Source organism: Tachyglossus aculeatus, chromosome 3, assembly GCF_015852505.1.
Source record: "Tachyglossus aculeatus isolate mTacAcu1 chromosome 3, mTacAcu1.pri, whole genome shotgun sequence".
In the NCBI taxonomy this organism is placed as follows: Eukaryota; Metazoa; Chordata; class Mammalia; order Monotremata; family Tachyglossidae; genus Tachyglossus; species Tachyglossus aculeatus.
Genome location: NC_052068.1, coordinates 88442737 through 88586915, shown reverse-complemented (window position 1 = coordinate 88586915; position 144179 = coordinate 88442737). Strand labels below are relative to the sequence as shown.

Genomic DNA, 144179 nt, shown 5'->3' with positions numbered 1-144179 from the left:
TTATAATGCAACAGGGAAGCATTGTAGTACTGCCTAAAGAAGCAGTGTGGTCTAGTGGAAAAAGCTTGGGCATGGGAATCAGAGGACCTCTGGGTTATAATTCCTGCTCTACTACTTCTTTGCTGTGTGACCTTGGGCAAGTCACTTAACTTCTCTGTGCCTCAGTTATCTCATCTGTAAAATGGGGATTAAGACTATGAGCCCCACGTGGGACATGGACTATGTCCAACTCGATTAGCTTGTATCTACCCTAGCACTTAGTACAGTGCCTGGCACACAGTAAGTGCTTAACAAATATCATAAAATTAGATAAAATTCAATTCAATTAAAAAGTTCCAGAAGGCTCCCAGGAGGGGAGAACATTGAACAGAGCTTCGGTATGGCAGAGAGGAAGGGGGCGGGCATTCTCAGCAGAGTCCCCTCTAGACTGTGAGCTCGTTGTAGGCAGGGAATGTGTCTGTTTTGTTATACTGTACTCACCCTAGCTCTTTGTACAGTGCTCTGCACACAGTAGGTGCTCAATAAATATGATTGAAAGAATGAATGAAGAGATGACCCATGCAGGAAACTCAGAGGAGAACATGGCCCATCCAAGGGGCAGATTGCAAGTTTGTCTGGCTGGAACAGAGAGTGGAGAATTAGTCCAGGTACTGGAAAGAGGAAAATTGGGAAAGAAGGTGGCCAATTGGAACAAAACTTAAAGGCCAAGATTAGGTGATTTAGCCATCTTTTAAAGACATCCCCTTGCAAAGGTGGACAGGCCACCCGACCATCTGCTAGCCACTGAACATGTTTGGGTCAGTCGAGGTGGCGCACTTCCGTGCCGGCGGTCTGCCTGGGCTTCAGGACCCTGGGGCTGGTGATACTGCTCCTTGCGGTCAGGGAATGTGCCTGTTATACTGTTATATTGTACTCTTCCAAGCACTTAGTACGGTTTTCTGCACATAGTAAGTGCTCAAAAAAATACAATTGACTGATTGACCGACTGTGGTAGTCTCAGCACGGCTGGCAGGTAATGCAGATGGACTCTCTTGGCGAGCTAAACGTGACATGAGTGGCCCAAGAAGCTGTTAGCTAGAAAGAGCCATTAGAGTGGATGAGGAAAACACTCTCATCAAGTTGAGGAGACAGAATCCATCTTCTGTTCTGGTTCCGAGATTCACCTGGCTCCAGATCCCTCATCAGGGATCTGATCATATCTTGTTATTTCATTCATTCATTGTCGCATTTACTGAGTGTTTACTGTGCACAGAGCACTGTACTAAGCACTTGGGAGAGTACAATACAACAGTAAACAGACATAGACCCTACCCACAATGAGCTTACTGGCTAAAGGGGGTGGAGACAGACATTAATATAAATAAATTACAGATTTGTACAGAAATACTGTTGGGTTGGGTGGGAGGAAGAACAAAGGAAGCAAGTCAAGGTGATGCTAAGTGAGTGGGAGAAGAGGAAAGTGGGGGCTTGGTCAGGGAAGGCCTATTGGAGGAGATGATCCTCCCTGGAGGACAGGGTTTGGGTGGGGAGACAAGGAGTTCTGTTTTGGACATGTTAAGCTTGAGGTGACGGGAGGACATCCTAGTAGAGATATCTTGAAGGCAGAAGGAGACTTCAGAGAGGGAGAGAGATCAGGGCTGGAGATGTAGATTTGGATATCATACACAATAGTGGAAGCCATGTGAGAAAATGAATTCTCCAAGAGAGTGGGTGTAGATTGAGAATAGAAGGGGACCCAGAACTGAACTTTGAGGGACCCCGCACAGTTAGGGGATGGGAGGCAGAGGAGGAACCCTTGAAGGAGACTGAGAATGAATGGCCAGAGAGATAAGAGGAGAACCAGGAGAGGACAGAGTCAGTGAAGCCAAGGTTGGATAACATTTCCAGGAGAAGGGGCTGGTACCCAGTGTCAAAGGCAGATGAGAAGTCGAGGAGGATTAGGGTGGAGTAGTGGCCTTTGGATTTGGCAACAAAATTACTGGTGGTGATCCTACCAACCCAACGCTGAGGCCCACAGCCTGCCCTAGCCCACTGCCCTTCCCCGGTCATTCATTCATTCATTCATTTGTATTTATTGAGTGTTTACGGTGTGTAGAGCACTGTACTAAGCTCTTGGGAAGTACAAGTTGGCAACATATAGAGACGGTCCCTACCCAGCAACGGGCTCACAGTCTTGGCCAGACCCAATATAGAACTGCAGCACTGAAGTCTGATCCAGAGCAGAAACAACCTTGGACTGAACTGTGGCTTCCATCTAAGAGACCCATGCCTTGAGGGTTTCTGGGAGTTGTCAGGGGGAGACAGGGGAACTGCCACTCTACCTACATCCTGAAACCTCCAAAAGACTGGAGTGGGTACCAGAATCCTATCTGAATGACATGAGACTTGCCTTTTTTTTCAACCTGACTTACAAATACCCAGCCTGGGCAGGGCCCAGGCATGTTTTGCTTCTGAGCTTACTAGAGTGCGGCCTTTCAGATCCCCATCACCTTTCATGTACCCTTTAGGAACACCCAACTCCAACCAGGAGAGAGCCATCCCCTAGGCCTGTGTATCACAAGTCCCTGTCTTATGACAGGCAAGGGTCGACTTTGGCCCCAGGAAGCGGAGAGGGAGAGTAGATAAGAAATCATTTCTTGACTATGAATATCATTTGTCTCCCTGCCTTCCCCTATTTAAACGGTTAGGAGAATGGCTTTGATCACTATATGTGTGCACACATATTAGCTTGTATTTTTTCCATCCTATTTATCCTGGGGAATTTGCTTCAAAGCTGCCTTTTGGAAACACATAAGTATGGTATAATTCCTTGGATTTGATGGTCTGCTCAATGTTCCGAAATGGGGTTTATTCTTCAGGCCCCTGACATGCCAGAGGGAAAATATGAAGACTGAATACATACAGCAGAAGTGATTAGGGGCTGGCCCCCTTTCCTTCAGATAGGGGAATGGAGGTGCAGAAAGGGTTGGAGACAATCAGGCTGTGAAAAGATAAAATGTGTGATTTGGTGGAGAGAGCAAGGTTTGGAGATTCCGGAAGGTTATGTCCAGTTACCACTTCTGGAAGTTTGGGATGTCAGTTTCACACTACAAACACACAGACACCCCCCCACACACACATACATATACACACCCCTTGTTGTAATCTAACTTCTGAGATCAGTTACCTCATCTATAAAATGGGGATTAAGACTGTGAGCCCCTTAGGGGACATGGACTGCGTTCAAACTGATTAGCTTGTATCTATCCCAGAGCTCAGTACAATGCCTGGCACATAGTAAGCATTTAACATATATTAAATAAAGATGAGTAATACATGTAGAGTGTCATCCAGTCCATGCCCCTTCCTCACCAGCTTCCAAACCATAGGGTGTTCGTTCTTTCTGTAAAGATTTCTAGCCAGACTCCAATGTCCTTTGATAACCCATTCCAGAGGGAGTTAAGAAAGCCCTCCCCTTCTATCCAACTCTCCCTCAGTGGACCCTCCTAGAAAGCTGTTTCAATTTCTTGAAGACTAGTATTGTCACCCCTTAGCCATCTCTTTCTCAAACCTGGGCAAGTCACTTCACTTCCCTGTGCCTCATCAATAAAATGGGATAAAACACCTGTTCTCCCTCTCCATTAGACTGAGCCCCGTGTGGGACATGGACTGCATCCAGCCTGATTACCTTGTTTCTACCCCCAGTGCTTAGTTCAGTGCTTGGCACATAGTAAGCACTCCAAGTGCCAGCTCTTTGAGGGCGGAGAATGTGTCTTGCTGCTGCTGATGTATCCTCCAAGACAACCTAGCCACACCCCTTTCATGGACAGAAATCCTCTCCATTTGGCAAAGTTCTCAAAGACTGACCATTTTCAAGGCAGTTTATCGAAGCGACTGTTCCCTCTCTCAAATACAGTAGGGGTCTGTTTTAGCCCAGCTCGGCAAGATGGGGCAAGGCAGGGAGAGGAGACTGGATGGGAGTCAAACAATCATTCAATCAATCAATCGTATTTATTGAGTGCTAAGTGGATGTGGGTAGTCATTCTGGTATGTATATTCATTGACTCATTCTCTGGAGAAGACACTAATGCTAGCAAAAGTCCAAATAACACATGAAAGAGGATAGAAACCATAACAACGATAACGGAAGAGTTGTTAGCAAGCTACAGACTATGGTAGAAGATAGGATGTTCTGGAGAAAATACGTCCATAAAGTCGCTATGAATCAGAAATGACTGAATATATATCTGGGTGCAGAACACTGAACTAAGCACTCGGGAGAATACAATGTAACAGAGTTATTAAAGACACATTCCCTACCCACAATGATCCCTCTGCAGCCAGGTCAGGGGTGGATGGGAGAGAGTTCAGAGTGGCATGCCCCACATTTCCTGGAGGGATTCACTTCTCCTCTCTTTCTTAGCCTCCCCACCATCCCCGGCCCCTGACCAGCTCCTCTCCACCTATCCATCCCTGCAGAGCAGGGACCTGAGCTAGGCTCTGGTCTAGGACAAGCAGCATAAAGTGTGACTTGGCTCAGAAACCCTCCTGCTCACACCCAAACTGCTCCCCTCTCTGCCTCCCCATCTCCCACTGTTTCTGCTTCTGCTACAGTGAGAGCATGGGACTGGGAGTCAGAAAGCATGGGAAAAAGAGTGACTAGTAGCCCCTTTCCCTTTTGCTTCAAAAAGAGCTCCTAAGCCACCCCGGCGTAAGCTGCAGTGAGCTTGACTTGGCTCAGACACCCTCCGTATCATTTCCAAACCATTTCCACAAAAACCCACCTCCCAAGTCAGTTGAGCCTGGGGGACTCAAGATGCAGATCTGCCCACCAATCAGACCCTGCCTGGGAGAACCGATGAGTGGAGGAAGGCTTGGAGATCAATGCTTTAACTGGTGGACTCTGATGAACAAACATCCCCCAGGAGCCTATCATTTGTTTTGGGAGTCACGGATCAGCAAGCCATTAACCTACCAACCAACCAACTTATTGCATTCCCATTTCAAAAGGCTTTGGGAGAGGCCAGACTTTCACTCACTCACACCCTTGTTGGGAGGAGGTTCAGTTTACTAGTCCCCTTTGCATTTCAAGGGTGAGGACCCTAGAGGACCAGGCCTGAGACCCTGGACAACACAACTCCATAGTCCTCTCTAGATAGTACCCATTTACTAGCACTGTCTTCTTTATGCTTTTCACTAGACAGTGTCTATTTCCTTTATCTCCCCCACCCATACCACCCATTAATTCAGCAACCAAAACAAATGTAAGTTTCTCTCCCGATCCGTGGGGTTGTGGGCCAGGGAGAACTTAGAAAATGACAGATCATCAGACCCTCCAGTGTAGTCAGTAGCCTTAGCCTCCTCCCTTTTTTAAATCATATTTGTTAAGTGCTTACTATGTTCCAGGCACTGCACTGAGCACTCCGGTAGATACAAGCTAATCAGGTGGGACATAGTCCCAGTCCCACACAGGACTAACAGTCTTAATCCTTATTTTATACGTGAGGTAACTGAGGCACAGAGAAGTTTAGAGACTTGCCTAAAGTCACACAGCAAACAAATGGCAGAACTCTACCTTCTTCTCCCTGCAAAAATTCCTTCCAGGGATGGCGGGCAAAGGGCAGATGGGTGAGGGTGCTGGCCAAACGACCAAAATGCAGGGACCAGGAGAGAGAAAGAGAAGCTGGTAGGTCTGGATAATCCTGGAGAGAGAACCAGTCCCTGAACTGAGAGCTGCCCAGACTGCAATATCGGTGAGAGATGGGGGAAGCACTCTGCATGAACGATGGTGATGGAAATGGAAATCCTTTCCCCAGACTCCCTGTTCCGGTAACATTCAAGCCACAAACTGACCATAGGCCATGAGACTGAGGAAAGTCCTAGCATGAGGCCGGGGCTCTCCTCTGGTTGTCATTGGGGTCAACCGGAGAGCCTGGCCTGGCCCGGAGTTTCTAAGCCTCGTGGCAGTGGCAGGCGTCAGTGAGGCTCTTAATGGCATCCTGTCCCAGGAGCGGCGGGGTTCAACCCTCTGTCTACCTGCCGGAACCCACCGGATCCAGAACGAGCCGGAGCGACGGCCCTGGAGCAACGGCCGGGATGTTAAAACTTCAAGGGAAACATACAGCTGATAAAAATTTAATGCTATATGTAACAAAGCAGAATGAATATTTAATCTGTGCTTTTATGTGCAACCACATAACAAAACAGGCACACACGCAGGCCCACATGCACCCACACACACTCTAATGCTACATCAAGCCTGGTGGTGAAGTGGTTAAGCTATTGGCAACAAGCGGCTCCTAATAAACACTCAGCTAATTCTGTAGGAAAAGCACTAATTAGAAAAGCAATAATAATCGGTGTAATTGCTCTAAATTACCCTCCTAACAGAGAAGTGTGCTTGGAGCTTGAACGCAGCTGCTCCTGGTCCTGCCGACCATCCCGGCACGGTAGCTACCAGCCAGCCTTGCTGTTCTGCTCTCTTTTGCCCTCTGCAGTCTGCAGGCCCATGGCACAGGGGCTTCTTCTTGCGATGAGGGGGCGAGTGAGGGGGGAGAGAAAAAAAAATCCAATATGCTTTAGCACCCTCAGGTGTCCAAGCAATTCAATTTAAAAGAGGAGACGGAATGAGAGACCATCGTGAACTGCTCGTTCATAGTAGAATAGCAAATGTGCCAGCCGCCTACTTAAATGCTCGGCTGCTAAATTTGAAAATAAATTGTAATTGGTCCTATAAATATCGCCCGAGCTGGTTCTCCTCTGGTTTAGCTTCCTGGGCAACTCAGAGAGGGCAAAGGATATATTTCCTCGCGAAACCGCCGGCGGGGACTTTATTCACAGCCTGTTCAGCTTCCTCTCTCCTCTGGGATGGTGCTCCTCAGGGCTTGAGACCCTCAGAGATCTCTTTCTCTCCTCACCCTGCTTTGCCCAGCTGCTCCAGTGCTCCTGATAATCCCATTCGAGATTTATGGGGCCCTGTTCAGATCCTGACCCACTGGGTCTCTCTGCTGCTCTTTGCTCTACGCTTTGGTGGATCTCTCCTGAAGGCTGGTCCCCCGGCATTCCAAAGAACCAAACACCTGGTCCATCCCCATGGGAAGAAGAGAACCACTGGGCCTCCAGCACAGAGGGGTGGTGAGAGAAAGGGCTGTCCAGGCTCTCCTCATCCTGGCACCTCAAGGTAGGGTGACCACTGGCTGTCCTCATGGACACTGGACATCCAGTGCAAAGTTAGGCATATAGTCATGGAGCAACATTAATCATAATAATACTAATAATTGTGGTTTTTGTTAAGCACTTACTATGTGCCAAGCACTGTACTAAGCATTCATCCAGTCACTTATTCAATAGTATTTATTGAGCACTTACTGAGTGCAGAGCACCGTACTAAGCACTTGGAAAGTACAATTCAGCAATAAAGAGAGACACTGGGCTTAAGCACTGGGGAAGATACAAGAAAGTCGAGTTGGACACAGTCCCTGTCCCTCATGGGGCTCACAGTCTCAATCACCATTTAACTGATAAGGTAACTGAGGCCCAGAAAAGTGAAGTGACTTGCCCGAGGTCACACAGCAGACAAGTGGCAGGGTCAGGATTAGAACCCATGACCTTCTGACTCCCAAGCCCATGCTCTATCCACTACGCCATGCCATCAATCAATCGGTGGTATTTACTGAGCACTTACTGTTTACAAGCCACCATCATCAACCCCATTTGGCAGAAGTTAGCCCACGCCCATACAAACCTAAAGTGTTTCTGTGTGTGGCGGGTGGGCGAGGGGGGAAAGCAGCCCTGACCCCACTCATTACCTGCTCCACAGCCATTGCATTCTCCTCCCAGGCCCCCGTGAACACAGATGCTGGAGAAGCAGAACAGCCTAGTGAAAAGAGCATGAAAGTCAGGAGACCTGGGTTCTAATCCCAGCTCTACCACTTGCCTGCTGTGTGACCTTGGGCAAGTCACAATTTCTCTGTGCCTCAGTCTCCTCATCTCTAAGAGGGAGATAAGATGCCTGTTATCCCTCCCCCTTAGATCGGGTATACCATGTGGGACAGAGACTGTGTCTCACCCTATTTTCTCCTATCTATCCGAGCACATAGTACAGTTCTTGGCATATAATAATGATATTTGATGTGCTTACTATTATCTCTGTGACAGAAGCCATGGAAGAGGGGTCTGGGTACAGAAAAGGAAAACAACACACAGAAAAGTGTGGGTACAGAAAAGGAAAACACCACACAGAAAAGTGTCCAATGCCCTTGGGGGACAGGCCAGCTGAAAGCTGGACTGCCTGCAATAAATTGGATGACTAGCCAGCATTGATGCTCCATGTGTGATCGTGGGCAAGTGACTCTACCCCTTCCTGGGCCTTGCTGGCCTCCTCTGGGAAATGAGCCTATCACTGCCTGTCCCCATCCTCCTCCCTCCGCCACAAATAAAAATGTCTTCCCTCTGGCAAGTCCATCTCTCATTGTGCCAGAGAGCACTGGGGGCTGCTGCTCCTCCCCACCCTAGATAAGAACCCTAATCTGGCCTCCTGCTATAGACTCAGCCCCAGAGCCAGGTGCTTGTCATCTCCTGCTGTGCAACCCCCTCTTTGTTCACTGTGCCTCCGAGTCATCCTCCCTATCTTCTTCTGCTTAACTGGGGCAACCTCTTCCCCCTCAGATTGGACCACCGGCCTGAATGGACACTCTGTGGATTCACAGACTCTTCCTGCTCCTCTAAGATAAGCAGATCTGAGGGTCTGCACAAACCTTTCACCACAGCCTAAAGCCAAATCCTGGAGAGGTGAGCAAGAAGGGAGGTAGTGCACAGGGGACACTGTTTTGACTCTGATGCTAACAGGATCTCTAGCAACACTGAGCTGATAAGTTACAGTCGATGTTGACTGGGCCCTTAAAGGGGAATGAGGGGGAACTCATTGATGAAACTGTCATAAACTTGCTATGGGCAGGGATCGTGGCTACCAGTTCTGTTGTATAGTACTCTCCCAAGCATTCAGTACGGTACTCTGCACACAGTAAGCACTCAATATATGCCATTACAGCTCTGCCATTTGCCTTCTATGTTACCTTAGGCAAGTCATTCAAACTTCCCTGGGCCTCAGTTTCCTCATCTGTGAAATGGGCACTTAATATCTATTCTCCCTCCCCCTTACACCGTGAACCCCATTTTAGATAGCAACTGTGTCTGCTCTGGTTGTATTTACTCTAGCACTTAGCACAGTGTTTGGCACAGTTGGTGCTTAACAAATACTATTATTATCATTACCACTATTTTCCCAATCTAACCCTCATTTTCACCTGTCTCTCCCAGGCCACAGCTGTGAGCAGTGGGCAGGAAGCCCTGCCCAACTTCATTCTCCCTTCAGCGGAAATATCTTAGCGTACATTTTCCTTTGACCTAGCTCATGCTTTTTTAAACATTCTCACCAGGTTTGGGTCTAGAAAGCCACAGGTCTCTACATCCAAAACTTCTGTGAGAGAAGAACCATACCATGGCCTAGGGGATAGAGCACAATCCTGGAAGTCAGAAGGTCACGGATTCTAATCCCAGCTCTGCCTCTTGTCTGCTGGGTCACCTTGGGAAAGTCACTTCAATTCTCTGTGCCTCAATTACTTCATCTATAAAATGGGAATTGAGACTTTGAGCCCCACATGGGACAGAGACTGTGTCCAACTCAATTTGCTTGTATCCACCCCAGTGCTTAGTACAGTGCCTGGCACATAGTAAGTGCTTAATACCATCATCAACATCACACAGAGCCAGAAGGGACCAAGATGGACCAGCGGCAATTGTCCCATGGAGTAGTAATAGTAATAGTAGTTATTAGGTACTTACTATATGCAGCACACTGTACTAAGCACTGGGAAAGAATACATAGGTGGAAATTTAGACACTATCCCTGTCAATGACAATCTAGAAAGCCAGTACCTCTGTTTCCAAGTCAAAAAAGAAAGACAGGCTGGCAGTGGTTTAACCCACAATGCATTAAAAGCACTAGAACTGCACAAAGCTCAGAAGGCTTTTATTCATTCAATCAATCATTTTTACTAAGTGCTTATTGTGTGCAGAGCACTGTACTAAGCACTTGGAAAAGCACAATACAATGATGAACAGTGACATCCCCTGCCCACTACAAGCACACCCCACAGGGCAACTGAATAAAGGACTGTAGCCCAGTCTTTGTGCGGGTCTCCACGTGACATCGATGAAGGGCACAGAGGAGCTCCACAAACTCCTGCTTCACTGAAGCAAGCCCTAGGGCCCCTCAAAAGGACACTTCCTCACTGACTTCTCTCCAGGAGGAAACAGGGTAGGGCTACCTGCTCCCTCTGCCCCTCGCTCCTCCCACTTTGGCCGGCTGGGTTGGAGGGGGAGGAGGCAGATTCAGAAGGTTCAGCCACCTTCCTCTATCACCACCACCACTTCCTCCCCACCCCGAGGGGGCCACTTGGGCTCCAATTTGGGAGGGAGGGCGTGTCAAGAGGGACTGGGACGAAGGAAGTCCTCTGAGATGGTCCTCCTCCTCCTATCTTCTGCCCACACCTCCAGGATACCAGGCTGAAAAGGCCAAGGCCCACACAATGGGCAGCTCTTCCACATCCCCCATCCTCAGGGACTCTGAGGCCCGACCATTTCAAAGAGCAGAGAAGCGGGTGACGCACAGACTCATTGACTCGGCCATTCAACCCTCCATCTCCCAAAAGCAGGGGCCTTCCAGCTCCCTCTGGTTGGGGCTTTCCCTTCCATGAAACTAAATGTGTTTGTCCCCAAGGGATGACGTGATTGAGGGAGGGAGATGTGGGGAGGAGAAATGAAGCGGAGATCTGTTTTCCCCATCGCAGGACCTCGTGAACGAATGCAAAAGCTCCTGCCGCTGCTCTCTTCCGTGGCCTCTGGAGGCTTCAGGTCCCTGGTATTGTGCTAGGCCTGACAGAGTGGAAAATTTAATTTTAAACTAATTAGTTTTGAAGTTGTTGAATATCCTCAGGTTACCGGGCTTCCCCTTAAGCAGGGGAAGGAAGAACGGCGTTCACCTGTATCCAACACTTGACACTGCTGGAGTCAAGGGAGCAGAAACAAAAGAGCCAAGATTGGTTATTGTCTTGCTTCAGGGGTCAAGAGGAGTCCCGGACAAAGTTCCCATGAATACTTCATTGTCCCTAAATGGCCTGACTATCTTTTTTCAGCATGAAGCATTATAACTACAGCTCTGGTTTTGAATGCCGGAGAAGAGCATTATGATAAAAAATCGGTCTGTTCCCCTTTCTTCAATCTTCCAACAACAATCGTTTCTCCCTTCAACTACTCTTTTTATTGAGTGTTTACTGTGTGTATAGCACTGTGCTGAACAGCAGAGTTGGTAGGCACGCTCCCTGGTCTAGCCCCACGAATTCTTACTCTGCATTCTCTCAATACAGGATGCAGGTGTCTCCAACTACATTTCACCTGAAACCAAATCAGCTTTGGATGACAGCCCCTAATCCATGCTCATGAGAAGGTCAGGAACAAAGAGAAGTTCTGCTCTGGCTGAATCTTAAACTCCAGAGACAGGAAGAGATAGCTACAGGTCAGCTCATCTATCCCCCAACCTTGATGCTCAACTGCATGAGAAATAACACATCCTAGTGGAAAACATATGGGCCTGGGAGTCAGAAGACTTGGGTTCTAATCCTGGCTCCACCATTTGTCTGCTGTGTGACCTGGGGTAAGTCCCTTAACTTCTCTGTGCCTCAGTTATCTGTAAAATGGGAACAAGTTATCTTGCACCTACCCCAGCACTTAGTACAGTGCCTGGCACGTAGTAAGTGCTTAACAAATACCATTATCATTATTTATTATTATTATTATTATTATTATTATTATCATTATCTGCTCAAGAAAGAAGCAAGCTGACCCTATTCTGGAAGTTCTCAGTGGTGGGAGAGAGTGGAGGAGATTTCATAGTCAACTGAAGAGTACGTCAGATTAAATAAATGGCCTAATCTTCCTCCTGATTCTCAGTACTATTGAAACCCGAGGCTGATGTGAACCAGATCGATCCAAACACAGCATTTCCATCTTCAGAGCCCATAATGGCATCAACAGATTCAAGTCCACCCATAGATGCTACTGGTTTCAGATGAGAAGTGACTGCATCCAAGAGGTTAGATAACTAGAGAAAGGTCTGTCATCAGAGGCAGACTGGGTCTGGAGGGTTCTTAGGGCTCAGAATTCAGCTGACAATCCTCAGCAGCACAAATGGTTCTCATCGCCACCTCTCAGGGAGGCAGTGTGGCCTAGTGGATAGAGCACGAGCCTGGGCATCAGAGGACCTGTGTTCTAATCCCAGCTCTGCCAAATGCTTGCTGGGAGACCTTGGGCAAATCACTTTACTTCTCTGTGCCTCAGTTCTGGCAACTTCAAAATGGGTATTCAATATCTGTTCTCCCTCCTACGTAGATTGTGAGTCCCATGTGGGATCTGATTATCTTCTATCTACCCTGGTGCTTAGTACAGTGCTTGGCCCATAGTAAGCATCTAACAAATACCACAATTATTATTATCTTCCCTCCCACCAAGGGCACTCTGGTGGAGATGGAGAGAGAGTAGTGTTAGTAACAGTAATGGTATTTGTTAAGCATGGTGTGCAGACCACTATACCAAGCCATGGGAAAGAATACATAGTTGGGAAATAGACATGTTCCTCTGGGGTCTCTCAATCTCAAAATTATAGAAAGGGGAGAGAGGACTGGCTACAGACATGTTAGGAGAAAGGGGAAAAGAAGCTCCATTCAGAGAAAACGATATTCCTGGACTCAGTCTCAACTCCCCCCGCCCCCAAGTCCCCGTCCTGCTCTGATGGAAATTCTGATTTTGAAGAAGATTCATTTTCCACCAATACATCGAGTCTTCACATCTCCCCCCAGGCAATTAAGAGACATAGAGTGAGGGAGAGGAATTTGAGTTAATGAGCTATGTATTTTTCTTTCCTGATAATCTACAGTATTTTACACAGCATCAAGTTTTACTTAGGCATGCATGCTTCGCGGTATAATTTGTCATGCAGTCATTAGCAGAGGCTAACGGGGGGATAGCGTTAGAGGCCTGCCAGGCAGTTCGTCATGCAATGAGACGTGCCCACTTCGCCTCGTCATGTCGCAAAATAAAACTTACCTGGATGCACGGCGTTCAGACCCCAAACAAACCTTCTCAGTTAGACCCTCAGGATAAACGAAATGGCAGAGTCAGGTGCTCCATGGAATCCATCCAGCTTCCGGCCTTGATCCCATCCTGGGGCATTCTGTGCCTCCAGAGATTCCGGACAATCCTCGCCTTCCATCACCTTCTGCCGGCCAGATAGCTAAATGACTCAGAGCAGAGGTGAGGCCCAGATCCACCAGAGAAAATCAGGCCCAAATGCAAAAGCCCCTCCAAGAGTAGCCAATATCTCTGGCTTTAGGTCATCATCGTGGTAGTAATTGTCGTCGTCATCATAGTAGTTGTAGTAGTAGTAACGGTATTTATTGGTCACCATAAATAATGCGGTATTTATCACACTGTACTAAGTGCTTGGGAAAGAGAACAAAATGAGCTTTTGGCTTGAGCTAATTGCATCAGGATAGGTGGAATCAATCAATCAACCAGTGGTATTTATTGAGCACTTGCTGTGTACAGAGCACTGTTCTAAGCACTTGAGAGAGTACAGCAGAGTTGGTAGATGTGTTCCCTGCCTACAATGAGCAGAAAAGAATAATACAGACAATTCTAAATTATCAAAGGTCACCAGAGGAGGCAGAAAAGAGGAGTACAGACAAATGAAATCAGCAGATAATTCAAAAATCTCAGTTTAACCGTAGTTTGTTTTCTTTTCCACCATACCCTTTTTTCCAGAGATACTAATAATTAACCAGATTGACCAAATTCTTCATCAGTAGCAGCAGCAGAGTTTATTAAACTTTAATAATTAGTACTTGTTAAGCACCTATGTGCCAAGCACCGTTCTAAGCACTGGGGCTCACCGTCTACATTGGACAACCAAGATTTAATCCACATTTTCAGATTACATAACTGAGGCGCAGAGAAGTTAAGTGACTTACCCAAGGGTCACACAGCAGACACCTGGCAGAGCTGGGATTAGAACCCAGTCCCTCTGACTCCTGGGCCAGGTTCTTTCCACTAGCTACGCTACTTCTCTAAAGAAGCAGCCTCATCTGTCGAGTTGAGCCTTACCTGTCTAGTTGTGCAGAAGACAACTGTATTTTTGTTGTTGTTGTTGTTTCATTTATCATTTATTGATTTTGCTTTTCCCCTAATTTTTGCAAGAAAATGAAAATATATTTTTCTCCCCTTGTTCCCTCCAACCCTCATTAAATCAACCGAGGCTCACAACATAAGGTGAATGCTGCTGCTGAGGTCTCAAAGATATTCTATTCTATGATCACAAACTGTACCCACTCTCCCCACCACGCATCTCAGATCATTCAGCTGGGCTTAGAGTGACCTGGAGAGAGAGTGTGAATAACTCAATGCAAAACCATCAGTATTGTGCAAACACACACACACCACCACCCCCGCCCCCCACTGCAAAAGATAAATCAAGTCCATGTCTTGATGCAGTGGATTCTGGACAATACCCATCCCAGGTGGCAAGGGGCCAGAAAAGATACACTACTGCATTTTCATAGCCACAGAATGTGAGTGGGCAAGAGATTCTCATTCAAAGAGATTCATGCGTGCTCATGGCTGCAGTCTTATCAACAGCGGAGTCACCATACAAGCAGAGGATAACTCTCCTACCCTGCAAAGAACTTTATTAACTTCTTGAAGATGCCAGTAATCAATAAGTCAATCCTATTTATTGAACATTTACTGTGTGCAGAGCACCATCCTAACCACTTGTGAGACTGCAATACATGTTCCCTGCCCACAGCAAGCTTACAGTCTAGAGGGGAAGACAGATATTAATATAAATAAATACACTATGGACATGTATATAAGTGCTGTGGGGCTAAGGGAAGGGTAAATAAAAGGTGTAAATCCAAGAGCAAGGGTGATACAGAGGGGAATGGGAGGAGAGGAAATGAAAGTGAGCCCATTGTTGGGTGGGGACCATCTCTATGTTTCCGACTTGTACTTCCCAACTGCTTAGTACAGTGCTCTGCACACAGTAAGTGCTCAATAACTACAATTGAATGAATGAATCAATCAATGAAAACTTAGTCTGGAAAAACCTCTTGGAGGAGATGTGCTTTCAATAAGGTTTTGAAGGTGGGGAGAGAGATCATCTGTTGGATATGAAGAGGGAGGGTGTTATGACTCACAGGTAAAGGTAGAAGACACAGTCCTTGTCCTAGAGAAGCTTATATTCTAATTTTCATTTCATTCTTTCTCTCCGGTGGATTTACTGCAGCAGCTAAAAGCTGTGCATGAAGAAGGAGATGGAAAAGAGGGGAAAATTCATGTAGTTCAACTTCCAGGCTGTGGTAGGTCCACATACCAATCCCATTCAGACAGAGCTGTCTATCCTTTCTTTTAAATCTGTTGAGACGTGGATGCTACAGTCTTGGTTAACAGTGATGTAGTGTTCACGGATCTGTGTTTTTTAAGCCCAAAGACTCTGCCCTTTCTGCTTGAATACACGACTAAAAAATTACTAATAGCACTTTAAACAAGAAGCATCATGGCCTAGTGGATAGATCATGGTCCTGGGAGTCAGAAATACTTGAGTTCTAACCCTGGCTCCACCCCTTGTTGGCTTAGTGACCTTGGGCAAGTCACTTCATTTCTTTGGGTCTCAGTTACCTCACTTGTAAAATGGGAATTAAGACTGTGAGTCCCATGTGGGACATGGACTGTGTCCCACCTATCTTGCATCTACCCCAGAGCCTTTTATAGTGCCCGGGAGTAAGCGTTTAACAAATATCATAAAAAAACAGGGAGACCATTCACTCCTCTAGAAAAGTCCCAATCAGCATTGGAACTCCACCCCAAACTCCAATTAATGGACAACCAGCTCTTCTGGTCAGGAATCTGGATAGGGAAGTAACGGAGTCTCGTGGAAAATAACCCAAGGCTAGGAGAAAAGAGGCTTTGAGTTCCAAACTTGACTCACTTTGTGACCTAAGACAAGGTCACTAACCTCTTTAAACCTTAGTATCTACCCCAGCATCCAAAGATAACGGGAAGATAAAGGAGATAATAAATGGGAAGGTCTGTGAACTCTTAAGAAGAAAGATGCTATGGAAACCCAATTCATAGTAGTGGTGTTCTGGGTTCTATCAGGGATAGATAGGAGAGATATTGGATTTAGTGACTTTTTTCCCTTTTCAATCCATCCCTTTGGATTTGGGTTATTAAAAAAAAAACTGTAATGCATCTTGTGGAATTAACCCAGTGCTAGATCTCATTCATCCATTTATTTTTTTAGTGGTATTTTTTAAGTGCTTACTATGTTCCAGGCACTGTACTAAGCACTGGGGTAGATACAAACTAATCATGTTGAGCACAGTCCATGTTCCAAGTGAGTCTCGCAGTCAATCAACCAATCAATCGATCAGTCATGTTTATTGAGTGCTTACTGTGTGCCAGGCACTGTACTAAGTGCTTGGGAGAGTACAATATAACAATATAACAGACACATTCACTGCCCACTACAAGCTTACAGTCTAGAAGGCGAGACAGACATTAATATAAATAAACAAATTTCAGACATGTACACAAGTGCTGTGGGACTGGGAGGGGGAAAATGAATAAAGGGAAGAAGTCAGGGTGACACAGAAGGGAGTGAAAGGGAAGGCCTCTTGGAGGAGATGTGCCTTCAATAAGGCTTTGTAGGCAGGGAGAGTAATTGTCTGTCGGATATGAGGAGGGAGGGCTTTCCAGGCCAGAGGCAGGACATGGGTGAAAGGTCGGTGGTGAGATAGACAAGATAGAGGTGCAGTGAATAGGTTGGCATTAGAGGAGTGAAGTATGCCAGCTGGGCTGTAATAGGAGAGTGGTGAGGTGAGCTAGGAGGAGGTAAGGAGATAAGTAAGCAGAGATCAGTTTCTTCGATTCCAGGGACAGAGTGTGGTTGTGGTCCCCAAGAAACCCACTCTTATCGGATAATAATAATAATAATCATGGTATTTGCTAAGTGCTTACTGTGTGCCAAGTACTGCTCTAAGCGCTACGGGAGATACAAAGTTATCAGGTCGTCCCAGGTGGGGCTCACAGTCTTATTCCCCATTTTACAGATGAAGTAACTGAGGCACAGAGAAGTTGATTTGCCCAAAGTCACACAGCTGACAAATGTGCACCCCCCTCACCCCGCTCCCCTTCGCCCTTGAATATTTCTTTTGGAGTAAATTTTGGATACCGATAGAGCCACTGTTTAGGAGAGACTTAGGTGCCTTCAAATGGAAAGTAGAAACTTCAGTAAATTGGGGTATTTCAGGTCAGACCGGTTTCCCAGCAAAGTGGCAGTTGGGTATCATCTGTCAGGAAGGTTCTGTACAAGGAGGGACATTGTAGAGTTCCCCTTCCCCTTCCCTGTGAAAGCTGTAAGCCTCTAGCATTGACTACCACCGTTCCCTTTTTGAGTTTCTACAATCCGATCACAGTAGTGTGAACAATAAGCTTTATCTCGTTTCGCATTTAATACTAGTGATTGGGATTTTCGAAAGAGCCGGTTGACCACTACCAGGGATGTAGTACCACCTAGTGGTGTCGTGCGGTATTGCACACACGGCCTGCGAGTAACTGGTAAAAACCTGTTCATGTTTCAAGCTGACGCTACCCTTGTCGCTATTCATTCATTCAATCCTATTTATTGAGCGCTTACTGTGTGCAGAGCACTGTACTAAGCGCTTGTCGCTACACAGTCGCTACACTGTGTCCGTGAAAGTATAGCAAGGCACCTCTCATGGCCCGGACCCCTTGGGGTTACTTCTGCTTATTCCTGAAATAAGGTTTCTTGGACAGTGAGATTGCTGTCTAATGGTCCCGCTATGAATCCATCCCATTTATTTTTTTATGGCATTTATTAAGCGCTTACTATGTGCAAAGCACTGTTCTAAGCGCTGGGGAGGTTACAAGGTGATCAGGTTGTCCCAAAGGGGCTCACAGCACCTGTATATATGTATATGTTTGTACATATTTATTACTCTATTTATTTATCTTACTTGTACATATCTATTCTATTTATTTTATTTTGCTAGTATGTTTGGTTTCGTTCTCTGTCTCCCCCTTCTAGACTGTGAGCCCGCTGTTGGGTAGGGACTGTCTCTATGTGTTGCCGACTTGTACTTCCCAAGAGCTTAGTACAGTGCTCTGCACACAGTAAGCGCTCAATAAATACGATTGATTGATTAATCCCCATTTTACAGATGAGGTAACTGAGGCACAGAGAAGTTAAGTGACTTGCCCAAAGTCACACAGCTGACAAGTGTGGAGCCGGGATTTGAACCCATGACCTCTGACTCCAAAGCCCATATTCTTTCCACTGAGCCACACTGCTTCTGTATTGAAAACTTACTGTGGGCAGAGCAGTTTGGGAAAGTACACTATAACAGAGTTGATAGACATATTCCCTGCCCACAGTGAGCTTACCGTCTCCAGGGAAAGACAACCATTAGTGTATAAAGAAATTAAATTACGGATATGTACATAAGTGATATGGGGCTGAGGAAAGGTGAAAACGAGCCTGTTGTTGGGTACGGACCGCCTCTATATGTTGCTGATTTGTACTTCCCAAGCATTCAGTACAGTGCTCTGCACGCAGTAAGTGCTCAATAGATACGATTGAATGAATAAATGAAAATCCTAGTGAAAGGGTGACATAGAAGGGAATTCACTCATTCAATCATATGTGAGCCCACTGTTGGGTAGGGACTGTCTCTATATGTTGCCAATTTGTACTTCCCAAGCACTTAGTACAGTGCTCTGCACATAGTAAGCGCTCAATAAATATGATTGATGATGATTCACAGAGCGCTTACTGTGTGCAGAGCACGGTATAAATGCTTGGAAAGCACAATTCAGCAATAAGGAGAGACAATCCCTGCCCACACCGGGCTTACAGTCTAGAAGAGGGGGGACAGACACCAAAACAAGTAAACAGGCAATGGGAAGGAGGAAATGAAGGTCTCTTTGAGGAGATGTGCTTTTAATAAGGCTTTGATGGTGGGGAGAGTGATCAGCTGTTGGATACGAAGAAGAAGGCAGTTCCAGGGCAGAGGCAGAATGTGGGTGAGGGATCGGGGACAAGATAGACAAAATTGAGGTTCAGTAAGTAGGTTGGCATTAGAGGAGCAAAGTACACAGTTTGGGAAACAGGAGGAAATCAGGGAATTAAGGTCGGAGAGAGCAAGGTGACAGTGCTTTAAAGCTGATTGGTAAGGAGTTCTGCTTGATGTGGAGGTGGATGGGCAAGCACTGGAGGTTTTTCAGTAGTGGGGAAATGGACTGGTCAATTTTGTAGAAAAATAATCTGGGCAACAGACTGAAGTATGGATTGAATCGAGGAGAGATGGGAGGCAGGGAGGTCAGCAAGGAGCCAGATGTGGTCATCAAGGAGGAATTGGTTAAATGCTTGGATTAATGTGGTGGCAGTTTGGATGGAGAGGAAAGGATTTTAGTGATGTTGTGAAGGTTGAACTCACAGGATTTGGTGTCCGATTAAATATGTGGGCTGAATGACACAGAGATGGGTCATGTGTCTCCTTATTGTTATAGAGTACTCTCCCAAGTGCTTAGTACAGTGCTATGAACACAGTAAGCACTCAATAAATATGAGTGAATGAATGAATGAAAGGATAACAGCAAGGTTATGAGCTTTTGTGACAGGGAGGATGGTGGTGAAGTCTATAGTGATGGGAATGCCAGTGGGGGGACAGGGTTTGGTTGGAAAGATCTGGAATTCTGTTTTGGGATGCTATGTCTCTGAGTTTAGGTTTGGAAAGTGGGAAAATGTTCAATCCTACTTCCAAGAGGCCATGTACTTGCTTTGCTGAAGCAGCATGACCTAGTGGCAAGAGCTTGGGAATCAGACGACCTGGGTTCTAATCCCAGCTCTGCCAATTTTCTGCTGTGTGACCTTGGGTAAATTGCTTCACTTAACTGTGCCTCAGTAACCTCATCTGTAAAATGGGGATTAAGGCTGTGAGCCCCACGTGGGACAATCTGATCCACCACAGTGTTTAGTATAGTGCTTGGCACATAGTAAGCACTTAACAAATACCATAATTATTATGTATTATTAATAGTGTTGATGAATTAGGCTGAACCACCCACACTCTCCCCCACCTCTCCCTGTCCTGATCTCTCAGGGACCAGCAGCATCGATTGTGAGATGGATGAGAACTGTACTTTTCAAGTGCTTAGTACAGTGTTCTGCACACAGAAAGCACTCAATAAATACGATTGAATGAATGAGAAGGAGGGCAGGGACAGTCTGTGGCAACTGCTGCACCCTTAGTCTCAAAAATATTCTGTTTAGACACCGCTGGGCCGCCACCCTTTGTCCCAAAACTACTGCTGAGGGTGGCATTCAGACTAGCTTTGGTAAAGACTTTTCAAACACATTCTTGTAAACAAAAAACGATGGAAAAGCAAAATGAAAATAAAGAAAAACTACAAAAAAAAATTGTAATATGGAACCCCAGAAATAGTAGCGCTAAGAACATATAGTGAGAGCTCACTGAACAACACATTCTTTTCCCCTATAGACTCTGTTTCTTGTGTCTACCTACTCTATTGTACTCTCCCAATTGCTTAGTACAGTACTCTGTACACAGTAAGTGCTCAAAATATATGATTAATTGATTATCCTGGCAGAATAGCAGGGGTGAAGTTGTTATTACAGCAGCCACTGGATCCCAGAGAGTAGCTCTGGTTATGATTGGCAGAGGTGGAGGGCAACAGTAAAAAGCAGGGAAGTGTTCTCAGGGCCAGAACTCAGGTGATGACAGTGATGATAATGGTATTTGCTAAGTGCTTACTATGTGCCAGGCACTCTTCTAAGCCCTGGGGCAGATACCAGGTTAACAGGTTGTCGCTGTCCCACACGGGGCTCACAGCCTTAACCCCATTTTACAGATGAGGTAACCAAGCACAGAGAAATGAAGAGACCTGCCCAAGATCACACAGGAGAGAAGTGGTGGAGCCGGGATTAGAACCCATGATCTTCTGACTCCAAGGCCTGTGCTCTGTCCATTAGACCACACTGCTTCCCTAGGGCACCAGGGAAGGTCACTGGGCCTTTTGGCTCACTGGACTGGCCAGACTCCCAAGGACACCAACACCTGGTGGGTGAGTCTAAACGGCTAGGAGGCACTTCCCAAGTTGGTTTTCTCTGTGAAGAGGCCTGAGAGGGTCCTCACTCTGCAAGTCCATGGGGTTGGTGATGGGAGAAGGGGAAGGATACAGTGTGCCTTGACCCCATATCGCCCTGGGCCCCGCTTCCCACCCTCCAGCCCCATCCACCAGCCTCTGCTGGAGATCGGGACAGATCTTCTGCCCTTCCAGGAGTCTTGAGCTTCCTGCCTCCTGGCCTCAGGGATTTGGCCCCTCAGGGGCATTCTGGGCCTGGGGCTGGGCATCTCTGGCCCACAGTAACCTTGGGGAGCTAAACAGGGAACTGGGGCTAATTGACTTGTGGACAGGCCTAAGAATTTTGGCTCTAGCCACCAAAACGCTGGGGCTATAACACCACCAGAGGAAAACTCAGCACTGGGGGAGAGAGAATGCAGGTGTGAACACCCCTTCCCTTGGGAGGCTGTTTTCCCTTACAAACTAGACTCATTTTTCTATCTGAACTGAATTTGATGTACAGTGGGGGAGAAGGACAAGAGGGTGGCTCTGCTGTATGGATGAAGGGCTTCCCTTTCACCCCCACACCCTGACCCCAGGAGCATGTGTGACTTCTGCCAATTTCCTAGGATGCAGTGCTCCCAAGCTGGGTCCCGGGGAGCCATGAGGCTGCTCAGGCATGGACAGAACCACCCTGGCTCTGGACCAGTGGCCCCCAAACTCCCCAAACTCCAGCACTCCGTGAGCTGCTGGCTCTCGTGTTCCCATCAATCTCAGGGGAGAAGGCGGTTTTCCAGGTCTCCCATGCCCCCCGGAAGGGGATGTAGGAGGGCAATGAGCTGGAGATTTTATTCAGAGACCTCCCTGGTCATTGCGATCCTGGGAGTGGCTATGCGGAGTGTGGCTAGTTGGCGTAGATTGGGCCTCAGGGGCAGGTGGCTTAGCAGGTAGGAGATGCCTGCACTCCTACCTGCCAGCTCCCTGATCTGTCTTTTCTCTTGGGGATCCTGAGAGGGGGAAAGGTCCTTTTCCCACTGGATGGCACTGCAGAGCCAGCCTTGGGCTGGCAACCACCACACTCCACCTCTCAGCAGGTCCCACCCCAGTCCCGAGGTTTCCTTCCCTGACTCACCTGGGGTAAAGGGGCAGGGAGAGGAGAGACACCCCTGTGGTTGAAGTGGGGCCCAGAAGCCTGGCTGTGAACCAAGGAAGGCTGCCCAGGAGACAGTGGTCCTTTACAAAGGGGGCACAGAGCTGTCTGTCCCATCCAAAGTTGCGTGGCCTAATGAGAAACAGCGTGGCCTAGTGAAAAGATCTTGGGCCTGGGAGAAGGCCATGGGTTATAATTCTGTCTCTGTCACTTGTCTGCTGTGTGACCTTGGGCAAGTCACTTCACTTCTCTGGGCCTCAGTTACCTCATCTGTAAAACGGGGATTGAGACTCTGAGCCCCTCATGGGTCAGGGACTGTTTCCAACTTGATCTGCTTGTATCCACCCCACCACTTAGTACAGTGACAGGCACATAGTAAGCACTTAATAAATACCATTATTATTAGGATTAGTATTAGCTGTCTGGTTTGTGGGTCATCCAGGCGCCTGGCTCCAACTTTCCATGTACGTGAGCCACCAGGCCTGCCTTTCCCAACTCTCCACCTCTGGCCACAGGGAGGAGAGGAAGCTTGGAATCAGGCACTGTGGCCACGGGGGCTGCACCTCAAAACAGTTGGTGGGGGGAGAAACTGGAACTCCTGGAACTCCCCAGGGGTTTGCTTGATCCCCGGAAGAGGAAGTAGAAACCCTCCAACTCTCTGCTTCACTGGGAAAGCAGGACTGACTCTCAGGGATCCTAGCCCAGACCACTCCCAAACTGGACTGACTTGGGGCTGTCAGGGAGCAGAAGAAAGTTTAATATTTTTCCACAACCATGACACCTCCTTGGCTTCAGCACTAAATGCCTCATGTTCTAATAACAATAATAATAATAATAACTGTGGTATTGGTTAAGTGCCAGGCACTGTACTTAGTGCTGGGGTGGATACAAGCAAATTGGGTTGGACACAGTCCCTGTCCCATGAGGGGCTCACAGTCTCAATCCCCATTTTACAGATGAGGTAAATGGGGCCCAGAGAAGTGAAGTGACTTGCCCAAGGTCACACATATGGAGCTCACACTCATATTCCCCATTTTACAACTGAGGGACAGTGATTTGCCCAAGGTCACACAAGCTCACACTCATAATTTCCATTTTACAATTGAGGGACAGAGAAGTGAAGTGACCTGCCCAAGGTCACACAGCAGACAAGTGGCAGAGTCAGGATTAGAACCCAGGTCCTTGTGACTGCCAGGCCCATATTCTATCCACTTGGCCACACTGCTTCTCTGCTAGACCATCCTCCTTTCCTGCTCATTGGCTTTAAGACACTTAGCCAATTCTCACCACTAGTTATGCTCGCTATTCTCCCAGTACTCCCCAGTTCACACTTTCCTCCTCCATGCCAACCTATGCATTTTGTCCCGCTCTCGATTCTCCCTCTCTCCGTTCTGCCTGGAGCTCCCTTCCCCTTCAGAGCTGGCCAGCCACTGCTCTCCCATTTTCCCAGGTCTTCTGAAATTACATCTCCTCTGAAATGCCTTCCCTGATTAATCTCATACCCCATCCCTCTCAAATTGCCACATCACCAAACACTCAGGTACGCACACTCCTCATCACACTTCTGTAAATATTTTTAGACCCTATTGCTTCCTCCTTTCTGTAATTTATTTTATTGCCTTTCTCCACCACTAGATTGTAAAGTCTCTGAGAGTAAGGATCTAATCTACTAATTATTGTACTCTCCCAAGTGCTCAATCAATCAGTGGTACTTATTGAGTGCTTGTCATGTGCAGAACACTGTACTAAGTGCCTGGGAGAGTACAATAAAATATAATTAGCAGACATGTTCCTAGATGGGGAGGCAGACACTAATATGAATAAATAATTTATATAATTGAAAGATAGGTACATAAGGGTTTTGGGGTTGGGAGTGGGGCAAATATCTCATGCCCAAAGTTCACAGATGCAAGTTTATAGATGATGCAGAAGGGAGAGCAAGCTGGGCTGAATTGGGGAAAAAAGGGCTGAATCAGGGACGGCCTCTTGGAGGAGACGTCACCTTAAAAATGCTTTAATAAATACTACTGATTTATTCCTCCTTCTCACACCCCTCAGTACCTCCCCCAGATTCCACTGTCGGTTTCTAGTCCTGGACCCACCACGGCCAAAAGAAGCTGCCACCCAGCTCTGTTCAGATTCTCAAATTCAACTTCTCAAGAGAATACGTTGCCACAAGGAGCTGGGGGTGATGCATCCAAGGGTGAGGGGGCAACAGCTCAGGGTCTAGACATCTTACAGGGACCCCCAAAATAGCAAGGAGGAGGAAAGCCGAGGTTGCCTGGACAAGGACAAACACCTGCCCCAAGGCAGATCAGTTAGCAGGTAGTTAAAACCTTGACCTGTGAACCTCTTTCCACCTTCAAAGCTTAATAAGGTCACATTTGCTCCAAGAGGCTGAACCTGATTAAGCCTTCCTTTCCCTGGCTCCCTCTCTCTTCTGCCTTGTCTATGTGTTTAGATCTGTGAGCTTTGGTTATTTAATATTGGCCCCACCCCAAGCCACATAGTACTTATACATATCTTTAAATTATATATTATAGATTACCTATTTATAGTAATAGTAATGATGGTATTTGTTAAGCACTCATTATGTCCAAGACACGGTACTAAGCATTGGGGTGGATACAAGTAAATCGAGGTGGACGCAGTCCCTGTTCCATGTGGGGCTCACAGTCTCAATCCCAATTTACAAATGAGGTTACAGAGGCACAGAGAAGTGGAGTGATCTGCCCATGGTCACACAACAGACAAGTGGCAGAATGGGGATTAGAACCTATGCTCTTCTGACCCCCAGGCCAGTGCTTTATCTACTATGCCATGCTGATTCTTATTAATGTCTTCCTCCCCATCTCGTTATGGTATGACCACTCTCACCTTGGCCAGGATAGCAAGCTTAGCTCACTAATTTTGGAAGGGCTGGCAGACTTTGATAGGAAGCAAACACACCCCATATCTCTGGGTGCTACCGCCCCCAGAGCTGGCACTCTATCACAACAACGTGGCAAGTCATCTGTACCCAGAGTCAGGGGTGCCCATTCTGTTGGACCCTCTGTGGTGCCGAGTGACCAATTGGATCTCCTCACTGGAGCAAGTGAGTATTCCCCCTTGGGAACTTGATTGCTGGGCAATTTGAAAGATAGCTCCTGGGTGATTTGAAAGACAGCCCTGGAAAAAGTTGAGGACTATGCTGACCTGTATACTTATTACATTTTAGCCTAGGAATAGCTTTGCTCCTGAGGATTACCTATTGTGGGTTCTTTGTGCTATTATCTCAATAAGCCTACTGCTGCTACCCAGTAATCCCTCTAGTCTTTGAATCCATTTCCAACTCTCCAATCCACGAACTCATGAATTACCCCCGGCTGGTTCCTCCCAGTGACATAAATTTGGTTCAGAAATGGGATTGGAGGCAACTGAAATGGACCCCCCTGACTCTTTTTCCTGAAGAAGCAGGATTCGGATTCCCCTAAGTAGGATACCAACTGTGTTGGCCTACACTTGAGCGACCCAGCTGACTGGGTGGAAGAGTTCATGGCAAGTAGCAGCCCAAGAGAATAAAGGAAAGGGGAAGGGAAAGACTGTACTGGCTTCATTCATTCATTCAATCATATTTATTGAATGCTTACTGTGAGCACAGCACTGTACTAAGCGCTTGGGAAGTACAAATTGGCAACATATAGAGATGGTCCCTACCCAACAAAGGAGCCCTTTCTGACCTCAGTCTCTCATTCTCACCACATTAATCCTTGAACCCAACACCGTGAGAAGGGTGACATATTGGCAGGGAACGGGTCCACTAATTCATTGTATTGTGCACTCCCAAATACTTAGCACAGTGCTCTGTACACAGTAAGTGCTTAATAAAGACCATCAATTAATTGACTGATGGAATTGAATGCCCAGCACCCCCCCGACCCCCAGTTAAAAAGAACGGTTTAGTCACCCTGATCTTAGGGTCAGCATTGGGAAGCATTGCAATTGAAGATGGTGGATATCATTTGAAGTTGAACAGTAGGTCCAGAATGGGTGATTGACGCATTTAGAGTTTTGCGGGTCAGAGGATTTGGTTCCTGGTATGGAAGGACTGAAACAGAGGCCCCGTGCACCCTATGTGGTCAGAGATGACCCAAGCCGACATGATCCTGAATGCAAAGGAAAGAAAGTCCTTTCTCCTGACTCCACTCTTCCACCTGTCAATCACGGCCCTGCCATTTTCCCTCTGATGAAGAGAGAATCTCTCCCCAACAGCTGGTCAGATAGCCAGAAGCCCCTGTTAGAGTCCTTTGAGGACTCAGGGCTGTTCCAGAAGTCTGTACTCTGGTTTTTGTTTTTGTTTAATGGTATTTGTTAAGCACTTTATATGCAGCAAACACTTTTGCAAGTGCTGAGTAGATACATCATGGGACTCATGGTATAAGTCTAGGTTCTTTGTTTCCCCTGAAGACAGGCAAACCCACATATCAGCCCCGCTCTTCCATACTCCCCTCTTTAGGTCCCTAAATTAGCTAGTCCTTCCCTTCAGCCCTACACAGAGAATTAGCATGAGCTTGTGGAAAGAGCATGGGCCTGGGAATCAGAGGACCTGGGTTGGGTTCTAATCCTGCTCTGCCACTTGTCTACTCTGTGACCTTGGGCATGTCACTTAATTTTGCTGTACTTGGGTTTTCTCAGCTGTAAAATGGGGATTAAGACTATAAACTCCATGTGGGATGTTGACTGTGTCCAACCTGATTAAGCTTGTCTCTGTGCCAGTGCTTAGTAAAGTGCCTGGCGCATAGTCAGAACTTAACAAATACCATTTTTAAAAAAAGGCTGGAGAGGTAGCATAGCTTAATGGATACAGCATGGGCCTGGGGGTCAGAAGGTCATGGGTCCTAATCCAAGCTCCACCATTTGTCTGCTGTGTGAACTTGGGCAAGTCACTTCACTTCTCTGTGCCTCAGTTACCTCATCTGTAAAATGGGGATTGAGACTGTGAGGCCCACATGGGACAGGGACTTTATCCAACCTGATTAGCTTGTATCCACCCTAGCACTTATTACAGCACTTGGCATACAGTAAGTGCTTAAATACCACAAAGGAACTCAGAAGCTGACATAGCAGCAGGGGTACATATGAGGCTGCACTTAGCTGGAGGTGGCCTGGGCCTCACTGTTGGGGATGTGTGGCCCTTGTATACCAGGACCTTTGGCCCCTGGACCAGACACCCTGCTTTATGCAGGGAAATGGCAGGTTGCAGGATTACTGTCTGGGCACTCAAATCACTTCAATTTCTCCAGAGCCAGGGGAGAGAGCTCCTCATAGCCCTGCTCGTTACCCTCACCTCCTCTGCAGGTCCCTGCTGGGGCTGGACTTAAATAAGGGTGACAGACACTGAAAGATCTCCTCTCAGGGTCGCACCTGGAGAGTTTCCAGTACTCTCCCAGTCTCGCCTACGGGAGGGAGAGTCAAGCAGAAGCCAGGCAATTCTATTCCTAACTTGGCCAGTGGCTAGCGAGTGGAAGGCAATCTGCTACAAGTCAAAACTCACCTGGGCTGGGCAGCAGCAGTGTGGGAGAGAGTCAAGGGTGGAGACTCAAGTTTACTGCATGGAAGGAGGCAATGGTAAACCATTTTCGTGTTTTTATGAAGAAAACTCTGTGGATACACTACCAGAATGATTGCAGGTGGAGGTGGGCCATTCTGGGAGAGATGCATCCATGGCATCACTATGGGTCGAAAACAACTTGATGGTATAAGACAAGGCACTAAAAGAACTCCAAGTCTCCAGACACACCAGTCAGTCAGTCAAAAGTATTTACTGAGTACTTGGTGCAGAGCACTGTACTAAGCACTTGGGAGAGTACAACAGGCACAATCCCTGCCCACAACAATCTTACAGTCTAGAGGAAGATGCACCGTAGACTTCTCCTCACTCATCCTTTGCAGTCAGGGACAGAATGGGTCAGAGCACCATAGCAGTGGGTGACAGGAGGGTGGTAGGTGGGGGTGGGGGGCTTGTCGCCCTGGTCCATTTCAAACGGTGTCACCTACACTACTCCTTTTCCTCCTCGCACCTTTTCCTTCCTCCTGCCTGCCAGGCCAGATGGAGCACCTCCCTCTGCCCTGATCCTTTTCTCCATGTTGGTATCATGCAGCTCAGCAGGGCACACATGGTTGCAGAGACCAGGGAGGGAAGCACAATGGACCTCGTTAAATACTTACTATGTGCCAAGCACTGTTCTAAGTGCCCACCCCTCCTACCGATAGGATCAGCCTGTTTGACAAGTTCCTGCCAAAGGCCCTCTGGTGTGTGCCTTTGTGATGCTATTATATCACATTACTCGCCTTATGCCACAAGCGTAACATAATGGCAAACACCAAGGTGGTACTTGGCAAAGGGGAGTTTGTAATTCTTTAGTGCCGGCAGTGATCACCCAGACTTGTCTGGGGCCATGCAGGAGGGATGGTAAGAATTAAAAGAATTCCTTTTTGTATGGTATTAAGCATTTACTATGTGCCAAGGGCTGTTTCTAAGCACTGAGGCAGATACATGTCAATCAGGTTGGACACAGTCCCTGTCCCACATGGGGCTCCCAGTCGAAATAAGAGGGAGTAGGATTTAATCCCCATTTTGCAAATGGGGTAACTGAGGCACAGAAAAGTTGTTACTTGCCCCAGGTCCCAGAGCAATCATGCAGCAGGGCCAAGATTAGAACCCAGGTCCTCTGACTCCCAGGCCCGTGCTTTCCACTAAAGCATGTTGCTTCTCTGTTCAGCACTTACTACGCACCAGGCACTATTCTAAGCGCTGGGGTAGATGCAAGCTAACAATTTGGACACAGTCCATGTCCTATATGGGGCTCATAGTCAATCCCCATTTTACAGATGACATAACTGAGGCCCAGAGAAGTTCAGCGACTTGCCCACGGTCCCACAGCAGACCTGGAATTAGGACCCAGGCCCGTGCTCTAACCATCAGGCATGCTGCTTCCTTTTCCTGTTTCTTTCCATTGCCCACTCAGCCCAACAATGAGGGAGGAGGACAACTGGATGGTAGAGGGAATCGTTCCATTGCTAATCCCCATTCCCCGTTCCATTACCCCATTCCCCTACCTTCAATAGTCTTCTCTCCCCTTCCATTTTTCCCCTCCTCCCTCTAGGTCCCAGCCTCCCATACACCTAAAGGTCCCAGTAATTCTGAGCCTCCAATCCCGCATCTTGAGTGGTCACTCACCTGTGCCCTGTCCCCTCTGCTCCTGGGCCGGCCTGCCTTTCTCCCTCTGCCATCAGGGTCCTTGGGCTGCTCCTCTGGAGAGTCTGGAGATTCCACAAGCCCCTCGCTGGATAAAGCAATCATCCCCTCATCCCCCTCCGTAACCATCCTGGCCCAAGCCCCATTCTCTTTAATAGCCACCCCTGCTTCCTGTCCAAAGTTTGACTGAGAAGCAAAGGAGGAAGATAGGGAGGCAGGCAGCGCCTGCACTAAGAAAATAATTCTTGTGGGCCACTGGTGTAAATGTTCTAGATTTCTAAAAGCTCCAGCTTTCTCATGCCTGGATTGTCGATGCCAGCCTCACAGGGGAGGTCACCAACTCCAAGAAGGTTGTAGAAAGCCTTCACATTCTTTTTTGAAAGTTCCAGATGCTTGTAGTTGAATTCAAAGGACATCAAATGCCTATGAAAAATGGTAGCGTGAAAGGGAAGTGAATGGGTTTGCAATGAAGTTAGCGGCAGAGTCATTTCACCAAGTTTGGAGTCATTTGCCTGCTTTGAACAGTAGATGGACAGGACTGGTGACACTCCTCTGGCCTGAGGACTTGGACTGTTCTAGACTATGTTGTTAATAATATCAATTGTATTTGTTAGGTGCTTAGTATGTGCCAGGCACTGTATTAAGCACTAGGGTGGGTACAAGCTAATCAGGTTGCACACAGTCTCTGTCCCACAAGGGGCTCACAGTCTTAATTTCCATTTTACAGATGAGGTAGCTGAGGCACAGAGACGTGAAGCAATTTGCCAAAGGTCATACAGCGGCCAAGTGATGGAGCTGGGATTAGAACCCTGGTCCCTCTGACTCCCAGGCAGGGGTTCTGTCCACTAGGCTCACAAAAGTTTGGAGAGGAGTTGCTGGCTTTGCTGTGACTGCCACACTCTTCTCTGAAAGAGAAGCCAATCATAATCTTATGCAACAACACAGCATAGTGGAAAGAGCACCGGGCTGGGTTCTGTGCCCTTTAAGTCCTTGATATTCATCCCACCCTCATCCCCACAGGGCACAGTACTTATGTGCAAATCTGTAATTTATTTTAATGTCTGTCTACTCTCTATACTATAAGCTCCTTGTGGGCAGGGCACATGTATTGTACCCTCTCAAGTGGTCAGGACAGTGCTCTGCACACATTAAGCGTCGCTCAGTGGAAAGAGCATGGGCTTTGGAGTCAGAGGTCATGGGTTCAAATCCTGGCTCCGCCAACTGTCAGCTGTGTGACTTTGGGTAAGTCACTTAACTTCTCTGGGCCTCAGTTACCTCATCTGTAAAATGGGGATTAAAACTGTGAGCCCCCTGTGGGACAACCTGATCACCTTGTAACCTCCCCAGCGCTTAAAACAGTGCTTTGCACATAGCACTTAACAAACACCACCTTCATTATTATTATTACTAAGTGCTCAATAGATACCACGGATTACCTTGCTGTGTTTCCTTGGGCAAGTCACAACTTCTCTGGGCCTCAACTTCCTCAGCTGTAAAACGGGGGTAAAGTAGTTGTTGACCCTCTCCCTTACATCATGAGCCCCATGTAGGACAGGAACTGTTTCTGATCTGATTGCACTGTATCTACCACAGAACTCATTATAGTTCTTGGCCCCATAGTAAGCACTTAAACACCACCTCTGAGGGTATTGTTTGGGTGTCTTAAAAGGGGAGCAGGCCTAGGTGGTGAAGCTTATTCATTAGATTCTAAGTTCCTGAGCTCAGAGATTGGGAATTTTATTCACACTGTGTACTCCCAAAGCTGTACAAACCACTAGCACTCTAATTTAATGGTTTTGCCCAGATTCTCAGGTCTGACATTACTGGAGAGCAACTGTCACTGGTCAGCGAGGCTCCTCAATGCTCCTGAGCACTGACTACAGTGCTCTTCACACAGTAGGCAGTCAATCAAACCTGATGGATCTGGTGATGATCTTATCTGCTATATCTGGTAACAATTGAAACTTTGAATAATCTATTTTCCTTCACAGCATATTTTGGCTTGGATGCCAGATCCACATCTAGTACACAAACAGACGCTGCAAACTTTACAAACCATATTTTTGCTCAGTTGTTTTGGAACATTTTTAGAACAGCTACAACAATTTCAGCAGATCCGCAGACAGGCCTGGATCAGGTTCCTAGAAATGATGAAGCTATAATAGGAAAATTAACACTGTGGGCTGGGAACGGGCCTACCAACTCTGTTGTGTGTACTCCCCCAACACTTAGTACAGTGCTCTGCATACAGTAAACCGTCAATAAATATGATTGATTGATTGAAAGTTTTTGAGGAAGGGAGAGATGTGAGCAGAACATTACTGGAATATGATCTGGGATGCAGGTGGAAAGGAGAAGAGAGGAGGTAGGGATGCCAGTGAGGAGGCCGAAACTAATCTAATTTGGAGATAAGGGAGTGAACCAAATTGGGAGCTTTGTGTTTGGAAAGGCAGGATCAGAGAAATACTGTGGAGAAAGATTAATTAATTAATTAACTCAATCATATTTATTGAACACTTACTGTGTGCAGAGCACTGTACTAAGTGCTTGGAAAGTACAATTCAGGAACAAATAGAGACAATCCCTGCACAACAACGGGCTCAGAGTCACAGGAGGGGGGAGACAGACATCAAAACAAGGAAACAGGCGTCAATAACATCAGTATAAATGGAATTAGAAAGATTGTAGCAACAGTCTGAATGTGAGAATCAAAAGATATTGAGGAGTCAAAGATGGTAACCAATTTGAGGGCTTCTGGAACAGGGAGGATGGGAGTCTAGACAGGAAGCTCCTTGTGGGCAGGGATCACGTCTACCAACTCTGTTGTGCCGTACTTACTCTCCTTAGTGCATAGTTCAGTGCTCTGCACACAAATACTCAATAAACCTTGTTGCTTCACTGATTGGCATTTTGACAGTGATAAGGAAGTTGGAAGAAGATTAAAGAGGGAAGAGGCATATTCAGTTTAAGGAGGCAGTAGGATACCTACTTGTGATGTCCTGGAGACAAGAGAAACATCAAGTTGTACAGCAGGAGAGAGGTTGGAGCGAGTGAGGAGGTTTGGAGTCATTGGAATCGAGGAGGCAGCTGAAGCCATGGAAGAGGTTGAGTTACTTGGGAGAGTGACTGGACAGTCAGAAGAGTCAGTGAACAAGACCAAGTAGAAAAGCCTGGTTCATGGAGCAAGGCGAGAGAGGATTTAATAATAATAATAATAATAATAATAATAATAATGGCATTAGTTAAGCGCTTACTATGTGCAAAGCACTTTTCTAAGCACTTTTCTAATCAGGTTGTCCCACGTGGGGCTCACAGTCTTAATCCCCATTTTACAGATGGGGTAACTGAGGCACAGAGAAGTTAAGTGACTTGCCCAAAGTCACACAGCTGACAATTGGCAGAACCGGGATTTGAACCCATGACCTCTGATTCCCAAGCCTGTGCTCTTTCCACTGAGCCACGTTGCTTCTTCTGGGAAGAGGGAAGCAGTGTAGCCTAGAGGAAAGAACGTGGGCCTGGGTTCTAATCCTAGCCCCTCCACTTACCTGCTGTGTGAACTTAGGCAAGTCACTTAACTTTTCTGTGCCTCAGTTCCCTGACTTGCAAAACAGGAATTCAGTACCTGTTCTCCTTCCTACTTAGAATGAGTCCCCGTGTGGGACTTGATGATCTTGTACCTATAGCAGCGCTTAGTACAGTGCTTGGCACATAGTGAATTCTTAACAAATGCCACAGATAATTACTACTTTTATCAGGGAGTGATCGTCAGGGTTGAGGAGACCCAAGAGACTAGGGAGCATTATGACAGAATGGAGTTCATTGGACATGGCTTTGAGGAGGTCTCTGGTAATCTCTGATAGTGTGGTCTTGAGGGAGAGAAGGGGGTAAAAACCTGATAGAAGTGAATCAGAGAATGTTGGTGTTCAGAAAGTGAAAGCAGAGGGTTTCTATACCGCGTTTTAGCAGTTTAGGTAGATGGAGTGATAGCTGGAGGGGGCTGGGGGATATAGAAATAAATGAAGCGACTTCAGAATGCTTGTAGACACAAGGGAAGTAACTTAGTCCCACAGCACCTAGGTACATATCTGAATTTATTTATATTTATGTCTGTCTCCCCCCGAAAACTGGAAGCTCATTATGGGCAGGGAACATATCTACCAACTCTGTTACACTGTACACTCTCAAGCGCTTAGTACAGTGCTCTGTGCACAGTAAGCACTAAATACAATTGATCGAACTAACAGAGAGTGAGTGGTTGAAGACGGCTGTAAGGGTGGAAGAGGGTGAGAGCAAGTCTTTAAGAGGTGAGAGGAAATGGAGTCCAGGGCCTCACTGGAGAGGACAGATATTGAAATTAGGTGGGGGAGGCCTTCACTGAAGAGACCACTGGGAAGGAGAAAGGATTTGGGAGCAGAAGGGAGCTGCTGAGGGAATGATGGGAGTCGGGAAATTCTCATCCGACGGTGTCTTATTTTGCCCATGGTTAGTGAGGTCAGCGGCGTTCATGAAAACGAACAAGGACAGGTCACTGATAGCTCACGGATTCCTGGCTTCCTCATAAATAAGATGCAGGGGTGCTGGGAAATGGAACGCCAGGGAAGAGCAAGGTTAAAAAAACAATCACTCAGCTCGTTAACAACCAGTGTTCTTCTCTCCTATCTTTGCATTCTTGATAAACAAATTCATAACAAGATTTTACTGCTCCATTCCCGGGAGCAGTCTATTAGTCCTTCATTCACCATGTACTACCAGTCGAAGCAGCGCTCATGCAATACAATATCCCTTAATATGATCCCCTTTGCATTTGCTGTGATGTAATTATGCTAATTACTCAGCCTGTTAAATGCCTGCTTTGATATCTGCACATTTTCCAGGAGGTTTATGAGTAAACCTGTCCCCCTAATTTACTCCCTCTGCTTGAGTCAGGAAGTTTTATGTGCTCTCTTTAGCGTAAATTCTGCTTTCACCAGGCTGGCCGTCAAGGCCACAGAGATCCCAGACATAACTCTGCCCCCGCTGATGGGAGTGTTTTTGAGGCGCCCCCGGCCCCGTCATCACCCTCACAGGCACTGGCGGCTCTCCTCCCACCCCAGGAGAACCCAGATAAAGTCGGCACATTTCAAGGTTCCCTCCCTTCAACAATGGCAGGTCGCTGGCTGACATTTAGGGTCTGGGCCCGGGCGAGGAGCAAGATCCCAACTGGTCGGCAGCGCAAGTGACAGCAGCGAGTCCTGAAGGTCACATCTCCCAGAGATCACACTGAGGTCCTGCAAATATTGCCAAGAGGGAGGGCAACCTGGGAGCAGAACTGTTCAGAGGGGCAGTACACACAGCACTGTTTTATGGGTAAACCACTTGACCTCCCTGTCACCCTCCTGGATGGGTTTTTTTTGAGGATTTTTTATATTTTAATAGTATTCATTCAGCACTTACTATGTGCCAGGTACTGTACTAAGCACTGGGGTAAATAGAAGACCACCAGGTTGGACGCAGACGTGTCCCACGTGGAGCATACGGTCTAAGTTGGAGGGTTCACTAAATCTTGATGCAAGTGGCTGAGGGACGTTGACTCGATTAACTTCATCGTGGCAACTTCTCTAATGTTTTCCTTTGAAATGTCTCGGCGCTAAACGTTCATGACCCAAGGCAATTTATAGTTACTTAATTTTTTTTTCTTTTAATGAAGTCTGATTTAATAGTGGGAATGGTTAATGGCCATGCATGTAACACATAATAAAGCAGAACCTAATTGTATTTTAAAGAGGCCCTTTCGCAGAACAGAAGCAACTTTGTGATTGAATTGAGAGAGGGGTTTGGAGTTCTTCTCTAAGATGGCTTCCATTGAGAGTTAGACTCGCCATTTCACTCCTTCTCTCAGTTGTGTTGCTTCTTTTTGGTGAGGGCACTGCCCCAGAATGCAGCCAAGCACCATGCTGTACTGTGAGCTTCTTCAGGACTTCCCACCCCTGGGGCCCCAAACACTTTCTGAACCTTGGTTAATTATACCCCACAAGAACCCTCCTCGAGAGGTAAGTAGTGTTACACCCATTTTACACCTGGGAAAACTGAGGCAAGGTTAAACGACTTGCCCAAGGCTGAGGCCAGTGAATCACCAGGGAGTTTGGGAATAGGATCTTGTCTTTGTCAGTGAATGGCTTGGACAACCCCACAACAGCGCTGGCTGTCCAGCTTACCACCTCACCTGCTGGCTTCCATTTCCCTGCTTCCTCCCCTGCTCCTGCGTGATACTTGACCATCGATAGCCCTGATTGGTTTGAGAGGTCTTTCTCTCTCTCCCCTGATTTTTTTTGGGGGGTTATTTGTTGCGTACTTGCTATGTGCCAGGTGCTGTCAATCACTGAGGTAAATACTACATAAGTGTGTTGGGCACAGTCTCTGTCCCACATGGGACTCACAGTCTTAATCCTCATCTCACAGATGAGGTAACTGAGGCACAGAGAAGTGAAGTGACTTGCCCGAGGTCACACGACAGACAAGTGGCGGAGTTGGGATTAGAGCCCAGATCCTTCTGATTCCCAGCCTCATGTCCTACCCATTAGGCGGCAACACTGCTTCTCGTGCTGACTCCTGTTGGGTAGGAACCGTCTCTATATGTTGCCAACTTGTACTTCCCAAGTGCTTAGTACAGTGCTCTGCACACAGTAAGCGCTCAATAAATACAATTGAATGAATGACTCCTAGGGGTCAGCTCGCTGGGGAGGAGGAGGGGGGATGTTCCCCTGCTTTCTAGGACCCTGTCTCTGTTCCCCAGGTTGGACAGTATCCTGGCTCCCTGCTTGCTCTCCACCCTTCTAGGCAGAAAGAAAGGGAAACAGCAGATGGGCTCAGAACAGAAAACAAAAACAATACTGAAAGGGATTGAGCAGACTTGAACCCAAAACAAGCCTCTTAGCCGATAGAGGGTCCCTTATCTAAAGCCAACAAGCAGATTAGGCACAGTCTCCCTTCCTGAAACAAAATGCTGCAGGGCTTTAAGTGTGGTGCCTACCACCAGATGAAAATGTCCTCATCTAGTTCCCCGCTTCTGCCTTGAAGGATCCAGGTGTGGCTCTTAATGAGTTTGGGGGTGGGAAGGAGGGCAAAGGGGCAAGGTGATGTTTCCACAGGCACCCAGGGCAGAGGTGGACATAAGAGGAAAAAGTGGAGGAGCAAGGGTGTTGTTGGAGCCCAGAAACAGAGAAGGCCGAGGCTGCCGAGGCTCACACCCTACAATCATGAGAAATTATATCTGGGGGAGCCACCCACCCGACCTCTTTCAAGTGGTGGTGCCACCAGCCCAGGTTGGGATTGAGTAATGTGCATGTGAGCACTTGCTGAGTTGGAATTCTCCTTTACAGTCTGGCCCAGGAATCATAGGAGGCACCATGGTGGCTGAGTTGAGGGCTAGTGCTCCCTTCTCCCAAGCCACGGTGGTGTTTCTGGGGTCTCCCACGAGCCTCTGAGACACAGCAGGACCTGAAATCCATCATCTGTAGCTCAGGAACTCAATCTGCTTGGAGGCAGGGGGCTGTTCGTCCAGGTTAACATCCTTCGGTCCTTTAAAGCTCTGACTTTCTAATAGGACAGGACTGCAAATGCAGCTTTGGCAGAGAGTTGGAAGCAGGTATGCAGGGGAGTTGCTCTCCCCACCCTGGCACCCGTTTCTGGGACCCCAAATCCTCAGCCCCTCACTGACAAAATTGGCCATGGTGCATCTGAGAGTGAGTGGAGAGACCTAAATATCGGGGGCCAGGACAATTCTCTCTCCAACCGCTCTGGATAATGACTTCCATGAGAACCAATACTTGCATTAAGATTTGTAACTAACACCAATACTTCATGCATTTTTCCTGTGCGTATTGGAACCAGCACATTCATACGTTCTAGTCTCCTGTAATGAGGCTGTCATATTTAGTTCTGAAGCTTCTAGGGCAATCTCCTGCCTAGTCTATCACAGGAGAATGCCTAGTGGATAGAGACAGGCCTGGGAGTCAGCGAGACCTGGATTCTAATCCTGATTCTGCCACTTGTCTGCTGTGTGACCTTGGAGAAGTCACTTCGCTACTCTGTGCCTCAGTTCCCTCATCTGTAAAAGGGGGATTAAGACTGTGAGCCCCATGTGGGACATGGACTGTGTCCAACCTGATTATCAGGTATCTAGCTCAGAACTTTGTACAGTGTCTGGCACATAGTAAATGCTAAACAAATACCATTAAAAAAAAGAGAGAAAGCCATGCTATGAGAAGCCATGTGGCCTAATAGAAAGAGCATAGGGGCTGGGAGCTGGCCTAATAGAAAGAGCATAGGGGCTGGGAGCCTGGGCTCTAACACCAGATCTGCCACTAGCCACTGGGGGATTTTGGGTGACATAATTTATCCATGCCTAAATTTCCTCATGAAGAACTATAAGGTGGAAAGAGTAGTGATTTCAGAAAGGCTTTGGAGAGGAGAAGAACAAGGATCTATGTAGGGGACAAACAGGAAGGCAGTTTAGGGAAAGATTAGGCTGAGGCACCATGAATAGGTTAGCTTGAGAGGAATGAAGAGTAAGAGCCGATGCGTAGCTGGAGGAAAGAGGAGATTAGTAGTGGGGGAGAGAGCCGATTGAGTAACTCAAAGCCAATGGTCAAGAGTTTCTGCTTGAGGCAGAGACGAATTGGCAAACTTTAGGGGTTTTTGAGAAACAGGGAAGCAGCACAGCCAATTAGAAAGAGCCTACGCATCAGAGGCCCTGGGTTATAATTCCAACTCTGCCACTTACCTGCTGTGTGACTCTGGGCAAGTCACTTAATTTCTCTGTGCTTTAGTTTTCTCATCTGTAAAATGGAGTTTAAATCCTACTTTCTACTTTGTCCAACCTGATTATCTTACCAGGTTAAAACCCAGTGCTTAAAACAGTGTTCAGCACGATAGGCACTTAAATACCATAATTATTCATAATTATTCAAATACCATAATTATTCATTATTATTGATGATGATGAAATTAATGGGGATTTATGCACAGAACAATGTTTTAGAGAAGTGATCTGGGCAGCAGCAAAGTATGTACTGGAGAAAGGAGAGACAGGAAGATCAGTGAGGTGGCTGATGTTGCCAACTTGTACTTCCCAAGTGCTTAGTACAGTGCTCTGCACACAGTAAGCGCTCAATAAATACGATTGAATGAATGAATGATGTAGTAGTCAAGCCTGGATCTGTAGTACAGTGGGCATTTGGATGCAAATAAAATGGAAAATCCTGGAAATATGGTAGAAGAACCGACAGGATTTAAAGAGAGACTGGTTATGGGGGCTGAAATAAATGGAGGTGTTGATTATAATGACAAAATTATAACTCAAGGAAGATGGTTTGTTAAACTTAGGTGGAGGAGATAATTTGGAAAGGATGAGGAAGAGTTCAGTTTTATATTTATGGAGTTTGAAGTGCTGGGAGGTGGGATGCCATTTAGTAAAGAATAATGATGACTGTGGTATTTGTTAACCACTGATTATGTGCCAGGCACCGTACTAAGCCCTGGGGTGGATACAAGCAAATCGGTTTGGGCACAGTTCCTGTCCCACTTGGGGCTCGCAGTCTTAATCCCCATTTTACAGATCAAGTAACTGAGAAGCTAAGAGACTTGCCCAAGGTCATGCAGCAGACAAGTGGCAGAGCTGGGATTAGAACCCAGGTCCTTCTGAGTCCCAGGCCCACGCTCTATTCACTAGGCCATACTGCTTCTCAAGAAGCACTCTTGAAAGCACTCAAGAAATATGTTTGACTACAATACAACAGAGTTAGACACATTCCCGGCTTAAAATGAGTTTACAATGTAGGGTGGGAGACCAACATATATATATTTAGGTAAATTATGGATATGTACATAAGTGCTGTGGGTTTGAGGGTGGGGTGTATATCAAGTGCTTAAAGGGAAGTGTTGAAAATGGCTGACCAGAAGTGAGGATGAATCAGGGAAGCTTCCTGGAGGAGGTGGTATAATAATAATGATGGTATTTGTTAAGCGCTTAGTATGTCCAAAGCACTGTTCTAAGCGCTGGGATTGATACAAGGTAATCAGGTTGTCCATGTGGGGCTCACAGTCTTAATCCCCATTTCACAGATGAGGTAAATGAGGCACAGAGAAGTTAAGTGACTTGCCCAAAGTGGTATCCTAGGAGGGATTTTAAGCTGGGGAGCAACAGTGGTTTTTCTTGACTGTAACCTTGTTTTGAGCAGGGAATGTGTCTACCAACTTTTATATTGTACCCTCCCAAGCACTTAGTACAGAGCTTAGAAGAGTGCTTGGCACCTAGCAAGCATTTAACACATACCATAATAATAATAATTATTATTATTATTTCAATTCTCTACACATAGTAAGTACTCAATAAGTGATTGGTTGATTGACATGCCCTGGAGGCAGGAGAAGAAGCAAGACTGAGAGGAGAGGCCAAGCCTAGCGAGGTCGATCTGGGAGTCCTCTCCATAGAGACTGCTGTTGAAATCATAGAAACAAATGAGTTCTCCATAGGAATGAAAATTGAGTAGAGAAGAGGGCCCAGTACAGAAATAGGAGGGACACCCACTGCTAGGGGATGGGAGGTCTAATGAAAGGCCTAGAGAAAGAGAATGAGAAGGAGTGACCAGAGAGGTAAGAGGAGAAACAGGAGAGAGTATGTCAGAAAGACCAAGTTTGGGTAGTGGTTCCAGGAAAAGGTGGTCCCACTTTTTTTTGTCTTTTTTTTAATGGTATTTGCTAAGTGCTTACTAAGTGCCAGGCACTTCACTAAGCCCTGGGGTAGACACAAGCTAATCAGGTTGGACACAGTCCACCCATGTCCCACATAGGGCTCATAATCTTAATTTTACATTTTACAGATGAGGTAACTGAGGCACAGAGGAAAAGAAGTGACTTGCCCAAGGTCACACAATAGACAAGTGGCAGAGACAGGATTAGAACCCAGGTCTTTCTGACTCTCAGACCCATGGTCTATCCACTAGGCCATACTGGTTTTCGACATTGAAGGCGGCCAAGAAGTGGAGGATGTACTAGAATGGCTCCACTGGGGAACAAGGCAGGAGCCGAGAAGGGCAGCAGTTGCCCGAGGACTGAATTGCCCTGGACCTGTGGGTGATGTGCGCAGGTAAAGGGAGAGGCAAGATGAAAAAGAGCTGAGCCTGCCAGCAGTGGTCACGCATCCATTGGGTCTTTAGCCATCACACAGATCCACAGCTGCTGGGGATAACTCTTGGGCAGCCCCAGGATAGGACGACAGAAAGGGTGAGGGAAAAGGCCGTATGCTTCCCAAGGACATGGTGTTGTGCTGACTGAGCAGAAGAGAAGAGCCTTGGGTAAAAAAATCTCTTTGGGGAGAGCTTTTTCCTCTTTTTTCAAAACTTCTCCAAAACAAGTTCACTTTTGTTTTCCCTCGAAGCTGAGGATCATTTCTGCAGGGCCAGGCCTTGTTAGTCCCTTTGCCCAGCAGTCTCCCTTCCCACATCACCTATTTGATTCAATCACATTTCAGAAAACATCAAGCAAGACAGGAAGACAGAAATCTAGCCCGACAGAACCAATCTCGACATGTGTTTTGTGTGGCATTTGGGGTGGGAAAGGGAGACTTCCAGTATAAACTCCTAGATCAGGAGAGAGCCAGCTGGGTGGGCAAATCTTGGGCAAGTCATAACTTCTCTATGCCTCAGTTTCCTCATCTGCAAAATGGAGATTAAGATTGTGAGCACTATGTAGGACAGGGACCGTGTCCAACCTGATTTTCTTGTATCTTCTACAGCACTTAGTAAGTACTTAACACCATAGTTATAATTATATAGTGTCCAAACCATTATGACATCCAGTTAAGATGACCTCACCACTATCTCTCCACTCTCATATCCACATGTTTTAGGCTTCAGTGTGGGTAGGGAACGCATTTTCATGGTGACCACACAGCTCCCCATTGTGCTAAACACGGCAATGACATGGGATAGGCAGCTGCAGACAGCTCCATAGGTTTGCAAAGTAACAGGATCACTGGGATACTCCCCCAGAAAAGCATTTATAGGGTGCCTGTGAAAATCGAACCAGGAAGACCCTGAAACTGACACTTTTTTTAGTATCACATCTATTGGGCTCCCGACTTTTCCCTATTAAAGCTGATTTCAGGTCAAAATTCAAGATCCCTTAAGAGCTTTGTTGGAAGAGATCCAATTAATAAAAACTTTTCTACTTGAAATTTGATTTGAATCTTGAGAGGTTTCCAACATTGCTGAATAGGGTCAGGTGCCCCCTTTTCTTGTGTGGTGATTAAGTGTTTAGGAAGATTTTTTTTTCCTTCCAAATCACATACCTATTATTTGGGGGAGGGGGCGGTTCTCTTTAATTTCCAAACCAAAGAGAAAAAACTACCCACATTATTTTGACTCTTGCTCTGAGACATGCTTGGATGTGGAGTGGAGTAGCCTTTTCAAAGAGAGAAAATGCTTTTAGAAAGTAGAGTTTTATTTCAGATGGATTTAATTAAAGCCCTCCCCAGGGAAGGCTACTGCTGCCTCTGAATGCTAGCGATTGGCACAAACACATCTACTTTCAGATGGGAAGCCAACTTTCACCAGAGCCAGCTGGGACTTGGTGTTGGAACACGGGGCCAAGAGTGAGGGTCCTCTAAGAATACTTGCTCCATTGTCACCTTTCCCTATGACTTTTTTTTAAATGGTATTTAAGTGCTTACTATGTGCCAGACACTGTACTAGGCATAGGGCAGATATCAGTTAATAAGATTGTACACTATGTCCCTCAAATCCCCATTTTACAGTTGAGGTAACAGGCATAGAGAAGTTAAGTGATTTGCCCAAGGTCACCCAGCAGACTTACAAGAACACAAACACATATTCCACTCTCACCTCTATGTGATGGAGCATCCTGAAATTAATTCTCACCCTAGAAAAATTCCCAAGATGAACATCTGACCCAGGAATACAAATGTGTATGGCACTTTGCAAATTCTAAATGTTATATGTTTGAATACAGAAGGGCTAAATTCCCAAGGGAATAAAATTGTTCTGATAGGGGCATCCAATTTCAATTCTCCCCCGCCCCCCAAAAAATTATGTCTATTGTTTGGGCAGTGGTTTCCCTTAATCCAAACTGAAGAGAATAAACTACCCACATTATTTTGAGTTGAGCCAATGAGAGTCAATAATACTGATACTAGCAAACACTGAGCATTTACCTATCATAGATTCTCCACTGAGACTACCTGTTTTTCCAATTTTGCCCATTTCTAGAGCCCTGCCATATAATAGCATCTTCCTCTTATTCAGTTCCTCTCTTTTCCATTTCATTCCTGCCCTTTCATCATCATCATCATGGCATTTATTAAGCACTTACTGTGTGCCCAGCACTGTGCTAAATGTTGGGATAGATACAAGATAATCAGGTCCCACTTGGGACTCACAGTCTAAAAGGGAGGGAGAATAAGTATCATTCTATTTTTTTCTATTTTGCAGGTGAGGGAACTGAGGAATAAAGTGATTTGCCCAAGGTCACACAGCAGGTAAATAGCAGAGCTAGGATTAGAACCCAGGTTATCTGATTCTCAGGTCTGTGCTCTTTCCATTAGGCCACGCTGCTTTTTTCATGGCCAGACTTTTGGGGGCAGGGGGGGAGGGGAGAGGTTCAGAGGTGAAGGGAATGTCCTTGAGGTGTTTAAAGAGGACAGAAAGATGCCTTCCTCCCCATCCCTTCAGAAGCCATATTACACTAACTAGATTTTATTTTTAACTTTCTTTCATCTTTCCAATAGCCACTTCAAAGTGATTATCAGAGAGATGCTAATTTCACTCACTGGACTTCTAGATGTTGGTAAAGTATATGGGCTGGAATTTTCACTAGTTATTTGCAAGAGTGATTTCAATATCTGGATATTGCTTTGGCCCTGTTAACAGCTTGAAGTCCAACTCAATTCTTTCATGAAATCAGCAGTACACATAGAGAAACAGAAACCCACGACTAAGAAATTTCTTCCAGCTCCATGATGTGATTACTCCAGCAGCAGCCCAAACCCCCTGAAACTATCACTGATAACTTCCCCACTGAATGCCCAGACTAATGACTTGAGGGATATTGACAATATCCCCCTTAATAGGAGGTAAGCGTTACAAACATTGTTGGCTTACATATGCTGTGTATTCACTATAAGGATCTTCTAGCAGTCCATTCTTGCAGGTTGATTCTCACCACTGGAAAAATAAACTTATGTGACTGAGACCTTAGAGTTGTGACTGAGACCTTCGAGGTGTAGCATCTAGACTGTAAGCTCTTTTATGGGCAGGGAACATGTCTGCTAATTCTGTTGTACTGTACTCTCCTAAGTTCTTAATACAGTGCTCTGCACAGAGTAAGCACTCAAGAAATACAATCAATTGATTGATGTGCAGCTTGTTTTCAGACTTCCATGGGAATCTTGTATCTGGAGGAATTGTATCCCCTCCAGACAAATGTTTCTATTCTTCTTAACATTGCCACTTCCTCAATCAATGGTTTTTATTGAGCACTTACTGTGTGAAGAGCCCCATACTAAACGCTTAGGACAATATAGTATAACAGATTTGGTAGACACATTCCCTGCCCACAACATGCTTACAGTCTAGAGTCTACACTTCCTCCACTTACAACTCTCCCCTTCTAGACTGTGAGCTCGTTATTGGGTAGGGACTGTCCCTATATGTTGCCAACATGTACTTCCCAAGCGCTTAGTACAGTGCTCTGCACACAGTTAGCACTCAATATGATTGAATGAATTAATGAATGAACTCTCTATTACAAAAATGAGATAAATTCTCTCACATTTCTTCCAAATGCACTCTGAGCTTAGTGCACAGCCAGTACTGTTGATGAGTGGGAGCAGTAATCAATGAGTTGTATTTACTGAGACTTACTTTGTTCAGAGCACTGCACTAAACACTTGGAGAACAATGCAGTTGATACATATGATCCCTGCTTTCAAGGAGCACAGTCCGACGGTAAATAAGGCTGCCATTTTTGGGTGGGATTCATTCATTCATTCGTATTTATTGAGCACTTACTGTGTGCAGAGCACTGTACTAAGCAGCTGGGAGAATACACTATAGCAGAATTGGCAGACATCATCCCTGCCCAAGATTTTAGCTATTTCAAGCTTCCCAAACACTGCATTTCTGGGCACCTCTAAGATTAGCAGTGCTTGGTTGACGGGCATTTCAGACCCTTTCACTGTATGTGAGTCTAAAGGTGGAGACACCCCCTGGCACCTGGCAACTTCACAGACCTCTCCGCATTCCCCTGTCCAGGTATGGTCAACCCTCATAGAGATATCATCGTAGGAGACACAAACCAACCAAATCCAAAAATCGAATTGAAACCACCGAGTGCTTCTATTTACTGCTCCACCAAATCTTTGACCAAAAAATGGCACTGGAGTTCTCTGGATAGCCTTCTGATGGAAGTACAGTCCCATAGTGGGATGGTGGTGGTGGAGGAGGAAGGGGAAGAGGAGGAGAATTTGGAAGTCACCTGCTACAATGGAGGATATCTCCCCTACTCTTGGAGACTTAGAGAGCAAAGACCAGGGTTTAAGGGGGAACTGGGGCATAACAGGGGACCAGCCATAAGAGGAGAAGACAGAGGGAAGGAGGACAGAGCCCATTAGCCCCCTCTGCTAAAAATTCATCAGACCAACCCTTCATGACCTCAGCCTGTTTTGAAATCCAGACACAAAGTCCAATCATCAGTACCCTATCAATCTTGCTTTCCAACTCCCTAATTGAATAGGGAGAGATTGCATGTGTCCTACATTGCTCTCAAGGCCACAATCATTTTCTACTTTGCAATTTGCCCATTTGCTTGACAAGTGGCTTACTTTATGCCACAGAGTAGTTACATGTTGGCGTTAACTTTGAGATTTGGAAGTCTGCCTCACAGTTGTTTTCATCAGCCTGCAAAGTTGTAACCCCTTTCTGGCTGACCAGTTTCACAGTAATGATGCATTTGTTGCCAGAATAGGAATGGCCTGAGAAATATCAAGACCTTCATTTTTAATCAGAAGTTCTTAATAGGCAGCTGCCTGATTTCTTGTTTTCAATGAGAAGTAGTGAGCCCTAATGAAAAGAGCATAATCCTGGCATGTCCCTCAATATCCTCATCCGTTAAATGGGTATTAAAAATTTGCTCTCCCACCTTTTTAGAGTATGAGCCCCATATGGGACAGGGATTGTGTCCGAGCTGATTACCTTGTATCTACCCCAGTGCTTAGAATAGTACATAGTAAGTGCTTAACAAATACCAGAAATATTATTATTGACCCAACCTAATTCTTTTAGGGCCAGAGTCTAACACTGCCTTCTGATTCAAAGCCAGTTCATATCAGACACCAGATTGAATCAAATCTGCATTAAGTCTACTTTTCATCTTCAGAAACAAATGAATTCTTCACATTTAAGTCTCAACTTACCAAATCATTAAAAGAGGAATGAATTTTTAAATCATAGCTACTTAAAGTAAAACAAATTAAAAGACCTCAGGGCAATGTTTTTCATTTCAGAGCACCCACCATCAACTATCCTTAATACGTTTGGAAGAGGGAAAGTACAGAGTGTTTACAAATTACTGAAATCTTGGATTGAATAAATCACATTTATTTTCAAATCCCATATGAAAATGGCCGAAATGTGATAGTTATTTGAAAACAAGTCTCCAATCTCCTTGAAATAAGAATCACACTGAAATTTTGTGGACAAAGAATACAATTTCCCAACCCCCAGTTTCCGGGATGGAGAAATCAAAGCAGGGAAAGAATAACCCGGTAATTTGGTGTAGAAACAGAATTAAGCCTAAGGGCTCTTAACTGCAGGCTCTCATCACTCCCTGCATCCCTCCATCTCCATCTTCTCAAGGTAAGGCATTCAGATTCTCATTATATTTGGGCATGTTAGGAGGTGACATTCAGCACTTTGGTACCTAGGTTTTGAAAAGAAAAGGACAAAGAGCAAAATTAGGAGCACAGGTGTGGATGTTTATGCTCCTGACTTTGCCAGGTAAAATTCTGCTGCATTACTAGATACTGGACCTAATGAATGCATAAATGAATACTAATTGAATGAAGTGCAGAGGCTTGAGTTGTACCTGCTAAACTGGCTCTCCTTGTACATCGCTAGTCAACATAATCCTTTTTTAAAACATGGTATTTGTAAGTTCAGGGAAAACTTGGAAGAGGCAGACCAACAGCAAGATGGATAGAAACTGTAACAACAATAACGGAAGAACCATTAGAAAGGTTGCGGATTATGGCAGAGGACAGGACGTTCTGGAGGAAGTCCATGAATCGGAAATGACTTGACAGCACTTAATAATAATAATAATAATAATAATAATAATAATAATGATTTTTAAGCACTTACTAGGGCCAGGCACTGTACTAAGAACTGTGGTAGATACAAGATTACCAGGGTGGACGCAATCCCTGTCCCACCTGGGACTCCCAGTCTCAATTCCCATTTTCCAGATGAGGGAACTGAGGCACCAAGAAGTGACTTGCCTAAGGTCACACAACGGACAAGTGGCAGAGTCAGGATTAGAACTCAGGCCCTCTTACTCCCATATCTGGGCTCTTTCAACTAGGCCACCCTTCTCACAAACACATAGTTCACAACGTATAACAATAGACTGCTAGAGACAAAGACCAGCTCGAAGCGTGGGAATCAGGGAGAAGTTGCTCTCCTTGCAGACACCAACAGACAGATCAACAGGGACAGACCTGGGAAGTGGCAAATGCCACAAAAGACAATCTGCATGCATGCCCGAGTCTTTTCGACAACACCCACATGCTTGGCCACCTCAGCGTCTGTAGTAGTCATCCTCAAATAATGACTTGCAAGAAGTCAGTTGGCAAAGGTTAGGATTCTGGGGGAGGAACAGAGAAGAATCACTCTGAGGACTACCTGTAAAAACATCCCCTCTAAGGTGGTGGAAGCTTTCTCCAAGGAAAAGTCCTCCCCTTTAAACACCAGTCAAGCAAGAACTTCCAATTAGCAGACAAAAAGCACCACATTCCTGCCCAGACCAGCAACTCTCAATTATGCTGCTGAGCCAGTTACTACTTTTCCTGAGGTCCTGCAGCCTGGGTGTTTGAAGAGATGTGTTTTTCAGGAATGAATCATTCAGTGGAAACTTTTTTGTACGTTTCCAGAAATATCACAATAAATGACGCTGCTTTGAAGTAACTTTTCCATTCCTTCCTCAAGCTTGTCCTCGAAATACAATGAAATTGGGTCAGATGTCGCAAATGTTACTTGAGAGTTTTACATGTTCAATCCTACACTGGATTTTTAAAGTTTCACTCGTTTGAGTGAAGAAACAATATAAATCAGAAAAAATAAAACTTCTAAGTATCAGATTACTGAAAGGAGTTCAGTGTCCTAAATGCTTTTAAATGTTGTCCAGAATAAATTTTGAGATTTGAAGTAACCAAGGCATAGCTGCTATTGATTTTAAGTGGTTTTCTTTGAGGCTACATCTGAATTTTACTTTTTAAGTCCCAAAGACTTCCTGTTGCCCAAAGTCTTTTTCTTTTTCTCTCTGCCTGTGCCTCCTTGCAGTTAGATCCCATTATTCAGACTACGCACCGATGCTGCTAATGACAATACACAATCTGGATAATCCCCTTATGAATCTGGGCAGGGAATGTGTCCACCAACTATGTTGTGCTGTACTCTCCCAAGTGCTTAGTACAGTGCTTTGCACAAAGTAAGCACTCAATAAATGTCATTGATGGATTAACTGAGCAACTGCTGGGGTCTGAAACTGAATGGTTAATTCTCTAGCCAAATCTGATGAGATTGCCTTTGCTAAATAGATACACGTTCTCCTTTTCCCCCACCCCTGTTAAAATGGTATGGCCTCAACGGGAGGATAATTGGCACTACTCTGGGGACATTTTTCAAACCCCATGGTCCTGGAAAGTTCTTGTTGATTGCCAACATCCATGTGGACAAGAAGAAGAATTCGGCTTCAGGCATATCCAGAATCAGATGTGTGCACCCAGGCCTCCGGTTGGCTTTAGCTACTGCAATATACCCCTAGAAAAATAGTAATAATAATAATAATAATTGTGGTATTTGTTAAGAAGTTACTATGTGTCAGACACTGTAGTAAACGCAGGGGTAGATACAAGCCCATCGGGTTGGACATAGTCCCTGTCCCACAAGAGGCTCACAATCTCAATCTCCATTTTACAGATGAGGTAACAGGCCCAGAGAAGTGAAGTGACTTGCCCAAGGTCACACAGCAGAAAGTGGCACAGAAAATGCTGGCTCTCTCCCTAGGCCAAAAGACTGGTGCCAACCTAGACTCCCCCAAAGGAATACCAAAACTGGAAACAGGTGGGGGTAAAACAAGCTTCAGTTAAGTTGCAAGAGGTATGAGTCGCAAACATTCAAGCGTGTTCTAACAGATGTCTGGGCATTGGCTCAGACCAGTTAGAGGTCTGAGTTCTAACAATCACCTGTGGCATTAATAATAGTCAATATTGGCAGGCCATGTTTTTCAGATGTAAGGGTCACAAGAGGCGTATGTTTCTACAGCAATATAGTAGATGCTATCTCCTCCCCTTCAAGATGACAACCATTTTCTTCGGTGATATTTCAAAACCAATCTGGGAGACAGTTTAAGGACTAACTAGGTAAAGACCCAAATTGCTGAACTAATATCTTGGGATCTATTTCCAAAACGCCCCAAAAATCTTTCCTGAAAAGCTTCCCGGCTCCAACTGCAACACTGCACTCAGTTCTCAGAGGCCCAAGCCACAGGAATCCAAAAGATCTTTAGTACCTGTAATGCTATTATTCCTAAAACTTCCAAGGCAAGATGGCAACCTCATTACTGAATCTCACAGCCACAATCTGCCAAATTCCTTTCCATCTCAACACAGTCCATACCTCTTAGGCCTGCTTCCGTTTACCACAATCTCCCCTCACTTGCCCAATTCAGATATGAGGGGGATGGATATGAAAGATGAAGAAACCTCAGCAGTCTAAATAAGCACTTGTTAACATGTGCTTTAAACCTTTATCGAAGGTAGACCAGTTGGGCTTCCAATTGGTTTCAAAATACAGCACTCAAAATGACGGGAAATCATTGATAATTTATTCACACACCGTATCTAAGGTGCCAAGAGGAAACTACAAGCCTGCTAAGCAGGAAACCTAACTCCTTTCTCATTTTGCATAAACGCATCACACATACTTTGGTGCTGTATGTTAAATTCATTTAAGTCGAGAAAATGTTCCGAATGAAACTAAAGACTAATGGAACTCCTGAGCAACTGTAGGAAGGAACTCTTGGGCCTAGGTGAATTCTCACAAAGAATGAGACATGTGCTTCCTGTAATCAGGTCCTTTTAATTGGTCAGCACTTCGATCTTATCCCAAGACCTGAATCTTCTGCTCTGCTTCTTGAGCACTGTAGATTCCCAGATAAGAGTTCAGTCATGGAAAGGCAAACAAACCCCATTTTAATTGCACAAAATTTCTCCCCAGGAGAATGCTACAGCAGTGCCAGCACTTAAGACATTTCAGCTTTTATCCCTCAAGTAGATGCACTTGGCATGCACCTTGATGGACTTTCTGAACAAGAAGTCCCATGAATTTTGTTATGTTTCCTTGACAAAAGGCCAATGGAAACTGGGAAACTATGGAACTGGGATCTAGTAGACAGTTGGGGAGATCAAAATTGAAGATTCCCGTGGTTCGTTCGCAGCCTTGCCACTCTGAATTCTCTTTGGCAGGTCACATGGCTTCTCAAATCCTGTTTTTCTTTGTCTGTTAAATAAGGGAAAATGTCAACCCCAGGGGTGTGGAAAAAAAATGTATGGCTTAGGAAGTGTTAAAATTGACATAAAAAAGGGGCTGCAGAAAATACACGTTACACCCAATCAGTTTAGGAAAATTTACCAAATCCAATGGCCTCTACTCCATTCTAATTGTCCCCAACGTCTCAGCTGCCTTTGACACTGTGGATCACACCTCCTCCTGGAGCCAATATTAGACAGACACTGTCCTCTCCTGGTTCTCCTCCTATCTCTCTGCCACTCCTTAGTTTCTTTCACAGGCTCCTCCTCTGACTTCCACCTACTGTGGGAGTCCCTCAGTCCCTGAGGTTCAGTTCTTCCTCTTCTACTCTCCAACTACACCCACTCTCTTGGAGGATTCATTAGCTCCCATGGCTTCAAACACCATCTCAATGAAAATGATTCCCAAATCTACATCTCCAGCCCTGATCTTTCTCCCTCTCCGCAATCTCGTATTTATTCCTGCTTTCAGGACATCTTCTACTTGGATGTCATTCCAATAGCTCAAACTAAACATGTCTAAAACAGAACTCATATTTCCACCCAAACTCTGTCCTCCCACTGACTCCCACCACTGTAGACCAGCACCATCATCCTCAATTCATCTCTCTCATTCAACCCACAGTGTTCCATCTGTCACCAAATCCTGTCAGTTCTACCTTCACATCGCTAAAATCCGCCCTTTCCCTTCCATCTGAACTGCTACCATGTTGATCCAAGCACTTATCCTGTCTTGATTATTGCATCAGCCTCCTCACTGACTTTCCTGCCTCTTGTCTCTCCCCACTCCAGTCCATATTTTCCTCTGCTGCTCAGATCATTTTTCTAAAATATGTTCAGTCCATGTTTCCTCACTCCTCAAGAACCTCCAGTGGTTGCCCATCCACCTTGGCATCAAAAAGAAACTCCTTACCACTGGGTTTAAAGTACTCCATCACATGACTCCCTCCCATCTTACCTTACTGATTTCCTACAACCCAGCACACTTAACTTCACTCCTCTAACACACAACCTGTGAGCCCCACACAGGACAGGCACTTTGTCCAACATGATAAACAGAGTTGGACACATAGTAAGAACTTAAATACAATAAAAGTGCTAACCTACCCACTGTACCTCGATCTTGTCTACTTGCTGCCGACCTTGCCCACATCCTCCTCCTCATCTGGAACTCCCTCCCCCTTCATATTCCACAGACCATCAACTCTCCCCTCCTCTAAAGCCTTATTTAAATCACATCTCCTTCAAGAAGCCTTCCCTAAGTCCTCATCTCCCCTACTCCCTCTCCCTTCTGCATTGCTTTTGCACCCTTTCTTCATCCCACCCTCAGCCCTTCAGAACTTCTGCATATATTCATAATTGATTTTAACATCTGCCTCCGCCTCTAAATTATGAACTCCTTGTGGGCAGGGAATGTGACCACCAACTCTGTTATATTGTACTCTCCCAAGTATAGTATAGTTAGTATAGAGCTCTTTAAACAGTAAGCGCTCAATACATGTGATAGAAAACTCTGGGGCCTAACCTAACCATTGGGACAGAGCTTGGAAAGCCCTTTACAAAGTTCTACTCTCCCTCATTTTACATGGGCTCTTTCTACCTAGATCCTATCGTTTTTTCGATATAAAAAAATTGAAAGCAGGAATTTTGAATCCTGAATTTTAACTACCATAACCACAAAGTAATGCTTGCCCCTTAGTGACGCAAACCACACTGGACACTGAGCTTTTGTTCTGGGTTGCAAATCCACGCAGTTCTGGCACAGCGGGTTCCAGTTGCCCTGTATGTTTGGAGAAAGGGAGGTGTTTCTTTTCCCCCCATTTTGACTTCCTGCTTCCTGATGAGTACAGCTCCCATCTGCATTCCCCCAGCTGTCAGGGATTTGCAGCCTAGCTAGGGTTTCCCCTTGACACTGTGCTCTGGTTAGCTTCCTTCTGCCACAGATGAGGAGGAATTTCCCCTCCCCTGCTGCCCTGAGGCCAGAGGGAGGTGGTGAGCACAAAGTGCCTATCCTTACAAAAAAGAAAACGTTGCTTTCATGACCTCTGAAGAGGGTTTGAAGCTAATGCCCCACCTTTTCTATGTAGTAGAACTCACCACTTTTTTTTAATGGTATTTGTTGAGTGCTTACTATGTGCCAGGCACTGTTCGTAACTGCTGGAGTAGTTATACGTAAATCAGGTTGGACACAGTCCATGTTCTCCATGGAGCTCACAGTCTTATCCCCCATTCTACAGATGAGGTAACTGAGGAACAGAGACCTTAAGTGACTTGTTCAAGGTCACACAGTAGATAAGTGGCGGAGCTGGGATTAGAAGGCAGGTCCGCCTGACTCCCACACCCATGCTCTATTACTAGACCACCCCACTTCTCGTATCATTTTGCAGTGCCTCTTCTCAGAAGACAACCCAAATTTCAAGCAAAGCCTGTATTATTGTTTCTACAAAAGTATTCATGAAATTAAAAAATGGAAATATTCTGCCTAGTATACTGTGATTGACTTGCTGGTTGATATTTGTTTTGTCTACTATACACTGAAAGACAAGTTCCTATTTTTTAATTCTACTAAAGGTCAGCCCTGTAATTAAGTGATATTCAAAGGCAAGATTAACCTTCCTCCCCCACCGCCCCAGACTCCAGCCCAAATCTCCAAAACCAATTCAACTCAATATCCGCTGGGTAAAATAACTGAAAATGAAAACAGGGTTTTCCTAAAGTGTTCAAATCAATCAGTAAATACTAATGTGGCATCCACAGGAAGCAAAACACTAGACTCGTAATATTTTAGTCTCAAGTATCAAACTTTATATGCTTAATGGGAATAAGTGCAATATCAATGAGTTGTATCCATCTAACGCAATAAATACACATTGCTATTAGTTTTTCAAAGTTGCTTCTGGGTTGTTTCCTATTATTATTATTATGATGGCATTTGTTAAGCGCTTACTATGTGCAGAGCACTGTTCTAAGTGGTGGTGGGGATACAAGGTGATCAGTTTGTCCCACGTGGGGCTCACAGTCTTAATCCCCATTTTACAGATGAGGGAACTGAGGCGCAGAGAAGTTAAGTGACTTGCCCAAGGTCACACAGCAGACGTGTGGTGGAGCCGGGATTCGAACACATGACCTCTGACTCCAAAGCCTGGGCTCTTCCCCCTGAGCCACGCTGCTTCCTAGTGGGGGATCAAGTTGAATGTAACTCAGTGGTTGCTGGATCTGGTTTATTTACCCAAATAAACCATGCCGCTTATGTTTCACAGTATTGTACTGAATCAGACTCTGCAGGGATCCAAACATGTTTCTTGGGGCTCTTCTTGTTACTGGCACATTTAACAGCTGCCAGTGAATTCCTTTTTTTTCTTTTTTTAAGTGTACATCAACCAGTTCCAGTGCCAGAAAATTAGAACCCATCTTACTTTATTAGCAAATCTTCTGTCTGACAAAATCAGAATTGAAAAAGACATAATCTGAAGTTTGCCAACAACAGTTTAAGTATGGGCATTGGTGGCCATGAACAAGGCAATGAAATGAGAAGGACTATATTCTTTCAAAGTAAAATTATGTCTTTAGTTTTTCTTCCCCCCTCTATGATTGAATCACATTATAATGGCAAGAAAACTAAGTGGCCTCCTTTTCTCCATGATCAACCAATAATTCATATTAAGCATGGCTCAGGGTAATCTTCAGATATTACTCAACCATGACAAGTAAATATTTCAGACCTTGACAGAATTCACCAATGCATGTTCCATAATAATAATAATAATGGTATTTATTAAGCACTGGCTGGCACATAGTAAGCGCTTAACCAATACCATAACTGTTGTTGTTATTATTATGCATAATACTTATGCATTATGCTTACTGTACTAAGCGCTGGGGTGGATACAAGCAAAACAGGTTGGACACAGTCCCTATCCCACACAGGGCTCACAGTCTTCATCCCCATTTTATAGATGAGGTAACTGAGGCACAGAGAAGCTATGTGACTTGTCCAGGATCCTATAGAAGACAAGTGACAGAGCAAGGATTAGAACCCATGACCTTCTGATTCCCAGGCCAGTGATATATCCACTACACCATGCTGCTCCTTACACAGCATCCTTGGATTGGGCTAAAGCTAGATACTACAACTACTACTCCACACAACCTACAATTAGCCAAACTAAAGAGGATGAGCCAAGGAGCACCCACTGCCTCATTCGGTAGGGTTTTTTTTTTCTGGATTGTTTTCTCCACTCCCAATACTTCCAGATGTTTCTATAGAAACTAGATACTTAGCAATAAGAGTGGCACATACAGCCTAGTGGATAGAGCACAGGCCCGGGAGCCAGAAGGGCCTGGTTTCTAACCCCAGCTAACCACTTGTCTGCTGTGTGACCTTGGCCAAGACACTTAACTTCTCTGTGGCTCCAGTAAAATGGGGATTAAGATGGTGAGCCCCATGTGGAACAGGGACTGTGTCTAACCTGATTAACTTGTATCTTCCCCAGTGCTTAGTACAGTAACTTGCACATAGTAAGTTTTTAACAAATACTATTAAATATATATGTGCATGTACATATATATATATTTGTTGCTCTGTGTAGGTACCAGTTCATCATAAAGATATTCATGTACTCTCCCAAACACTTAGTATAAAGCTCTGCACACAGTAAGTGCTCAAATACAATTGTACTGTGTACTAGCATCTATTCAGAAAAACATCAAGACCTAATTATTTAGTTGCGAATATGTGCAACTTTATAAATTAACAAAATTAATTCCTTCTGGGTAATGGATACCAAACTTTGGTATTAAAATGTAAGGAAGCAAAATTGCTTGTATTTGTGCTCACTTTTACCCAATTGTAGAGTATCAGTCTTCCCCATTTCCAACGGCTCAGGGAAGCAAATGTCTGGGATTAGAATTTATGGTTAGTGCCTTCAGTTTGCTGTTTTTAAGTTTTTAAACCCATCAAATAAGATGCCAACTGTGATATACATTGTGAGAAACTGTGGCATAGGACTCACATCAGAATTTAATCTATAACTCAATGACCGTGGGCTTGACATTACAATGTTACAGGTACAGAAATACAGCAATGTTTTAGTTAAATTGTAGTGAAGACGCTGAACAAATTAATAACTTTCCTTTACCAAGTACTTCCTTTACGTACTATGATGTGACAGAAAACACATTTTATCAAATTCTACTAAGAGGGGAAAAAACCCCACAGGTTTTCAAACCACTAATGCTGTCACAAATGACATCGATTTTCTCTGCAAGTTCAATTCTACAGAAAGTGCTCCAAATGACTTGATACATCCAAAAATATGTTGGGTTAGTACAATCTGGGTTACTACAATCTATTCATCAGAACTTGGCTTGAAGCTGGAAGGAAGAGGTTTGTGGTTCTTTAGCAAAACAAGATTGTTAATCTGCTTCGTCAGTGTTAAATGGGGATGACATCCTTGAGATATTTATTCCAGATGCCAAGTTCTGCTTAAAAGCAGTCTTAGGTTTATCCACTTTTGTCCACTTGACCATGAAACAGAGACCCTCTTCTGGACCTTAAAGCATTTTCTGCTCCTATATTTCCATGATTAATAGCAGATTAAAACCAGTGAATTCCTTGTTGACTTGCCTGCCTCTTATCTTCTCTCTTCCTCTCTCCAGTCTATACATCACTTTGTTGCTCAAATCATTTTTCTGCAAATGTTCAGTCCTTTATCTCCCCACTCCTCAAAAACCTTCAATGGTTGCTCACCCACCTCTGTAACCAACAGAAACCCCATGCCATCAGCTTTAAGGCACTCAAATCAGTGTTCTCCCTCCTACCTAGGCTCACTGATCTCCTACCAGCCTGCACAATTTGCTCCTCTAACACCAACGTACTCTGTATCTTGATCTCGTCTTTCTCACCACTGACCCCGTGAGCACAGCTCTCTTTGGGCCTGTAACTTCCTCCCCATCCACATCCAACATTCTGCCACCCTCCCTACTTTCAAAGCCCTGCTAAAGACCAAGAGGCTTTTCCTAAACCCTCATTTTCCCTATCCACGCTACCCTCATCAACTATGCACTTACCTGCATACCTCCAGCCCCACAGCAACTTACATACACCTCCTTGTACTCTATTTCCCCTATCTGTACTTCATTTTAATGTCTGTTTCTCCCTCTATAAACTGTAGGTTCCTTGTGAGTAGGGATCAAGCCTACCAACTTTATTTTTTCCCCAAGCACTCAGTACAGTGCTCTGCACACAATAAATGCTCAATAAATACCATTGATTCTTAGGTTGCTAGCTAGTTATTGCCATATAAGCAACTTCTGAGTATATCAGTGAGTCAATATTTGATCTAAGTCTATTTTTAGGACCTTGAAATTGATTCAAGATACATGTCCCCAGTCTCATTGACAGTCAAAGGTGAACTCAGTAAGAAATGGCCTCGAGTTCCTATTTAATGCTCTACTCACAATTGTACTGGTGATATTCTCAATTCAAGTCCTCTCAAAGTCCTCTTTTTCTTAGCTCAAAGGCCTACATTTCCAGTTCGACATGTGGGAGGCATCTATTTTTATTATTCAATTTAAAATAATCATTAATTTCACGTTTAGGTATGCTGCTTGTTTTTCCTACATACCATCTGAGACTAAAGGTATATGAAGCACAAAGCTATTGAAACAGATACCGAATCAGGTCATTCATGAAGGTTTATCTAATCAGTTAATGTTCTACATTAATACCCGTGTTTTTCCTATTGGGTCACCTAACCATCCAATGTTGAAGACAGCAAAGACTTTATCCTCTTGAAATCATAGCTCCATTCAATCCTTAGAGATATTTTTTCTTTTTTTTCCTATCTTCAAGAGCAGTACACCATCCAACTCAAAAGTCATAGGAATCCCCTGATAACAAAAAGAATTAGAAACTACTTCGATAGTAACATGGTAAACATCTCAAATGGCTCTTTTTAATGCTAGGAAAGATGATCACCCTTTAGGGGTGAAAGTACTGTTAACACAGGTAAAGAGCAAACATGATAAAAAGTTAAAGCACATATATAAAGTGACCAGGAATTACAGTACATTTAAGCAATGTTTTCTTAAGCAGAACTATTTTTGTACTTTAAATAGGCTAAAATATTTGGTGTGGGTGGAGTAAAGGAAATCAATTTCACAATCTTTTAACTTGAAAACCAGCTATAAAAAAACCTCAGCTTAGTGTTGGGGAAAAAAAAAAATGAAACTACCACCAACTTTTGACTATCAGAAGATTAAAGCGTACGAAGAACACATCTATGTCACAGTGCACAGAGGATGCAGTCATTTAGAACCATGTAGAAAAACCATAGGTGACTATGCATCCATCATACTGCATTATAAAATTAATGCCACTCTAGAAAATTTCACACCATCTGGTCAGTACTCTAGCTGGTAAGCACCTTTAGGCAGATGAGGTTTGAGGAATCGAGTTGCATTCATGAAAATGAATTTCACCCAACTCCATCACCACTGATAGCTGGTGCATTAAAAAAGAATTCAAATACAACAACCATGGGAATTGACTATTAATACCACATTCTGGCCCCACTTGGGCAGGATATTTCCTAATGCGTAGTCGGGGGTTCCGGTAGAGGACTGAACATTGGAGATTTTCCTCTGGGGAAGACAACCCATATAATCAAGCCATCATTTCCATTAATGGAAGATCTAGCTTGGGTTAAAATTAAATAAAAAAATCACTCCAATAGTAGCAAATCATTGACACCACGTGCATGCAACAAGTGCATAAGCCCATGATTGTTATATAGACCCACGAATTCCCCCCACCCAATCATAACTCTGGATCAATCAGTGACAGCCGCCTCTTCCCCTCAGATACCTACCTTTCCAGGGATAAGTGCTGTTCTCATTACCATCTAATTCATTTCCATCTGGAACCTGTGGGGATCACCTGGACCGATCATTGCGAAACTGTCACCTTTTCCAAATGCAAATGATTTGGGGACAACCTAGCCTGACAGTTGTTGGACGTGCTGGATGTCAAATGACAGTGAGATAGAGGGAAGTATGGCACTCTCTCCTGATGAAGATAGGCTCAGGTAGCCGGTAACTGCTGGGAGGAGCGAAAGGGAACCATCCCTCAGGCTGACCTTGCTTTTCTAAGTGTGGATTTCTGCAGAAAAGGCTAGAATTTTGATAAAATTCACTGTCTGCTAAGCCTGCCTCGAAGGCTAAAGGACAAAGAAGAAATCAGGGTTCTGTTCAGGGGTAGTTTTCCTAAGCTTGTTTTACGTAAGGGGTCGGGGAGTCTGGAATTACGCAGAAGCTTATTTTCTGTATAGTTGGGTGTTGTGGAAGATGAGATAATCTGCTAAGAGGTTTTTTGCCAAAAAAAAAGACTAATCGGAGTCAAGACAATTTGATGCATGTGAAGCTTGTATTTTCCACAAAGCCCTTAAAGTGCAATTGGTCTGATAACTACTCTTATGAACAGTTTAGTCCATGAAAATGCAGTTTTAGCCAACTGCTTCTTCCCCACATTTTTGAGAGCATCTAAGATTAGTGCATATTCCAGTTGACTTTTTAAAGAGAAAACTCTACAGGCATTTTATTTCCTCCCATTAACTGCTGCTCCACACAGTTGGATATATAGACATTATCTACATTCATATGCCTGTTATCTTAGTAGATTATCAAGGCCCCAAATTTCCCAGGTATTTAATTATAATCCATAAATAAGTCTAGCCTGAAGCAAAGTCTGGTAAAGAAATCTCTCAACATTTTTGCTTTGCTTACAATCAGGCATGCTTTTATTTCCAGCCTATTACTAGTATTCATCCTTTCTTGAATGCTTTTAGTATGTAAATGTACCTTAAGTACACTTGGTGATAAAAAACAGTTTTGGAACAAAGATGTCTGTGGTTTTACAGTTTTTTTGATCCGTTAACTAAATTGAAAAGCAATAGATACACCAGAAAGATCAAAACAAGAAATGAGAGTGAGGGTAAGGGGTATTTTAAAATTGGCAAGCATTTTAAAATTGGCTATGGAGTGCCTGCCTAACTTATGTTCTCATTTTACTGTTCAACTATATTTGTATTGGCGAATATAAAATATTTGAGGCCCATTAACATTGCAAGCCCCTAATATGTGGGTAAGTCTGTTGTGGGCAGGAACCTGTATACCAACTGTGTTGTATTCTCCCAAGCGCTTAGTACAATGCTCTGCACATAGCGTGGCTTAGTGGAAAGAGCAAGGGCTTGGGAGTCAGAGGTCGTGGGTTTTAATCCCGGCTCCACCACTTGTCAGCTGTGTGACTTTGGGCAGATCATTTAGCTTCTCTGTGCCTCAGTTACCTCATCTGTAAAATGGGGATTAAAACTGTGAGCCCCATGTGGGACAACCTGCTTACCTTGTATATACCCCAGCGCTTAGATCAGTGCTTGGCAATACAGCGCTTAAATACCATAATTATCACGATTATTAGTAAACAAATACCATGGACGACTTTTTGTAGTGGACAGCCTATATATGGTTATTCTGCATTTTTAGAAATTGGATATGCAAATATACTAGAGAAGTGGCCTACTTTCTGCTTAAAGGGATTTTTTCAGTCACAAGGCAAAGTTAGAATAAATAAGGTTTGAAATAGGCTCCTTGGATGTCCCGCTAAAGAAAAACTCTGGGGACGAGAAAGAGGAAATAAGTACAGAGAAGGCAAATATCTGGCCAAAACAGACTACTTAGCTGTGTGCTTGACCAATAAGAAACACAGGATTAATGCCAGCTTTGGTTCTACTTAAGCCACTAGCTACCAAAGTCAGGGTGGAGCAATTCTCATTACTCATTTAAATTCAGCTGCCAGAACGCTAGGTGCCAAAAGGCTAGCCAAAATGAGAAATCCGAAGAGAGCTAAGGAGTTGAAGTGGAAAAAAGAGCAACTTCTTTTCCAGAACAGTATACTAATGTTCATCAGCGACCAGAGCCATTCGTATGTAAGTCCCACTTCTATATTTCCAGTGTTCAGTTACTCCTAACTCATATACTTCTATCTAGAGCCGTTTCTGGAAACACACGGAGAAGACTTGCAGATTACTGTCATGAATAATCAACCAGGGGGAGGAAACTTTAGGAGACTTTCTGACTGGCACTTCCAGGAAACAGCCTGGCCTAGTGGACAGACCACAGGCCTGGGAGTCAGGTCATGGGTTCTAATCCCAGTTCCGCCACTTGGCTACTGTGTGGCTTTGGCAAGTCACTTCACTTCTCTGTGCTTCAGTTACCTCACCTATAAAATGGGGATTGAGACTTGGAGCCCCCCAGTGGGACAGGGACTGTGTCCAACCCGATTCACTTGCATCCACCCCAGCGCTTAGTACAGCGCTTGGCACATAGTAAGCACTTAACTAATACCACAATTATTTTATTAGGAGGCAGATAAGTTTCAAAAAAGGTTGCTGGGCACCTGGAGATGATGTCAGGAATGTGAACCATGAAGATATGGGCATCTGAAGAGGAAGACAAGCTAAATGCTGTCACTATCTCCCTTCTGGAGTGAGCCAGACTCCAGCCCTATTTCTATTTGTATTACAGTCAAATCTTGGGTGGGATCAAATGGCACCAGGTAGCTTTCAAAAATATTTTTCTTTTAGGAAAGCACAGGCTGGCTTGCAGAGAGGAGTGCAGATAACAACACAGAGTCTCCAGCGAGCAGCTCCCAGACTCAGAGGCAGCATATGGGCAAAAGCCCAAGCTTGTACACTGTATTTACTTTTTGCCAATCACTTCTTGGTTGAAAGATGAGCATCTGACAGGACGGCACCAACACAAGTATATGGCCATTGGAAATGAGCCCAGGCACTGAGTGAAAAAGGACCTCTTGTGGAACAGACCCAAACAGAGAGCACCTTGGTTACTCTGCCCAGGAAATGAGGTATACCACTGAAGGCAGCATGGCCTGATGGGAAGAGCACGGACCTGGGTTCTAATCCCGGCTCTGCAATTTGTCGTCTTTGTGACCTTGGGCAAGTCGCTCAACTTCTCTGGGCCTCGGTTATCTCATCTGTAAAATGAGGAGTAAGACTGTGAGCCCTGTGTGGGACTGGAACTGTGTCCAACCTTATTATGTTGCATCTACCCCAGCATTGGGTAGAGTGCCTGGTGCACAGTGAGTGCTTAACAAATGTCATTTAAAAGAAAAAAGTCTCCCTTTGGAGAATGATTCAGATGTCCATTTGGTGACTGGGGACTTGATATGCTGCTGAATCAATGTGAGCTAGACTGCCATGAGCTTGCTGTGTGACCTTAGGTAAGTTACATAACATCGGTACCTCAATTTCTTCGGCAGTAAAATGGGGATTGGATACCTACTTTCCCTTCCCTTGAAGCTGAGTCTCCTTTAGGGGCAGGGAATTTGGCTGAACTATTTTTTCCTGTAACTAGTATAGGGCTTGGCACATAGTATGGAGTTAATAAATACCTCCATCGTTATTTAGAGTGATCAGACTGAGTCACCCTGCATTCCCTCAGTGGTGCTTATCCAACTGGTGTTAATGCTAATGCCTACCTAGTTTTGGCAAAGCAGAACTTGATCAGTATGGCCTAGTGAAAGAACGCAGGACAGATTCAGGGTGCTTGAACCACACTCTGCCATTTGACTGCTATCTGATCTTGGCCAAATCACTTAATTGCCCTGTGCCTGTTTCCTCATCTGTGAAACCCCACGAGGGGCAGGAATTACAGTCTCTAGACTGCAAGCTCTTTGTGGGCAAGGAATGTATCTGTTTATTGTTGTACTCTCCCCAAGCGCTTAGTACAGTGTTCTGCACACACTAGGTGCTCAATAAATACACTAACTCAATTGTGCCTGATATGATTGGACTGTATTTATCCCACACTTAGCATAGTGTTTGGCACATAGCAATGCTTAAACACCACAGTTATTATTATCGTGAAGTGTGCAAACTGCTAAGAGAGAATGATGTATAATCCCTCCAGACAGTAAACTTGTTAGACAGGGAACATGTCTGCTAATTCTGTTTACGGTACTCTCCCAAGCACTTAGTACAGTGCTCTGCACATAGCGCTAAATACCATTGATTAATTGATTCCAGGGAAGAGTCAGGTGGATCCTAGGAATTAGCACCTGCCTGGGGGAGTAATATTACCAAGATCCTGTTGCTATTTCATAGCCAAGAGGGTTTTTTCCGGGGGAGGAGGGCGGAGAGTCACCCTCCAAAGTCCAGAAAGTATGAGAATCTTTGAGAAAGGGCTGGCTTCAAAAGACAGGATTTTGGACAAAGGATTAAAGTCCAGCAAAAATTTGAAAAATCAAATAAGGCTAAGCCATGACCACACATCTATGCCTCACTCAGGGAATAAGACAAAAGAACCCAAGTTTTACAGAGACAGTATCCTAGTCTATTTGGGATTATTTGCAAAATTGGAATGTTTGGTAATGATCAACCAGAAAGGACTGCCGGGGGAACACCCCAACAAATTCTCACTGTAGACAAGGGTTTTTTTTTGTCTTTGTTTTTTGGTAAAGCTAGAGAGTCCTAAAGTTTTTTAAAAAAAGGATCATGGCTAAAGTAAATACAAAATGAGGAAACTCGGGTCTAAGTGAAGAAGAGAAGACAAAACAAAAATTAAGGAAAGCAAATGTGTAGCAAATTTATGAAAAAGAAACTTCGAGAGTCTAAAAAGACAGATTCTTCAAGAAATACTGGATGTTGTACAAGGGAAAAACTGGAGAAGCTAGTTACTTGAAATCTAAGGGGCACAAACCGTTGAGAGGTCATTAAAATAGCTTTGTGAACAAGAAAACTACATTGGAATAACAAAAATTCCCGGCTCTGAAAAAGGGAGAAGCAATAGTAAAAAAAAATACACATGCGGTAAGGCTCTTAGCTGTTTCAAATCATATTATGCCAGCTTGTGAGAGGACTGATGAATGTGTAAATGGTTGGAGAGTCAGGGGGAATGTGAACAGTTCAGTGTTGATTGGGAGGGTGTGAGCAAGCTGAAGGGTGTTTCGCACTTCTGTCCCCGTCTAGTACCGTAACCTTATTTTGACCACTTGCACTCCATCAAACCAGCTCGTCATATTCCTGCTGGGGCAATGGGAGCGACAAGCGAGCTGCCAAGTGCGCACACCATTTTTATGTAGAAAACCCACTTATGGCCAAAGGGACCACAGCACGGTGCAGATGCTGGTCATCCAGACCGGTAGCAAGCACTACACTCAACTCCTTCACGCACGGTCTCGACCCCAAAGTCTTGGCAACTGGATCGAGGCTCATCTGTCACTAAAGATGGAAAACACCACCATCACTTTGAGCAGTTATTTAGATAATGACTGTAAGCACATTTTCCCCCCGCCCCCAACCTCCAACCCTGGATTCCACTAAATTGGGAAAAACGAATAGCACCTGAGAAGGGAACATCCAACTACCCAACAAGTCTGACACGTTCAAGAAACACAATGCAATTCTACAATGCATAACTTATTTTCCCTAAATAAGTTACACGAAGGCGAAATGGAAATTCGGCACAAAAACAGCAGAAAGTGGAGTCATAGTAGACACGAGCAAAATGAGTCAACGGGACAAGCTAACATGATACTGGGATGTATTCATAGAAGCATAATAATTAACAACTGTGAAGAAATTCCACTATACACCAAATGGGTGAGGTGATTAAAATAAATATGTCCAATATGGGGCTCCCCATATGAGAGTGTTGTAAAGAAATTGGGAGAGGGTCCAGAGACAGCAACCAAAAAATGAACAAGCAGGTAAAATGGAAGTTGGAGAAGAGGCAGAAAAGTTTAAGCAACCAGCAAAAAATGGAGATCTGCCTTCAAATAGATTAAGTATCACCAGGAGGTTTTGCAGGCAGCTGTATGCCATGCCAATTTAAAAAAGCAAGAGAAAACTGGCTTAAAATGCAGCAAGAAATTTAAGATATAGGAAACAACTTTTGATTGGAGGGTTGTTTCACAGAGAAGGGTTTGGAATCACCTTCATTGGAGATATTTTTTAAATGATAGGCCATTTACCCAGGATAATTCAAATAGTCCTGATGATAGGCAGAGGGTAGTCTAGGTGACCTTTAGATGCCCCTTTCAGCCTATGATTGCTATGATTCCATTTGCTTCGAATATGATACTTATGTAATAGTCAAAGATTCACAATAACACACTATAAAAAACAGGAGACTCTACTTTGCTGAGCAGATTACAGCAAACCGGTCTCCTTGATGTTTTGCAGAAGCAGTTACATTTACACAAGGCCCATATTTCGTAATGTACATAATACAATCTGGTATGTAACTAATTCCATATGAAACCATTCAAATCAAAGAATAGGTTTGTTACTGAAATCAATTTTTTTAAAAAAATCAATGTTTTAAATGCACAAAGATTTCTTTTTAAAGACAAATATACTGAGACATCTAGCTTATCCCTGAAAAAAATTATACTGCTGCCTGTGCGTTTAAAACGAGGTGCAACGGATAAACTTATTAACTGCTGGGCTTCCACGAGTCAGTTGCTACTTGTCAAAAATTGGTATTTTAGGACAAAGGGGTTACCTTAATCTAGATTTTTTTTTTTTTTTTACAGTATCCCAGCAGTATCAGTGCAACCATTACTGGCAGCAGGTGTCATGCTACTCTGTTTTGGTATCAGGAAGATAGTGGGGGAGGAAAAAATGATTTAACTGGATTAACAAATAAAAATAGTATGAATATAAACCCCACTAGGGATATTGTGATCAAAATTGTCAAAGGTTAACCCACTTTTGCTCCCCCACTATTAGACTTTATTATTTTTGGTAAGAGGCAGGAACAACATTAGCTTGTCTACAAGGAAAATCTGCTTCTTGACAACTTGAAAACCTGAAACATATATATATATAGATATATCAATATATCTATATATACTTATATCTATATATAAAACAGGAGAAATAATGGAGCAATGGGGATAACAGATTAAGTACTTGTAATTTTATGAAAGACTTGCCTACGTTAAGAAGCAGCGCACACACACACACCTATTTATGAGAACTAAAAATGTATAAACAGCACAATACTGTGATATTGGAGATCATAATTCATTACCTGTACACACAACTACTCGTGTTATTAATAAACCTTTGGGACACTCAGTTCTTTGCCCAATAAGACAGCGGAAAGTCTTTAAAACGGTCCCTTCCTCCTTCAGAAGACGGGATTTCTATACATTAACTTTTCATCTAGCATCGGAGTATAGGAGACAGAATCCACAAGGTGCTTTTAATTGATGAGACCTCAAGTGCTGTTTTTCCTCTCAGATTTTTGGATAGTAAACAGTCTGTGGGGACCGCACACAAATACTACGACAGACGAGCCGTTATATTAAGTCTGTTGATGGGGCCTTTGATATTCTGCCCGCTGGGAATGGGAGGAGAAGCTTTATGACATGCTGGAGCAGCGCACTGAAGGGGATCCCATCTGAGTTAATACTTTGTCTAACCACTGGAGAGGTCCATTCAAATGCAGTTCAATCCAGCAGGGAGTGCTCGTCACTGTCTGCCTTCTGTTAAAAGAGAGGGGTGGGAAGAACAACACAAAACAAAAGAGGTTACAAAAAACCTCATGCATACTCGAGGTGCAAATGTCTGATGATACGGCAACCTACATGCATTGTGAGCCAAAACAGAACCTGGAAGCTGGTGGCCCTGAGGCCCCCCAACACCTTCAGGGCCAGCTGGAGGGGAGGCCTGATGGTCAGCCCCCCAACCTCCCTGTCTGCCACCCAGGAGAGAAGGCCCACTCCCTGCAGGTCAAGAGGTTGGCTCGGCAACTCTGACAATGGTCAGAAAGCTTGTGGCGGTCTTTACCTGCTGGAAGAGGGCAACGCCAAATGGCTCTTCCCTTCATGTAATAAAAAGGCAGATTTTGTTGTTGCTGTTACCGCTTTAGAGTGGTGGGAATTTGCTTGCTATCTAACTGCATCTGTTTGCCCTCCATTTAGACTGTGAGCCCGTTGTGGACTAAGGACAGTTTTTTACTCAACACCTTACCAGCTGTTGGCACAGCGCTTCATGAATTCTACACAGGGATTGGGATGAACCGACTGATGGCTTAACAGTATAACTACATCGAGTGCAGAGATTCTGGCTATAAAACGGGTTAGCAAAACACACACAAGACTTCCCAAAGTCACCAGAGTCATAAACGGAAAATCGACACATGGCATTTTTCAGTGTGTCAATCAGTACTGACTACCCTTAGGGTGCAGATCTTCATGCTAGGCAAAGAGATACTTACTTGGAGTAATCATCATCTATCAGGAAACTACAATTTAAAGGCAAAACAAACAAGCTTGTCACCACCACCATCCCTCTCTCGATGAATAATATTTATCCTTTTCCCCTCCATTGGCGTTAATCACACATAAGAAGTTTAGCATCGAATAACCGTGATATGCACATTACAGTAAAGTAATGAAGTACAGGAATGCAAATTTTACACAGGAAAATATAAAACAATTTCTTGCCTACCGCATTCCCATGCTCACTTTTAATATGCTCTCAAATCAACTGTCTGTCCAGCACAATCCTTTCTGTTGGCTTTAGGTTCAGGAGCTTCTTGAATAGCAGCTGTAAACGACAGCCTAGTCAAATCTATTTATGATTTCTGGATTCTGTGGTAATTTCAGTTTCAAGGATTTCAAATGTTTAAGATACACTGTAAAGGAAGGGCTATTTTGGAAACTATCTTGAGATTCTTGGCCTAAATAACATTAATGCTGCTTGGTATTAATATCAAATTCATCCTCACTCTACAACTTCATTAGAAAGACGTTACGGGCATGCCGTCTGGTGCAATTTTAATTACCTAGATTTTAAAAGCAACCTATTCTATCTATTAGCTAGTAAGTGTGTCATTTTCAAATGTACCTCATGCGGAGAATTATACTTTATCCATTGGGGAAGCATTACTACTCTTCCACTAAACAGCACAAATTTTTCCACTCGTAAAATGCTGGCAGTTTTACTATGCACAGATAGACAAAGAGTTGTTATTGTTGTCCTGTTAATTGCATTTTTCTAAGAACTGTAAATTGTTTTCCTTCCTCCAGATGCTTATTCTCTCACTGATGCATTCAGGTGACTACATAACTTACTCGAAGACAAAAACGCAGCCAAGCTCTAACAGTGTTTGGCACATAGTAAATGCTTAACAAATACCATCATTATTATCCTAGATACTGTCATTTGCAAGAATTTCAATTTTCACAGCTCACTTCAACTACCATGAAAAGCAGCATGGTCTAGTGGAAAGAGCCTGGGTCTGGGAAGTAGAGGACCCCGGTTGTAATTCCAGCTCTGTAACTTGCAGGCTGGGTAAACTTGGGCAAGTTGCTCACCTCTGTGCCTCAGGTTCCTCAGCTGTAAAATGGGGATTAAATACCTGTTCTCCCCCTACCCTAGACAGTAAGCCCAATATTGGGCAGGCACAGTGCCCAAACTAACTTGTACCTACCCAGCGTTTATTACAGTGCTTGGCACACGGTGAGCACTTAGTAAACAGAATTGTTATTATTACCTATTGGTGGTGTGAAATCTCAAAAAGAAATAAAACTCAAAACAGAAGTACAACTGGATAATAAAAATGGATTCTACGACCTCAGCTGGAGGATGCATTAAAAGCCCCCAACTTGGACTGGAAAAGCCTAACACCAATTTACTTTTTGTCAGACTTAAGTATTCAGCATTGTCAGAAAATACCAAATGCAGAAATAGTTCTGTCTGTGAGGAGAAGGTAGTTTTCAAGAAAAGGGCTGCATTCCTTTAAAGACTCCATTTCTTAATCTAATCAATCAGTGGTATTAATTGAGCTCATCTCCTTCAGGAGGCCTTCCCAGACTGAGCCCCTTCCTTCCTCTCCCCCTCGTCCCTCTCCATCCCCCGCATCTTACCTCCTTCCCTTCCCCTCAGCACCTGTATATATGTATATGTTTGTACATATTTATTACTCTATTTATTTATTTATTTTACTTGTACCTATCTATTCTATTTATTTTATTTTGTTAGTATACTTGGTTTCGTTCTCTGTCTCCCCCTTCTAGACTGTGAGCCCACTATTGGGTAGGGACTGTCTCTATATGTTGCCAGCTTGTACTTCCCAAGCGCTTAGTACAGTGCTCTGCACACAGTAAGCGCTCAATAAATATGATTGATTGATTGATTGATTTTTCTTGTAGGAATAAGTGAGGGTAATGAGTAATCTCTGAAAAACAAGAATTCCACAATAGCAGAAAAGAGAGGGAGAAATACAGGACTCACCATGCTTAAGTTTAACAGCAAAAATGAATATTTCCTACCTGTATTCAGCCCCCCAACCTTTCACGAAACTCATTCTTATAGTACACATTCTAGTTAGCTGGTACACTGCTTCAAAGCCCTGATTCACAGACTGAGCCAGAAGAGCAGCAAATTCCTGGTTATTAAAGATCTTCAGGTTACAACCTAGTGCGGAGAAGTTTAAAAAAAACCAGTGAGTACCAGTTAGCTTTTCAATTGCAGCATTTCCTCAAAACTAGCAGAGAAAGAGCAATCCAGTCAAATTTCACAATAAAAATGAACATGTGCTTGAAAATCATTTCTCTAGAAGAAACAGATTATGTCAGCCTTACAGTATCCAAGTCATTAATCTTACCTGGTGGAATTTTACAAACTGTTGCGGGATGCCAACCGTATCTCTGATTACAATTAGGGCTCTGAACAAATATAGCGCTATCACTTAGGCACTCAGCAAAAACTTCCCCTCCGATGTAATATAAACGCACTCCTCTTCCTGAAAGAAAATATAGGATTGGTTTACAATACTTACAAAGCACCCCCCAAAGACTGCTGGATTTCAAAAATTGTCTAATTGAAAATGAGTGGGGTCTGAGGAGGTTACAAGTAAAGGACAAGGAAATGTGAGTGTCAACTTTTAATTATTCAACCAGTGGTATTTATTGAGTGCTACTGTGTTCAGAGCATTGCACTAGTACTTGGTAGACACGTTCCCTGCCCACATTTATAAACAGATAATCCAGACTGCCTATTACCATTACAGAAGCAGCAACAATGGGTAGTCTGAATAAGGGGATCTACCTGCAAGGTGGCATGGGAGAGAGCAAAAGAAAAAGATAGTGAGCTACAGGAGGTCTTTGGGGCTTAAGAAGTAAAATTCAGATACAGTCTCAAAAGAAAACCACTTCAAGTCAGTAGCAACTGCTTTGCCTGTGTTACTTCAAATCTCATAAATTATTCTGGATGTTAAAAATACTTACGACACTGGGCTCCTTTCAGTAATCTGATACTTTGCAGCTTCAGTTTTTTCTGATTTTTATTGTTTCTACACTCAAACTAGTGACATTTTTAAAATCCAGTTTAGGATTTAACATGTAAAACACTTAAGGGAGCTAAAGCCACCATCACAGAATTAGGTAGAAAATAAAGAGGAATTAAGTCAACGGATTATCCAAATGAAATTCTGTTAGAAAAATGACAGAGCTTTTAAAAATAAAGGCATCATTTACAGGTATAAAGGCTAAATTATTTCTACAGCTCGGTTCTAAACGTTGTCCGCTCTCTAAAAGCACCACTCTGATGGACGGAGGGTAAATCAGCAGGCCCAACACCTTCTGTTGGTCATAACGAATAGCGCTACAGGAATTTACCTTTAGCAGAACCAAACGAAACATCGCAAAACAGTGCTTGGCACATAGTAAGCGCTTAAATACCATCATCATCACCTAGTTCCTTTTTCTAGCATCCAAAATAGAATATCCAGTCATCAGTGACTGCCTAGCATGTATCATTTCTAAGCTGTACCCCAGAGCACATGAATGGTTTTACTTTCAGGTGAGAATAGTCCTTCAGAAAAGCAGCCATACCTACCTATGTGTCGCCTTGTCATTTCCACTGTGGCATTTCGGTTAACATTAGAGAGTAAACCTAGGCAGAATCTTTCCGAATTTGATGGATCTGTAAAGCCATCTACAGTCAGTGAGGGCTGCGATGCATGGAAAGTTTCTCCCACTCTCTGGTTTAATTCATAATATGCTATTGAACACCAAAATGCAGGTTCCGAATAAGTAACTGGCTGCAAATCTGAGAAAGAAAAGCAGCAAAAAAATATTAAGAGTTCCTATTATTTTAAGAAAGGTATCATTATCTCTATTGTTTTAAGCATGTTAAACTGGCCAGAGTTATTGAGTTACACTTCATCTACACATCATATCTGCATTTTCCCCACAAATTGTCTTGAGGAAACCTCTCTCTAACCCCTCCCTTCTCATCCAGCCACCCAATTTTCAACTCCGATCCTTTTTACTTTAGCCAACTGCTATTTAGTCACTTCAGCAATTTCCTGACATTTGTCAGGTACATGAAGACTGGGACTAAAAGTCATCAATAAGTAGCAGACCAATGGAAAACTGGAAGGAAACTGAGCATTTTTGGAACTTAGACCTACAAATACCATCATTATCATCTCATCAGGGGTAATTTTTGATAAAAATGAAGGTGGAGTGATGGCAGAGAATTTGGTAAATTCATGTGTGAGCAAAACATCAATGACAAGACAAACAGGCTAGGTGTTTCAGAATATTAAATACAGTTGGTTTTAGCCACGTTGATTGCTAATTTAGCATGGAATTAGTCCTTAATGAATTACTTCCTCCATTTAACAGGAAAAAAATTAATAAGCAACACCCAGACATTAATTACTAAAGATTTACAACTTCAAAAGGAGAAATTAAAAAGAGCAGACAAGTGGAAGCAGCGTGGCTCAGTGGAAAGAGCATGGGCTTTGAAGTCAGAGGTTATGGGTTCAAATCCTGGCTCTGCCAGTTGTCAGCTGTGTGACTTTGGGCAAGTCACTTAACTTCTCTGGGCCTCAGTTACTTCATCTGTAAAATGGGGATTAAGACCGTGAGCCCCCCGTGGGACAACCTGATCACCTTGTAACCTCCCCAGTGCTTAGAACAGTGCTTTGCACATAGTAAGCGCTTAATAAATGCTATCATTATTATTATATCAACTGGCTGTTACGACAACATGAACTTACTCTGAATTACTGAATGAATTAGTAAAATTACAAACACTAACAAAATGAATTTTAAAACTAAGCACTTAATATAGCTGCAGATGGCCTCTGAATGTCATCACTACAAAAAACAAAAGCTTCCCCAATCCCATCTCACATTTTCCGTGTTGAATTGTATGAGATTCCCGTTTTTAAAAACTATTTTCATTCTTGATGAATAACTGTGTCACACCATAAAGAAGTCATTATTCCAGGGCTGATAGACTGAACCTGCTCCTCTTGCAAGGGAGAGAATGGGCTATCTTAATTTTAGGTAGGAGCCTTTAGATGACTCGAGTGAAGGCCAGGAGAATGACATCTCATTCCATCCCAACCCCAGCCTGTCTACATCCCTTCCTACCCCTTGTGCCTAGAGATGCCCCACACAGCAACACAGGAGGGAAAGGGACTCTTCACAATTCTGCAGCCCCATTTTAATATCTCATATTTGAGGTACGTTGGGAGCAGCGAACAGAGAAAATCACTACCTTTTCAGAAATCACTCTTCTCTAGGAGAGTTCAGATGACTGCTTCAAGCAGAGAGCAAGAAACAGGGAGTAAGGAAGCTCTTTTCTTGCCTGCAGCTACCAAGGAGGTGCTAAAGTTCACTTTAGAGCTTCCAGTTGGAAGACTAGAATAGTGATCAAAGTAAATAATGACCACCACTCCTTCGGGCCCCTTCCAACTGAAAAAACTCTGCTCCCCCCACCCCCACCAATATATTTAATTTATACATATATCTATATGTGTATATACCAAGTTAACAGCAGGTTCAAAACAGGGAAATTTATCCTGTGTTGTGGAAAAAAAAACCATGGTTTTAAAAAACATAATAAATGAAGAAAAATAAAATTGTCACTCACCCAGGCTGTGATTAACTGGAGAAAGACTACTGGGAGAAAGCTCTGCTGGAGATCCTGGAAGAGTAATGCAGTGATACTTTATAAGAGAAAGGCAATATTTCACATATTCATTAACTAAACATGCAGGAGTATGTTTCAGAAGGGCAACCCAGCTAAATACTGAAATTTGTTATAATACCATCATGAAATGAGTTGGCCAAAACTGGAATAACTTTCAGGACAGAATAGTCCACAGATTCAGGTGCACAGACCTTTTTATAACTGAGATGAAAATCTGCCAGATACAAACCTTTCCATTTTTGCAATAACCACCCTTGGTCTATAGAATACCTTTTCCCTAAGAATTTTAATATCACCTAGCAACAGCACATCCATTACTTAATGAATGGGATGGAGAACAATAATCTGTTAATAATGACACTTTACAAATGAAGACACTAAGGCATTAAAGTTGAAACGACCTGCCATCAGAGCCTAAAGAATAACCAGAAATGAAATCAATGTTTACTCTCTTTCAGTCTGTTACCCTCTGTAGGAACATCAAGAATTTTTAAATCCCCAGAAATATTTAATATTGTTCTTTCCAATGGTAAATGATGTTCCAGTTAAATTAAATTACCTGAAAGAGGTGCTTGAAGGTTAGGACAATATTACAACATTATTCAAAGATGAGAAGCAGCAGCTGGGTCTAGTGGAAACAGCATGGGCCTGGGAGTAGGAGGACCTGGGTTCTAATCCCCATTTTGCCACTTGTCTGCTGTGTGACTTTGGGAAAGACCCTTAACTTCTCTGTGCCTCAGTTACCTCATCTACAAAATGGGGAGCCCCATGTTGGGATATGGACTGTGTCCAACTTGATTAGCTTGTGTCTACCCCAGTGTTCAGTACAATGCTTGGCACAGAGTAAGCGCTTAACCAATACCATACTTCATAAACTTCATATACTTCAGATCATAAACTCCTTAAGCATATTAGATACTCGCCCTTTCTCCAAAATCACAATTTACATATTCTTATACTCAGTAGCCACCCCTACCTGTACTTTATTATAAGGTCCACACTTGAGGGCACAATGCTTAGTACATACTCTACACAGGGTAAGCATTCAATAAATCATTGACTGATATGGACTTTTTAAAAGACCTAGCTTTTGAAGGTTTATGACTAGCTCTTACTCATATATACTAATCTATTTTGGAAACAACTCCTTACTTTTATGACATGAAATTAATGGCAAAGTTATTTGAAATCAAAGTGCCCAAATTCAGTATCTGCATGGCAAAGATACTATTGTAGGTAGGTATGTTTCAAGGGTAGTGAAGGGGGAAAGGACTTTATCATGAGAGCCAAATTATATTTATTACATTATGCTTTTCTAGCCACAGTTTTCAGGTTATTAAAGAAAAGTTTATACAAATTTGGTACTTTCAGATGCAAGTCGGTCTGCTATTTATTACATTAAGTTCTTCTAACCACAGTTTTCAGGTTATTAAAGTAGAGTTTATACAGATTTGGTACTTTCACATGCAAGTCAGTCTGCTAAGTAGTTGGCTTCCTTTGGAAATTTACGGTGCATATTACTCTTAATTGGTTCTAAAGATTCACTCCACATAAAACATTTCTCATAATGAAGCTGTCATGGGCTACAGGGAACACAGCAACATGATGCTCAAAATGTTTGCTTCTTCAGTTGCCTTAAATCTAATCAGAATTAATTTCCTACTAAAAGGTAGGAAGATACCATTACTCAGAAAGATTTCTATTAAAAAATTTAGAGTTTATCACTGAGGAAGAAAAATTAGCTCTTTTTGAGCTGAATTTTTCTGGAGAGTCAAAGTTTTCAGAATAGGTACAATCCAATAATTAAAAACTAAAGGATAGAGTTTGGATCATCAGGTATAAACTCAAAGATTAAGAAGCAGCATGGCCCAGTGGATAGAGCATGGGCCTGGGATATAATCCTGATTCTGCCTCTTGTCTTGCTGTGTGACCATGGGCAAGTAACTTCATTCCTCTGTGCCTCAGTTACTTCATCTGTAAAATGAAGATTGACTGAGTCCCACATGGGACACAGACTGTCCAACCTGATTAGCATGAATGTACCCAAGTTTTTAGTACAAATGCCATAAAAAAAAACTGATTTCACTAATTCCAATTCTTTAGTAACTTGAAAAAACATAAATGCCTCTTCTTTTTTGAGAAGCAACATGGCCAAGTAGAAAGAGTACAAAATTGGAAATCAGAAGAACTAGGTTTTAACTCTGATTCCACCACTTGCTTACTGTGTGACTGTGGGCAAGTCGCTTAAGTTCTCTGGGCCTCAGTTTCCTTACGTTTAAAATGAGGATTAAATGCCTGTTTCTGCCTGACCTGGATTCTGAGGCCGATTTAGAGAAGGGACTGTGCCTGATCTGATCTTTTATCCACCTCCAAGTATGGCACAGCGCTTGGCACCTCATAAGTGCTTAATACCGTAATTGTTATTACCCTCTAAACTCTGTGCACCTTGCGAGCGGGGAACCTGTCTACCAACTGTCGTAATGTACTCAAGTGCTTACTACAGTGCTCTGCAACCAGTAAATGCTCAATAAATACAGCTGACTGATATAATTTAACACATTCTGTATATGAATATTTAAACTTTTTTTCTTTTTGGTACTGTTACATGGGGGACAGGGTTACAGGTGAAGAGCCACCCATCTCAAGCCACAGTTTGGTTTTCAAAGGAGGCAGAGGAAATAAGAATGAAGACAGTGGCAGGAAAGGAAACAATCTGAATCTACTACAGTAATACAACACAGATATTACCAACCTCCACATGCATAAAGCAAGGTTACCGCCAACCTGCATCTTTCCTCCTGCTTTCCCAATCTCCAATCCCCCTCTCACCCTAACTTTCCAAGGGATGGCTATCTTAAGCCACTTCTCCTGCTGAAGTTCCATGATTCCAACTCCCTGCATCTGTGATTCCCCCGTAATTTGACATGTCCTTTAGATTGCTACAGATGATCTTCACAAAGGGTGAAAAGAGCCAGAACTCATAGAAGACTTACAAAAGAGGTTCTTAAGATAGGGCCAAATAGGCCTCAATTAACAGGGAATTATTATAAATTTCAAAGCCTACTAGTTAATCCATGGGTTAAACGGAAAAAATTATTTGACTAGGAAGGAAAGCTTGTAAGAAAGGAAAGGTTATGAAGATTTTGCTTTTTACCTATCAGAAGGGACAAATATCGATTGTATTTTTTGAGCACTTACTGGGTGCAGAGTGCTTGTAAGAGCACAATAGAGACACGTTCCCTGCCCACAAGAAGTTTACAGTCTATAGTATCCACATTAATACAAATTATGGATATGTTCATAAGTGCTGTGAGGCTGAGGGAGGGGTGAATAAAGGGTGTAAATCCATGTGCAAAGGCAACACAGAAGGGAGTGGAAGAAGAGGAAATGAGGGCTTGGGTGGGGTAGGCCTTGTGGGGAAGATGTACCTTCAATAAGACTCTGAAGGTTGGGAGACTGATCGTCTGTCGGATATGAAGAGGGAAGGCACTACAGGCAAGAGGTCGGCAAAGAGATAAACAAGACTGAAGTACAGTGAGTAGGTTAGCATTAAGGAATGAAGTGTGTGGGCTGGGTTACAGTAGGAAAGCAGTGAGGTAAGGTAGGAGGAGTCAAGGTGATTGAGTGTTTTAAAGCTGATAGTAAGGAGTTTCTCTGATGCAGAGGTGTGTGGCAACCACTGGAGGCTCTTGGGGAGTGGTGAAACAAAAACTGAACGTTTTTGTAGAAAAATGATCTGGGAAGCCGAGTAAAATATGGATACACTGTAGATTAAACAGGGCAGCAGTTCAGATGGAGAGGAAGCGGCAGATTTTAGTGATGTTGTGAAGGCTTGACCCAACAGGGTTTAATGACAAACTGATTATGTGGGTTGAATGTGAAATGAGTTGAGACAACGCTAAGGTTATGGGCTTGTGAGACAGGCAGGATGGTGGTGCTGCTGACAGTGACAAGCAAATCAGGGGGAGGACAGGGTTTGCGTGGGAAAATGAGGAGCTCTTTTTTGGACATGTTAGGTTTGAGGTCTCAGAGGGACATCCAAGTAGAGATGTCGTGGAGGCAGGAGGAAATGTCAGACTGCAGAGAGCGAGAGCAGGGCTGGAAATATAAATTTGGGAACCATCTGCATAGAGATGGTGGTTGAAGGCATGGGAGCAAATGAGTTCTCCAAGGGAATGAGTCTAGGATGGGAGAGTCAAAGGGGACCCAGAACTGAACCTTGAGGGACTCCGTCAGTTAGAGGTGGGGGACAGAGAAGGAACCCACAAAAGAGACTGTGAATGAGAGGCCAGAAAGAGATGAGAACCAGGAGAGGACAGTGTCAGTGGAGCTGGGGTTGGATGTTTCCTGGAGAAGGGGGTGGCTGAAGGCAGCTGAGAGGTCAAGGAAGATTAAGATGGAGAAGAGGCTGTTGAATTTGGCAAGAAGGAGATCATTTGGGACCTTTGAGAGCATAGATTTGGTGTAGTGAAGGCGGGTGGAAGATAGATTGGAGGGCGTCGAGGAGAGAACTGGAGGAGAGAAACTGGAGACAGTGAGTGTAGACAACCTGCTCAAGGAATCTGCAGAAGAATAGTTAAGAATTTGCAGAAGAATAGTAAGAGGAAGATGGGGTGATAACTGGAGGGAGCCAGGGGGTCAAAGGAGGGTTTTTATTTAGGATAGGGGAGACATGAGCATTGAAAGCAGTGGGGAAAAAGTCATTGGAGAGCAAGAGAAGAGAAGGAAATAGAAAATATAGACAGAAAAGCAGTGAATTAAACAAAAAGGCTGTAATTTGGAAGGTAAATGAAGGAAAGACCTTTTAGAAAAAGAGTTAACTTGTTTTTACACTTAATTTTTCCAAATGAAACTAACGAATTCCTCCGGGAAACATAAGGAGGACCACTTGACTTATGCAGACTTATGTCTAACTTGATAAGCCTGAATCTAACCTAGACCTTAATACAGTGCATGACACATAGCAAGCGCCTAACAAATCCTATAAAAAGTATTTAATTCTACTACTATGCACAGATTATCTGACGTGTTTTCAAAAAAGAATAACAGTGAAATTTAAGTGCTTACTAAGTGCCAAGATGAGACTGGTCACAGTTTCTGACCCATAAGGGGCTCACAGTCTAAGCAAGAGAGAGAACAGGTATTTAATCTCTATTTCACAGGTGGGATCACAAGCACAGAAAAGCGACTTGCCCAAGCTACTTGCACATAATTGGCAAATAGCTCCAAAAATGGTTCTTTTTTCGTTGTTGTTTTAAACAAACATTCCAGGTACCTGCACCATTTAGTCCAGACACTATAGAAGCATATAAGGAACAACTCTGGATCAGTGGTTTTGCTTCCAGAACTCCTTGCCATTTCTGCAAGCAGTAGCAAGGGTCTGTCTTCGCAAAAGCTACCTGTCCACCTGGTCTTTGCCGAATTTATCCATTCAACAAGTTACTCAGGACATTTGAAGCAGCGTGGCTTAGTGGAAAGAACCCGGGCTTGAGAGTTGGAGGTCATGAGTTCTAATCCCGGCTCCGCCACTTGTCAGCTGTGTAACTAAGGGCAAGTCACTTTCTCTGTGTAAAATGGGGATGAAGACTGGGAGCCCCATGTGGGACAATCTGATTACCTTGTATCTACCCCAATGCTTAGAACATAGTAGGTACTTAAATACCATCATCATTTGACTAAAATATTTCTATTCAAAACAGGGGCACTTAAGCTACAAACCATTTTTGAAGGGAGTCCACTTTAATGGCAAAGGCCTCTATTATTTTTATAATGGTATTTGTTAAGCACTTTCTGTGTGTCAGATACTGTGCTAAATCTTGGGGTAGATACAAAGTAATCAGATTAGACACAATCCATGTCCCACATGAAGCTCACAGTCTTAATCCCCATTTTATAGAAACGGTAACTGAGGCATAGAGAAGTTAAGTGACTTGTCCAAGGTCATGAGGCAGACAGGTAGCAGAGTCTGGATTAGAACTCAGGGCTTGTGCTCTTTCCACTAGGTCACCACGCTTCTAGATTCTATTCCTCTGGACTGTAAGCTTACTGTGGGCAGGGAACGTCTCTGTTGTCTTGTACTCTTCCAAGCACTCTGCACGTAGTAAGTGCTCAATAAATACCACTGATGGGATTTTTTATTTTGGCTATTCATAGCCAGTGAATATTTTGTGAAAATATGAGTCTCTCCTCATCATAACACTAAAGTGCTTGAAGCAGAGTTCTCTAAAAAATAGTCTATTTCTTAAAAGATAGTCCAAGAGGTAATGGAATTCATTCTGCTTGAAGACAAAGAATCAGATGACTCACCACCTTTCAGCCATAAACCAACTTATCTACTTTTCACTGGAGAAAAAGCTACTTTTAAACATTATGCTACATTAATTTAGACACCTGGAAAAAGGCCAAAATTGAAAGATACCATAGACTAACTACTTATGTACAAGGTTTGGGATTTTTTCAATGAGAATCTAGAGAGAATCTAGAGAAAACCTTCTGATACTCACAATTCCCCCCAAATTCATACTCACAACTCTGAATTTAGGGAAATACAATATTCAAAAAGAATATACCTGTGTCCATGCTTTGGTTCAACTGTTGATCACTTGTCTCTCCATCTTCACTGATATATCCAGGTGGTGGCGTTTCTATCAAGACAGAAAAATACAGTATCCTTACCCTTGGACCTTGAATTCAGTATTCACTGCCTCTTTGCAAATTAGTTTACCCAGTTCGACTTCTGTGACCTCACATTTACAGAGCAGATGCGACTGGGAAGTTCAGGACTTCCAGTTCAAACCCTGTCACTGCCTCTAAAGGACACATTACTCAAATTACCCTTTACTGCTTTTACTGCAAACTCCTCAGCTAAGTGATCCCTTGAATGTGAATAGAGTTGTTATAGACATTCTAAAGCATTTTTATGCTACCTCCTAGCCCTCAGTAGAAAAGGAAAAATAATCTGTAAAAATACCAATTATCAGTAAAAGTACAGTATGCTCCCGTGCACGAGTCCCAGGGTGCTGTTGGCAGAAATCCAGATATCAGGCCCACCATGTCCATCTCAAATCCATCCTTGCCTGCTTTAACTCTGCCCTATCTTCTACCCAACAATATTATTTCTCAGTCCTTTTCGTCTGCCATCCCAAAGCCCTCAGCTGTTTCAAACATTCAACTCCCAACATCATCTCACCAGCCCATAACTTTGGTATTATCCTACATCCCTCTCACTCAACATACACATTCAATCGGTCACCAGATCCTGTTGGTTCTACCTTCAGACCATTGCTAAAATCTGCCCTTTCCTCTCCTTCAGATTTCCATGACAATCCAAGCACTCATCCTATCAATCCATCATATTTATTGAGTGCTTAATATGTGCAGAGCACTGTACTAAGCACTTGGGGGAGTACAACAGAATAAGCATGCATGTTCCCTGCCCATAATGAGATTATAGTCTACAGGGGGAAAGACATTAATATGAGTAATATATAAATTATACTATATTGTAATTTAATATGGCCTAATATACATTATGACATAAATATTATATATTATATTGATGTATGTGTGTGTCTGTGTATATATATCCCACCTGGATTACTGCATCAACCTCCTTGCTGACCTTCCTGCCTCTCCCCACTCCAGTTCCTACTTCAGCCTGCTGCGCAGATCATTTTTCTATAAAACCATTCAATCTATGAACCTCAAGAACCTTCAGTAGTTGCCCATCCACCTCCTCATCAAACACTGGCTTTAAATTCCTCAATCACCTTGCCCCTTCTTATCTTACCTCTCTGATTTCTTACTATAACCCAGCCCACCCACACTTTGCTCCTCTAATGCCAACCTACTCAAAGTACTTCAATCTTGTTTCTCACTGCCAACCTCTAGCCCACATCCTGCCTCTGGCCTGGAACTCCTACCCCCTTCATATCTGACAGATGATCATCCTCCGCCCCTTCCAAGCTTTATTATAAGCACATCTCCAAGAGGCCTTCCCCAATTGAGCCCTCATTTTCCTCCCCCCCTACTCCAATCTGTGTGGCCCATGGACTTGGATTTGCACCCTTTATTCACCCCTCCATCTGCCCCACAGCCCTTATGTACATGTCGGTAATATATTTATATTAATGTCTACCTAACTCTCTAGATTAATCTCCTTGTAGGCAGAGAATGTGGCACCAACTCTTATATTGCACTCTCCCAAGCACTTAGTACAGTAAGCACTGTACTTAGCACATAGTAAGCGCTGAATGTGATTGATTAAAGTCTGGCTAGTCTACTCAGTTCCTTAATCCTCCATACCCTTCTTAAAGAAAATCAAACTGGCATCTTAATGACCACAGCTTTTGAAGTTAGCCCTCATGGATAAAAAAGCATGTTAGCTCTAAAGTGGTAGATATAAATTTTCACTGCCAAAAGAAATATTCTGGCCTCGATACAATTTTAGTGAAGGAAACCATCAAAAGCTGGAGGAAAGCCCTAAACTTTCAGCATCTCATTCAACTGTATTTATTTATTCAATCGTATTTATTGAGCACTTACTATGGGCAGAGCACTTTACTAAGCGCTTGGGAGTGTACAATGCAACAATAAACACATTCCTTGCCCACAATGAGCTTATAGTCTAGATGTGGTGAGGCAGACATGAATACAAATGAATAAAAATGAATAAACTTTCATTTGAAATGACTATAAGGCTACACTGAAGCTCACCTTACTAAAGAGATAGTGGATTCTCCCATCGGGGAGCCCTGATGAGCCCTGATCCTACAACATGGGGACGAGAACCTGTGTGAAGGAACTGAATATAGTGACAGTGGTTTTCACAGAATACCACTTGCACTCTCTTGCCTCTGTCCATCATGTTCCCTTTGGGGCTCTAAGTGCAGTGAGCAAGTTAGGTGGGCAGAGAGGCACACTGGGAAGTGCATTCAGAAGGCTTTTACGTGCAGGACCCCTTTACAGCCCAAAGTGACTTTGGCACAGTGCCATAACCCAGAGGGTAGTTGCTTTGGTAAATGCTGTAATCTTTGTCACCCAATTTGGTCAGCCTTTTCTTCCAGGAGTTCCTCTGGGCAGGGCCACCTCACAGAATGTCTGGGGTGGTTCTCTGGTCAGAAGCCTTTACGACTGACAACACAGCCCCGACAGTTCTGGCACTAGAACCCAAGTTTCCCTGATTCCCAGAGCACTGCTGTTTCCCTGGAGCAACAACCGGCCTACAACCAGCCTCCTTCAACTACAGTCCAAAGAACCACTGAATAAACATTCCAAATTCTTTCCGGAGTAGCAAGTTATAAGATTCAGGTGCTACAAAAATAGTACTGCATAAATCAACCACTTTCTACAAATGAACAGAACTAATGACATTGTGGACATGTAATGTGTCTGTTATATTGTTGTATTGTACTCCCCCAAGCGCTTAGTATATTGCTCTGCATACAGCATGCACGCAATAAATATGATTGATTGACTACTGAATACTGAGTGCAATGCACTGAACTATGCAACCGGGAAAGTACGAGAAAAGCACAAGACACGTTCCCTGCCAAAAGGCTCCCCTCTAATGGGGGAGACAGACTTGAAACATAATAATGATGGCATTTATTAAGCGTTTGCTATGTGCAAAGCACTGTTCTAAGCACTGGGGAGGTTACAAGATGATCAGGTTGTCCCACAGGGGGCTCACGGTCTTAATCCTTATTTTACAGATGAGGTAACTGAGGCCCAGAGAAGTTAAGTGACTTGCCCAAAGTCACACAGCTGACAATTGGCAGAGCCAGAATTTGAACCCATGACCTCTGACTCCAAAGCCTGTGCTCTTTCCACTGAGCCATACTGCTTCTCTCTCCAAACAGTGGTATCAGAATTAACAATTAATGTATACTTAGATAAATGTACAGAGACACAATGCTGAGCGTATTTAATACATAAAACTCAGTGAACGTATTTTCTAAACTGAAGGCTACAAAAGTTATCCATATCTGATGTATAATCCATTCTGAAAATCGTAATACTGCATAATAAAATTAAAATTAAGTACACTGACATATATTTTCTGCTCTAATTATACATAAAAGTCTAAGCTACTCCCTTTAGCCACATGCTTGAAAAACTTAATCATAAGGATGAAACTGTGGTGACGGCTTCCTTGAAATTGTGCTACCAGACACACTTAATGCACCCTGCTCTGAGGATGGTAACAATCTGATGAGATGGAAAAACAGTACACCAACTTGATGGTACGTGACAGGAAGAGGAGACGTTTGTCAGCTAAGCTAATGAATCCAAGTTCTTTGTTCATCCCACTCAAAACATAATCAAGTCCCCCAGAGTGCTAACACTTCGTTCCACTTTTACACCTTCTCCCTTTCCTCCCCAATCCCCACTGCCTAGTTATTAAGTGTTTCTCCTGAATGCAAAGGATGCGAGAAGCTAGTGTAAATTTCTTTACAACTGCCAGGCAAGGGGGGGGAGGAAAGAAAACCAAATTAAAAAAAAAAGTAACGTATGCAGTATTTTCTTAAATATGTTTCGGGTTCGCTTTGTCCCTCTGATAGATTGAGTCCTCCCCGGCTTGGCAATGAGGGTGAGTGCCAGGGAGTTGAGTCTCTTGCCCCTGCCCTTCCCTATGTACGCTATATATGGCTGCCTTCTGTTGTGAGCAGAGAGCTCCTTGCACCAGTGAAGGTAATGGAGACCATCTGAAAAAGAGATGATTCACGATGATCCGTAGATGGCCAACTTACATGTTGTTCCTACAAACTCCAACCCCACCTGTTGTCATCTGGCTCATCTTCTTGGGAGACATTCCCGCAGCACGAGGGGAAAAAAAATCTCTCCACTCTGCAGACATAAACTGGTGGGCTGTGCCAATTTGTCACTTTAAAATATAGCCTAATTACACCAGAGTAAGAGGAGGATTAAGTTCCAGACAAAAGAAAAACCCATTCAAGTATGAACTGCAGTTAAAAAACAAACACCCAATGTAAAGAAAGGGACTAGTGTATTGCTAATAACAATACACTAGTTCTTGTCTTGATTACAACATATCAGCATTCTGTCAATGGTTGAAGATACTTACTATCTTGGATCAGTTTGGCAATCTGGTTTTAGACTGGTGAGTGGAAGAGTCAAAGCTTTTGAGCAACAGTCTTTTCTGTTATTTTTTAAATGGTGTTTAAGCTCTTACTATGTGCCAGGCACTGCTGGGATAGATACAAGATAATCAAATTGAACACACTCCCTGTCCCACATAAGGCTCACAGTCTTAATTTTCATTTTACAGATGAGGGAACTGAGGCACATAGAGGTTAAATGACTTGCCCAAGGTCACAGCCGACGAATAGCAGAGCCAAGACTAGAACCCAGGTCCTTCTGACGCCCAGGCCCTTGCTCTTTCCACTAGACCATGCTGCTTCTCAGCCTATTTTGTGGAGGGCACTGAAAAGAAGTACAAGGATGGAAATTCAAAGTTGGGGGCTCACAGGATGGGAGGGGTTGGCAATGGATACATACCCAAGGATAGATTGAAATGACAGAGAGCTAAAGAAAACAAAGACAACAATAAAAACAATGAGGCACAATATAAGTAGGGCTAAAGGAGGAATTTTGAGCTTCTTCACCACTTTAGGACTGCCCTCTGTCCAAATAGCTTCCCAATACCTAAGGGAATAGGTGTGCAGTGCTGCTGGTTCTTCCTACCTAGCATAAATAGGAATAAGACAGGGAAAGGAGAGGATGGGCCGGGGGGAGAGAAACAGAAGGAATGGCAAGCTCTGGTGGTGATTATGGTGCTTGTTAAGCTTTTACCAACTGTCAAATGATGTACTAAAGTTTGGATGGGGGCAGCCAGAGGGCACCCACATTAGACACATCCTTTGATGGCACATGGTTTACAAGACCCACTGGCCAGGCCACCCATCGGCTCTAAGTGGGTCCGGTGCATATAAGACCTTTGCCATGGGGCGCACCCCTACCCGTGGACTTGCCTGCTGTCCCCAATGGCTCAGCAGGAATGTTAACGACCAGGAAAACGAGTGTGAGGGGCACTCTATTAATGGCTCTAGTTATAATCGATCTCCAAGAGCAGGGTCTCAGTCCCAAAGACTCAGAACGGAGGTTTAGCCATCGCTCCCGTAAGACTCTGTCCCATCAAGGAGTATACGCCACGGGCAAGGCAACTGCAGCTCATCTGCACGGAGCTTTATTATCTAATATTTTGCCACTGCTCCGGCCCATTTGGGAGTGACCCGGCCCCACTTCTAGTCCGGGCCGGCTCTTGAGAATAGCTCAGTGCCCCAGCCCCCAGACATTCTCCCCGCGAACAGCTAAGAGACAAGAGACACAGATGGGCCCTCCCTCGCCCTGGATAAAGAAGAAATGATGGTATTTGTTTAGCCCTTACTTTGTGGCAAGCACTGCTCTAAGTGTTGGAGTAGATACAAGCTAGTCAGGTGGACACAGTCCCTGTCCCAGGTGGGGTTCACAGTCTTAATCCCCATTTTTACTTTACTTCTGTGTCTCAGTTACAGGGGATTATGAGTAAAGTAAAAATTGGGATTAAGACTGTTAGCCCCACATGGGACAACCCGATTTCCTTGTATCTACCCCAGTGCTTAGAACAGTGCTCAGCATATAGTAAGCGCTTAACAAATACCATTATTATTCATAGAAAGAGCCCAGGCCTGCGAGACAGAGGGCCTGGGTTCTAATTCCGGCTCTGCCACTTGTTGGCTGAGTGACCTTGGGCAAGTCGCTTCACTTCTCTGAGCCTCAGTTTCCCCATCTGCAAAATGTGGATTGTTCTCCCTCCTACTCAGACTGTGAGACCTGATTATCTTGTATATACCCCAGTGCTTAGTACAGTGCCTGGCACATAGTAAGAGCTTAAATACCATGGAAAAAAAAACCCAGCTAAAACAACACAGAGAACAGGTCATAATAAAGAAACAAGATTTTTTATGTGTACCCCTCAGAAGAAAGAGAACACGAAAGTCTGAAAAAAAGATAGTCTACATTGGGTAATAAAAGAGTACTTTGCCATAGCATGGTCTTGGAGAGAGCGCACAGGCATGGGAGTAAAAGGACCTGGGTTCTATTCTTGTCTCGACCATTTGTCTGCTGTGTGACCTTAGGCAAGTCACTTAACTCCTTTGGGCCTCAGTTACCTCATCAATGGTATTTACTGATTTACTGAGTACTTCCTATGTGCAGAGCACTATACTAAGCACTTGCCTACAAAATAGGGATTAAGACTTTGTGAAACATGGACTCTGTCCAACTTGATTATCTTTTACCTACCCCAGAGCTTAGTACAGTGCACATATTAAGTGCAACACAAATACAATTTAAAAAAAAAAGTCACACACCACAGCCAACCAGCAGAGAACGGGCTGCATTTAGAAATAGGTTTTTTTTATGTATATCACAATTTAAAAAGAAAAGCTGACATGAAGGTGAACACCTGCACCTTGGTTGATTCAGTGAGCCAGTTTGTTTCTAAGACATTTTATCCTGAGAATGGATTGGTCTCATACACATTATCTAAAATCCTTCATGAAAAACAGAGGAGCAGAATGGGAAAATGAACACAGAACGGAGAAGAAAGGGCTGTGGAAATTAGAGAGAGAGGGAAGCAAGCAATCTAAGCTTCAGGATAAACAAGTGCCTTGGGCAACCTCTTTGACTTTTCAGTGAGAGTCAAACTTGTGAAACTGATGGGCTACAGCGTTGCTAACTGAGCTCTTACAAACTGCTGGAAACCCCTAATACTTGGGGGCAAGCCCATAATCATCACCATCAACATCAATTTCAGGACTTACCAGGAGGTGCAAAGAAGTAACACCGAGAGGCCTCTACTAGCAGACAGCCCAGTGCTTCCTGGACATTTGGGCACCAGAGATTGCACGGGGCTGCTCAAGAATCCCTCCCCCATCCCGAACCCCTCAGTCACTGCCTTCCCCAAAGGCAGAACACGGGAGAGGTTTTAGTAGTTTTTTCCCCCCACATGGGAGGTGGGGTAGTCAAATGGAAAGAACGCAAGCCTGGGAGTCTGAGGATCTGGGTTTGAATTCCAGATCCACCATTTCCCTGCTTGGCAACCTTGGGCAAGGCACTTATCAGAACCTTAGTTTCCTGATCTGCAAAATGGGGATAAAATACTGGTTTCCCTCCTCCTCATTCATTCAATCATATTTACTGAATGCTTACTGTGTGCCAAGCACTGTTCTAAGCACCTGGGGGGTAAAATACAATAACAGACTCATTCCTGCCCACAACAAGCTCACAGTCTAGAGGGGGAGACAGACATTTATATAAATAGATAAATAAATAGCATATATATATATATATATATATATATATATGTGCTGTGGGGGTGGGAGGGAGGATGAATGAAGGAGCAAGTAAGAGCGGCACAGAAGGGAGTGGGAAAAGAGGAGAGGAGGGCTTTGTCAGGGAAGGATTCTTGGAAGAGATGTGCCATGTGCTTTCAATAAGGTTTTGAAGTGGGGGAGAGCAGTTATCTGTCTGATATGAGGTGGGAGGGAGCTCCAAGCTAGAGGTAGGATGTGGGTAAGAGGTCGGCGGTGGCGAGATAGATGAGATCGAGGTACAGTGAGAAGATTATGACCAGAGGAGTAGAGTGTGAGGACTGAGTTGTAGAAGGAGAGAAGAGAGGTGAGGTAGGAGGGGGCAAGGTGGTGGACTGCTTTAAAGCCAATGCTGAGGAGTTTTTGTTTGATGCACAAGTGGATGGGCAACCGCTTGAGTTTCTTGAGGAGTGGGGAAACATGGTCTGAATGTTTTTGAAGGAAAATGACTTTACACAGTGAGCCCCATGTGGGCTTATTGTCTGATCTGCTTATTCAGTATTAGACCCAGCATTTAGTACAGTGCTTGGCACACAGTAAGCACTTAAAATACCAATATTATCATTATTGAAGGACTATTTGCTCACTGCTGTGAATAGCTTGAGGACTGGGGATTAGAGTATCGCTCTCCTTTCGCTGCTAACTCTACAACTGTTTTATCTTATGCATTTCCCCATTCTACCTCATTGTAATTCCTGCTCTTTCTTAGTATAATGGTCTCCCCAACCCTGTACACTGGAAGCTGCCTGTAGGCCAAGGACTCTGCTCAAATTAACATCCCCGTACTTGTTTGTTACCTGGGCTCAGTATAGCCATGTGCACACTGTAAACACTTAATAAGTGCTATTGCTATAGTGTACTGGGCAATGACAGCAGCAGTAGAATCACTGCTGGGAAATTCTTTGTGAATTGCCCTAATTATGAATTTTATTTTTTCAGAGAAAAACATTCAAGAGAGGCGATTAAGTCCATTTCAGTTGAACTGATTAGCTTATCACCTGTAAATCGTGTACATCATTCATCTTAGACCAAAACAAAGATGTTTCCCTTCCTGCTTCTCACTACAGCATTTTGGTTAGAGTCACTGCAAGGAAAAACGGTATCTAGGTTATGAAACATTAAACACCCTCCTAGAATGAAGAGTTAGTCATTGATTTTAATTTCATTAATCAAGCTGGGAGTGCTAGGTCACCAACTACGTATGACCCGAACCAAAAAACAAGAAGCACTTTTTCCAGTCAAGGTCACTACCTCTCCGACAACACTTGCTTAGAGCTCTTTTCTAGAAAAACACAGGTCGGAAGCTCTTTATGGGCAAGGAACTTGTCTGCTAATTCTGCTGACTCTGTAGTCTCTCAAGTGCTTAGTACAGTGCTCTGCACACTGTAACCACTCAATAAATACCACTGATGGACTGATCAGTCATTTCAACTGACTTGATTTGGGGGAGGGCATCCGAGGACCTCCCAATTCAAACCAATCCAAATTTCAAGGACATCAAGAAATCATAAAAGCAATAAGTACCTGGTATGTAATTACTCTGTGGTTCAATTCCTGCTGGAAAATTAGTGTTTTCAGGAATGGAATGAGTATAGTCATCCAGAGGGGGGAGCTCAGTTAGGATCTCAGTATGCCGTGGCACTAGCACAGGAGGCAAAACTGAAAAATAAGAACGTTTCGATTAATGGCAGGTACTGAAAAGTGGAATATCTTAAAGCTAGTTTCATTTCAAAATGAAAGATCTGGTCACCTTATTTTTGCAATGCAGCTTGAACATTATCAAACTCAACCATGAAATTTACAGTTCATTAGGAGCTCTAATAAAAAAATGGCCAATCTAAATTACTCTAACAAGAGTAATTCTTGATGGCAAGAAGGGCTTTTAGGCTACCCTTATGTGGCACATTTCTCAACTCAAGTAAAATCAGCTCCCAACAAAAGTAAGTCTACCTTCAAGTAAGTCCTGCAGCTGACATAAAATACAAATAAAAACAAACCACCAAAAAAATACTTTACATGCCATTGCATTCCGTGCCCGCTGAGGGAACCGGACTGAGAGGGACAAGAAAATGAGAGAGTGGTGCTACATGAGCCATTAGGCACAATTATCAATTTCTTCACACAATTTCTCTGCCCTGGAGTCTCAGGACTGAGGCCAGTCTATCCTTCAATGGCGAAACACCATCGATGAAAACCAATTTGGATTTTAAAGCACAATCTCTAGACGGAACACACATTGTGAGTAGAGAATGTGTCTGTCTATTGTTATGTTATACTGTGCCAAGTGCTTAGTACAGTGCTATGCACATACTAAATGTTCAATAAATACGATGGAATGAATGAACAATCTAATCGTTGTATAACCCAAAAGTCCACCAAGAAAATTATTTACCTTTTTATTCTTGTTTTGCTAAAGACTCCTCTTTTCTCATAGGAAGCATTAATTGTTTTCAAATTTAAGTGCCGTCAGTTCTCCTGTAATTGTGGTTTCTCTATGCACTTCAGATAGAAAGCCTCTAAGGAACTAGAAAACTGCCCCTAACACGCACGTGTCCAGATAGAGCATGATGCGACGTTGGAAGAAATTCACAAGCATACGTGGAACGACAGTCAGGGTAGGCATATCTAAGCTCATGTTTTCCTTAACATGGGGTATGTCAAGTATATAACTGTGGTATTGTCAGAGAACCAAATCTATTTGATCCAAACAAATCTGATAAGCATTTGCAGTGTTACAGTCTCCAATGGAGTCAAAAGGCAACTGGCAATCTTCTTACCTGGAGTTTCCACTCTCTGATAGTGGTAAGGGTTTACACATACTTCATCCTTTTTAAGATTGAAAGCATATTCACAGTTTTCAATTGCCTTAAGTTCATGATGACTGTGAAGATCTGGCCAGCGCCATAAACGGCAGTAGATAACATGTGGCAATCCTTTACGGTGAGATACCTGCAGTCGACCATCAAGAGACCTATTGTGGGGCAAGGGGAAAGAGAGGAGAGGGGAAACATATTGAAAAGCATGTTTACTCCCAGTAGACTGAATACATGCAATAAGAGTATGGGGAGAGGAATGGTGTTGGCAATTTAGTTGACAGGACAGGTTTTGCAAGAAGAAACAAGGCAGAGAAAGTGTCATACTTAAATTAAATTGTAGTTCAAAAGTAAAAAAAAAAAGGGTTAGTATTGTGTGTCTTATAAAATGATTTTGATGACAATGTCAATTGATTTTTTTGCTGGATTAAAAAAAATTAAGTCATTATTTAACATAACAGATCACTTTTAGCCCTTTCCCTGAATTTCTATCTGCAAAAGACTGCACATGTTATGGATGCTTTCCTTTTGAAGATGTGTAAGAAATAAGACTGCCCAGGAGGAAACTTAGACAGTAATCCATTCTGCACCCAGGGGGCATCATGAAGGGGGCCGAAAAAAATGGAAAGTGAACTGCAAAAACACTATATTGGGAGACTTTTCTTAAATGCTAATGTATTTCAAATCTAATGTCGCTTCTTACCAGTTGAAAATGTTTTGCTAGTTTTAAGACTGACTGCATGAATTTATGCATAAATGCAGATGTTGGATGATTGTGATGAGATGGGGAAAAGACAAACATCGATATACTCAAATAAGTCAATAAGGAGACAAAGTAAAATAAAAATTAAACTAGTTTGCCTAACATTAACTGCTGTGTGGGGGATTATGTAAATCATTTTTATGTGCTATTAGTATAGGAAGGTAAGACTTAGATATTAGCAAGAAATTTAGAGAAACTGGCTGGGTAACAGCTCAGCATTAAAAAAATTCTTACAGATTAACCCTACTAAAGAATTTCAGGTACCCTAACCTTAAACTATAGAAAAGAGCTTGCATTTACTGACTTTCCCATTCTCTAAGCTTGCATTGACAGCATTGAGATTTTTAGAACTGGAATGTCATCGGTCAAAACATCAGCTGAAACATTTAATTTACTTCTAGCTCTAACGAGCTGCTGATTTCAAATGCTATATGCCTTAGCTTCACATATTGGAAACATCCTAGTCAAGTTATACTCAAGCATCCCACTAGAGATTCTCCAAAGCCACCCCTTCCCCCAAGATCTCTATGATGCGACAGAGGGCAGAATATTCACCTGGTTTGTTCAGAGAAGCTGTAAAGGCCTGAAGTATCCCACTGATCTATCGTATTTGGTGTACTCAGTCCCCATATTTCAGAGCAAGTGCTGTGCATAAATTGAAAAAAACAAAAAATTGATGTGAACATGGAAGCATGGTTATTCAAAATACCATGATGCAAAACATGGAAAAATGTACAGGAAGCTTCCTTCACCCAGAAAACACACAGTTCTTATCATTCTTACTGCTGTTTGGTGCTTTTGAGTATATTTTCTACATGAAGGAAACCAGTACAATGGAACATATGACTCAAGGTAAATTATGATCATGTTTAAAAAATGGGAACACCAAGGTTTTCTAGTTTAATGAAGTCAGCGTAACTCACATCCCTTAAAACACGCAAAACCTTCTCCATCTTGCTATGGACAAAAATGTTTAAAACCCAAGCTAATTTTTAAAAGTTTAAAAGTGTTTTAAGATTTCTAGTCAAACATCAGAACTGGTCTTGTGATCACGCAAGAATTATTTTGCAGCAGGTTCTAGCTGGGGAAATCTTAACAGGCACATTTCTGAACTTAAATTGCATCAAACTAATTTAGAGTAGAGCATCCATCATCAATTTTTTTCTTAATATGCATCACATTTTTGGTGCTCCAGCTGACATAAAAGCAGCTGCTTCCAAAATTAACATTTATTTTCAAAACCATTCCATTTGATAGTTTTAACAAGTAGCACTTCTTTCATATTACCTAGATTTAGCCAAACAAAACTGATAAGGCAAACAAGATACACATTTAAAATACTTCTGTTACACAATTATGGAAATGGACATTTGGCTTCTAAAGGTGACAACAGATAGGAGTATCTAAAAATCAATCATGAATTACGCTTCAGATTTCTCTTAAGGATTTGTACTTAGCCACAGAAATATTCTTTCTATTCTTCAGTTAAAAATTTGGGATTCAATCTGGACATCAATAGGACACAATTTGGGAGTAAAGTTCTAAAGATTGAAAGTTTAATCGAGATGAAAACTTAACCAGTTAAAAAAATATTGCCTTTTAAATACCCAATAGAACAAAAAATAGCTAAGATAGGTAGAACAATACTTTTGCACTGCAAGATGAAAGTCCATTATGAATATAACCATCTTTGATTCCACAATATTTACGAAGAAAAAGAAAAGAGCACCCCCCCAGTTAACAATAAAATTATGCAGTCTTTAGATTTCACCTGTATCAAACACAAGCACTATTGGAAAGAGACTAATTGGCAAACACATTGAGAAGCTTAAGTTCCCCCCTCCCCGCTTTGTATGCACACACAGACATTCCCAGACAGTAAAGTTCCAACCTTTACAAAGTTGTCTGGCAACACACACACACACACACACACACACACACACACACACACACACACCCCACCCCCATTTGTATCAATTAGCCATTATACATGAATTAAAAACTTTTAAAATTCAGAATGGAGACAGGCCTAGGTAAGTACATATACTGCAGAAAAGGACTGTAAGTCAAACTCTAGTGTCATTACTTTTTAAAAAAAATTAACACGGTACTGGGATATATCAGGCAGGAGACTAAGCCAGGCAATAAACCTATAGTTCTCGGCAATCGTTTTTAGAGCATATATAGTGTCTTGAAAAACAATCATGGGAAAAACCAACATGGTTCAGAAATCCAAAATGATTATAAAGGTAGAAAAGAGGTCTTGAACATGGGTAACAGGACTAAGATTGTTTAGCCTTGGAAGACAACAGAATATGGGCGTGACAACCCATAACAGCATCATACTTGACTCCACTCTCTCATTCACCCTACATATTCTATCCGTAACCAAATCCTGTCAGTCTCACCTTCACAACAACGCTAAAATCTGCCCTTTCCTCTCCATCCAAACTGCTACCACTTAATACAATCACTCATCCTATCCTGCCTAAAGTACTGCATCATCCTCCTTGCTGACCTCCCAACCTCCTGTCTTTCCCCACTCCAGTCTATACTTCGTTGCCCCAATTCTTTCTACAGAAACGTTCAGGACAGGTCACCCCTCTCCTCAAAAATTTCCAGTGCTTGCCTACCCACTCCATATAAAAAAAAACTCACCATTGGCTTTAAAGCATTCCATCCTCGCCCCCTCCTACCTCACCTTGCTTCTTGCCTTCTACAACCAAGCCCACACACTTCGCTCCTTCGGTGCTAACCTTCTCACTGTCTCAATCTCACCTGTCTCACCACTCACCCGTGGCCCAGTCTTATCTCTGGCCTGGAATGCCCTCCCTCCTCAAATCCTCCAGACAATTACTCTCCCCCCCTCAAAGCCATATTGAAGGGACATCTCCACTAGTCCCTCCCAGACTAAGCCCCACTTTTCCTCATCTCCACTACCTTCTCCATCACCCTGACTCACTTTCTTTGCTCTCCCCCTCCAACCCCAACAGCACTTACATATATATCATTAATTTTATTTATATTGATGACTGTTCATTTTCATTTGTATTGATGCCTGTCCCCCCTCCCTAGACTGTGAGCTCATTGTGGGCAGGGACTGTCACTCTTTATTGCTGTATTGTACTTTCCCAAGCACTTAAGTACAGTGCTCTGCACAATAAGCACTTACAGATATGACTGAATCACTGAATGAACAACTGGTTTTGGGGAACACTGTCTACTTTCCCAATGTCCAGAAGGGCTTCAATTAAGGCAGAAAAGATTTCAGGTGAACATAAATATGGATATTTTGATTAGGGGATAAGAGTGATAAAATACTGGACTCGGCTGCCAAGAGAGACCAAAAAGGGTACACCACTTGCAGTCTAAAGGGGGAGAGAGAACATGCATTTTATCCCCATTTCACAGACAGAGATGCAGAGAACTTAAGGTTCCACAGGAGGCAAATTAAATTTGAGCTGGAACTAGAACCCAGTTCTCCTGACTCCCGGTCCTATGCTCCTTCCACTAAGCAACACTACTTCCCCTATGTAGAGGCAAGATCAGACGATGACAGTCACTTCAAATTCAACTTTTCTACAGTCAGTGCTACAGAAATCCGTCTGAGGCTGTCCCACCAAATATCTCTGAAATGTTCAAAGTCTTAGCTGCTCTCAAAATATCAAATTTTTCATACTTATTAAATATATGATGAGTTTTAGAGGCTTGCCTGGCTTTTTCTAATTCTGAGGGAAACAGGGAAATGTTCTGCTGATTTGTCCTCCTTTAGGGTAGGGATAGTGTCTACAAACTCCATTAATAATAATAATAATAATAATAACTGCATTTGTTAAAGTGCTTAAGTGCTTACTATGTACTAGGCCTTGTAAAAGCATTAGGGAAGATGCAAGATAATCAGGTTGGATAGAGTCTGTGACCACATGGGGCTCAGTCTTAATTCCCAATTTACAGATGAGGTAACTGAGGCATAGAAAAGTTAAATGACTTACCCAAGGTCACACAGCCTACAAGTGGCAGAGCCGGAATTAGAACCCAGACCCTTCTGACTTTCAGGCCCATGCTCTACCCACTAGGCCATGCTGCTTGTTGTGTACTCTCCCAAGCACTTAGTACAGGGCTCCACACATGGCAGTTGCTCAATAAATACCACTGATTGAGCCATTCTTGCTTTTTTCCCTTCTGTTCCTACTTCCTAAGAAACAGCATGGTCTAGTGAGAAAAGCGCAGGCCCAGGAGTCAGAGGACCTGAGTTCTAAACCCGGCTCTGCCACTTGGTAGCTGTCACCTTGGGCAAGCCACCTAATCACATTTATTGAGCACTTACTATGCACAGAGCACTGTACTAAGCGCTTGGGAGAGAACAATATAACAGAGTTGGTCAACCTGTTCCCTGTCCACAAAGAACTTTCAGGTTAGAGGGGCCTTACAGACCTACAGCACTGTGCCTCAATTTCCTTATTTGTCAAATGCGTGTTCAATACCCATTCTCCCTCTTCTAGATCGTGAGCCCCACAAGAGACAGGGAATGCATCCAACCTGATTAACTTGTACCTGCCCCAGTGCTTATGACAGTACTTGGCACATAGGAAGTGCTTCACAAATACCATAACTATTACTACCCTATTCTCCCCAGCTGCTGATTTTGTACCTCTGCACAATAGAAGCAATTCAGTTAACTGCAATTTTTGTTGATAACAATATAGAACAAAAAAAGTGTCTTACTGGACATCAAAAACTGCTTGCTTTTGGGGGGCTATATACAGGCAAATAGAAACTGCACCTTGCTGAAAGAAGCCAAGGGATAGCAATTGTGCTTAGAAATTTTCCTCTATAGAAGTATCTCACCAATTGTTTCCATATATAGCACTAAGATATACCAAATCCTCATGTCAAGTAGACTCTGGCCAGTGTGGCACATTGTTAGGTTAACTTTCACTCTTCGCCTACTGAATCCCAGCTCTGCCAGTTGCTCGCAAACTGCTTGCTGTGTGATCTTGGCCAAGTCGCTTTGTTTTCTGGTGCCTCTAACTTCCTCAGCTGTAAAATGGGGATTGAATATAATAATAATAATGGCATTTGTTAAGCACCTTCTCTGTGCAAAGCACTGTTCTCAGTGCTCTGTTCTCCCTCTGACAGACTGTGAGTCCCATGTGAGACAGGGTCTGTGTCTGACATAATTAATTTGTAATAATAATGATGGTATTTGTTAAGCGCTTACTACGCAGCACTTAGAACAGTGTTTGGCACACAGTAAGCACTTAAATGCCATTTAAAAAATGTGTCTTGAAGACGAGCCAGCCACCTAGTTCACTCAAGAAATAAACTGTTTAAGGTAGTAAGATTTTCTACACCCATTCTTGCTAACACTTTTACTTTTATAATTTCTACACATTATCACTTATATGCAAGGTGGATCACAATCCAAGGATGATCAATTTACGTATTCCAGGGAATAACGTAAATGTGAAACGTGTCTCGCCATGGTGACAGGTCCTTTTTAATCAAGAGTAATTTTCAGTTCTGATGGTGAAATATTTGGGACGATGCCATGGCTCTAATCTGTTCCGGCTGAGAGAAAACCAGTCACTGTAAAGGAATTTGTGAGATCAACTTGCAAACAAATATTCAATCAGGGATCCCTGATAAAAGTTTCAGAAACAACCTCTGACTAAAAATAAAGTTTAGACAATCTCCCAAATGGGCAGTTTCACTTCAAATGCCTCCTCATTTATCTTGGCCCTGACTATCTTAGTGCAGATTTATCTAAAGTGGTTTCTGGTTGTGTTTGCTGAGCTGCTGACAATGGTAGGAGAAAAAGCACTAGAGGAAGTACATGGGAGGTAGAGAGAAGAGGGGGGCTGAAAGGGAAACTTTCAACTGAGAGAACGGAGGAAAGAGAGAAAGGAGGAACAAGGAACGGACAAGCCTGAAGCACATGCAGAATCAGGTTTTACTGTAATTCCAAGCCATACAAACTCAGGATTATATGGATTTTAAAAAAACCATTAGTGTTTAGAGTCAGGGAGTTCACAGAAAAGGTTTCCGAAGCCTCAATGTGTTCTTTTCCCTTGCCCAAAGATGGCAGACCAGCCTCGGGGCTCAGCCTGATTGTCACTTCTCATGTTCAGCCTGGTGCTAGACCTAACCTGTCATCCTGGGCCTGCCTACGCCCGCAATCCTCCTCTCCTCTTCTTCCCCACACCTCTACCAGTACGGGTGCGGGTGGTACTATGGGAACATCACCACAGATCCAGATGCAGCATAGGACACCCCCAGCAAGACCCCAGAACGAGCCCTCATCCCCTCCCCTTTCCTCCAGATTGTCACGGGGACTTTTTTCCAGGCTTTTCACTTAGAGTATCAATTTTCCCTTTGCTCCTATCTGGGCTAGACATAATTCTATTGAAGACCGGAACATCAGACACTATTCCAACATGCACTACCTTCCCCTTCCTTCTGAGCACCAGATGGGGGAGGAAATGATGGAGTTAACTCTTCCACATTTGGGAATATCTGAATTACAATTTCCAGAATGCTAGGGGATCCAAGTTTAGCACCTACCGAACCTGCTTTTGTCCTGAAATGGAAGTCCAAGCATTGAAAGTGAGCAAGAGGTGGGAGTATCAGCTCAATTTAACTGGAACAATCATGCTGCCAGTAAAATTTTTCAATTAAATTGCCCAGGATGGTCTACAAAGTCCAGAACTGTGCCGGCTAAATCCAGATGTACCGTCAGTCCACCTGTACCTAATCACAACTCTTCTCCCAGCATAAAAATGAACGCATACCCATAATGACACATTTATTCATCATCCATGTAGCCTACTACTCTGCCTTCAATAGTGGCACTAAAAGCTGCTATGGAGAATAGTGAAAGCCACCTGTTTCAGGATCCTCAGCTTTTCTTGGGACTTTTCATGGACGTATTATCCACGAACTCAGTGAATTCATCCAAAACAACCCTTCTTGAACTTGATACCTACCTGTAAAATCTCTTGTGATAAGTTGCCATCCACTAAGTGAAGAGGCATTTCACTTCATTAAGGTGAAGTAGCCTTCAGTCTACCAATTAACCACCTCTTCCTATTAAATCATTCCTACCCCTTCCCTCACTTTTTTGTGGTACTTGTTAAACACTTTCTATCGTGCTGGGCACTATACTAAGCACTAGGGTAGACACAAGATAAACAGCTTGGACACAGTCCCTCCTTGTTCCCAACATGGGACTCTCAGTCTCAATCCCCCTTTTCCTGATGAGGTAACAAGCACAGAGAAGTGAAGTAACTTGCCGAAGGCCACACAGCAGACAAGTAGGGGAGCCAGGATTAGGAACCAAGTTCCTCAGACTCCCAGGCCCCTGATCTTTCCACAAGGTCACACCACTTCTGATTCCCTTCGTCTTCATGGCCTGGAGATTTAAATTACCACCTTAGGAAAGGGGGTGGGAGTGTAACAGAAAATCCTCCCATTTTTGCACTAGAATCCGGAATTTGTTCCATAACAAGCTTAGATACCTCTTGCCAAGGAACTATCACAGGTTTCAAGTGCTAATTTACTACATATTGGCTCAAGTGCACATGTTCAAATAATTTGCCACTGGCTCGGGTTTTTTCCCCAATATAAAATTGTGATAGTGTTTGTCACCTTACCTGCTTTGTTCCATGACACAACTAAAGGCGAAAGAAGCAGGCATTGGGCAAATTCCCTCCCTCATCTTTCAAGGCTGCTGGGGAAAGGAAAGCAACTCACAGACTCCTATTTTTGATGTTTTTCTGAATGAAAAATGTTCCGGGCCTGCACTTAACAGACCTGAGTGGCTGCCTAATGACACCATTTTACCACAGCTGATTAGTTGAAAACCTCAGGCCTGAGAGGAAAAAGCATAGAACAAAGAAGAGACATGGGTTCTAATTTTCCCCTAGAAATTAAGTTAGACAGGAATACCAAATCTAGGTGAAAATCTGAGATTGGACCACTTAAGACTACAACCAGTCTAAAACGTGGTTTCTGTATAATTTAGAGTTGAGGAACTCTTGGGAGAAATATCTGTGATACTGTTAAGACTGCCAGGTGAGTTGCATCCTGTTCACCTACAGGAAAACCTACTTCACAATTTCATTCATTCAATCATTCATTCATTCAATCGTATTTATTGGCGCTTACTGTGTGCAGAACACTGTACTAAGAGCTTGGGAAGTACAAATCGGCAACATAGAGACGGTCCCTACCCAACAACGGGCTCACAGTCTAGAAGGGGGGAGACAAACAACAAAACAAAACAATACAAGCACATTTTCAAGGACTAGGTACCAGTAGTATCGGGATTGGCTCAACTGTTATAAACAATGCCTTGTCAATACAGCACTTAAATATTATTATTATTATTATGCCACTGAACCTGGGACAGCAGTATCAGGAACAAATTCACTTTCCTCCAGGAGAATATTTTCCTTAATACTCTAGACTGCAGGCTCCCTGTGGAAGGGAATGTACCTATCAACTGTTATATGTACTCTCCCAAGTGCTTAGTTCAATGTTACATACAAGTCCTCAATAAATGTGATTGATAGACTGGATTAATACTAGCCTAGGATGAGTGCTTTGGAAAAGTATACCAATCCTTAAAATACTAGCAGCTAAGTAGCCAGTTTCTACTACATGGTAACCTGACGTTCTGTACTCACTGGAGTTAGTGTTCTGAACTTAGGTTCCCTGAAGATATTTAGCCAACTTAGTTCAAGATAGCATAGTTTCACTTACCTTTATCACTGAGGAGAGAATGGAGTTCTCAAGAGAGGAGGAGGGGGAAAAGAGGGGACTGCTCAGCTCCAGTAGCTAGGAAGGAAAGCAGCATGGCTCAGTGGAAAAGAGCCCAGGCTTTGGAGTCAGAGGTCATGGGTTCAAATCCCGGCTCCACCAATTGTCAGCTGTGTGACTTTGGGCAAGTCACTTAACTTCTCTGTGCCTCAGTTCCCTCATCTGTAAAATGGGGATGAAGACTGTGAGCCCCCTGTGGGGCAACCTGATCACCTTGTAACTTCCCCAGCGCTTAGAACAGTGCTTTGCACATAGTAAGCACTTAATAAATGCCATCCAAAAAAAAAAAAGGCATGCCTAGCTGGGTGCAAGTTCCTTAGGCCTCTAGACTAGAGAAGCCTCCAAGCTTTGAGATTGTCACAGCAAGCCTGGGAGGCTTATTTGGCAGGGGCCCTCTTACCCTTTGGAAAACTGAAGTAGTCCCCAACCGATTCTGAATGACTGGCAACCCATTTCACAGGAAATTTAAATTATTCAATTCAATGCCTCTTCTGCATTGTGCAGACCAGAAGAGCCATTCCTGAGGACCAGGGATGGGTACAATGACTCTAGGAGGGATAAGGTGCATTGATAAAAGAACTGGGTCTGGCTTGGTCAGCAGAATCTTCCCGAGGTCACCTGCTGTTTGTCCAGCCATCTCAATTTGCATTCAATTGCCAAAAGTTTATTTGATCCATCAATCCCATTTGAACACTGTACACTAAGCGCTTGGGAGAGTACAATATAAGTGTTGGTACACGCGTTTTCTGCCCATAATGACAATACTCAGGAGGAAATACCTTTCCCCTTTATCCACTGATTTCTGGACAATACCCACCCCAAGCGGCAGGAGGGCAGAAAAGGTACACTTCTACATTTTCATGGGCACAGCCTGTGAGTGTCAAAGAGATTCTCACTCAAAGAGATTCACACTCACGGAAGCAGTCCTGCCAACAGCAGAGTCCTCATCAAAGCAGAGGATAACTCTCTTACTCGGCAGAGTACTCTATTGACTTCTTGAAGTTCCTGATAATCACTCAGCCACATCTATTAAGTAGTTTACTGCGTGGAGAGCACTATCCTAAGCACTTGGGAGAGTACAATACTCATTCCCTGCCCACACGAGTTTACAGTTTACAGAGGAAGACAGACATTACTATAATTACAGATGTTACATAAGTGCTGTGGAGAGGGGTGAACAAAGGGTGAAAATCCAAGTGCAAAGGTGATGCAGAAAGGAGTGGGAGAAGAGGAAATAAGGGCTTAGATAGGGAAGGCATCTTGTAGATGTGCTTCTAATAAGGCTTTGAAGGTGGGGAGAGTGAACGTCTGGCGAACATGAAGAGGGAGGGAGCTCCAGGCCAGAAGCAGAATGTGGGCGAGGGGTCAGTGGTGAGATAGTTGAGATCATGGTATAGTGAGTTAGGATGGCATTAGAGGAGCGAAGTGTGAGGGCTGAACTGCAGTAGGAAATTGGGGGGGGTAAGGTGATTGAGTGTCTTAAAGCCTATGGTAAGGAGTTTGTTTGATGTGGATGTGCAACCACAAGAGGTTCTTGCGGCGTAGAGAAAGATGCAATGAACGGTTCTGTAGAAAAATGATCTGGGCAGCAGACTGAAGTATGGATTGAAGAGCGGAGAGACAGGAGGCAGGGAGGTCAGGAAGGAGGATGACGAAATAATTAAGAAGAGATAGGATAAATGCTTGGACTAACATGGCAGCAGTTTGGATGGAGAGGAAAGGGCACGTTTCAGCAATGTTGTGAAGGCTGAGTTATTGTTTCACACCTGGCACTTTTATGTAACCCTCAGTGCATCCTAACCCAAAAGCTCCAGAATTCTTTTCAATGACCTGGGATTAATTTACAAACCCCAAACTATTCTCTTAATCTCTGAAGATACCCCATGGAACTAAACATTTTGGAAGAGCATCAATCCTTTCAGACCTTCACAAAACTACTTAGTGCACTGCTTTAGTAACTGCTTTCAAAATCAGGAGGCAGCGTTCATGCTCCTCCTTCCCCAAATCAAGTGCATCTGTAAGAACACAAGCAGAAGTACAAAAGAGTAAGACAAAGGATTGAGAAGCAGTGTGGCCTAATGGATAGGGCATGGGAGTCAAAAACACCCGAGAGTCAAAAAGGACCTGGGTTTTAATTCTGGGATCCCTTGTCTGCCATGTGACCTTGGGCAAGTTGTTTAACTTCTCTGTGCCTCATTCACCTCATCTGTAAAATTGGGATTAAGACTGAACCCCACGTGGGCCATGGACTGTAACCAACCTGAGTAGCTTGCATCTACCCCAGGGCTCAGTACACAGTAAGTGCTTAAATACCATTATAAAAAAAGGAGTCTTGGGCATTAGACATGCTGAAGGAATTACTCTTCAAACTGGATACTAGGAACAATTGTATCCAGTACGCAGTTAAACAAATTAGAAAATGAATTAAGCCCTTCAAGTGTTCTAGTTACACCATTTGTCCTTTTGTTCATTTCTGACTCAGATAACTGGAAAGGGCTGACTGGACATACTGAAACAATGCTGCGATTTTTTTTTGTCCACTTTTCCAAGAAACTGAACTTCCTTTCTCCATAAGAAAATCATGATCAGGAGTAGGAAGGCCAAGACAAAGAGGGAGAATTTTTGATTTGCTCAGGAAACAAGTTACTATGGAAAAACCTATTGTTCAATCCACTCTTCCCTTTTGACCAAAATAAGACAACTTCCAACAATGTTATCTATTGAGTGCCAACTAAGTGCAGAACACTATACTAAGTGGTTGGGAGAGAGCACAACTTATGATGAAAATTTCTAATTGTCTCCCTAGTAGTCTTGATAAATTTTAGATGTACAGTATGCTTTAAAAGCCTAGGACAGGAATAAAATAAATTTAAACTGGAAACCCTCACTAACCTGGTTACATATTTTCTGGAGGATTAAAGCTTTTCCGCCTACTCCACTCCCACCCTCCCAAGAAAGAGTACTAAATTGGGAAAATTTGGGGGTGGGGAGTCTACAGTAATCATTCTGTCGCCTTTTTAGATACCACCCCCCAAGAAGAATGTAGAGTGGTAGGTACTTTCTTAAGTATCTTAAAACTTAAGTTTTGTTGTTTTCTTGCTGTGTTTTGACACGAGCTTTACACACAATATATCGTGTCACATTAAGCCCTGGGAAAATTTGCTTACTTGCTAGTTCTTGGACTATTTGAGGAAAATCCATTCATTTTCCATTTTCCTCTTTCCTACCCTGTGTTACATCTTTTCCTACATCATTACTTATGCTTGGAGCAATTTTTTCCATAGCTCTGCCTCTACTAAATGCTAAAATTAAGATGCCTTGTACAAAATACCCCACTCTCACTACTACTGTGCCTTAATGCCCTTTGATCACCCACATATCCTGTTGCCCATTGGACAGCACTGAAGTATCTCTCCATGATGAGTCCACGGAAGTGTCTGGTCCTTTTTAAGGAGCTGTCTGTATAGGATTTGATTTTAAGCCTACAAGCTGCAACTTGTGAATTAGGAAACATGGAATTCTAGCCACAGATCGTTGGTTAACCCAGACCTCAAGAAGGAAAGCAAGATATTCAAGTGAAATCCCAGAGCTTTTAATAACTTTGATCCTCAAGCAATCATATTTCTTGGAAAGTAAGGGTAGTTCTTCCTTCCCCCAGGCAGTATTTCATACTAAAATAATACAGCAAGACTTCAGCAAAATATATATTTCCAAACTTGGCAGATTTTCCTTCTCTCTAGCAACACTTTTCTGTTCATGCTGATAGTTAGACTCAGCTTACTCCTTTCAACCTACCCCAACCCTCTTCTTCCTTCCAGCTTCTCTAGGGAACAAATTTAGTCCTCCTATATCATTAATACCTTGCTGGAAATGTTACCTTCATTCTTTCAATCAATATTTGTTCAGCCTTCCACCCCCCAAGAGGAATGTAGAGTTGTAGGGACTTTCTTCAAGTTTTGTTGGTTTCTTGCTATGTTTTGAAATGAGCTTTACACACCATATATCAAGTGTCACAGCACTTCAAAATGCTAGAGGCAGAAACTGTGTTTTTCACTCAGCAGCTTGCACACAGTGGGAGAGAGCTCAAGAAAAACAATGAGAAAGAAAGTACAGAGAAAGGTGGTGTCAAACAGCCAAAATTCCCAATTAATGCTCCGTTACAGCTGGCAGAATTCTGGCTCATCAACTGTGTCCAAAAATTTATACCCAGGTGACCCTACTTTCCTTTCCTTTGAGAGACGTTGCACTTTTCTTCTAAGCAAGACTATTGTAGTACAAATAAACTCTGACCTCAGATAATTCAAATTTTCAGGATTCCATATTTTCTAAGAATAAAGCTACTGGACCTGTTCAACAATAGGGCCATAAACTTTAATAACTGACTTGCCATAAGAATCCTTCCAAAAGGCATTACTGTTTCAGTGCAGTCTTTTCAGTCTCTGACAGTTACATTTAGGGCTGCTGTGACATTTACAATATTTTTAAGTGTTGTATGTAAATACAAATATTTACAAAGTTTAATTTTAACTAAATAAGCCAATTAAAATTCTAACTGAAGATCAATTTGGGATTTTCAAAGTCATGTTATGCAGCTGGTTGCAATCTATTTTAACCTCTACTCACCATGTAAAAGTACTAACTCAGAACATCATGTAACATTTATAGATACATATGTATCTGACCCATATTTCTGAGGAATATGCCTGTTTACTGTTATACTGAACTCTCCCAAGCACTTAGTATGGTGCTTTGCATACAGTAAGTGCTCAATAAGTAAGACTGAATGAATGAGTCCCAGATAATATGGGAGGTGAAAACCTACAGAAGTACCTAACAAAGTGAACTTAATTTTTTTTTTCTTGGCAGGCAATAACTTTAAATAGGTTTTTAATTCCAGGTGAATAAGCTTCTACAGCCTAATGTGCATAAGCAGATCAAACCAGGTGATAACTTTCCCTATCTAATTCTAATGATCAGCCTTGGCTTTAAGGAGCTTTCCTCCTTCAAAACTCTAAAGGCAAATTCAAGATTTTTAAAACTAAACAGGATTTCATAAAATTCCAACTAGATACATAAAAATATGTGACTTGTCATTGAAGAGATCATTCCACTGGTCAATCCAGTTCATAATTCTCCAACACAGTCAACAACTCAGAACAGTGTGGTGGTTACCCTCAAGGTTATGTTATTTAAAATCCATAACCTTTCCCTCTGCCTCATCGCTGACAGCGTCCATTATCAACATCGAGATTTCTGCTCTAATGAGAAAGAGACATCCATATTAGATTTCCAGAAGTTTTTAGAAGGATTTGGGTATTCTGAACAAACGTTTCCTAGGGAGACAAATTCCCAGTTGTGAGAAGTCTAAGCCATTTCTGAACTTACCTTTTACCCTCAATGGGTGCCCTCATTCTGTTGTAGAAGATTAACAACTCCATGTTAACCCTGTCATGTGTTTACACCCTCTTACCTATTAGAATGATACTGATTTTATTTTATTTTTAAAATCAATGATACAGAGGCCAGTCTGCAACATTCTGCTCTCTGAATCATTATCTTATAAAATAACATTCAAAATGCATCCAACCCTTTCTCAAAAGCTTCCTTTCTGCAAACTCAATCAATTTACTGAGCACTTTGTGCAGAATACAGTACCAAACACTAACTCCAAACTATTGTCTTCAACCCAATGTTTACCCTGTAATTTTAAAAAGTTGAGGTAATTTTTCATATTTGCCTAGTAACACTGTGTGCAGTTTTCATCTCTAGTATTTGAAATGTCCAAAATTAAGTGCTCTATTATATTCAAATATCTAAATCAATGATTATAGTCAACTAATGAGGCAGAGTTGAAATAATAACTGAACAAGAATTAAAGATTAGGGAGTAGCAATTTATGACAAAATAATCAATTCAGCCATTTTAAGTTAAAAAAAAAAAACTAGGCCAAAGCTGCATCATATTGGTCAGTGGATATTACGAATAATAATTGGCCTGAGACTGATTCTGTACACAGCGGACTTCCTGTTATGGGCCATTATCCAGAATAGGCTATCCGTTTGAACCTTCTTATAAATATTAAATGTTCTAAGTTACACACGAAGCCATCTAAAACAAACCAAGATGAAGAATTTCCCTCCCTACTGTACTTTTAGAACAGAACCAATCAATGGTATTTACTGAGTGCTTACTTGTGCAGAGCACTGTATTAAGTACATGGGAGAATACAATATAACGAAGTTGGAAGACACGTTCCTGTCTTGATTAGCTAAGAACTTCTCAGATATACGGTGGCTGAGTCATCTATAGAATTCCTTTCAAATCTCATTCGGAGTATTGAAGGATGATAAGTGCATATGAGGTATGGCCAGATGCTCTTGACCACCTCTGAAGAGTATTCCATTAGCTAACTAATGAGAATATGAAATCACCCTGACTGTGAGCCCACTGTTGGGTAGGGACTGTCTCTATATGCTGCCAACTTGCACTTCCCAAGCGCTTAGTACAGTGTTCTGCACCCAGTAAGCGCTCAATAAATACGACTGATTGAAAGGCAAGGGTCATTCTAAAAAGTACCTGATGGGACAGCTGGCTAGGAGTAGGTCTTCGAGAACTTCCAAAACCAAACCACTTTTCTTTGGAGTTTGCCAAAATGCCATGACATTTTCCTGCAATAAAATTGTCAGATTTTCTAGCTATAAGGACAGAAACTGAAGCAACAATGGTGTCGAAGACATCCTTTAAGTCTGAATTTTGCCACAGATCACCCACACATCAATGACAGTAAAAGGCATTATTCCTTGAAGCTCTCTCGATTTAAGTGCAGTTTCTACCCTGATAATACAGCTTATGATCTTAAAGATTATTTCTAAGGTGTTGTATTCTCCCAACTGCTTAGTACTGTGCTCTGCACACAGTAAGCACTGAATAAATGCCATGGATGATGTTGACTGAATTTGACAGCATTTTTCAAAACCATCTTCCTTGGACCAGAATTCTGGGCCAGCTTTAGCCCACCCCATCAAGTGTTGATGAGGCAAAAGCTGTGGCACAGTGGCAGCTCTGTGCTCAAAGAGCTTATGCTGAACCCTCAGTGCCCCAGAATTTACTTGCCAGGTTACTCCACGGACTACTGATCCAAATAACCTACACAGGAGAGAAATCAAAGGAAGTGCTATGGGAAAAGCACTGTACTAGGCACTTGGGAAAGTACAATACAATAGAGTTGGTAGACATGATCCCTCTCCACAAGGAGCTTACAGCCTAGAGGGGGAGACATTGAAATAAATTACAGATATATAGCATAAGTATGCGTTTGTTAAGTGCCAAGGGGTGAATATCACGTGCTTAACATAGACCCCCAGGAAGAGTAAAGGTACAATGCCCAGAAGTTCCAGTTGGCTGTTCTTAGGCCTCAGAACAAGTCAGAAGGACCTGGGTTCCATCCTGGTTCCACCACTTATCTGCTGTGTGACCTTGGGAAAGTCACTTCATTTTACCTTTCTGTGACTCAGTTCCCTCATGTCTCAATTGGGGATTAAGACTGTGAGCCCCATGTGGGACAGGGACTGTGTCCAACCTGATTATCTTGTATCTATCTCAGCGCTTAGTACAGTGCCTGGCACCTAGTAAGCGCTTAACAAATACCATTAACAACAGTCCTCAAGAGGACAAATGCAGCGGAGTCTATAGGAATCTACTATGTGCCTGGCACATAGTAAGCACTTGACAAATACCATTAACAACAGTCCTCTAGAGGACAAATGCAGTGGAGTCTACAGGAATCAACTGTTTTTTTTTTATTTGCAACACTTCACAAAATTAATGAAATCTCAAAAGCTGCTTTAAAAAAGCAAACCTAAACAGTAAGCGTTCATTCTAAAAATAAAAGTCCCTTGAGGACTTAGAAATTATTAGACATTGACCCCCTACTGGTTACATCATATAATCGTTTTATAAATACACTATCAAAATTTTTAACAGGATAAAAACCTGAGAAACTATAAAAGAAACAGGAAAGATAGTGGTATTGTCTACAGGGATGGGAAAGACAGGGAAGGAGTGAGGGAGTGGAGTTCATTAACAGCCTATCCAAAAATAGCACACATTTTTGACAGAGCTCCTGGCATTTACAGGTAATTTAGGAAGCAGAGTAACAAGGGAACAGGGTTATTTACATAAGGAAAGAGTTCATTTCTTAACTTCCAGCCCCAGAATGGGGAAGGAATTTTAAAATAATGTTATGTATTCACCAATTAGGAAATCATCAACCTACCAATGCAGTAAAAGAAGCATTGTACTAGTAATGTTGCCAAGCAACTTAAGACTATCCTTTGAAAAAAAATAATAGGATTTACACACCACAGTACCTAACAAAGAGCTTTCAAATGTCATTTTAATTCCACATCCCTTTAGGTAGGGTAATACTTACCCAGAGTTTACTGATGGGGAAAGATACTGAGAGGTTTAAAGGACCCATGGCAGAGAGTCCGCAGTACAAAAGCGTGGCTCAGTGGAAAGAGCCCGGGCTTTGGAGTCAGAGGTCATGGGTTCAAATCCTGGCTCTGCCAATTGTCAGCTGTGTGACTTTGGGCAAGTCACTTCACTTCTCTGGGCCTCAGTTCCCTCATCTGGAAAATGGGGAGGAAGACTGTGAGCCCCCCGTGGGAAAACCTGATCACCTTGCAACCTCCCCAGCACTTAGAACAGTGCTTCGCACATAGTAAGCGCTTAATAAATGCCATCATTATTATTATTATAAGCTCCTTGTTGGCAGGGAGCGTGTCTACCGATTCTATTGTACTGTACACTCCCAAGCACTTAGTACTGTGTTCTGCATGCAGTATATATCACTGATTAACTCGTCTCCTTCCCGGCCTACTGCCCAGTTCACCAGGCAGCACTGCCTTCCAAAAAGAAATGTTTTCAGGTCTAACTGAACTCTTGATTTCTACTGCTACCAGGTGGCTAAGGAATCTCTTGGGGTCCTCATAGCTCTAAGGACTGAGCCTTGGGAAGAGGAGTTGGAGAATGTGCAGGAGCCAACTGTGGCAGGGTGGGAGCTAAGAAGATCTAGAATGCCGGGGAGTTCAGCAAGTTCACTTGTTTACCAGAAATTACAGCACTGCAACTGAGTGCCCTCTGTGAGAAAGCGGAAAAACGAGAATTGGGTTATCAAAGTAAACGTAACTGCCCATGGAGAGTAGGCAGTAATTCTCTTTGTGTTTTTGAGAATACAGATTTCTCAAAGTGTTTTAAATACCAGGAACCACTTCAACTTTAAGGAGTGGAAGTAACCAATTAGTTGCCCACTGTTGGGTAGGGACTGTCTCTATATGTTGCCAACTTGTACTTCCCAAGCGCTTAGTACAGTGCTCTGCACACAGTAAGTGTTCAATAAATATGATTGATGATGATACATTCAATGCTAATAATAAACAGCAGAGAGTACTGTACTTAGCGCTCAGGAGAGTATACTACAACAGAGTCAGCAAATACGTTCCTTGCCAAAACAAGCCTAGTCTAATCCTCAAAATGTTGTAACTAAATCAGGTGGCTACTAAGAAGTTAACAGTTGCTCAGCTACTTTTTTTTTTTAAAGTTCAGAATACACACTAGATGAAGGGCAGAGAAATGTTAAGAAGAATCAAGGTGTACAGACAGTATGAACAGGCTATAAATGGAGGAAAGCTGTTCAGTGTACATACTAGTACAACTTAAAACAATTAGCAGTTTTATAGTGAGTGTTTTAGATTACGTTGCCTAAGTACAGTCAGTTATACTGTGAGAGGGGTTGTGTGCTTGAAGAATAAGAGGGTCACCATTGCCCCCTCCTCGAGAAAGCAATCTGGGAGTGGAACTTTAATGTGCTTTATATAATAATGATAATATTTGTTAAGCGCTTACTATGTGCCAAGCACTGTTCTAAGCACTGGGGTAGATACAAGCTAATCAGATTGGCCCACATGGGGCTCACAGTCCTAATCCCGATTTTACAGATGAAGTGACTTGCCCAAGGGCACACAGCAGAAAAGTGGTAGAGTCGGAATTAGAACTCATAACCTCCGACTCCCAAGCCTGGATTCTTTCCAATAAGCCATGCTGCTTCTCTTTTATACTCATTAATTCATTCAATCATATTTATTGAGTGCTTACTGTGTGCACAGCATATATATATATATATATATATATATATATATATATATATAAAAGGCCTAGTAAACAGGTGGTAATCTCAGTTCTCTAGGAGGTTAGAATGCTCAACACTGAATGTGCTATGGTCTTTCAGAGAGGCAACAGTTCAAACCTCAATGAATATAACCCATTTTTCCATTCAATGAAGAGTGAAAGATATGTTTGAATGCACTAATAATTCATAGTGATTATGTCATTTATTAGGCACCTACCATGTGCTAAGGGCTGGGGAAGGTAAATTCAAGATATAGCAGATTGGACCCAATCCATGTCCAACCTGGAGCTCATAATCTATCATCTTCATTTTACAGAAGAAGAACTGAGGTGACAGGGCATGCCCAGTGTTTCATAGCAGGCCAGTGTCAGAGCTGGGACTAGAACCCAAGCTTCCTAAATCCCAAGCCTGTTATCTATGCAATAGCTGACTTCCTATTTTGGTCAAAAGGGGGAAAATCGCTACCTCACTTTGTTAACTGAGGAAGACATCAGGCAGAAACTCCTCACCCTGGGCTTCAAGGCTGTCCATCACCTCGCCCCCTCCTACCTTCTCCTTCTCCACCTCCCTTCTCTCCTTCTACAGCCCAGCCGGCACCCTCCACTCCTCTGCTGCTAATCTCCTCACCGTCCCTCGTTCTCGCCTGTCCCGCCGTCGACCCCTGGCCCAAGTCATCCCCCTGGCCTGGAATGCCCTCCCTCTGCCCATCTGCCAAGCTAGCTCTCTTCCTCCCTTCAAGGCCCTACTGAGAGCTCACCTCCTCCAGGAGGCCTTCCCAGACTGAGCCCCCTCCTTCCTCTCCCCCTCGTCCCCCATCCATCGTCCCGTCTTACCTCCTTCCCTTCCCCACAGCACCTGTATATATGTATATATGTTTGTACATATTTATTATTCTATTTATTTATTTATTTTACTTGTACATATCTGTTCTGTTTATTTTATTTTGTTAATATGCTTGGTTTTGTTCTCTGTCTCCCCCTTCTAGACTGTGAGTCCACTGTTGGGTAGGGACTGTCTCTATATGTTGCCAACTTGTACTTCCCAAGCACTTAGTACAGTGCACTGCACACAGTAAGCACTCAATAAATACGATTGATTGATTGACAAGTCTGGAATTTGAAGAGTTCTGAAACAACAAAAAAGGAAGGTGGTCAGATACGAAGGAGCTCTGAGTAAATTGCAAGACGACAGGTAAAAAGAAAAGGAAACAGAGCTTACAAATGGTTCCTTCTCTACTATCTGGTAATAAGGCTCAAAATTATATTCATCCGGTTGTCAGTGGCAACTAGATATGCTTCACTGGCTAAGAGCAGAACTCCATAAGACAAGTTTACTCCTGAGCTTTGCATTACCTACCAAAAAAATCTTTGAAATGACACTTCTTGGACAAATCTGTTTTTCCCTTATCAACAAAGTTTGCCCGCTTTGCTCCAACTAGAAAATGTTACAGGTAGAAATATGTAGGTTGTCTGTCAGTTGATAAAAAACCAAAAAATAAATAAGGTTCTGGCCAAATCTCATAAAAAAATGGCATTTATTGAGCACTTACTACGTGCAGAGCACTATACTAACTGCTTGGGAGATAACAATACAACAGAATCAAAATCAGAGATAGGTCCTACCTTGCTAGTAAAGGGGTGGGTTTATTCACTCTTTCATTCAATCTTATTTATTGAGTGTTTACTGTGCAGAGCTCTGTACTAAGCACTTGGGAGAATACAAGACACACTCCCTGCGTACAGTGAGCTCGTAGTCTAGAGGGGGAGACAGACATTAAAACACATAAATAATGAACAAATGATAATATTGAATAATAAAAAATAGTGGGTCCACTAACAGCAGTTATCTTAAGGAGGTTTGAATCATCCCTGGGTCAATAAGAACAGAAATCATCAATAGTAATTAGGGAATTTGTTAAGCACTTATCACGTGCCAAACACTGTACTAAGCACTGGGGTAGGGGTCAGATAATCAGGTAGGCAGTCCCTGTCCCACTCACCGTCTAAGGGAAAGGGAGAATACATCTTGATTCCCCACTTTACAGAAGTTAAGTGAGTCACCCTAGGTTTCCTAACAGGCAAGTGGCAGATCCAGAATTAGAACCCAGGTCCTCCGACTCTTAGTTCCGTAGTCTTTCCACTGTGCCACAGTGCTTTTTAGGTCTCCAATTCCTTACAGAAGACAAGACCAGAAGGGACCCAACCATACCCACAAAACTGCAAAACTGACCCCGTCACCACGTCCACAGTAGAGGGCAGAAACCAGAGCAGCCTCCCTTCTACCCTTTAGTTATCCTCTCTCTCTTTCTCTTTTACTCCCTAATCAGCAGCATCACCCCCACTTTCCACTCAGCAGAAGCCTGAATGGGGTGAAGTGCTTCTTCTCTGTTGATACAAATAATTATTACATTTCACATAACCAGCAAGTAAGACATTTACCTGGAAACTAGCTTTTTAAACATCTTTTTCAATCCCAGCATGAGGGAAAAAAACCTGTAAATCCTCTTTAACACATCATTACATTTTCACCCTTGTGTGTACGTGTGTGGTGTGTATATATATGTATACGAACCATGCAAATTTCAGAGTATATTTTCATTGTTACTTGCAATTATCAAAGTTTGTAACGCTGTGACCAGATTTAATACCATGCAATTTTACTCTAGGCAACAAGAAGGGACAATACAAAAGAAAATAACTGCCAATTTCCTGTAGGTTCAGTAGTTTAGGAGATTACAATTAACAAATCTACATCTCTTTACATCTCTCTGGAACACTAATTTGGAATTCCACAACATACAGAATGTACCATGTCTTACTACTGTACTTGCTCATTTCCCATCAAGTTACCCAATGCTGCTGAAGCGATTCTTGGAGTAAAGTTCCCATATGAAAATGATTGGTGATATGGGGCTTCTCTGAAGGGGAGCGAATGAAGAATGAGTGACGATACAGAGACTCTAAAACCGGCATTAATGCAATTCAGATTGACACGAAGGACATCATGTGAGGGGGTAGGACCAGGTAGTTATGGCTTCTGCGACTACTTGGGGCAAGGGCAAATCCAAGGTTCATTCAGGAAGGAACCAGACAGTAGGGCTTCAGTTCTAACCTAGAGACATGCCAGAGGTTATAAATACCTATTCCAGATAGCTTTCTACATTTTAACAGGTTTAATCTGATGTTCCTCTGATTCAATCATTATAACCACAAACAACGGAAATATAATAAATTCATAATATAATGAAACATGGTTGTCCTTTTACAAGAAATGCTGTCCTTTAGAATACTGGATTTCCACTCTGCAACCAAAGACAACTCTCAAAATCTGTCCTTTCCTGAGATTGCGAATTAAGTCTGAAAAATACTTTCTATGTACAGTTGATCAGATAGTTGTTAATCTCCACACATCACTGAGAGAAGTGTTGACCAAGGGGTGAAACAAACAAAAATAAAGGGGGGGGGGGTTGTAATAAATCACATGTGGACTTGAAGACACCAAGTTGAATATGGCCTTTCTCATCCGCTGTGCTGTAAACTGAAGGAATTAGGATTGTACAATGAAACAATGTGAAGGAAGCTATTAATACTAGCTTTCCAAGCTACTAAAAGCAGGTCTATTTTCAGGCCATGAAGCTTCCTAAAAATCTAACAAGTGATTTTTAAAAGCAAACACTCAATTATGACAAGTTATGACCTGTCACTGATGAATCAATGAAACATTACTTACAGATAGTTCAGGCGCATCAACCAATTTCAGTCTTAAAACTTTTTCTTCAGACTACATTCAAGTCCGTCATTTCTTTAAAGGAGGCTTTTCATAGGAATATAAATAACTTGAGATCCTTACACTTACCTTGGTATAGTAACACATTTCGTATTGCAATTTTGAGTAGTGATGGCTTTCTCAAGCTCATCTAATTGTCCTGTTTTCTTTAGCTTCTTCACCAAGCTTTTAACGGCTTTTTCACACCACTTTTCTTCCTGTCCGTTCTGTTCTCCACCACCTGCTCCTCCTGAACCACCAGCTGATTTCTTCCACCCCAAAAGCCTCTTCACGACTGGTGGGGTGAACGGTAAGATGGACGACATGTTCTTACCAAAGGGAATGATCCACAACAAGAACGTAGTCTTCTTTATCCACTCTAGAAAACAAAAATAAGCAATATTTAGTTAGCAATTGTAAGGAAAGGGGGAGAACAAAATTTACGTGCGAGAGTTTCCAACCACACCAAATCAATTATGTTCCTTTCTACATTTGAGTCTTAATCTGCTAATCATTTCCAAAAACCTGGGTTGTGGAGAAACCAGGAGGGAAGGAATAGAACGTATTTTTGGAGAGAACGTTCTTAAATCGAAGCAATACTGATGTGAACAGTGGAATTTCTCAGCCTCTCCTAGTACAATTGTACTTGTGACTTAGCCCAAAAGTGACATATCACCAGTAATTATTTCATTCATTTTTATATCCTTGTTTTTAAGGTCACTGAATAAAGTTCTGTGTCCTTTATCAATTTTGCAAGCCAAAAATACACCAGCCTCCTTTCGCGAAGACAGTAATTTCAATGAAATCAGTATTTTTACTAATTGTTTTTTATCCTGGATAAACAATGATTTGCCGTCTGCATTAAGACAACAGGCTTAAATGTGTTTTGGTAAGAGAGGATTTAGTATCCTTAACATTTGTGAAGCAAAGAATGAAGAGTAAAAAGGCATGAATAAGATTCAGTGGGCTATCTCGTAAGTAAAGCCGGAGAAAAATATTCAAGACCTGTGGAAGGTAGACATCCCAACTACTTTCTTACATGAAGAATACACTGATTTAAAAATACATATTTTGGCTTCAAAAATCAATGTCCAATGTGAGGATAGCCAGATTTCCTTTGTTTTCTCTTAAAAAAATTTTATGGGGTTGGGGTGAAGGGACAGGACCCATTTGTTCTCATTCAAGGGACAAAACATGCTCCCAAGCTCCTAAATGCAGTGCTACGCAACACCAGTGTTCAATAAATACTGATGACAATGAATGGCTCAAAAGCCAGAGGGATTCCGCAAAGCACTAATGATCACCTGCACATCTTCATGGCTGTGTGATTCTAAGGTTCCATTAACTGCATATAATGATTTTTCTATGGGATGATTGGTCCAAGTCTGTTGAGTTTGAAGGGCTTCCCAAAAGAATACAAGCAGAATCTACCACCTGCATCCACGTCTTGTTGCATTTTACAATGCAAACTAGAGGGAATAACTAGATTAGGCCTCCTGCATATTCCCGTCTTTTCCCATTCGTGGTGAGGAATGGATCAGATAAGGCACCCCCATCTCTGACAAAACTAGTCACGCTGCTGCGGGGTAGTCTCAGAATCTTAATGGAGTTTTCATTGAGAAGCAGTGTGGCCTAGTGGATAGAGCACAGGCTTGGGAGTCAGAAGGACCTGGGCTCTAATCCCAGCTCTGCCACTTGTCTGCTGTATGACCTTGGGCAAGTCACTTCACTCCTCTGTAAAATAAGGATTAAGACTGGGAGCCCAATGTGTGACGTGGTCTGTGTTCATCTGATTATCCTGTATCCATCCCGGCACTTAGAACAGTGCCTGGCATACAATATGCGCTTAAATATCATTTAAAAAAAAAAACCCGCCACCACTTTTCTGGATAGCCAAGTCTGCTAAGTAATATCCAGATTCCAGATCTATTGATGGTGTTAAATACTTTGGTGAGGAGCACAAAAACCATGTAGAGGTCTTGAAGCTGTTCCCTGGGCTTTTTCCTATATCTGACATGCTGCAAATACGTCTGTTGACCACAGTGATCTGGAGGGCATTAATAATAACAATAATAATGGTATTTGTTAAGCGCTTACTATGTGCCAGGCACTGTTCTAAGCACTGTGGTAGATACAAAGTTATCAGGTTGTTCTGCGTGGGGCTCACAGTCTTAACCCCCATATTCCAGATGAGGTAACTGAGGCACAAAGAAGTAAAGTGACGCACCCAGAGTCACAGAGCTAAGTGGCAGAGACAGGATTAGAACCCACGACCTCTGACTACCAAGCCCAGGCTCTTTCCACTAAGCCACGCTGCTTCTCAGTTTGGTCAGGCATATTCTTTGGTAACTGATATGAGAGGACCCTGGCTAGGATCTTGCAAGGGATGGAGAAGAATGAGATGTGTCAATAATTGCTAAAAATCTGTTCTTTTGCCTTCCCTCTTGAAGAGGAGGCCAATCCTTAAGGATCGTATATTGAGGAAAGACTCAATATAGGAAAGGGAAGGACTTTACACATGGTTTCCCTTACAGGTTTGCGAATCTCAAAAGGGATTCCATCAGGTCTGAATGCATTACTGATTCAGAGCTAATGGCCACATAGACTTTAAAAATAATTATTGTATAGATGTACCCCTTCGGTACATTTTCAATGAACACATCACAGTTAAATAGACGATAGGACTATGCTTTCCCATAGATTTACAAATCATCAACTGGAATACATTCCAAAGCTTCTGGAAATATATACAATTCTTTCAGGGGCAATATCCTACTGCATTAAGCATCACTGAACAATTTTTTTTGTATTTGTGCGAGTAATTCAAAGCACTAACATCACATTAAAAGAGATATTGTCGAACAATTATAGATCGTTGCAGCAATCTACAAAAGTAGATGCTTGCTCTTCTGTGGTAGAGGGTTCTTTTGTCTCTTCGCACCTTTCAACTCCTTTACCAAAATCTTCATCTACCCTTTTCACGAGTTATCCAATTTCTTTAAAATTAACGCAAATCTTCTTAATCCCAAAATCTGAGTTGGCAGTGGAGAAGGCATCTCTACATCGGTTTTGGCGACTTGGAATGACACAAAAGACTGCCAACAGTGTCAAACCATAACTGCTCTATCTCCGGGCTTATGCGTCATGGGGTGGCTATCACCTGGACTGTGCCTGGTTTTTTTTATTTTCATTCATTCATTCAGTCGTATTCATTGAGCACTTACTGTGTGCACAGCACTGTATTAAGCACTTGGGAAGTACAAATCGGCAACATATATATTATTATTCACTTCATATGTACAAAGGTCTGGGGTAAATAATCAGATTACACACAGTCCCTGTTCCAAACAGGGACCAACCCTTAGAGAGGGAGAACGGGTATCTTATCCCCAGTTTATGGATGAGAAACTGGTACCAAGAGGTTAAGTTACAAGGTGGGAGTCAGTGGCATAGCTGGATTCAAAACTTGGGTCTCCTGGCTCCCAGCCCTGTGTCCTTGCCAGTAGAGTACCCTATCTGAGAAGTGCCAAGTTTTCACTCACTGAAAAGATACCCATTTCGACGGACCTCATCTTCAGTAGTAGAGTAGCTCATTTCCTCTTGCCCCTAAAACACCTCCACTTAGATGTCCTACCAGCACCTCAAGCTAAACAGGCCTATAAAGGAACTCATTTGACCTCGCTAAATCCTCTCCTTCACCTTTATTCTCTCAACAAGCCTGTACCTTTGGCATTATCCTGGACTCCTTCCTCTCTCAACCTCCCTAGTCATTATGTCAAGAAATCCTGCCAGTGCTTCCCCTACAGTTACAGAAACCTGGCCTTTTCTCTCCATCCAAACCAGGCCGGGTCACTTGTCGTATCCCAGTTTGGAGAGCTACATCAGCCTCCTCACTTGTTTCCCTGACTCCAGTCCAGCCTTTGATCTCTTGCCAGAATCATTTTTCAAAAACATTGCTCGGCACCAGTCTCCCCTCTTCTCAAAGAGTCTCCGATGATGGCTCATTCCTCTCCAAATCAAACCGAAACTCCTGACCATTGGTTTTAAGGAACTCAGTCATCTCTCTCCCTCTCTTCGGGATTCACTCCTGGTCTCCGATCACTCTTCAGTGATGCCATGATGGCATATACACTCGCTCGGTTTTTGTGGAAGTTCTAATTAGATGTCTGCCTCCCACTCCCTAAATGTAGCAGTCCCTCGAGGCTCAGTTCTGTATCCTTTTGTATTCTCCATCTACACCTACTCCCTTGGAGAACTCATTCTTTCCCACGGTTTCAACTACCATCTCTCTGCAGGTGATCCCCAAATCTGCAATTCCACCCCTGATCTCTCTCCTTCCCTGCAGTGTCATATTTCCTCTTGCCTTCAGAACAGCTCTACCTGGATATCCCACACAAATCTCAAACTTAACATGTCCAAAACTATACTCCTTTGTCTTCCCACCCAAACCCTATCCTCTCCTTGGTTTCTCCATTACTGTAGACAATATTACTATCCTTAACTCACCTCTCTCATTCAGCCCTCAGATATTCATTCTGTCCAGCCTGTCGGTTCTACCTTCACAACACTGCTAAAATCCACCCTTTCCTCTCCAACGGAACTCCTACACTGATACAAGCACTTATCCTACTCCACGTTGACTACTACATCAGACTCCTCGCTAACCACCCTGCCTCCTGTCTCTCCCCACTCCAGTGCAGAATTCATTCTGCTGTCCAGATCGTTAAAAAACAACATTTTGTCGATGTTTCCCCACTCCTTAAGATCCTCCTTCAGCTGTCCATCCATCTTCACCAACCTACTTACGGTACTTCAACCTCGTCTATCCCTTGCCTATGCCCTGCCTCCAGCCTGGAATTCCCTCCCCCTTCATATCTCACAAGAGGCTTTCCAAAACTAAGCTCTCATTTCCCCTATTCTGTGTTGCTGTTGCCCTTGGATTTGTACCCTCCATTCCTTTATTTACATATCCATCATTTATTTTAATGTTTCTCTCCTCCTCTAGACTATAAGTTCATTATGAGCATGGACCGTGTTTGCCAACTCTTATATTGTACTTTCCCAAAAGCTTAATACAGTGTTCTTGCCACAGTCAGCACTCATTAAATTACAGACTGACTGGATCACTTCCACTGGGCATCTCCCTATCTGTTGTGGGTGTTCTTTACAATAGGAGCCACCCTCCGCACTGCCCCTCAAACCATCGGAGTCCTAGGATGCTTCAAGGTGCTGTTGCTGCAGTAGATATAGACTTTTATCTCTGAGCCCACTGCATAATATAGGAGGATGCTATACAGAAACAGCCACTGGCCTAAAAAACAACTCTAACAGCGCAAGAACTAGCCAGAAGACAGTATTACAGCAGTAAGACTAGACGACCAGATGAAGAGCAACTCACAGAATTAGGCACTGGATACACCTTCTTTAGGAGGCCTTCCCTCTTCACACAACTGTCTGGTTCAATGCCACCAATATCTGCCTAGATAGCAATAATAATGGCATTTATTAAACGCTTACTATGTGCAAAGCACTGTTCTAAGTGCCGGGGAGGTTACAAGGTGACCAGGTTGTCCCACAGGGGGGCTCACAGTCTTAATCCCCATTTACAGATGAGGTAACTGAGGCACAAAGAAGTTAAGTGACTTGCCCAAAGTCACAGAGCTGACAACTGGAAGAACCGGGATTTGAACCCATGACCTGACTCCAAAGCCCTTGCTCTTTCCACTGAGCCACGCTGCTTCTCTAATGTGCAAGTGGCCTTCCGATGATGCTATACCAAATCCTGAAACAAAACTGTTTTGCCACAAGCTTAAATGTACATGTCCCCAAATGACTAAACGCTATATTCTAACCCCTTCTAGATTGTGAGCCTGTTGTTGGGCAGGGATTGTCTCTATTTGTTGCTGAACTGTACTTTCCAAGCACTTAGTACAGTGCTGTGTACACAGTAAATGTTCAATAAATATGACTGAATGAATGAATAATGGAAAAAATAGCTTTATTCAGAATTCCTTATAAACTCAAGGAGTTTCAACATTGGACAAACTAATTACAATGGAAGCCATGTCCACAGAAGGAAGAGTTATCAGGCTGCATGAGACTGGTAAACAAAGCACAATGGCCTATGCTGGCATGGTATGAATGCCACACACTACTTCATAATCACAAACAACATCTTCCATATGGGAAGCACATTCAGCAGTCCAGAATTGAGTCAAAGGCTGGACAGTGTGTTATCTGACGTGACCCAAGTCTTTATTTATTCAGATTAACATCGGTCATCCCTTCTACGCCTGTCATGGGCACAGAACGTACCTGCTAATTCTGTTGTACTGTATTCTCCCAAGCATTTAGTACAGTGTTCTGCACATAGTAAGCTATCAATAAATATGTTTGGTTGAACCAAGTTTCTAATGGCTATTATAAAATCTAAAGTACTTGAGAACCTTCTGTGGGTTCAGCACTGCAGTATCAATCAATGGGAAGACAAGCAGCTTTGTTTTGGACATGTTAAGTTTCAGGTGTCAGTGGGGCAACCAAGTGGAGATATCTTGAAGGCAGAAGGAAATGCATGTCTGCAGAGAGGGAGAGAGAGGAGGGCTAGAGATGAAGATTTGGGAATCAGCCGCATAGAGGTGGTAGTTGAAGCCATGGTGGCAAATGAGTTCGCCAAGGGAGCAGGTGTATTTTGGAGAATAGACAGGGGGTCCCAAACTGAAACTTGAGGGACTCCCAGTTAGGGAGTGGGAGGCAGAGGAGGAGCCCGTGAAAGAGACTAAGGGAGACCGGCCCAAGAGCTACGAGGCAAACCAAGAGAGGACATGTTGGTGAAGCCAAGGTTCGATAATGTTTCCAGTAGAAGAGGATGGTCAGTGTCAAAGGCAGCTGAGAGGTCGAGAAGGATTAGGATGGGGTAGAAGCCACTGGATGTGCCATGATGGAGATCATTTGTGATCTTTGAGAGGTCTGTTTCTGTGGAGTGAAAGGGATGGAAGCCGGTTTGGAGGGTATCACGGGGAGAATTGTAGTTGAGAAACAGCACCCTAATGGATAGAGCATGGGCCTGGGAGTTAGAAGGACCTGGGTTCTAATCCTGGCTCTGCCACTTGTCTGCTGGGTGACGTTGGACAAGTCACTTATCTTCTCTGTGCCTCAACCGTAACTCATCTGTAAAACTTTACCTCATCTGTAAAATGGGGACTTAAGACTTGTAAGCCCCATGTGAGACAGGGATTGTGCCCAACCCAATTTGCTTTTCCCCATTCCTGTACTTAATACAGTGCCTGGTACATAGTATGTGCTTAAATACCACAATTATTATTACCAAAGGAGAAGAACTTAAGACAGCAGGGGTAGACACCTCGCTCAAGGAGTTTGGAGAGGAACGGTATGAGGGAGGGGAATGGTAGGAGGGAGATGGGGCAATAACTGGAGGGAGCCATGGGGTCAAGGGAAGGCTTTAGCTCACTGTGGGCAGGGAATGTGTCTGCTTATTGTTGTACTATACTCTCCAAGCTCTTAGTACAGTGCTCTGTGCACAGTAAGAGCTCAATAAACATGACTGAATGAGACGTGTGTGGCCCACAGATTCCAGAACCTAGAAGTCAACTGGGGAGGGCCTCCTGACTATGGGACAGGAACTGTGCCTGACCTGCTTATCTGGCATAAAATGCTTTAAGGGGAGCAGAACACATAGAGTAAGTGCTTAATACCGCAATTCATTCATTCACTCATTCAATCGTATTTAATGAGCACTTACTGTGTGCAGAGCACTGTACTAAGTGCTTGGGAAGTACAAGTTGGCAGCAATTATTATTAGAAAGGCTTTGAAAATGGAAGAGTGGAGTTTTATCATCAATGGCATTTACTGAGTGCTTCCTATACGCAGAGCACTGTAGTAAGCACTTGGGAGAGTATAATACAACAGAGTTGGTAAGTGATCCCTGCCCAGAAGAGGCTTACAGTCTAGAGAGGGAGACAAGCATTAATATAAATAAATAATTTATAAAATGTAATTTAAAGATATGTACATAAGTGTCGTCGTTTGATGGTGGGGTGAATATCAAATGCTCAAAGGTTGCAGATCCCAGTGCAGGAGTGAGGGCATGAGTGAGGTAACCTGAAAGGAATGAAGAATACAAATGGAGTGCGGTAGGAGAAGATAATAGATACGTAGGAGGACAAGAAAGCCAATGATCACAAATTCCTGCTAGATGCAGAGAAGAATGGCCAACGACTTGAAGTGTTTGAGAAGAGGGGAGACAGAAGCAGCATGGCTCAGTGAAAAGAGCATGGGCTTTGGAGTCAGAGGTCATGGGTTCACATCCCAGCTCTGCCAACTGTCAACTGTGTGACTTTGGGCAAGTCACAACTTCTCTGTGCCTGTTACCTCATCTGTAAAATGGGGATTAAGACTGTGAGCATCCCATGGGACAACCTGATCACCTTGTAACCTCCCCAGCACTTAGAACAGTGCTTTGCACAGAGTAAGCACTTAATAAATGCCATCATTATTATGTGCAGAACATTAGAAAATTGATCTTAACTGCAGCACTTTTATGGTACTTTGTTAAGCACTTACTATGGGTCAAGCACATTCTACCCACTGGGGTAAGTATAAGTACAGGTTAATTAGGTTGGACCCAGTCCCTGTCTCCATTTTACAATTGAGGAAGCTGATGCACATGGAACTTAAGTGACTTGCCCACCGTCACACAGCAAACGATTCTCCGACTCCCAGGACACATTCTTTCCACTAGACCAGGCTGCCTCCTCCAACTACTGAATCCCAAGTGGCCTCCAAATAACTAAAACGGCTAAACTAGAAGTCAATGTAGAACGAAGACACCCGCGAGGACTCATGCTTGAAGTTCACAACAACCCTGCTCAAAAAGGAAGCAAACTACAACCTCCAATATGAGCAAGTCTCCATTACACCAGGTAGCAGGGTTGGTTTGATGCAATAGTCTTAAAAAACAAAATTGAGTAGGAGGAGAAAAAGGAAGAGAAAGAGGTTCACCAGGCCAGGCAGCCACTGAAAAGGAAAGGGGTTTCACTTGGAGCCACTTCTGATGACAGATACAACCTTCCACTGACATACACAACACAGTACCACTCAATCCTAATTTAGTGTATTGGGAACCTACTAACAGCTGCATCAATTTACTACTAATTTCTTTTTAGTCTAAATCATTTTCAAACAGCTGGAGACCACTGGGAAGAAGGGTCCAGCACAACCCATTATGAACAATACACCAAAACAATTTCCATATATTACACTCTCCAGCTTTCCATTAAATAACTGATAAGATTTACTCAAGTCTAAGAAGACTTTTTACTGGGAAGAACATGTGTCTTGATCATGTCACGTTTTTTGCAGTTCACCAAATCTGCTGACACCTTTGCACTTCCATTCTGTGTAACATTTCCATGTTTGTTTTTTATACCTTCAGAACCCAGACTTTACCTCAGTTTTGCGAACCATAATTTTTCAAACTCGAAGCACTGAGGCAGTATTCATAAGATGAAGTAGGCTCGATGTACTCTAAAAGTGCAAGCAACACAAAAAAGTGTAATTCATTTGAGTAATCAAAGCATTAGGAATTGGTAATTGAGTCAAATACTACGGACATTATATCAACGCCCAAAGGAATATTAACATATACTATTAGAAAAATGAAAACAAATGAGCTACCAACTTAGGCCCCAAATATGCATGAATAATTCCCCACAGTGAAATTATCTTGGCAAAACCAATTTATTTTGAATCCTTGTCCCCACCTCTTAGACTGTGAGGCCCTGAGGGATACAGATTGTGTTTAACATGATTGCTTTGTATATACCCTGGTGCTTAGCACGAAGGGCAAATTTCCTTTGGTTGTCAGAGGTAGCATTATTTGTAATGACTGGAGCTGTTTGTGACTTGATTTCTGCTGCAAAGGGTGCACAATCTTTGGTTTCTGGGCATCAGATTTTTTCTGACACTGGTGGTTCTGACCATTCAGTTATGGCATAAGGCTTGAAATCAAGCTTCAGTGTATTCTTAAATCATTTTTCTGTCAATTCTTTGCAGTGGCTCCATTTCAACTAATCATATAATAGCTGCATGTATTCTCCCCAACCTGGCCAAGCTGCGTTCTAAAACCTCATTTTATTTTCATGTCTAGGTCAGTCTACTATTAAGGCATGGCTCAACGGAGCTGACGAAGCATCTCATAATGCCAAATGTGACCGACATTTTAGAAGAACTGCAATTCTTGCACCGTAGAGTAACATTTCAGTTAGTTGGGCTAGACTTTGACACTACCCTATAACCCAGGATGCTGACCATCTTGATTGACAAAGAAACAAAACACAATCAACAGATAGCAAAACTCAGTGATGGCCTTCAGTTCTCTATTGCTGATAGAAGAATTTGGCTCTGGTTAACATTTCCCATTTCTCGCTAGTTTATCACCTCTGGTTTCTCTGGGATTACCAAGAGTCCAGAGTCACTAGTCACTTTGCAATCAATATCAAATATATATGAAGGGGTCACAGGTTTCAAAACAAATGCTGGGCCCTGCACCAAGTATCCCAGCTCCGCCAATTGTCAGCTGTGTGACTTTGGGCAAGTCACTTAACTTCTCTGTGCATCAGTTCCCTCATCTGTAAAATGGGGATTAAGACTGTGAGCCCCCCGTGGGACAACCTGATCACGTTGTATCCTCCCCAGCACTTAAACAGTGCTTTGCACATAGTAAGCGCTTAATAGATGCCATCATCATCATCATCATCATCATGTGCTTGAAGTTTCCAGTTTAGGATGTACTTTATGTTGCAAGCTGTCCAGTTTTCTGAAAGAGACTTAAAGTTCCAATACAGACACATACTTGATACCAAAAGCCTCCTACAAGTTTCTGGAAATTAAGAAATTTAACAGCCAAAGTAGCTGCACAAAGGACATCATGATAATGTAAAATAGAACAGTTTCAAAATTACACTGTGTCCCATATACCTGAAGACAGGATGGACCCGAGCAGATCCTCAAAAAACCTGATTCTCACATCTGAAACCTAGACTTTGGAGCAAATAGAGAGCGGAGAGCCAAAATTGGTTGCACTTAGCATAAAACACCCCTAGCACTCAACAGTATGCCATCAAAAGAGTACATTAACTCCACAAAACTATATATGTTTGGGCCAAAAGCTTTGATGAAAGAGGTTGGAATTCCCCATTAAAACAATAGTTTTGTGATTAACATGTTCTCAGGAACCCATTTGCTGACAGAGAGCCTATTCTTTCATTTTTCGACAGGGTGAAGATTGGTGCTTCTAACGTAGCACCCTATATTAAAAATGAAGTACAGCCAGGAGGACTTCAGGAAGTCCCATAAATCTAAACTGAGAAGCAGCGCAGTGGATAGAGAATGACCTGGGAGTTGGAAGAACCTGGGTTCTAATCCCAGTTCTGCCTTTCGTCTGCTGGGTTACCTTGGGAAAGTCACTTCACTTCTCTGTGCTTTAGTTACCTCATTTGTAAGCCCCAACTGAGACAGAGACTGTGTCCAAACTGATTAGCTTGCATCTACCACAGAGTTTAGTAAAGTGCCTGGCACATAGTAAGTGCTTAGTAAATACCACTTAAAAAAAAAAAAGTGTCAGTGCCTGGAGGCAACTCCTTACTAGCAGCAGCAAGTTTAGAGGGAATCCTGGCCCACTCATCCAAAGGTACACAGCTCTCCCTTTCTCTTGGCCAAGGGAGAGGACAAGCATTGGGGGGGGGGGGGGGGTGGCCATGGTATAACTCTGGGGCCAACTTGACATTTTGAGTATGGGAACAAAATAGGGAAGAGATTTCAGGAGCCATAGGGGCTGTGGGACAGGGCTTCAAAGAGCAGACAGCCAGAAAACTGTCAGTTTGTATCTTTTCAGTCCTGAAACTCTCAGTTCAGGGCAGACGGAGGTCTGGGATGACGGCGACTGGGAATCCAGCTCAAAAAGCTGAAAGATCAGGGGCAACTGGTCTCCAAACGTCTTTTGAGTATGCAGGCCCATTACAGTGTGTTTAAGTATTTTTTTTTTATTTGGTTGCACGATCCACAAGGGCTAAGGGGGCAGATATGCATTTTTAGGAGGTCACCCTTACAGGGACTGGTACGCTTTCCCTGATCTCCTCAGTCCTGCCTCTAAAAGTGAATATCCTATCATTCAAGTACACCCAAGTTGGAGCCGAACATGTAAGGAAGAGGCCCTTCGCCAGCTCCCTATTTTACATATTGTTTCTCTTTACATACTACTTTCCAACTTTCATCCTTTGCTTCTCCTTTGCTCACCTTCTAACTGTACCTCACTCTTCCACCTTTAAAACCCTCAGTCACTCTTCTACTGGGCTCTAACTCCCTCCTCCCACAAAATCCACCAGACCACTGCTCCCTCTACCATCAAAGCCCTCCCTGATTCTGCGGGAAGCTTTTCCCAGATTGTCTCCCTAACAAGTCAGTTAGCCTGCCACCTAACACACGCAACTTATTCCTACCCTCAGTACTTCTACCCAAGAATAAATTTGTCCTGAAACAAGAGTACTTTTTTTGTTACACATTTCTTGCTCCCAGCATTTATAGTTTTGGTCTCTCCACCCTAGTAGATTGTGTCTGGAAGGTAGTAATCAAGTGCTTAGTACAGTGCCCTGCACACAATAAGCACTCAATAAATACAACTGAATGAATAATTGTGTCCTATGCTCCAAAGCCCTGCTGCTGCTTCAGTGATAAGAGTACTGGTCTTGGGGGGAACCAACAAAAACCAACAAGATCTGGGTTCTAATTCTGGATTTTCCTGTTAAAACTATGTCACCAGCGGTAGTTTCTGTCAGGATGACGCAGAAGGGAGTGGGAGAAAAGGCGGGCTTAGTCAGGGAGGGCCTCTTGGAGGAGATGTGCCTTCAATAAGGCTTTGAAGGGGCGGGGGGGTAACTGTCTGGCAGATATGAGGAGAGAGGGCATTCCAGGCCAGAGGCAGGACGGCAGCAAGGCGTCAGTGGCAAGATAGATGAGACTGAGGTACAGCAGAAAGGTCGGCACAGGGTGTTCTGCGAAGTGGCAAGGCCTAGCTAGTAAACCTGAGCAGTAGAGTCCACAACTGGTTTAAAGCACTATAATGCGGGTCCTTCCCGCAAAAAAAACGGCACATGATCTACAACGGTGCAGCACCCCTGCCCGTCTAGACACTAGTTACTGTATCCCCAGGAACAATCAAACTGGCAGGGATGACAGGGACTTAGAGGGGCACTGGGCAAACTACTCTCGCTATAATCAATTCCTCCACACAGCTTCTTGGTGCCGCAGTCTCAGAATCAGGGTTTGTCCTCTGTTCAGCAGACGATTCCATCATAACTCTCCCAAGAACTTAGTACAATGATTTGCCCTCACGCATATAATACATATCTTTGACAGTAATCATCTTTACTCCAAAGGATGAAGGGATATCATTGTAAAGTGAACAGTTAAAAGAATGCTTAAATCGCTCACGCGTGCACACACACGCCACCCTGCCACTCCATAGTAGTGTGTTCTACTGAACCCAGAAGTGGCATATGCAGACCTCGATTCAATGACTGATTTCAGTCACCTACATGACCTTGGACATTTCCCTTTAAGTCACCACAGCTCACTGTCATCTTGATACTCGTTCCTTACTTAAAGAATTATTTATTAGATAACATCCAAAATGCTTCAAGTTTCCTGAACAGCCACTTAGATATGGATCTTCAGTCTCTTAATTTGAAAAACAAGTTCAGGCCTCTCTGCAGTTGTGTAGCACAGGGGTTGCACTACTAGCAGTAGTGTGGGTGTGAACGTATTTGGAACACCTCTACACCACTTAAGTCTGCAGTGCAGACTTTTGAAACCTTCAGAAATGTAATATTCATACTTGAAATTTAAGAAGGCTAAAGTGCTTCAACGGTACGTATCTGACTTGTAACACTGAATAATGGGCAGTACCACGCACCTACCTTAAATGGGTTTTGCTTTCCCCACACTTTCACCATCTTCAACTCCCTCACCCTATTAAATTTCTTAATTGCCAAAATTTGGTACAATGCAAGTTAGTCTCACTAAATATACATAAACCTGGATGTAGGCAACAAACGATAGTTGCTCACTGTGCCCCAACCTCACCTATCTCACTACCAATCCCTTTTCCAAGCTTCCCTCTAGCCTTGAACTCTCTCCCCCTCCACATTATGCCAGACAACATGCTCTCCCCACCTTCAAAACTTTATTATGGTCACATCTCCAAAAGGCCTTCCCTGATTAAGCCCTCTTTTCCCTAACTCCTTCTCCTTTCTGCATCATCTGTATATTTGGATCTATACCTTTGGGGCATTTGGGAATCACCCCACCCTCAGCCCCACAGCACTTATGAACACAGTCATAAATAATCTCTGATGTCTGTCTCCTGCCCGGGACTGTGAGCTTATCATCAGCAGGGAATGTGTCTACCAACTCAGTTGCATCGTACAACCAAGCACGTAGTACAGTGCTCTTCACACGGTAAACACTCAACAGATACCACTGACTGATAGTAGGACGGATAAGACATTTCTCAAACGGAAAAAGATCCTTCACTATCTGGAAGTGCCACTTCTGTACTGGAACCACTCTGACTGGGGTCTTGGGAACCAATGAGAATTCACCCATCAATTTAAGATATTTAGTACTTACTACTGTACTGAGTGTTTGGGAGAGTACGATACCACAGAATAGCAGACATGTTCCCTGCCCATAATGAGCGTGAGTCTAGAGGAAAGTATGGCACCTTGACTCTGTGTGTGTGTGTGTGTGTGTGTGTGTGTGTGTGTGTGTGTGTGTGTGGTGGTGATGATGAATATGGCATCTCATCACTGATTGAAGCTGGACAGTCTGATAAACGAGGGCTCATGAAGAGAGAATCCAGCTGTATCTTTTTTTCAGAGGAGTTGCTGATGAGGCAGTGATTCCATAGTCAAACAATTGCTGGGATCAAGTATTCCAAGTGTGCCAAGATTGAGAAGTCGGGAAAGGCTGCACTGCTCCCTCAGATGACCTCCCTTGCCTGTATATGCTCTGCTCCCATACCCCTGCCATTTTCTGCCTCTGATCTGCCTAGCTGGGCAATGGACAATAGGGTGTTGTTTTGTGTTCATGAAAAAGGATAAGAAGAGGCCTAAGCCATGTCAAGTAGCACACTCATGGGTGGCTTACATCTACCAATGGTGGATGAGGGTACAGCACTGTCTGCTACCGTTGATGTCTCTAACCACACACCATAGCTGTTTTCCCCAGTGTGAGCCACTGGGAACATACAAGTGGAGTGAAAGGATGCAGACGACAGTAAAAATTCACTCACTCATTCAATCGTTTTTATCGAGCGCTTACTATGCGCCAAGCACTGTACAAAGCATCTGGAAGAGTATACTATAACAATGAACAGACACAAAGATCACCACTTCTGCAGGCACAACTCAAGTGCAGGTCCTGTCAGTAGTACATATGTCTTTCAATCAATCATATTTACTGAGGGTACTCAACCACTGGTGACCAGTGTCCACTAAGTGGTCAGGCCAGTGGAGGTGCATTTCCATGTTTTCTTGGACAAAGCGTGCAGGTGGCTCAACTCATTTACATTCAAGAATGTAAGTACACCACCAGAAGTCACTTCTACCATGCCTGTAATCAACGTTGTTCTTTTACCAGCTCCTTATGTGATTATCTTCCTCCATTAGAATGCAAACTCCTTGAGGGCAGGGGATAATGTTTACTTTTATCATACTTTTTCAATACCATTGATAACTTTTGAAAATGACGATAATGCAATCAAAATTTTTCCTCCAACTGTTGAAGTGTTTTGCTCTAGAAAGCATGCTCAAATACCATTATGTTAAATACAGGATGTTGCACTATTCAAAATTTCAAAGATTTAATAAAAAATTTTTCTGCATATCCAAAAAGCGAAGTTATGACGATAAGTATGCTAGTTCTATTAGCAAAAGAAGAAATATCTGTACCAGTACTTGGAAGCTTTATCTGTCAGCTGAGAAGGCAAAGTTTCATTCAACATTCTTTATTTTAATCCTAAAACTGGAATTAGAGTAAACTATTAATATTCTTAAACATAAATTTGGAATACCATTAGCAGACATCTTCAGAAATGAGGAAAAGTAGATTAAGGTATTCGTTTGTGTGGTGACAGCAATTACGCCAATACTGGTGGGTCCAGGATTTCTGCCAAATATATAAACACTTACCAAATTTAAGCACACGTAAAAAAAGGGTTACTGGATTCTTTAACACTCACTACACTGTCTCTACAAAACCATTCTCCCACAAGATCCGGTTCTTGTGAAATAATGATTTCCTCATTTACACTGTGCAACCAAATTTTAGTTGTTCAGGGAACAAGTTGATGACAATATTGTGTTATTCACTGAAAAGAGTGAGCATCTTGAAAAGAATAAGTCTTTAAAAATGTATTAACCAAACCACACAGACAATTTATTCCTTTCGGATGCCTATGGAAAACTTGGGTTGATCTTTTGCATAATCCATTAGTGAATTTACACTAGATGGATTAATAAATTGAATTTGGGGAGAACCAGCTCTAAAAAAAAAAACGCTGAATGGTGTCCACCAAATTTTAGTTGTTCAGGGAACAAGTTGATGACAATATTGTGTTATTCACTGAAAAGAGTGAGCATCTTGAAAAGAATAAGTCTAAAAATGTATTAACCAAACTACACAGACAATTTATTCCTTTCGGATGCCTATGGAAAACTTGGGTTGATCTTTTTGCATAATCCATTAGTGAATTTACACTAGATGGATTAATAAATTGAATTTGGGGAGAACCAGCTCTAAAAAAAAAAACCCTGAATGGTGTCCATCAAAAACACAAGGCTTGAGATTACAGCCTAGCTATAAAGGCAAAATACACACCGGGCAGGCTATTTGATTGGACAGTCGTGGAGACTCATGTGATCGAATGGAAAAGCACTACAGCATCTTGTAATTTTCTGTGTAACCTCTGACTGGAAGGTGTTTACCTTTTTGGTGAGCTCTGAAAACACATGCGATGATATAAATTAAAAGAATGAAGTGAAAACGATCTCTCATGGTTAGGTGACGGCTCAGAACACACTGGGTTGACATTCAACAAGTTCAACTGTCCTCTCATACTGACAATACTGCCATCGGTGGAATACTCCTTCTGTCTTCCGGGAACTTCTCCTCCAGGGGGAAAGAACGCTCCCTCCAAAGAATGAAACTGGTCGACAGACAAAAGCCAACTTGATAGGGTGAGGGTAAGCACGGCTGAACATCGTGGAAACTTCCACCTTCCCTCCTGCCACCCGGAGTCTCCGCTCTCATCCTGCCCCAAGGCAGCAGGCCTGGAGCAGCTCCCACGTGCTCTAGGATTCACCTGTCACCGCCTTCCCTCCTGCCACTGAGGGTCCTTGCTCCTGGCATTCACCGTGTGTGCCCAGGATAAAAGCCACTCCCGTGCGTTCTTGGACCCCTCCGTCACCGCTGACAAAAGCACTGTGGTAACTGCCGCCTTCAGTGAGGTCCCTGCTACTAGCAGCTTGCTCCCATGTTCCTGATTTGCCGCCCAGACTTTGAGCCAATTCTACTTGTGTTTTAATGTTACATTGCCCCTGCTGTGTCTGTCCCTAATCCCTTCTCCCCACTTAAACTTTGAGGATCGGGAGCCCCACAAGGGACAGGGACCACATTTAATTCCCACTTCTGTATTTTCTCCCACCATTCAGAGTGCTCTGCATGCAGTAAGTGCTGAATAGTATTACTACTTCATCTGATGATCAGAGAAAACTACAAGACCCTGTTTAGAATTTTACCAGATGGCCAGCTAAAATCCACAAAAAAATGTGCAGATTAAGGATTTTCTCTGCTTTCGAGTTGCATACTTTTTCTGGCTTTCTTCTCACCATAACTGTCATTTTTTGATGAACTTTACTTAATCTTTACCTTTTTCCTACTCCTCTGCTTTACTCTTTATCTCTATGACAGATCACTCCCACTCCTCAACTTGAGCCCACTGTTGGGTAGGGACCGTCTCTATATGTTGCCAACTTGTACTTCCCAAGCGCTTAGTACAGTGCTCTGCACACAGTAAGCTCTCAATAAATACGATTGAATGAATGAATGAATGAACTTTCTCTTCTACCTAGACTGAACCTAAACTTATCTTTCTCAAGGCTGGCTCAGTGACCTGCAACATTAGCTTAAAGGGGCTCTGGTCTCCAGAACCTTCTCAAATCAAAGTTCTGACCTCCCTGCCTCCAGTCCATACTTTGCTAGGTAAAAAAGAAATCTGAGCACATTTCCCACTCAGAAACCTCCAATAGTTGCCCCTCCACCTCCAAGTCAAACAGAAACTACTGGTTTTTAAGGCCTTCAATCAGCTCTTCCCCCTCCTCATGTATCTCCCACTAGAAGCCAATGCGCCCACTTTGCCTCTAATGCCAACCTACTCAACGTACCTAGACCTCATCTCTCTGTCATCCCCTTGCTCACATTCTCCCACTGGCCTGGAACTCCATCCCCCTTCATATGTGACAGACCGCCACTCTCTCTCCATCTTGAAAGCCTGAGAAAATCTTATTTCCTCCAAGAAGCCTTCCCTGACTAAATTCTCATTTCCCCACGCTGCTGCTCTCCCCGCCTTCTTGCATTGTCCATGCGTTTGGGTATGTATCCCTTAAGCACTGGGATACTTAACCAACTGCCCCACCACACTTCTTATGCTCTGCTACTTGGTTTTACTCTGCTACTTCCCATACTTGTATTAATATCTATCTAGACTGCAACATTATTATTGTTAATGGTGGCATTTATTAAATGCTCACTAGGTACCAAGCACTATATTAAGTGTTGAGGTAGATACAAGCTAATCAAGTCAGATAGTTCCTGTTCCACACTGGACTCACAGTCTAAATAAGAAGAAGAACAGGTACTGAAACCCCATTTTACAGATGAGGAAACTGAGGCCCACTGGAAATTAAGGGACTTGCCCAAGGTCACACATAAGGCACATAGCAAAAACAGGACTACAATTCAGGTCTTCTGTCAGACAAATGCTCTTTGCATTAGGCCAAACCGCTTCTCCTTGAGGGTGGGTTTGTGAATATCATATCTACAATAGCATACTCTCCAAAGAGCTTAGTACAGTGCTCTGCACTCAGTAAGTGCTCCAAAACTACCACTGATTGATTTAACTTTCTATTGTACTCTCCCAAGCACTGTGTGCAAGTGCTTAGCACATAGTTGCTGATATATCATTGAGGATATGGTAGAGGGAGATTTCTCCCCCAGCAATCAGACGTTCAGCCCATCGCTACCAGGTTGTAAACTAAGAGCAATGTTTATGTTCATGATTGATGATAAACCTGCCAGTACCCTCAGATAATTCTGATGCCCCTTATCTTTTCTGTTTTCTAAGCAAAAATTTGATTGCTACACCAAGATAAGAATTTTAACTAGGGAGAAAAGAAGACATTTAGACCTAAGAGCCACTTACTGGCATAGATTAAACCAGAATTAAAAAAAAAAACCAAACCCAGCTCTGCAGAATAGGTCTCTTGAGGACTCGAGAGAGAAAAATCAGTAGTGCTCTCTGATTTGACTTGTGCCCCCAATCATTATAATCTTTTATTCTTCAAAGTAGATTTGCAGTGCAATGAATTATCCATGGACAAAAATGGAGCATTTTGTGGGGAAGTAGCTTGGGTCTCCTGGTAAATCCAGAAATAAAGCCTGCCAACTATATGCCGAACCCTTCAGCTGACCCAAAATATTTTACTCAGAGAAGTTTAAAAAATATCCTGTGCTCATTCCCCATTCCAGTTTCACCTTCTGGATAATAAGCTTTGAGGGCAGCGACCACATCATTTATTTCTGTTGCATATGTTACCGAGTACACTGTAGGGGGTTCTGTGCCCTGTAGGTGCTCAATGAGAGCTGCCAATTATGAGTTCAGGCATCTGTTGATATGCAAGTTTTCCATAAAAGTGAAATTCCATATATAAATCAAGCTATTTTCCCCGCTGTCTTCCATTTTATAAGGAAGATTTGTTTTTATTCATCTTTACAGGTTTCCCCAGGAACAGCCCTGGGCGGAGGACCTAGAATATTTAGGCCCCAGAATTTCGAAACTTGACCTTATCCTGCGTTATATTACCTCACATTTGCTAAAGCCTCCAATACGGTTCAGAGGTTAGCCACTTGAGAACCTGGGCTTGCAAAACTAATAATCCTGCTTCCCCTCCCTTCGACTAATACTCTCTCCCAAGGACACTTCAAAGGCTTTCCTGTGAATCCCAAACCAGAGCAGTGGTGTGGATAATCCTTCTCCAGTGACACCAGATCAATACTGCAAGTCTGAAAAGAACTAGTACCGTGGAACAGACAGGATCATCAGATTAGACTGCCCCCATCCCACTTGGGGCTTAGAACCTAAAAGGATTGCATTTTGATGGTGGAGCCTCCCATCCAGAACAGCAGGTGAGCCTTGGTCCTGCAACTGCAGAAAATGTATTAATGTGCCAGTAGCTGACAGAGCACCGCTAACGCTGTATTCCCTGCCAAGTGTTGTTGTGGGGGCCCCAACTGCAGCCGGCCAGGGATGTGGCAGTCAAGTACACACACAGGTTGTTTCAGGTTCCCGATCCACATAGGGACCACAACACAGCGGAGCCACGGTGCGGCTGAAGGCCTTGGTGGTCACTCAAGTCTTGGCAGCCCACATCGGTCAGTTCCCAGTTCACATTTTCCCAGTGGGCCTGTCCACCTGCAGAATGCTCTGTGTGGTTCTTCACTCAAAATCCCTGACCGCTGATGGCAGAGCTCTGACACACAGAACCAGGACCCGAACTCATACCTCCAGAGTCTCAGAAAGGTGCTCTTGCCACTGGAACAAGAGAGGCAGCTTGGCATAGTGGCCTGGGAGTCAGTAGGTCGTGGGTTCTAATTCCAGCTCCGTCACTGGCCTGCGTGACGTTGGGTGAGTCACTTCACTTCTCTGGGCTTCAGTTACTCATCTATAAAATGGGGATTGAGACTGTGAGCCCCATGTGGGAAGAGGACTGTGTCCAACCTGATTTGCTTGCATCCACCCCAGATCTTGGCACAGAGAAAGTGTTTAAATATCATAATTTTATGATTATTAGATGAGAAAACTATAGCAATTAAGTGAATTGCCACAAATCCCAGCAGGCCAGAGTCAGAGCTGTGCCTGGAACCCACCAGGTCTAACTCCCAGCCCTTTCCCACTGGGCCAATGCTGCCCCTAACTCAGAGGTGACATCAGAGCAAAATCCCAAACAAGACATATCCACTTGGCCCACATCCTTCATTCCCTTTCCCTTTTGAGAGGGAAAGGCCAGTCTGATATGGAATCCTTTCTGTTTGCTTGCGATAGGAATGCAGAAAGATTTTCCATCATGACTCTATAAATTCTCAGAATTTACCAGCCCGCAAAAGTTTCCCCAGAATGTCCACATAAGAGCAATGGTCCAAAAATAACAGTTTCCGAAGCGGTTAGCTAGTTAGTCCCGCCATGCTTCTATTTCTTCTCTAGCTATTCATTCATAATTGCATTCTTTCCCCCCCACCATCACAACCTCCCATCCTCCACACACCTGGGAGAACTTTAAATTAATCCCTGGAAAATCACCACTTCCTTCCCTCCCAATTGTATGTTCTAATCCCAGAGATACTTTACACCTCTGATTTTCTATCTGTAAAAAGGTGCCCTAAATTACTACCCTTACTCCTTCCTGTCCAGCTACAACAAATGGGGAAGTGTTGTGTTGGGGGCGGGGGGAGGATGCAAGTCAATCATTCAATGAACGGTAGACAATTTGAGAGGAAAATATCAGAGAGGAAAAACTGGGGTATTTAATTTCCTAATTTGGAAGTAATTAAGATAAATCCTGTAAAACTTGATTAGATAAGTTATGAGCGCTTATGGGAAGTTTAAATTCTAAGTCCTCTACACCATACTAAGAACTACCCTGAAATTCTAGGGATTTTTGCCTTTTCTCTGCAATTCTGAATTTAAGATGGTTAATACAATTTCAGAACTACAGAAGTGCATTTCAAAGTGCACTTCTGGGTCCAGGAAAAAGAAGACTATCTGAACACTAGACCACTATCTCATCGCTCTCCACCACACACATATTTTATAAACTCTTCACTGAACAGTGTAGGGGACTTACCCAAGAAAAAACAATCAGTGGTATTTACTGAGGGCTTACTGTGTGCAGAGCATTGTACCAAGTGCTTGGGAGAGTATTAATACAACAGACCCGGTAGACAGGCCCCCCCAGCCCATCAGGAGCTTACGATCAGAATCCTAAACTACAAGAAACTTTCTAGAAATCCATACTTAAATGATTGCAAATGGTGAGAAAGAACAGAGCAAAATGTGCACCGTAAACCAAAAATTTGAGTTTACTGGCCCTGGAACAGTGAAGATTTCAAAGATTTCATAAAGGACCAATAACCATCATACGAGGGATCGAATCCACAGAAATATCAAGCAGGTTTTAACCAGAATGCTGCCTTCCTTATCACTGAACTGTTTCCAAGAACTGCTAACTAGAAGTAACTGAAAGAGTCAGTATATTGCACTTCCTCCCTCTACAGTCAGGGTGGTGAAAGCATGCTAACAGACAGCAGCTCAGACCCTCAAGAAAAAAAGAGTTTAGAGTAGCATTCTGTTTTTCTCTAGCCAAGTTCTAATTCTGTTTAAAGAATATAGCAAACATAAGTTAGGCTACAAATAAAAGTTTTTAAGCTTGCCTTCATATCTGTGCTTTTACAACCAAACAACAGTGGGGCCAAAGAGAAAAAGATAAAGGAGAGCAAGATACCTTTTTTTTTGTCCTAGGAACGCAACTAAATTGTCATCTGCTAGAATATACTACATTCTGTGTTGCAACATAAAAACTTTTCAAAAACATCTTATAAGGAGTGGCCAAAGGAGTAGTTTCTCCCCTAGCTAATCAAACCTAAAAGAATTACAAATAAATCGAATGAGAGTTTCTGATCAGCATTATATGCAACTAAATTTAGTCTTTCATTTGTTTTCAGAAATTCATTATAGGAGTTAAAATGTTGAGAAATGCCATTTTTAAAAATAAATCATATCAGTAACAGCCTATTTATGTTACGCTTTGCACGTACTTTTTGATCGTTTTAAGGGATTGAAACTACAAAGTTTCCCATTTGTAAAGCAGGAGACCACTCCTATGGGCCTTTACTCACGGTGCATAGCATATACAGTGCCTGTCAACTACTTAGTACCACGTATTTGTACTTCAAAACTTTTCATGAATCCCAAATCCAACATTCCCATAGATTTCTGCCTCTTTCAGAATATACAAGCAAACAACCAAAAAAAGGCTATATTTCAAGCAATATATTGCCTCTGAATTAACATAACCCTTCTCCCCCTGCCCCTTCTAGACTGTGAGCCCGTTGTTGGGTAGGGATTGTCTCTGTTGCCGAATTGTACTTTCCAAGCGCTTAGTACAGTGCCCTGCAACAGTAAGCACTCAATAAATACGGCTGAATGAATGAATAAGTCTGAGCAGGAACACACACATTTTGGAGACAGAGCAGAACCAAGTTATGGGACTTGTGTAGTTTCTGCCTCCAAAGTTAGACGGAAAGCTCTTTAAAGGCAAAGGTTCTCCTTGAAGGCAACAGTTATGTCTAACTTTTGCCTTCTCCTAGTCGACACTCACTTAGTCGAGTGTTCAGGATACGGTGGGCACTCAAATGCTACTGATGGGTTGAAAGTGCGCTTTGGGGAGCCGACAGAACAATTTGGTTTACAGCAATCAGGAAACAGGTTCCCCTTTTAAAAACGGGCTCCAAGGAAGGTCAGGAAGTCAGGAAGCAGAATTGAAGACAGCACCAGGGATTGCAAAAAGGAGCAGTACAGCAGAGATGGGCTTAGTTTAGCAGGACCCGCTTAGCCTCACTTGCAAGCATGGATGAAGGTGTGTCATCTTTAAATAATATAGAGACGAGATACATAAGTCTATATAATACACCCACAAGCCTAAATCTAATCCCATCCCATCATCCGTCAAAATTATGGCCAACACGGCCAGTTAATTTTGGTTGGGGGCGGGGGTTCAACCAGGGTTCGGGAAACTCGGAATTTCATGAACCCTAAAATTTTACCTGAAAAGCAAAATTTAGAGCTCAAAACAAGACAAAAAGTTTCAAATACAAAACATTTCCATGCTTAGTGGATAGAGTAGGGGCCGGGACGTCAGAAGGACCTGCATTCTAATCCCAGCTCTACTGCTTGTCTGCTGTGGGTTTTGGGGCAAGTCACTTCACTTCTCTGTGCCTTAATCTCCTCATCTGTAAAGTAGGGGTTAAGACTGAGCCCCACAAGGGAAAGGGACGGCATCCAACCCGATCTGCTTGTATCTACCCCAGCGATTAGAACAGTGCCTGGCACATAGTGAGCACTTAAATACCATAATAATAACTATTATTATCAGGTTTAAGGCGTGTCTACATTGGACTAGTTGGCTTTACCATACAGTATCAAATGGAAGCCCTTTCCCTTGAACAAAAAGTTTATTTTCCAATTTCTACAGGCCACTGGATTTCTAATCCACAAACAAACACCGGCAGAGTTTTGGCCACATCACTATGGTATCCGTGATTGTTTCCGAATTCCTATACTAGCTTCAAAAAAAAAAAAAAAGCAGTATCCAGTTTAAATAAAACCACGCTTTGCTAAAATGATATCTTGTGATCAAAAAGCTTAAAGATAAAACAGAAGCAAAAGTTGAGTTGTGGCTCTGTGGGTCATTAGATTTGGAACAGGTTTAAAAAGTTCCATTCTCCCTTAATCCCCATTCTCTTTTGGCTGTAGAAAGGAAGCAGTATACAAAGTTTACTGTTTTTTAAAAGGATAGCGTAGTTAAAAGCTCTTCACTTCAGGATATACACAGTATGCATTCAAGTATCCTCCTACGATTAGGATTATCAGAGTTAAATTGGATAGGTGGGAGGAAAACTAAATATGCAATCTGTCTACGACATGGCAAATCTTATTAGGCTCAAACAACTAAGTCCCTGACTCTTCCCCCATTCTTATCGTTGGATGGGGAAGTGTGGGGCGGGGAGAGTGCAGAGGTATTTGGAGAAGATTTGTGGCTTTAAACAGGACTCAAACGTTTGTATTTCAGGACCTTTAAAAAAAATATACGGTAGCTCATTTGGTTGATAAAGCTTTAGGATGGGTCCCTTTAAATTTCCAAACACTGGCTCAGGAGTTTGACACTGTTACATAAAGATACAGATAAACCGGTAGAAACTCAAAAGTAAACACAAAGCAATTCCATCTAAAAAAAAAAAACCCCAAATCACTCTCTTTTTAAAGATTTTGCTGCAACCCACATAAGAGGCTCGAATCTTTGCCAATGGGGAAGGGTCAGTAGCGACCAGGTTTTCCTCTTTTTGGCCCATAAATACTGCAAATCTACAACCGGCGATGTGAACGCAAAACTCGAGAGGAGGGCAGGCTTCGCCCTACCCTTGAAAGTTTGTTTGTTTTAAGGTGATGCCCACAAAAACGAAACTTTTTTCCGAATGACTAGAAAACAATGCCTCCCACCGAGGTGGGGCGGGGGGGGAAACGGACGACTCGCAATAAAGTCCCCCCAACGCCTCCCAGGTACCAGCCTTGTTACACAGAATTTGCCCTAGTATTCCTTCGATCGTGTTTACTGAGCACTTACTGCGTGCAAAACACTGTAGTAAGCGCTTTATCTGGAAGTAAACACAACACGCGCTGCGGTGCCCAAGATGCCTTAAAAGCAAGCTTGGCATCCCGGAACCCTAATATTGGATGTCAGAGAGGTGGGGGGAAAAATACTTGGAAAAGAAATGCTAGAAATAGAAGCATTGTGGCTTAGGGGAAAGAGCCCGGGCTTGGGAGTCAGAGGTGGTGGGTTCTAATCCTGCTCCACCACTTGGCTGCTGTGTGCCTTTGGGTAAATCACTTCACTGGGCCTCAGTGACCTCATCTAGAAAATGGGGATGAAAACTGCGAGCCCCACGTGGGACAACCTGTTTACCTAGTATCTACCTAGAGAAGCAGCATGGCTCAGTGGAAAGAGCCCGGGCTTTGGAGTCGGAGGTCATGGGTTCAAATCCCGGCTCCGCCAACTGTCAGCTGTGTGACTTTGGGCTTCTCTGGGCCTCAGTTCCCTCATCTGTAAATTGGGGATGAAGACTGTGAGCCCCACGTGGGACAACCTGATCACCTTGTAACCTCCCCAGCGCTTAGAACTGTGCTTTGCACATAGTAAGCGCTTAATAAATGCCATCATCATCATTATTATTATTATTACCCCTGCGCTTGGAACAGGGATTGGCACACAGAAAGGGCTTAAATACCAGCATCATTAAATGGGATTCCACCAGGAATCGACTGGGAATTCCAAGACAGGGAGGGGGGCACCTGGCACCGGATTCCCCACCCCCCAACCCAGGTGACTTTTAACCCCCAACTCTGGTGAAAAGTGACTTCAAATCACGACGCCTCCGTACCCTCGTCTGCAAAATGGGGTCCGGCCCTCGGTGAGCAGCGCTTGGTAGGGACCGTCTCTATATGTTGCCAACTTGTACTTCCCAAGCGCTTAGTACAGTGCTCTGCACACAGTAGGCGCTCAATAAATACGACTGACTGAACGAATGATAAATAACGACTCGGTGTTCTGACCCCGGCTCGGCCACTGGGCTGCCGTGTGACCTTGGGCGAGTCACTTCGCTTCTCTGGGCCTCCTTCCCCTCGTCTGGAAAATCAATCAATCAATCGTATTTATTGAGCGCTTACTGTGTGCAGAGCACTGTACTAAGCGCTTGGGAAATACAAGTTGGCAACATATAGAGACATATACAGAAAATGGGGGTGGAGGCTGGGAGCCCCGCGTGGGACAGGGGCTGCGTCCGACTCGATTTGCTTGGATCCACCCCAGCGCTTAGTACAGCGCCTGGCACATAGTTAATCACTTACTAAATATTATTATTATGAATGAATGAAGGAAGGAACGAACAATTTGCTCGGATTGGGACCCGTCGCGGCCCCACCCCCCCTTATGAGGGTAATAATAATAATAGTCATTCATCCAATTGTATTTATTGAGCGCTTACTGTGAGCACAGCACCGTACTAAGCGCTTGGGAAGTCCAAGTCGGCAACATCTAGAGGCGGTCCCTACCCAACAGCGGGCTCACGGTCTAGAAGGGGGAGACACAGACGACAAAACAAAACACCATTCATTCATTCATTCAATCGTATTTAATTGAGCGCTTACTGCGTGCAGGGCACTGTACTAAGCGCTTGGGAAGTCCAAGTCGGCAACATCTAGAGACGGTCCCTACCCAACAGCGGGCTCACGGTCTAGCTTAGTGGAAAGAGCCCGGGCTTTGGAGTCCGAGGTCATGGGTTCGAATCCTGCCTCCGCCACGTCTGCTGTGTGACCTTGGGCGAGTCACTTAATTTCTCGGAGCCTCAGTTCCCCCATCTGTAAAATGGGGATGATGACTGTGAGCCCCACGCGAGCCAACCTGATAAGCTTGTATCCCCCCCAGCGCTTAGAACAGTGCTTTGCACTTAGTAAGTGCTTAACAAATGCCATCATCATCATTATTATTATTATTAGAAAATAAGTAGCTTGGCTTAGTGGAAAGAGCCCGGGCTTGGGAGTCTGGGTTCTTGGGTTCTAATCCCGGCTCCAACACTTGTCTGCTGTGTGACTTTGGGCAAAGTCACTTGACTTCTCTGGGCCTCAGTTCCCTAATCTGTAAAATGGGGATTAAGGCTGTGAGACCCACGTGGGACAACCTGATAACCTTGTTATCTCAGCGCTTAGAACAATGCTCAGCACATAGTAAGTGCTTAACAAATTCCTTTATTATTATTAGGCGCTCACTACGGGCCAAGCACTGCTCTGGGCGCTGGACCCCCCCCCCCCCCCCCCACCTCCCGACCGGGACGGCCTGGGAACGGGCGGGCGTGTGTGTACACACACACACACACACACACACACACACACACACACACATATTCATTCATTCAATCGCATTTATTGAGCGCTTACTGTGTGCAGAGCACTGTACTAAGCACTTGGGAAGTTGGCAACATATAGAGACAGTCCCTACCCAACAGTGGGCTCACAGTCTAGAAGGGGGAGAAACACACACACACACACATTCATTCAATCGTATTTATTGAGCCCTTACTGTGTGCAGAGCACTGTACTATGTATGTATTTATTACTCTATTTTATTTGTACATATTTATTCTATTTTGTTAATATGTTTTGTTCTCTGTCTCCTCCTGCTAGACTGTGAGCCCACTGTTGGGTAGGGACCGTCCCTATATGTTTCCAACTTGTACTTCCCAAGCGCTTAGTAAAGTGCTCTGCACACAGTAAGCGCTCAATAAATACGATTGAATGAATGAATGAATGTACTAAGCGCTTGGGAAGTTGGCAACATCTAGAGGGGTCCCTACCCAACAGCGGGCTCACAGTCTAGAAGCACTCAGTCCATTCATTCAGTCAATTGTATTTATTTAGCGCTTACTGTGTGCAGAGCACTGTACTAAGCGCTTGGGAAGTACAAGTTGGCAACAACCCAACAGTGGGCTCACAGTGCTCTGCACACAGTAAGTGCTCAATAAATACGAATGAATGAATGTACTGAGCACTTGGGAAGTTGGCAACATCTAGAGGCGGTCCCTACCCAACTGCGGGCTCACAGTCCAGAAGCGCTTAGTCCAGTGCTCTGCACACACTAAGCGCTCAATAAATACGATTGAATGAACGAATGTACTAAGCGCTGGGGAAGCTGGCAACATCTAGAGACGGTCCCTACCCAACAGCGGGCTCACAGTCCAGAAGCGCTTAGTCCAGTGCTCTGCACACACTAAGCGCTCAATAAATACGATTGAAGGAACGAATGTACTAAGGGCTTGGGGAGCTGGCAACATCTAGAGACGGTCCCTACCCAACAGCGGGCTCAGTCTAGAAGCGCTTAGTCCAGTGCTCTGCACACACTAAGCGCTCAATAAATCAATCAATCGTATTTATTGAGCGCTTACTGTGTGCAGAGCACTGGACTAAGCGCTTGGGAATTACAAGTTGGCAACATATAGAGGCGGTCCCTACCCAACAGTGGGCTCACAGTGCACTGCACACAGTAAGTGCTCAATAAATACGAATGAATGAATGAATGTACTAAGCGCTTCACAGTCTAGAAGCACTTAGTCCACTGTTTTGCACACATGAAGCGCTCAATAAATACGACTGAATGAATGAATGTATGAATGTACTAAGCGCTTGGGACGTTGGCAACATCTAGAGGCGGTCCCTTCCCAACAGCGGGCTCACAGTCCAGAAGCGCTTAGTCCAGTGTTCTGCACACAGGAAGCGCTCAATAAATACGACTGAATGAATGAATGTATGAATGTACTAAGCGCTTGGGACGTTGGCAACATCTAGAGGCGGTCCCTACCCAACAGCGGGCTCACAGTCCAGAAGCGCTTAGTCCAGTGTTCTGCACAGAGGAAGCGCTCAATAAATACGATTAAATGAATGAATGTACTAAGCGCTTGGGACGTTGGCAACATCTACAGGCGGTCCCTACCCAACTGCGGGCTCACAGTCCAGAAGCGCTTAGTCCAGTGTTCTGCACAGAGGAAGCGCTCAATAAATACGATTAAATGAATGAATGTACTAAGCGCTTGGGACGTTGGCAACATCTACAGGCGGTCCCTACCCAACTGCGGGCTCACAGTCCAGAAGCGCTTAGTCCAGTGCTCTGCACAGAGGAAGCGCTCAATAAATACGATTAAATGAATGAATGTACTAAGCGCTTGGGACGTTGGCAACATCTACAGGCGGTCCCTACCCAACAGCGGGCTCATAGTCCAGAAGCGCTTAGTCCAGTGTTCTGCACAGAGGAAGCACTCAATAAATACGATTAAATGAATGAATGTACTAAGCGCTTGGGACGTTGGCAACATCTAGAGGCGGTCCCTACCCAACAGCGGGCTCACAGTCCAGAAGCAATTAGTCCAGTGCTCTGCACACACTAAGCGCTCAATAAATACGATTGAAGGAACGAATGTACTAAGCGCTTGGGAAGCTGGCAACATCTAGAGGCGGTCCCTTCCCAACAGCGGGCTCACAGTCCAGAAGCGCTTAGTCCAGTGTTCTGCACACACTAAGCGCTCAATAAATACGACTGAATAGAAGGGGGGAGACGAACACAAACACACACACACGATGGGAAAGGAGCAAAAAAAAGGGGGGGAAAAGGGGGATTACCTGGACGACGCTCCGGCTCCAAGCAGGACTGGACCCCCCCAGGTTGGATCCCGGGGAGTGTGTGTGTGTGTGTGTGTGTTTTTTTTGGGGGGGGATCCCTCGGACCTTTTGTTCCTTCTTCGTAAGAGGATGGAGAGGGCGGGGAATGGGGGGTGGGGAAAACGGCTGATTTAAGGCGGAACTGAAAATACGCTCATCCCCCGGAGAGACGGAAACGCAAAACTCCCCCCCAACCTCCACCCCGGGAGAAGGACGGGAAAAGGAGGAAGAGGAGGAAGGGAGAGAGTGCGTGTCCCGCCGCCCGCCCTGCCCCCGCGCGCGCGTGCTCGTGCGCGCGCGCCCGCCCGGACGGACCCACCGAACCAACGGCCCGCCAACGCCCTGGCGCGCGCGCGCGCACACGCACGCGCGCCCCCGACCGCCTCCGCGCAGCGACCCACCTCCCCCGCGCTCGCCGCTCTCCGCCGCCGCCGCCGCCGCGGTCAGCCCGCCTCCGCCCCACCCG

The 144179-nt window shown here is 43.5% G+C and overlaps 1 protein-coding gene and 1 non-coding gene across 5 annotated transcripts; one reads left to right on the top strand and one right to left on the bottom strand.

The window, feature by feature from the left end:
• The first annotated feature begins 27790 nt into the window (after nucleotides 1–27790).
• On the top strand, nucleotides 27791–27928 carry LOC119926373. Its single transcript, XR_005450255.1, has one exon. It is a non-coding gene; the product is annotated as a small nucleolar RNA SNORA7 (small nucleolar RNA).
• A 36174-nt stretch (nucleotides 27929–64102) lies between these two features.
• On the bottom strand, nucleotides 64103–143949 carry SMAD2 (SMAD family member 2). Of its 4 annotated transcripts, XM_038743567.1 has the most exons (12): nucleotides 143675–143948; nucleotides 122734–122811; nucleotides 113358–113646; nucleotides 91049–91138; nucleotides 89695–89888; nucleotides 88442–88576; nucleotides 79112–79186; nucleotides 72483–72536; nucleotides 70431–70643; nucleotides 69199–69336; nucleotides 68864–69008; nucleotides 64103–66070 (listed from the first exon to the last, which is right to left on the bottom strand). In XM_038743567.1, the coding sequence occupies exons 3-12, from the start codon at nucleotides 113591–113593 to the stop codon at nucleotides 65947–65949; spliced, it is 1404 nt and encodes a 467-aa protein (XP_038599495.1). In that variant the 5' UTR covers nucleotides 113594–113646; nucleotides 122734–122811; nucleotides 143675–143948; the 3' UTR covers nucleotides 64103–65946. The 4 variants fall into 4 exon arrangements, with proteins under 4 accessions (XP_038599495.1, XP_038599494.1, XP_038599497.1 ...); XM_038743566.1 differs by lacking the exon at nucleotides 122734–122811; XM_038743569.1 differs by lacking the exons at nucleotides 122734–122811; nucleotides 143675–143948 and adding an exon at nucleotides 118666–118689.
• Nucleotides 143950–144179: the final 230 nt, after the last annotated feature.

Excerpts from the sequence above, each read along its gene's own strand:
- SMAD2 (XM_038743567.1), bottom strand. The coding sequence starts at position 113,593 with ATGTCGTCCATCTTACCGTTCACCCCACCAGTCGTGAAGAGGCTTTTG. Across the intron at positions 89,889-91,048 it reads AGCTTCTCTGAACAAACCAG|GTCTCTTGATGGTCGACTGC; the intron begins GTGAATATTCTG and ends GCCCCACAATAG. Across the intron at positions 69,337-70,430 it reads AATGACAAGGCGACACATAG|GAAGAGGAGTGCGTTTATAT; the intron begins GTAGGTATGGCT and ends ATTTTCTTTCAG.